The sequence below is a fragment of the Pezoporus wallicus genome, unplaced genomic scaffold, assembly GCF_028554395.1.
Source record: "Pezoporus wallicus isolate ANWC-B61680 ecotype Strahan unplaced genomic scaffold, APGP_CSIRO_Pwel_v1 contig_14366, whole genome shotgun sequence".
In the NCBI taxonomy this organism is placed as follows: domain Eukaryota; kingdom Metazoa; phylum Chordata; class Aves; order Psittaciformes; family Psittacidae; genus Pezoporus; species Pezoporus wallicus.
In genome coordinates this window covers 1-144,179 of record NW_026637269.1, presented here as the reverse complement: position 1 = coordinate 144,179, position 144,179 = coordinate 1, and the positions used below count along the sequence as shown (strand labels likewise).

General features: G+C 38.4%; 3 protein-coding genes across 6 annotated transcripts; 1 reads left to right on the top strand and 2 right to left on the bottom strand.

The window, feature by feature from the left end:
• Window positions 1–57,924: 57,924 nt before the first annotated feature.
• On the bottom strand, window positions 57,925–62,648 carry CUNH4orf33 (chromosome unknown C4orf33 homolog). The gene is made up of 5 exons (XM_057404617.1): window positions 62,453–62,648; window positions 60,603–60,663; window positions 60,352–60,400; window positions 60,042–60,241; window positions 57,925–58,422 (listed from the first exon to the last, which is right to left on the bottom strand). The coding sequence occupies exons 1-5, from the start codon at window positions 62,637–62,639 to the stop codon at window positions 58,323–58,325; spliced, it is 597 nt and encodes a 198-aa protein (XP_057260600.1). The 5' UTR covers window positions 62,640–62,648; the 3' UTR covers window positions 57,925–58,322.
• Window positions 62,649–67,068: 4,420 nt separating this feature from the next.
• SCLT1 (sodium channel and clathrin linker 1) lies at window positions 67,069–100,242 on the top strand. Its single transcript, XM_057404616.1, has 21 exons — window positions 67,069–67,199; window positions 67,376–67,434; window positions 68,154–68,206; window positions 69,086–69,155; window positions 70,221–70,276; window positions 70,643–70,775; window positions 71,188–71,310; window positions 72,018–72,083; window positions 74,546–74,616; window positions 79,310–79,400; window positions 79,567–79,658; window positions 81,259–81,436; window positions 83,559–83,657; window positions 85,240–85,311; window positions 86,250–86,324; window positions 87,767–87,912; window positions 89,057–89,249; window positions 90,620–90,816; window positions 96,105–96,183; window positions 97,264–97,359; window positions 100,022–100,242. The coding sequence occupies exons 2-21, from the start codon at window positions 67,390–67,392 to the stop codon at window positions 100,082–100,084; spliced, it is 1,998 nt and encodes a 665-aa protein (XP_057260599.1). The 5' UTR covers window positions 67,069–67,199; window positions 67,376–67,389; the 3' UTR covers window positions 100,085–100,242.
• Window positions 100,243–105,811: 5,569 nt separating this feature from the next.
• JADE1 (jade family PHD finger 1) lies at window positions 105,812–144,171 on the bottom strand. 4 transcript variants are annotated; one of them, XM_057404611.1, is made up of 11 exons: window positions 143,976–144,171; window positions 136,553–136,630; window positions 125,067–125,149; window positions 121,503–121,660; window positions 117,698–117,885; window positions 115,097–115,308; window positions 113,561–113,728; window positions 112,853–112,969; window positions 109,562–110,092; window positions 107,597–107,714; window positions 105,812–106,763 (listed from the first exon to the last, which is right to left on the bottom strand). In XM_057404611.1, the coding sequence occupies exons 1-11, from the start codon at window positions 144,139–144,141 to the stop codon at window positions 105,865–105,867; spliced, it is 2,718 nt and encodes a 905-aa protein (XP_057260594.1). In that variant the 5' UTR covers window positions 144,142–144,171; the 3' UTR covers window positions 105,812–105,864. The 4 variants fall into 4 exon arrangements, with proteins under 4 accessions (XP_057260594.1, XP_057260595.1, XP_057260598.1 ...); XM_057404612.1 differs by lacking the exon at window positions 143,976–144,171 and adding an exon at window positions 140,148–140,364; XM_057404615.1 differs by lacking the exons at window positions 121,503–121,660; window positions 143,976–144,171 and having other exon boundaries at window positions 136,553–137,384.
• Between the last annotated feature and the right edge of the window lie 8 nt (window positions 144,172–144,179).

Below are 144,179 nucleotides of genomic sequence, written 5' to 3'. Positions count from 1 at the left end.
ACCGTAAGGTTCACTAAGCCAAGAGCTGGCCTCTGTGAGGTGACTGGCTGTCTTTTCATTTCTATTAATGGTAACACTGATGATTCCTGGATGGAAAAACATAGTAATTTTGAGTGATGAGTTTATGAGGAGAGAGAATCCACCACTTCAATGGAATATTAGGAAACACAGAATACAGAAGAATGAAGTGGATGACTGACTAGATAGATCTTCCAGTCCAAATGTGTTACAAAATGCAGGAGGCATTGCTTCCATTCATTACAGCCAGCAGATTTGTCAGGAGGAAAAATCCCAATGCACTCTTAAAACCCAATTTGTCCTTTTGCTGACAAACACAATTAAGCTGTGCAATTCAGGGAGAGAATGGTAGGCATAACAACAGTTATTGTGAAAGGGCATACATTTAAACATGGCTAGACCGGGCTCTTAGTCGTTATCCTGCTTAACTTGTCCAGAAACCTTGAAGACAGTCCAGAAATAATGACAGAGAAGAAGAGCCCACCTTGTAACAATAAAGCATTAAAACTGAATCAGGTAAATGCCAAAAGCCAGACAACTGTGGTCACAATACTGCTTCTGGTGAAAAAGTATATACTTTCTTTCTTCTTTTTTTTTTTTTTTATGGCAAATAAATTCAGCCCATAATGCTTGCAACATGCAGGCCAGCCCTTGGTCCACTATATTTTACACCACAAGCTGCTTTAAGTATTATTGCAACACAGAGTCCTGTTAATGTCAGACACAAGTACATCAACTAGAAATAGAAGGGAAGATAACATTCACATTGTGGAAATGAAAGGATAGCGTCTCTTTTGCATCTGGAATTTATTGTGGAGTCAAAGGGCACTGACGAAATTCTGTTTGCTTTGTACATGCCACTGGATATAATAGGATTGGCTTCATGAAGATATGAATCTCAGCCTTTTTCAAAGGCTTGGTTAAAATGTATTATCTTTCAAGGGATATAAATAAAACTCCTTTAAGGCCACTTACTTACAGCGTGACTGTAATCAGTTTACGTCTTCATGCTTACTTCCCCTTCCTTCCAGATTTGGTCTTGTTTACTGAAGCTATTTCTAACGGTAGCCTATCCCTCACTATTTTTATTTTGTTGTTGTTGTGAAATGAACGGCACAATGAGACCAAGTGCCCACTCTAAAGGTAACTGTCATGTAAAGGTCCAGTCCTTGCTCAAAATGAAATTCCCTAGAACATATTCATTCATGCTAGCTGGTTTTATTCATTTTAGCAAAAAGGCACACATAGATCTTCCTCCATCTTTCACACGCTCTTTCCTCATAGGTTCACCAACTAATGAATCTCATTCCAGATGGAGGTTTATGTGTAGGCTTCTCATTAAATACCACTGAAAACATGACACAGCTGGCATTGCTGCAATGTAATACTTTATGACTTCATAAGACATGCTTGGTCTTGCATTGCTTGTAAATATTTTGGTGAATAGGCTGGATCTTCTCTGGAGAAAGCAAAAACAGCAGTTTGATGTTCTTTGCCTCGTTTCTTCAGCAAGGAATGAAAAGAGTTACAACTGTCTATTAGTCATCTGAAGTTTCCCTTCTCAAAAAAATGTGCCTTCTTGGTATAGAGTATTTTGAATCTGATCACGATGGAAGATCATCATGCATGCATGTAACCATGACACTTGATATCAAAGTCACAAAATCACATTCAGGGATAGCAAATATCATGGCAGAGCACTAGCGTCTTTTATCACTTAAACAACCAGAGCCAGGCGCAAATCAAGCATAAATCACCATAACACTGTTGAGACTACTCAAGCTTCACTGATTTTCTCCAAGTAAAAAATTTTCCTATTATAGTGATATAGAGAAGAGCCTCATAACACAGAGACAGGAATGAGCAAAGAGGCAGCAGATGTGAGTGCTCTTCTGTTCTTTATAGGTAACCTCTAGGGATAATCTCTCTGAATTTGTTTGCTTTTTAGAGAGCTTACACAACCCTTTGGTCAGCCTCTTTCAGACCTAACTGTAAGCAGTGGTCTACTTCTAATGAATACTGCCATAAGATACCGTTATTTACTTTAGTATATGAGATACAGGAGATGAGGTGCTTGAGTGGATAAAAAATGGCTAGCATACTAGAGCCAGAAAGTAATTATGACTAGAAGAAGTTCCAAAAGGAAGGACTTGACTTGTGGAATACTGTAACATTAGTATTGATATTGTTTACTTTATAAATCTGAAAGGAGGAAAACGCAGTAAAGTGATGCAATGTGCTGATGATACAAAATGGGTGAATCAACAAATACACAACAGGGAAGCAATAAAATTCACAGGGAATTGGCTAGACTAGAATCATGGGCAGATAAGTGGTTTATGCAATTCAGTTTGGTAAAAGGCAAGATAATGAATCTACAGACAAAATAACAAGAAAAGGGAACTCTACCTTCAATGGACAGAGAGGTCACTGCTGAAAAGATCTGTATCTTAATATTCCAATGCTGGTAACAGTATGCTGCAAAATCAGATTTCTCCAAAAAAAGCTCCCTTTCTGCCAGCCTTTTTTTTTTTTTTTTTCAGTATTTGCTATTATACGGTAAAAAAGCACTAGGCAGAAGACAGAATTGAAAGGAATGCTAAATTCTTCAACTTTTGGCCAACTGACTTCTTTTTATATGAAAAAAAAAAGGCCAAACCACCCCCCTACCCCCCAAAAAGAAACAAGAAACAATGTTTAAGCACATAGAAATTAAAGAAGATTATTCTAATACCGGACTAGATTAGGTATCAAGAAAGTGACTTTTATAATACTTGTATCACTCTGATTAATAAAATGAAACAGAATTGGGAAAGTAAGGTATGAACAAGACAAGGAGAAATATATATACGTATATGCTAATACAAAATACTTATTTAGAAAGTCTGAGAAACAGGATATACATTTGTAAAGAAGTGAAGAAGATTAACCACATCACTTTTACCAGCTTTACAGGAGTACAAATCCCAAGATATTGTTGTTAAACCTGTAAACATACTGTTAAGAGGAAAAAGGAAATATAAAAACCAAACCCTGACATCTGAGACAGGATTTACTAGGGAATACAAAATCCCAGAGCTGTCAGGATTATCCCAGTAACTTTTGTATTGTTGAGAGCTCCCAAACATTGGTAACACTACTTCAACCCCAAAACCTTCTGTGCCATGCCAGTTCTAGTAAGAAGCTACCATTGCTGAATGAACCCGACTGACCCAACCAGCGAAATTTGGCAAGCAATGCTACTGATAGAACAGGAAGAACAAAATCCTGCTCATTACTAAACACTACAATTGTGACTGATTTTTTCAAAAATAAATAAATTTTCAAATAAATAAAAATAATAGCAATCAAGAGACATGACAACACAGAGAGAAAAGTTCATGACAGGAAAGACTACACATTCTTGCAGACATGGGTGATGACTCAGTTTCACTGGCGGTCCACTTGTCTGCATAGGAGCCAGTCCAATTGTCTACTAGTGCCTAATAAGAAAAGCACTGGTTAGCCACCTACAGATTATAGACATTTGTTTTGACATACAGAAACAAGCCACACAATAGACAACCAACAGAAGAAAAAACCACCAGCAAACATAATTTCATGATTTTCACCAGGACAGTTAAATAAGTTACCATCCTTCATGCTTTTATATGTTTGAAACACGTATAGGACCTCCCAAACCCCTCATCTAATCTAACAGTATCAGAAATAGTAACATGTTACTCCCTCATGTTAGGGGTTGAGTGTGACAAATAACTGCAAGGCATATGGATCAGGTAGCATGTAGAAGTTCCCACATTTATGAAATATTTTTACCTAAGAATGACTCAGATGATTACATCTCTCACTTGTTTCACACAGTCACAAGGGGTAAAGTTAGGCTTCACACACACACACAGTATTGCACATTTTTTAATATTTTGTGAATAATTACACTGCTACTAGAGGCTGAATACTGGTTGCCTGAAATCAAAGCAAAATAAAAAGCAGCCCTCATGGCTGTTAACTTGACAGCTGGTCATTTCCTCAAATCTGATAAAGAATCCTTGTGCCTTAGAACTGTCTAAGGCACATTCCTGTAGGAGGCAACATAGCAGCAGGGCTAGAGCTTCAAGGGGAACCGGATCTTTATTTAATAGACTTGGCAGCTACAAGAGTACTCCAGCACATTTGCAAATGTGCCTGTAGCTAATGAGAGCATGTGCAGCTCAGAAGGGTTACAGATCTCCACATAAAACTCTGACCTAAAGCTAACACCCAATTTAGAATCAAATTATGGGGGGTGGGGGGAGTGGAAACTGTATAAATAATTCATAAGAATTTTAATTGATATTTCTTTTCTGTGGCAACAAGCCCATTAGCATTATGGGTGATTACCTGGTTTTTAATCACTCTTTGTGTTATAGTTGTGCATTATACAAACTAACCCATCCCAATATGCTAGAACAATCTAATGACTAATGCTGCAATAGTACTTGCAGTCACACAAGCAGTCCTATTTTCTTCAGTGGAATTATATCAGTAAAGGCAACTTAGCAGTAAAAATGTATCACACCATACCTTAATTCTGAGACAAATTATGCCAACGTGTTATGCTCTCTGAAGTCAGACTGGTTTCCACACCACTAATTACAGGGTTAGATATTATGTAATTCAGGGCACCTGATCTCAGTATTTTTTCAGATAAGACTGGTGTCACAGCAAGAGGGAAGGAACAGAATAGCATACCACATTTATTCTCACCCACCCCAACTTTTTTATAATACTACTTTACTAGTATTGTAATCATCTGATTACATGATACTGTAAGCATCATCCCATGGAGATATTATATCCCATCGATCTCTTTTTCTTAGCCTATGTTTAAGTTTTTTTCAGTTTATGAAAACAGTGGTGGTAGCTTAATGCTATCTAAAGAATCAATGTCAAAGCAGCTAGGGCAGAGGGTAAATTTTGCAAGCAGTAAAACCTTGGCTTCAGTATCAGATTATATTAGTTCACCAAGTCTATTCACTAGGCACCTGTGTTGGCTGCCTCATTTCAGGAGTAGCACGTCTGTGTACGTAAAGTTACACTCAGAGTACATCATTAACTCACGTCACCAACTTTGCCTCCAGTGTAAAGTCATGTCTAGACAGAATGGAAAATTATATTAGAAAAAGGTTTAAGATATTATTAAGTTCTTTCCCAAATGCAATCTTGTGTGTTGAAAGATTTCGAGCTCCTTCTGGAAACCTCTGCCAACACTCTAGCACATTCCCTTCCGCTGCTCTGCACAAGTCTGCACTGGGAAAAGCTGGTAAAAATGAGAGCCCAGGAGATACTGAGTAATTATTCTGCTCAGTCATAGCTTCCAGAATCCCCTGAGTTTTCAAACACTCTCTTGTCAGGAAAAGTCACCCCCTTAAAAGACAAGGTCTATACTGTCATTCTGGAAGATGTTCTTACGGTGAGTATTATGTGTGCACCAAAAGAAGAAGCATGAGAAACATTTATGGGAACACATAATTAATAAACAAAAGCAAAAATAAAATGAACAGTGCAAGCTTACAGATGAGAACTGTCTTTCTTTTTGAGGACTTTCTGTAATGCCACTGGGTGGGCTACAATAAGCCAGAAGGCATGTTTTTCAGTAAAATAATGCCAACTGCCATTAATGCAGCTCTTTGTGTGATTAAAGTACCCTGACCAGTTGTACATGTTGATTTACAAGCAAATCCCTAATCCTGCCCAGTGCTGCTTAAGTCTATAGGTAACTATATCCAACAAGTACCTCCAACTGCTAAGAACACAACTCACATGCATGAAGTTGTGCATGTTGCTTAAGTGCTTGAAAGAGTTGGGCCTAAATTAACAAATTACATTCCTTATGCCTCTGTGATCGAGCATGGCAGCTCTTTTAGCTTCATACATCTACATGATGCAGCCACTGAGGCAAGAGAATATCTGACCTCACAATACTACAGGGAGAATTGCAGGTAGGGTGATTAAAATTACTCAGACGGAATGAATCTTAAAATATGAAGCTTATAAATTATATAGCCCTGTCAATGCCACGGGGACAAGCTAGAAAGCAACTTCCATATACCTACTCTCAGTTTGACACAACCACGATTTGGAGGCAAAGTTTGAACCCTGCTATCATGCAAAAGAGTAGGCAGAGGGGCAGACTTCCTGCCAGAGCCTTGGTAAAGAGGATAGTGAAGGAAACAAAACCATTGGAATAATCAAGCTGAAAGCATTTCTCTTAGCAACAATATTAATCGCATTAAAATTAAAACTATAATTTTATAATCTGACAGTTAGTAGAATGGAAGCAAAGTACAGGACTGCCATCTCCTGGCACTACTGTATAATGAAGGCATGGCAACTATTTCTTAGAAGTTCCTGCAGGACTTGGCTCTCGGAGTATCTGCCGGAAGGACCATGCCAAAATAACTGCACTGGGTTGCACCACCAAGGCACGTGCAGCAACTGTATTAAACACTATGCAAGAAATATAAAGATTATGATGTTTTATGACGTGTTGCAAGATGTAATAGGGACCAATGTAAGTTTACACAGAAAACCGAACCAAAGGGAAACTGCAGAAACAGAGCAAATGTCTGCTCATATCTGCAAACATGAAAGAAGGTTCTGCCCCAGCTAGTACACAAATTCAACACCAGATGAAACTTCAGCAAAACAGAAAAGCAGTAATCAGTCTGAAGGCTGCATTAGTCTGAGGAAAGCCAGCATCTTTTGATGTACACTCATGCTGTATAGTCCCATGCCATATATCTCTACATAAGAAGTTGCCTAGAGCCTTCAATTCTTTTTTTTCCTGAAACTGATAACACCTAGTGTATACTGTTACTGTAAATTCATAAGCTATTTTGATTCAAAAAAGTTTTATACCAAGAAAATCAATACTGCATACATTTTCCTCTAATATTCCTGAGGGTCTTCCCTTAACTATAAAATCATTTATGGCTAAAATTAAGCTGCCCAACTGTTCCATTACTTCCTTATTCTCATTATGTACTAAAACATCCATTCAGCATTTTTTTCCCTCTACTAATGTAACAGAAATCATCTGCTCAACAAGATTTATCACTTGCTTCATTTTTTTTTTTCCTGTGTTCACATGAGATTGTTGTGCATTTTGCAGTAGGTCTTTATTATCCTGTAATGATGGCTTGCTAATTAAATTAGTTTTTAATGGCACAGTTAAATTCTAATTTATGTTTTGGAGCTTTGTTTAATTCATTTAGTTGTAATGTAATCGCTTTCTCACTATTATCTTACATTACACAGGAAGAACAAAAGAATAGCGATTCCTCTCCTCGTGTTCAGTTGTTTTGCTTTTATTAAATCTTGTTAGTAATTGCATTTCCCCGAGAAACTTCTTAAACAACTGTAGGCTTATCTGAAGGGAGGGGGTAGGGGGAAACTATGTGCCTGCTTAGGATTCAGAGCCTTGAAGGAGTCAAACAGTACACTTACCGCAACACACTAGACCTCTGCCTGTAAACATTGCTTGTGCACGCATGCTCTTTGGAGGCATCACTCATTACTGCCCTACAGACTTTTGGCAACAGCTATGCAGGAAAACAAGGCAGTAAAGAAAAGGTAATAGCTTTTTACTTTTTTACCTGTGAACATCTTGCCCCAAACCAGTCTCTTACTAGCAATGTTCGTAAGAGCTATTTTGGAGGACTGAAATGAGATTCAAGGTGTGATTTGATGACTCCAGGTCTGCATCAAAGTGATTTTCCTCCCTGTACTCCTATCAGATCTTGTTCTGCCCTCTAAATCTTTGCTTTTGTGACAATGCTTTCTTACAGAAAACCCACTTGTTCAGCAGGAGGTTAAAAGGAAAATAATTATTCGGTACATCATGTGAGATAGTCTATGAGTAAGGAATTTGGAGAACACTGTGTGCTACAGATGATTTCATCCAGGAATTAATGTAGCCCTGCAACTTAACTCGAGAAAGGTGTTTTATGGGGTGGGGAAACTAAAACACTGAGGTTAAATAACTTTTGAAAGCTTGTATACTAAATACCCAATAAGAAGTAGATCCTACATTTCCAACGTTAGCTCTGAGTCAGTATGGTTGATTTTGTCCACATTTCATAAATCAGGCAATATTGCAGTCAACCACATATATTTTTAAAGGTCTTCATCTTTGCTTTTCCACAACTTGTGCTGTCCAAATTGAAATGTATAAATGTAAGCTGGTTTTAGTTTAAAACAACACATGCAACTATATGGAAAACTAAAAAATTTGTCCTCTCTGTGTGCCACAGCACTGTAAATGGCTCAGGCCTCAAGAGCAAACATGTTCCAGGTGCTGGAAGAGATCATGAGCAAGGTCTGTTTCCTGCTAAGGTGACAAAGCCCCAAATAACCCAGCAGAAGACAGATCCCTTTTCTAGTACTATACTTTCTAGTCTGTAACTTGGTAACAGCAGCTTTCACCCTTCAGTGTATTCAGAAAGGCGGTTCTTCTTTTTTTTTTTTTTTTTTTTTTTTTCTCTCTCTCTCTCTCTCTCTCTCTCTCTCTCTCTTTTTTTTTTTTTTTTTTTTTACAACCGATGATTAAAACCATTTAAGGAAAATGAAAAGAGCTACAGACTTTGAAACTATCACTACCATAAAATTGGAACCAGTTGCATATAAATGGTACTGCTTAACTACAAGAGTAGAAACTTTCTGAATTGACATATTTTGGTATAGTTTCATTTCAGCTTCAGTGTCTTCTGACATGCCATTCCTGAAAGCGACCCTGGAGAGTTTAGCAAACCAAATTCACCCTCTGCAGTCTGCCACTCCTCATAAGCCAATAAAAGCTGTTTCTGAATGGCTGTGGTATAAGAAGAAGCCCTAAAATTACTTATGGACCTATATTCAGTCTAGTGACAATGTGTTATACATGGGCATTCTTTTCTGAGGCTACAAACCTTCAGAGAACAATTTTGTGGTTTATGATTCGTGGTATAAATTCAGTTTTGTACAACCTTGTCATTAACATGGCACTCAAAACAAAATTATAATTTTTAGTACTGACATGCAGGACAGAAAATACGAGGCTTTCAGCCTACTTGAACAAATATGATCAAAGCTGTTCACATGGGAAGAATTGGCATTTTTTTAACTACATACCAGTATTAATCTCAAAATATATAGATCCCTATCTCTCCATTTGCCTTTAACGATACTATCACTAGATGAATAATTATCAACAATCATTTGGTGACTTTACTTTTAAAGTTAAAATCTCAGAAGCAAGAGAATCTGAAGTACTGCTGTGAACATATTTTTGATTAATATTTCATAAGGGCAAAAAAACCTTTTCCTCAATGTGTTTTTTAACATCTAGGAGACGACATTCATTGGGTTGGTTTTGACAGTTTTAACTTCTGATAGGCACAGTCATTTTCCAGTTCTACACTATACTTCAAGTTTTTCAAAATTAACAAAATCATCCATGATGCACCTTCTGAAAAGAGTATCTTTTCTGCACAGAAGTTTTAATTTATGTACGCAGCTCAAAACATTTATCACCTCTTTGTTGCTGAATTCAACAGCTGAAGATTGCCTGCTACAAGACAGTCACATAATTAGTATGACAGACCACTACAGATTTCAATTACGGTATCATGATCAGTGCCTAGAATAAAGAGGGAAATTTTGTAGAAGAAATCCATAGGAAATAAACTGGACTGACAACTGACTAGAATTCAATTTTGCTGAAGTGATATTGAAATACAGAGAAATAGCAGTGCATTGATTAAGTTTCAAACTGCCTCATTACTAATACTGTCTCATGAACCTGTATGCTCTGTTATCACCATGGCAACATGATCATCAGAGCAATCCAGAGAGCATGCAACACTACAGACTGTTCATTTACATTTGTGATAGACTCTGAAAAGACTTGGGATTTAGTAAGCCCAAATTTTTTCTAGTGCGTGGAGGAAAATGAAGCCCAGAATCATAATTGAAGTTCTTAAATAAAAGTTCCAGAAAAGCAAAGAGGAAAATGTTCTTAGTACTTTATATACATTGATTTATTCTAGATGTTATAACAAGAATTTCCACCCTCCAGAATTCTCATGAACCGCTATGTTACTGGAAACAGTATATTGTTAATGTCTTGTATTGCATCCAAACAGAAATGCTATTATTTTGATCTTAGTCACATCTACTCTGCAGCTGAAGTGGTCTTCAGATTCTGGACTGTAATCTTCACCTTTAAAATCTGAGTAGCTCATTCAAAAAATCAGATTTAGACTTCAAACTAGACTTCAATCCCTAATTTGTGGATATTTGTGTCCGAGTATCATAATCCACATGTAATATGAGTCTACAAAGACCTTTAAAAAAATCAGAATTTATGTCTCCAGGCTCATAACTGAGCAAAGTATAAGAGAGGTCTCTATCAATCTCCTGCACTCACTCTCTAAGCACGTACAAAGTTGCAGCCAACATCATCCTTTTGTAAGAGAAGGCTGCTCAGATAGTGATTCCATTTGCAGCATAGTCCCGCATATAACTGTTCCACTACAAGTCGCAGGGCTGTAAATGAAAGTAGGAATAAGTGGCAAAGAAAAGGTACATATGAATTATAACCTATGCCAGAAAGACTATATACTATCAGACTCAGATGATAAGTATTATAATACACTGACATATATATTATATATGCTGATATGGTTATAAATATATTTATATTATTATATTTATACAGATATTATAATTATACAGATGGCATCTTTAGGTTTATAAGTAGACAATATTTCACTTTGAATAATGGTGGAAAAGGGATTCAGGTTGACACAACTGAACTTATTTTCAAAACCTCATTTTCAAAAAAAAAAATCTAAGCAATTTACAAATATCCCTTTTAAAATGTGGGTTTTTTTAATAAATAACACTCCCTTCCTGCAGAGCAGGGTGGTGAGCTGGGCTGAACTTATTGTCTAAATGACATGACTTTACAGGACATTATGATCTGAACATCTACATTTTTGCAGCTCTTCCTGGCTTTACAGAGAAAACTTGAGGAAAAGTAATTTCTCCATCGGTTACTAGCGAAACTCAGCCATTACACATATACTGACCAAATGCTTGTATTCAACTCACAGCAGCATGGACTTCTCCTGTTATACATTATGTCTGAAAAAATATCAAGTTCTCTGCTAGCTCTGGAGTGGAGCTCCACATGGGGGAAGAGGAGGAGAAGTAGCATAAGAGAAAGTGCTTTCCTCTGAGATTTGTTTTTTCTTTTAACGGAAGTTATTTGCCACTCCTTCTGAAACTGAAATGCCACTGTAAATCCTGGAGAGAAAGATTGAAAGGCATAGAGCAAGTGAAGCAGTCAGGGGCACAAGATAAAGATATAGGAACTATTTCAGCTCCACATACATGGTATGTAAACAGAGATTGGCTTACATGGCATGCATACGTACACAATACCTGTGAGAAGCAATTTAGCAGTTCATATATTTACTGGAATTTGAAGCCAGAACAACTAGACAGGCAGATGTTTTAAAATCCATCAAAATGAGCCCAAGCAAACACTAAAAATACTAAAAAGCAATATGATTGAATCAAGCAGTATCAAACAGCAAACAGTTAAATGTAATTTGTAGCCATTACAATGTACTTCTTGTCTATGGTCATCTGTTCTTTTGAAGAATGAGGATAAGTAAAATGCCATCAGCAATACATGCTAGAGGAAACCCAGCACATAAACATACAATCAGAAGTAGAAAAAAAAAAAAAATTATATTGAAATCAGCCCCAGACTGTACCTACAATTTCATTTCAAAATTAAAAAGGGCACATTTCTTGGCTTCTATCAGAGTTGTGAATGGCTTATGTTATTTCAACCAATAACCCAACAGCAAATGGTATCATAAAATCATTTTGGCTGCCTCACATACTTTTCAGGCTGGCCTAGAAGATGAGTGAGAATCTTAGGCCCCAAATCTTGTTTCTATGACTTACAGAGAAGAGCCTAAAAACATGCCGTCAGACGCTGACAGTTCTTCCAAAAACTGAATTACCTCCCATAAAAAATAAAAAATAAGGTAACATTTTGCAAATGCATGCTACCAGTCTTCTGAAACATGTTAACAACGTTAAGGGTCATGGGCCTGCTGTAACTTAGTGCCAAAAAAACATTAAATGCAATTGCCTTTGACTAATAGATATTTTATGTTAAAGGATAACCTCTAATTCTGCTCCAAGAAGTACATACTTGCCATTCACTCCAGACATTAGGAGTTTTGATTAACATACATGAATCAAAGTCATCCTGGGGCAAAAGTCAGTATAACCTTAAGTGAATGAATATTGGCCATTGAAACTGAAATTGTGAAGTTCAAGAAATAATCAGTAGAACCCAGAGCCAAAAGAAAATGAACTTTAAAAATTACCAGATGATTTGTAGCTTAGTAGGACAATGTATTTTAGGGACATATCAATACCATGTATCACCATGTAAAGAAAATCCTAGAAGGGAGTCAGGAAGAATTTTCTCAAAATAACAACCTAGTTTGTTAAATGCAGTACAACATTCCCATGTAACTCAGTAAAAAACTGGGTTCTAGTAGCAGAGGCAGCTGCATTTATCTCTATGAGATGCCAGGCTTTCCTATGAGACTTGGTATGACGAAAGACTAGCATTGTACATGCTTTAAAAAGGCAAAGCCCAGCTCCTTTATTTCCATGTTCCCCCAGCCTCTGCAGTTCTTCAAGTCTTACAAATAAATGTCTGAAAAAATACTATTTCCCTAATGCACACAGGTTATTCTTCATCCCAAGTGTGGTCACTAAGATTAAACAGACCAGGTCCTAAAAGCATGTTTTTTTAAAAAGACATTATAAATAAATAGGGGTACAGACAGAGGCTGTGTCTACAGAATACATACTTAAGCTCCATCCTTGTCACACCCCAGGACAAAATCCTGTCTGTGCACCATCCTTCTTTTACTCTCCACTCGCTACACCCCAAACAGGAGCTAACCAAAACCTGAACTGAAAGCAAGGGACACAGGCGTGCAAAGTCAGGGTGGAGATCCAGCTGCTCACCCACCAGCAGCAATGCCAGCACCTCTGCTGCTAATGAAAACCACTTGGAACAGCATTCTTCCCCACCTTGAGCATTCCTTTCTATCACACACACACACCCCTCACACACCCCGCCACCATTCTTTGCTGTTTTTCATTTAGACATTTCTTGGCACACCTAAATTTACCTGCCGCTTGCTGTGGCACTGCTCCATTTAATGTCACCAGTTTCTGTGAAAGGGACCCCCGAGGACTTTACCATTGTAAGAAACCACCGGGGTGGTTCAGCACAGGGATACGCAGTAGCAGAAGGCAGCTCTGCTTAGGGTCAGGGAGCTGGCGGCAGGCGTGGGACAGCTTTCTGGCAAAACTGGAAGTGCCAAGAGTTTTGAAAGCAGAAGACAAGTTTTTCAAACAAAAATTACAACAGCAAGCTTTCAAATGGCAAAAGGCCACCTCTGCAGTGTATTGACAAGCAGACCCATTTCCAATCTCATCCCCAGCTCTGCCCTCAGCCCAGTTAGGGCTGAGCTCAGCAGGCAGGCCAGCAAGAGCTCCCTGGGTGACTGTGTCCTACCCAGTCATCCTCCCCCAAGCCCCAAGTTAAAACATCTTTCTTTCTATGCCTTTGTCCCAGGCTGCCCACTAGCCTCTGCAGTCAGCACAGTAGCTGACAGCATTGTAGCTGGTGACTACAATTAGCACCTTGTGGGGCTGGCAGGCTAATTGCAGCTGGCTATAATTAGCCTTTAATAGATTGCCAGGCTGAAATTTGATCACATAAAGACGGGCCTTTTAAAAACAGTTTCTTAGCAGCTGTATACTAAGCCCCTGTGGAGGCAAAAAGCATACATCTAGGAGTGGTTATTCCATGGGAAGCAAGCAATCACTCACAGGGATTTCTTTTAATGCCTCTTCATGTTAACACGGCATAATGAAAAAAAATTAACCCTAAGCTTTCTAATACGAAAGTACATACATCTGAATGCAAAATCACAGGATTTTCTAAGCAAAAGACAGGGGAAGAAAATAGGTTTTATCTTTAAATATTCATTATTAGACCACTGATAAATTGTTTCACAAAAGAAGTAGGGACTGTGCAGCAGAAGTGTAGTTTTCTGCATGTACAAATGTTTGGGGATATCCTGAAGCATGTATCAGTTTGAAGATACCAAAGCAACAGGTTTTTCTTCTGTTTATATTTCCAGAAAACATAAAAAAGGGCAGGCAGTCATCTGCTTTGTTCTAAATACAGCAGGCAGTAATTGCACATTTAAGACATTTTTACAGTACCCAGCAATTTCATATATAATAATTTATTCTTTTTTGGCAGCTGTACCCTGCATTCATTACACCACAAGTGTAAAGGATAAAATGCAAGGTGAATCCATGCTTTCATTTCTAGGGGAAGGTTTCAAATAAGCAAGCTATAATGAGAAACACTGTTGTGAAACTGCTATCTACCTGTTTGTGTAGATGCAAAGTGACAAAACCCTGTATATTTGCCATTTTCTACAAATATATAAGGTTTGGTCTTAGCTCTCAGTAAGCAGATATGCTATCAACTCGAGTGGAAGTCTTAAATATGTAAGATCACTCAGAGTTATGTCCTTATGACTGTTCTGAGATGTCAATTACTTCCTTGAGAAATATATTCCAGAGAGGAAAAACCTGTTAGCAAAAAAACTTGTATATACAGCCTTAAAATGGATTGCAGTAAAAACTGAGAAAAATAACCTTTCAAGCAGAATTATATGTATATTAGACATCTTTTATTTCAAGAATAAAATTACAGAATAATAATCCAATGTTAAAAAGAGGAAAGCGCTTTTCCCCCCAACATAGTCACTCACAGAAAACCAGCCCTCTCTCCAAGCTTCAAGTGTGCAGTAAGATCCATTTTAGGAAAAAGGTAATTACAGCAATTTGAGGGCAAAATATGAACAGGAAGGAGGAAAAAAGTAGTCACTCCTTTCCATTCTCCTTCTATCTTCTGACATAATAGTGAGCACACAATTTAGAGTAGTAAAGGGAACTCAAAGCAGGAAACAGTTATTGTGAGCGCTTACCTGAGAGCAAAAAGGACTTCCTGCTGAACCCTCTACCTGGCAATTAATGGCAATAATAGTTGAAGTTCTACCCTTTCATGAAGCCAGGCTTCAGTGGGAAAAGCACCACACAAACAGCTGTGTGGTCACACTTATTTTCCACCTGTTATGTCTCTCCTGCCTGCACATGCCCTAAAATCCACACAGATCTCTACTTTTTTACACATTTCAAGTTCTAACAGCTATTTGGTTTTGCCCTACGCCTTATACCTACCAGTATTCCCAAAGAAATATTTGCAAATTATAATTCAGCAGTTCTTACATCATACTGCTGAAAATCCAACAATTTAAATTGTAAGAGATGTTCCATAACAGCTCCAAGTTTTGATTTACAATGTACCAAAAATTCACATTTTTCCCTACTAAGATCTATTCTTCTACTGTTAATGCAAGTCCAGACTTCTTACATTATTAGAAGCTGATGTGTTTTCAGGTGCTTCAGAAATTCTTATGTACTGATAGATCTGTTTGGGGTTTTTTCCCCCAGGACACAGCTTTATCCATACAGGGTCTGATCTGAATTTCAGCAGTCTAAAGATGATTCTTGTTGCTTTCAGCAGTCATCTGTGGAACAAAACCAGAACAAACTTAGAATCTGAAACCGAAGTAGGGCATTGTCTGATGAAAATTACTTATGGAATAGAATACATGAAATAATTACCAGTTAAATAGTTGACATTTGATACTTCTTTACAGTAAGTCCTAGAACTGCTAAACCTGTCAGATGTTATTTAGGTAGTCACTAGACTGACAACTACTGACCCACAGCCACTGCCCTTTTTGCCTTGTGTTCTACCTCCTATATCCACGCACTCCTTCCCACTCTGAAAAACTTTTGAGAGACTAGGGTTCTTTTTTATTTTTTATTTTTGTTTGTTTTGGTTTTCCTAATAAAGATTTAGTGTGATCTTTGCCTCCAAGAATTACTACAATACAAGTAAAAACACACTAAACACCCACTTTTGAAGTGCACATAGGAAAAATAGCTTTTCCAGGTGATTCTGAAATAATTTATTCTGCCTGTTATTGAGACCTAGCCTTGAGGAACGGTCCTTGTAGAATGAGAGAAATAAGCAATGAACTTCAATTGTCTTCCATCAGATTTCATAGGATTTTCAAAACCAACATCACCTCAAGCAAGAAATTGAATTAGAATTTGCTTGGTAGTGCACAATAATCAAAATCATTTTAAACAAGATTTATTTCCCTTACCAAAACCCTAAGTACGCTCAGCTGCTGTCTTATTTCAAACAAGGAAACGGCAGCAGTGTATATATGCCCTCCGCAACACAAAACTAGTATCATTATTAGCTGTAATGACAACTTGACCACAGATGCTGGTGCCAGTACTCCGGCATATATCCACATTATTAAATGGCCTACTTCAGCCAGATGTTATGAGCTTTGCACCCAAAAGCTTTATGCTGACAAGCAGGAAGTTATATAAAAATGGAGTTCTGTCTTAGCAATTAGTTTTAACAAAATACATATCACAGAGACAGATCAATCCTCGGCACCTTTTCCTCCCTTCAGCAACTTACTCTTCTACAGCTTCACATTTCTCAGTAATCGAGCCCTTGAGCTAGGGACATTACCATTTTTCCTCCTCATCTATAAAGGACAATACAATTGCTGGTGTTACAAAAACAATAGTAACGTCGTGATTGCATTAGTTTGCTACCATTTGACTAGAATAGAATGAGCACCTTGAAAAAAATAATATTTTTTGAGAATGGAAGGAATAGAATGAGTTTTAACCACATTTGATATTGGCCTGTATGCCCTATAATGTAATTTTGGAAAACTCTGGATTCAATTTGGACTGAGACTATGCTCTCACAGTTGAAGTTTTTCTTCTATAATTTAGATTTTCTTGGGTTTCAGATTTACAAATACAAAGTTTCTTCCACGCATAAACAGTATAGCAATCACTGCTCCCTCAATGTCTATTCTTCTCTTTTTCCTTATGAAAGGCAAGAATTATTTTAAACTAAGGTGCCTGTCATGCTTCACACCAACCACTGTTTTCCAGTTTGGGGAAGCAGTAAGTTTTCCACTGTGTAAGTTCCAGTAATAAATTCTGGTCCTGTAATGCTTTCCGCAAATGTCTGAAAATGCAGTTTAATACTGAAGTTTAAAATATATATAATAATGCTTTGTTATTTTATTAAAGATATGTCTTACTTGCTAGAAGTTCCACACACTTCCAGCATGATGTTGATTACACATAAAATACTAAGGTTGTCTTTTGCATTGCTTCAACATTCTAGAACAATCCACCAGTTCCCTTAGGAAGATTAATTTATACAAGTTACCTTGAATATTCTTTTGAAGAAAATCATGCAGCCTTGTACACCATCACTTTCAGTAAATGCTTCTTTAAATTAACACTGTCTGGGGGCTCACTTTCCCTAAGTTCCAGCACAGAACCCACTACAAGGGAGGTGCACAGGGTGTAAAACACAGATCTATTTACTCCAGCTGTGCAGTGATGAAACTCTTCTCAAATCAAGGGAACTTTGCCACCGGTGTAAAATAGTTACCATTCGAGTGGAAATCTTGGAAGTCTGACAGTTGCAGCTTCTCTCCACTTCCACTCTTGTTCCCTCTCCTCTAAAGCATTCAGTTCCATTTGTGAAATAGGAAATAAAGAAATTCTTAATAGGTGCAAGGAGGACTAGGTGCAAGGAGATGCAGCTTCAGTTCTGTCACTTTTCAGTTCTAAAGTCTCCAGCATATGTAAAAATTAAAATACAGCAGAACAAACCAGTATTTTTTCCAAAAGTAAATCTCAGCAGGTCTTTTCTCACTCAGGCTGCATCTTGCCTGGATAGGTGAAAGACACTACACTACATCCATCAGACAGGAAGCAACGATATTCAAAAAATAAAATAATAATTAAAAAATATCATAAGACTGGGGAGGGTAGTAACTCCAGGGTTTATTCATGCTCATAAACCTCTTGGTTAAAGCATATTAAACATGCTTATTACAATAAGTTCAACAGTAGTAGTTTCAATAATGCCCAGTAAACAACTCTTCTAATGCAAGTACCAGGTTTGGAAGCAAGAGACATTAAGCTTTAACTTTCATGTTCTACTGAGACAACTACCAGAGTGAGGGACTCACTAGGCTCTGGACTACATAGCATTTTGTCTGGTGCACAGTGACAGTTTTCAGACTCACTGGTGGGCTTAGGTTTCCTAACATACTATAATAAGCACTTCAGAGTAAGCTCACCATTGCAACAACAGGCACAGAACTGCTTATTCAAAGATTCCAGTGAGCATCTCATTGTCATCTCCATCACATATGCAAAACATATGCTACAAAGCTAAAGCATCTTACCACTTCTGTCTGCTGAACTTTACATTTGCTAATGACTGACACAGAAACAGGTGCTGTTGCAAAGCCATGGGAAAGCACTGAGTTTGCCATGACTATGGCAGTAATGCAAAGTTGTCCACAAGAGGGGAAGACTTCAAATTAAAACATGTGTAATACATTCTCTTTGCAGAATACTCTCTGGTGACATTTGTACAGACCTCCATGTGTTAGCAATCTATTTGTGATGTTTTGCAATTGGTTCAAAAGCAGTTTTTGCTCTGTGGAGTGACAGCAGCAGCAGTGATTAAATGAAACTCGAATGCAAGCTCCTGCTGAGCTTCCCCTACCAGGGAGCAGCCAAACCACTGTACTTGGGAACTTTAGGGAGGTTTGGTGGCTTTTTTCTTGTTTTCCTTGCCAATTTGTGATTTGTTCTCTTTGACTTACTTTTCCTTTCCTTAAGACTGACACTATCTATGACAAGCTAATTATGATATATTCGTTTCTGAATACTTGTAGAGAGATGTCCCAGAATGTCAAACAATGTTGTAATAGAGATGAGAAAACAGCTGGTGCTTGACATGTAATTTAGTTAGAGCTGCCAGCTGAAATAAGAGAATGAATATACAACACGTACCATGCATATATATTTATTAAACCACAAAGTACCTGTGTAGCAGAGAACTCGAAATAACCCACCGTTATTTCACCATTGTTCTGTATCTCTAATCTACTATACATTTACAGAGAAGGAGGAATTCAGTTTGGAACACCTACCTTCTCTGCAACACTTACTCTGCAGTAATTCATCAGAAGTGAAACTAGGACTCAGTATCAGGATATTCCCATCATGTGATCTAATAGGAGGGAGTCATTCCTAACAAAAACATGAATTAAAATGCAAATTCATCCAGATTTCCTCTGAACCCTAGATCTCAAGTACTTTGTTGTGAAAATCCTTCTCTGTTCACCAATCAAGCTCATAAGACAGTAGCAACATTAGTGAGTTTGGGGAAAATATAGGAAGCTGCAATAGGAAAGGTTTTAACCAGCAAGAGACATGTCATCTTATAATTTTTTTTTCTAGCTATCTTCAAGTAATTCTTGCATTATTTAACCATTTTTATACTTTCATAAACCAGCTCTCACACAATCACTACACACAAGTCAGCCTTTCCCTCTAAACAGGTATTCAGAAGAGAAATGTAAGGTATAAAACCCTCCCAGAGTTTTGACTCTTAAAGCAAGTTTTTGTCTTGGGTCTTAGCTTCCTTTGTAGCTGATATAACTTCAGGTAGGTCCAACCAGTCTCAATTAAAAGTAATGAAAACTCTCCCTCAGAAACCTGGCCAGACATTAAGCATGGGGCTATACAATTATTTTGACAATTAAAAAAAAAAAAAAAGTGTGACCAATCTTTCAGCTCCTTATTGTGAAAGGTGCAATCCACAGCTACTGTCTTCTATATGCACAGAGACTCCTTAATGTTCAGAAGACCAAAGAGGACTACATAGCTCCACAGACCTCCTGAGGGAGCTGCTAGCAAACTCTTGGGATGGCTGGCAGCTTTGCACTAGGTAAATGAGCCTTCAAAGCCAATAAAGCTGTTGAAAAAATCCTGTCACCATTCTTGAATCAGAACTGGTCCTTGACAGAAATCCGTATTCTTTTGCATTGAAGTTTCCTCCATCCCATGACTGATCCAGGACACACCCAAAACCATGCTGTCCTATTTGCAAGCTGTACCATAAGCCCTGAAAATCAGACCTTGGAGACCTGTTTAGGTCTTCATTTAAACTCTTTTGTGAAACAGTACTTTCATTTCTATGCTGTTCAGCCCTTCTAAAGTTTGGTAAGGACAGTGAAATGACCTAAAGGCAAGAATAAAGCACTGTACTTCCATTTACATTAGGGGAGAGAGGCTTTAGCTTTTTTGTTACCTCTTAAGATTCAGTAACAGCAATAATAACCTTGAGCATTAAAAATACTATTGTCTGTTTCACATGGAATATATATAAAATAGTCTTATTAACAAAACCAAGCTTTCTTGGGCTGCTTTGCCACCTCAGAAGTACGCAAGCATATGAGGAGTGGGAAGAAAAGACATTAATTATTGAACTGAGAACAGCAGAACATAGTCTTCAAGAGATTCAAAAGACCCCTGAGACTGATAGGCTCATGGATCAAGTGCTTTTGCCTTCTTTGAAGCAGCTGACTGGATACTAAAGGAGTCCTACATATAACAGTACTCTACACAAGACCTCAAAAATGACATCTTTATTCACCAATGCAAATTGTTCACACAGCAACTCTAATCTGCAGGTACAATACTCGTTCCTAGCACAAAAAGAACATCTCTTTCGGCATTTATGAAACTGAATCCATAAACACGTCTGAAATTCAAGCATATACCCCACACTGCCCTTCAACATACCTGCATAGAGTTGATATTTTCACATTTGAGTAATTCAAACCTGGAAAGAATTGGCTATGACTCTGAATTTTTCAGTGCTGTGCACAGCTAATGAAAAAAAAAAAAAAAGTATCTTGTAACAAATAACCCAGAACAAAGATTAAGTATTTTCAACAGTATAATGGCCAAAACCCAGTTTTATATATGACACCATGTATTCTTTATGACACTCGCAATACCTGTAGAAACTGCACTTATTAGCCAGGAGCCTAGGGCTATCATGGTCACCTCAATAAATGAATGCTGCATGCAGAGCTCCAGTTAAAATGCAAAGCTGGGCTAATGTACAGTACGCAAAGCCCCTTCTGCTATTAGCAGTATATTTTTACAGACAGCTGTGACACCAGTGTAGCATGATACGGTTTAGCTGTCTGGTGTTCAAATCATTTGTTTCAAACTCTCAAGCCATGGGGTCTAATTTCTCTGCTAAAAAAGAGGTACCCTGTGAGGCTAATCAGTCTGGACAGCAGATATGGTAAACTTTACAGCGTTTCTGCTAGAATCCAAGCTAGCTGTCAGTATGAGTGACCCTACTGTGTAAAACTACCCCAAGAGTAACACCTTAACTCCCAAGTAAGATACCAACTCTTAGCAATGACTGTAGTGACACTATCTAATCCAGTAGATGTAGAAGCACTCAGCTGCTCTGTTCTAGAGAGACACTCCACCTGCAACATTGATCTTTGCAAGAGAGAAACTCCAGGAGCATGTGCTGGAGGACGTAAGAGCACTCCAGTTCCTTCACTTGGCATTTCAGGACCAGGACCCTAGGACACACTGAAGAATGCACCTGTCCCTCACCATAAATGCAGCATTAAAAAAAAAAGGGGGGAGGGGGGGGGAAAGAGGGGGGTTTATGCAAGAGAAACTCTGCAAACTTATTGACTTTCTTTCAGACACTGCTAAAAGAGGTATCAATCACGTTCATTTTCAGATGGATAGCAGTTTCATACTTGTCTATCTTTGCATGAGTCAACTCAAAGCTAGTTAACCACCACAAAAGAGCCAAGCTAGTCTTATTCGAGATATCAGCTATTTTCTGTCTTCCTATTGCTTATAATAAAATAATGAAGTGCCAGTTAAAACTTCTCTGATTGTCCTTTCTGTTTTTGGAAGGTTTCCTCTCTGGAAGGACTTTTAACTGCTCCATCCTTTCCTGAGTATTTCTTTAGTTCAGTTAGCTTCTGATAGTGCGCTATTCTGTAATCACAGCCAATTGAGAATCAGGCAGAGACCTGCTTCCTTCACTGCCTAATAGGTCAGACTTGCTTAATATAGCACAATACAATAACCTGGTGCCAACCATTACTTGCAAAAGAACCTTTCAAAGGCATAAAAGCTATTTCAGGATGAGGGTAGAAGAAATTTTCAAACATACCCTGCCTGTGACCCTCCCTGTTTTCTAGCAGGTTCAAAAGCCTTCATAAATGCATCTATTGAAGTGTCTTGGAACTATACATAACTTGGAAATGAGGTAAATTAAATTTAACATTTTTAGGAAATTATGGAGGTTTTTTGCTAAGAAACTCTCAAATTACCAAACTGTAAATTCCTCCAGTCCCTATGCTCTAGAATGTTTTGTTACAGGTAATTCATGAAGACACTGCAATCTCCTGCAAGCTGTCTCAACAAACAACTTCAAACCAGCAGTCCTTATACCAATCTGAAAATTACATGCAAAGAATCGCAAATACAATTCCATTGCAAACTCTAGAGCACACTCAGAATAGTTTCACAGTGGCTTACAAATTCCCCTTTGCAACAGGCACAAGTGATCAAAGTAGGACTAACTAAATTGCAGGGAAAATATCCTCTCAGACTACACTTAACTTTGGATCCAGCCCAATATCCAGAATGCTAAACAAAAACAACAACAAAACCAGCCACATCATTTAAATACTCGTTGACCTATGGGTGGAAAAGAGCAGCAAGCCCAATGTACTTTCTTAGAGCACAAATCACTCAGGGAACATACGCCAGCTTTGGACGACAGAATGAATTTAACTAACAGAATAACCAAAGGAGGGCTCAACAGCCTGCTCTGTCATTTTAGTAAATGTACTGCAGTGTCAAAAGGTGGCTTTATGAGAGTATTCATCAATTTTGGTAGCTTTTAGTAAGTGATCTCTACACCCTTCCTTCATCTTGAAATTTTTCACTTTTCTAATACAACCTAATACACAATTTGTCTATTTTACTGAACCTGTTCGATGGGATCATGGTTTTAACAATTTTTTCCACTATAATCCCCCAGTCTTTTTCTTGATCACTGTGCTGGATGATTGTTCCACTTAGCAGGTATTCCCCAGATTATTTAGTTCCTTCAACTTCAATTACCTTACATTTCTCTACATTGAACTCTATTTGCCATCTGCTAGCCTCAAGTGAAACAATTCCTTCTAATTTTGAATGCATTACTCCACATTATTTGTTATGCCTCTAATCCTGGTAGATACAATCTTGGAGGTTTTGTTTTCAATATTGTTTTCCAAGTCAACTTGATGGGTGTCAAGAGAAATGTCTTAGCCTGTTCAGAAAAGAAATCTTTGCTTCCAGAAGTATGTAAGTGTTATTTAGTAACTCTAAAAAAAAAAAAAAAAAATAGAGAAATTCATGTTTTATGAAACACAGGAAATATAAATCACATATTGCTATAAATAACTACTGTATCCTTCTCTCCCAAGAAAAGACCTGAAAGTCAAGGCTTGGAGTAATTTTTTTTACTATTCTGAAGACTTCTCTGAGCTTGCAAGAAACTTATTCTTAAAATCGGACCTGTGAATTACTTGATGATTCAGCTCCCTATTGCAACTTTTATAGTCTTTTATAGGCAAATTGCAGCTGCATTCTGCACTTAGAGGAACCAATCCAAAGCCTATTGCATCTTGTTTTCCCACTGGTTCTAGGAGGCTTTGGCTCAGGCTTGCCTAACATTTTCCACTCAAAGAACTCTGGGTAGCTTAATTACAGACAATTTCCTAATATTTGTGTTTTAACAGAAGATAAACATGAATCCCAGAGGTTAACTACAGTTTTTAAGATCAGCAATAGACTTTCATCATGGCTTTTTAAAAATTTGCTGAAGGAAAGTTAGCAGTAGCATACAGCAAGAATCCGCACCACAAATCAGTAGACTAACAAGATTACCCTTCACTTTATTCCACATTATTTTTCAGCATATCTTTGGAAGCAGACTTTATCTGGACATTCTATATGAAGACTGTGATGTTAACTCTCCTGCAGATTAAAAATCATTAACTTTCTACCTAAGGAATTGGGTAATTAGTGATTTCTATTTTTTCTACCACCAGAAAAAAAATTAAAATATAGCAAACAATTTTTTATTTTTTTTCATATGCTGAGCAGCAGGTTTTGATTTTTTTTTTTTTTTTTGCCACTGTAATGATATCCTCTAAGAAGGGCAAAGAATAGGGTGTTTTAAAGATCAGAGCTTCCAGTGACAACTGCAGTGAGAAAAATAGTACCTTGAATTCAGGTCCCACTAGGGTAGGGTGTTTCCCCCCCCTCTACCCCCAGTATTTCTAAATGTTTCTGTGTGCTTCAAATACATAAGTTTTACTGGAGTAACCTACCTTAATTGAACATGCCTTGAAGTCCCTTCCAACCTGGATTCTGCAGTTCTAAAGCCCTGGAAGTGGATCCACTTACACACACCAGTAGTCTTCCTAACGAAAAATGCAGCAAATCCTAGAGATGACTGGCATGCAAGACATTTTTACATATGAATTCTAGAAGATGTTTTTGTTTCTTACTAGTATCTCTTCATAGGGATATTGTAAGAGCTTTAAAAGACCTATTATTTGTCCCCGTGCAAAATAAATGTCATACCTATCTATATCAGTATTTTACTCTCAATGGTAGGCTCATACAGAGTTTCAGCTACAAGATCCATAATGGCTTCCTGCAAATACCTTTGGGTGTAGAACCTTTGCTATATTGGTATACAATCTTTATTAGATTTACTGCAAGATTAAACCTTGCTACTCTGCAAAATCTCCTAGCATCTCCATGAAGCTCTGGTAAATATTATGTATTTCCATTGATTTTCAGATTACATTTAGAGAAGGGATTATCATTCAGTGCAAATTCTACAGTGCTGAGGTTCAGATTCACCACACTTAACCAAGGTACCAAAGGTAAGGTGCATACAATAATGGTATGTTCCCTTTACAGTCATTAGGGACAAGCACTTTCAGATAGCAATTCAGATTTTCAAAGCAACAAACATCTCCTGTGACTGCTTCCGGAGTCTGAGACAACAATGTCCATAGTTTAGGTATATCAGCATAGTGCTAGAAGTTAAGCAGCTGGAAGATCCAAGCTGTTTCTGAGTATCAAATACTATTACAATAGATAAAAATAACATGGGTGAACACATTTCTCTCTCAGAATCAAACACCAAACAATTAAGGGACCAATTCAAGGACCTTACCCATCTGATCAACATCATTTGCACGTAACAGAGCTACAAATGGTGTTAACAGCTAACAAGTGTTCATTCTAACCTCATTTAGAGCTGCCGTATCCTTCCTAGAGCTCTTCATAACAGCGTCCATTTTATACAATCATTCCTAAATTAATTTTAACAACTACCTCTGAATTTTAATGTCCAACAGTAAAATGGCCCCTTATTCTTGCTTTAAAACCTTTGCATGTAAAAATAGCAATGACTTGTCCAAGTGTCTCTTCAGGAACATGCTGAACAAGATCAAAAGATAGTTAATTGTAATAAAGTCATTACAGGTTACATTGCCACTAGATGCTCATAGTAAAGTGAACTCATTACGAAGAAAAGGTGGTGGTGTGTCTACTCTCTTGTAAAGAAACAGAATTATTATAAGCTCCATTAGCAAATCAGCACCGTTCTTGAGTCAGACCAGCACTAGCAGACAGCCAGCTAGTCTATTTGATCCATTTTAAAATCCATTTATATTAGCCTTCAACTACTATTTTCAACAGTATAATGTTTAAGCTGCTTACCATAACACAAAATCACCTTCCTGAATGTATGATTGAATCATTCAGTAACAAGGTATTTTGGCAAGTAATGAAAAACGGGGCACTATATGCAACAGTAAATATCTGACAGATTCTTCAAAAGAAAATTGCAGCATTTCAATATTTACTTTCACTCAGAATTGTTGATGATTTTCCTGCTGAGCAATAAAAGGAAAATTAAAAGTACCGTCATAATCACTTGATTTTCCTTTAAAAAAAAATTTGCCAAAATAGTCTCCGTATTTCTATTGTTTGTGAATTAGAAAATGTAAATTGCAAATACATTTGGAAGTACTACTCTTTTAAAATAGCATCTCAAACTTTGATTTTCTTATCTGCTCTCTGCCCTAAAGCAAATAGCAATTTCTCACCATGACAAGATGGATCTGGCATCCTCAAGCTATATCAGCATGAACTATCATCAGCACTTGCTGAGCATCTATCTTGTGTTATATACAGTTCCCTAACATGTTTATACTACAGTGGCAATTATAAGAGTAATGCTGACTGCCTGCAGACGGTTAGTTGATCCATAACAAAAATGAGCCCCCTTACTATTTATTAGCACTGAGTAGAAGACAGATAACAACTTCTCTCTTTAACAATGTAGTCTCTTGAGAGTAAATAATCAGTTATACACAGCAATAAGAATGCCCAAAATGTCACTTCAATTTTGATCATTCAATACATTTGGAGTACACCTCATCTAAAGCAGTAACAATAGCCTGCCTGTCCGCATCTTCCTTCAGAATTAAATGTGTATTTCAACACACCTAGGTATAATCTGCAAGATAGAAAGTCACCTCACTTGCTGGCTCCCACCTAGAGGCACACAATTGGTACCAATGTATGAATCTCATCTTTAACCACGCAAAATAACTGAATATAACTTATTTTCCTTTAAAGATCCAATCTGGTACTTATTTTAAAATATTTACTCTATAAATAAAGGGATAAATCCTTAGTTACACCTGAAAGCAACTCTTCAGCATTAACTTTGTTTTTCCACATCAAATCCCAAGTTCTTTATGATGAAAAGTAAACAGAGAGGTCTGATTTTTCTTACTCTGTCTACCTGAAGTTACATCAATCAGCTAAGCAAGCCCTCTAGGCTCTCCTTAGAATCAACAGTGAGAAACAGACACCTCCAGAGGGCAATTCATCCCATCCCAAAGCAAATGTTATGATCAAGAATTGCTGTCATCTATCTGTTCATGACTGACTAAAGGAGACACTTTTCAAGTGGTTTTGTCCAAAGTAACACACAACACGGTAAAAGGAAACCAGAACCAGCATTCAGTGGCTTCAGCCAGCCAGTAATCCCTAGCCTAATTGTAGGACAACAGCAACAGTATTTCAGATAAGAACAAAAAATATGTTACGATTAATTAGAACTATGCTACTGATAATTAAGTTCTGGTATAGATAAAATGCTATATAAACCTAACAGTATTTTTTCTGTTACCTTAACACTCCTTAAAAGACCTTAGGAAGGAAAATGTGTTCTTTTTCAAAGAAAACATGGCTGAAAAACATCAGCGGATCACTCACCTGAGGAAACTGGATTTTACGGATGACAATGAAGTAAGAAATCGTTCTCAAGCTTAATTTTATATTTTCTGCCTTTGTTAGCTTGTGTGAGTAACTTCCACCCTCTTATGCACAGCTCTTATTGTATTAAAAATAATGAATAAAGGAGACGAACAGGAGAAGTCAAATATGACAATATAATTAAATTACTCAGCATCCGAAATCCCTGTCCATCCATCCCATACACCTTCTTCATGGCAGCAAGGGAGGTAAAGGATGGAAACCAACTTCTCTTAAGCAGGAGACTACAGTCCAACTCTTGCAGAGTAGGGATGTGCTGTAGCAACCAATTCACTAAAAGCTGTAGCAAAGCTCTTAGTTGTAAAGCAGGACAACATTAATGTAAAACCTGGTATCCACATTTATCCAATAGGGGCCACTAGCTCACTTGACTCTCTCTTGAGCAACTCCTTGTATCACTGCAGCGTGTATCTGTGAGCTTCCAGCTGTGAGTACAGGACAAAAGCACCTCATCTGAGCCCACAGCTTCAGCTAGAATACATCAGCAGAATCTATTCCTTCATCTGTGTGTCACAACTTACCTGCAACTGTTCTAGTGGCTCACCGACTCAGTACATCCCTTAGAGAAGAAATGGCAATCTAAATGAGAGCCCTAAATAGTAGACTTGATGCATTTCCTTTATTTCAAATATTTCTGTAGTTTCTTTAAATAAACAAATAAAATCAAAAAAAAGCACACACAAAATCTGCATATCAGCTCAGTGGCCTCTTTAAAGCTACAGAAAACTTTGGTTTAAGTCCAGTTTTTAAGCCAGTCTGGTCCTACTTCCACAAACTTATCAAAAAAAAACAACCAAAGATACTTCAACCAGAAAAGACAAAGGAGAAAAAAATCCCTACTGAAGAGCAGAGACTGAAAATTGTTCACTTGTTTGTAATGAAAAAGTCCCAAAATAAAATAATATTAAACCCATTATTTTAGTAGGCTCCCTTCAAAACATGCAATTGGTGTAATTGCAGGAAGGGATATTAGGTCACAAGATGGAAAGGAGCTTGCACACAGGGCCACAGACATTAAGTCTCTTCTCTCCTGTCAAATCTTCATTCCCCCTGTGTCTCACCTCTGCTTTTCTAATTCATTTTGTTTCACTTACTTTTCTCAAGTGTCCTCTCATTGTAATTCAGTGTCTACACTAGACCTACACCTTGACTGACTGATTTATTTCCTTTTTCTCCTTATGTCCATGCTTGGCAAGCATTTCATAGTAATTAAAGATTTCTCTAGTCTATTCAAAGAGCACACAGATAATCAACAGTCAGTGACTTTGATTGATAAACACTGTCATGAAGCCTGGAGGATAAAATGTTTAAGTGACTTTCCTTGAAGAAAAGCTCTATAGATAATATGTTCCAAACTATGACTGAGACATTTTTATCACATACCAGTGTCGCTAAGAAAGATGGCACAGACTACCAGAGATTGGCACAATGAAAGAGATTTGCTGCAGAAATCTCAATTTCTCAATGATCTCATTTGCCCTGGGGTATCTCACCTACTCCATATTACTTTAGATTCCTTTGGTATGACATATCAACAGAAAATCAATAGCAATAAAACTACAGTGAAACAGCCTTCACTGCTGAGAAATTAAGATAGAATGCGAACCTCATGGATTTCAAAATAATGATGGGAGATGACAAGAAACAACAGCAGTGTTAGACAGGCAAGAACAGCTAAAGGGTCCCCATGGGTCATCATCGCAAAACATTATTTTTGTACACATACACTTGATTTAGTACTGGTTACATGAGGTCTACAGTACCACCAAGGCTAATAAGTCATTGCCTTGGACAACAGCCTTAGCACCTGTGCTTCATCAAACAGCAGGAAGCCTTGTAAATTACCTAGAGAAGCAACTGGTGAACATACAGCATGCCTGCAAGAATCTTGCAAATCCCACTTCAGCAAATCCCACTGATTAAGTTCATTTCATTTTCAATATTAAAGCCCACATAAACACTTTATAGTACTACTTATCCTTTTCGCCCAGTTACTGCTTTTAGGATCAAGTTAATATCACTTTTGCTTCCTGAGCTAACAGAGACGTATTACTTCTGATTTTTGAAGTAGTGCTAGTGTGCCTTTGACAACGGTCTGGAGCATCCAGTAATTTAAAAGGAAAAGTAATGGCTAGAGAGTAATGTTATAGAAGACCCTAGGCACTTGCATTTAAGGGACAGATGGATTGTTTAATTATATGAGAGTAAAGCGACAGGAAAACCTTTAAAAGTATTTGACTTGGTACTGACTATCTTTGGGTTTTCTTTTTCTTACATTAAATTGCACCAAACACTTTACCCATGTTGATAAAATTTATTTAGAGTTTAATAGAAATATTAGATTATGTGTCAGCATCAAGGAGAGAAATTCCACTGATGTGACTCTATTTATACCAGCAGAGAACAGTGACACTGGGTCTTGATAGTATTCAGATCAATGTGAAACAAAGTAAATTCATGGGTTGCATCTCAAATTCCAGCCTGGAAATGTTTAAGGTAATTCTGACATTTATTGTCGCCTGCAAATGAAGTGATTTTATGCAGGTTTAAAAAACGTTTCAAAAGGGAGAAAACATGAAAGAAGTCTGCTTCAAACATGAAGACATGTGAGTTAACTCAGTGGATTTTGAAGTATTCAAAGTTGAAATATACCATTAGTTCTACCTTTAAACAAACGAGAAAAGAATGAACGTGTGTGGAAGGTACACAAATGGCCACTTGCAGCAAGGAGAAATGCTACACCAAAATTCCTGATGTGCAGAACATAGCTATGTTCTGTTTACTATTATAGAGCATAACTTAACATCTGAGACAAATTTGGCTGTTTTCCCCTTCCCTCTTTTGAATGCTAGACAAGAAATACATTATAAACTTCTGCCATAAGAGATCTTGCAATGAAAGAGACCTGCAAGTACTTTTTGTCTTTTTTTTTTTTTTTTGGGGGGGGGGGGGGGGGGGTGGAAGTGGGGGAAAGGGCAAGTTAAAAGAAATGTGACTATCCACACGGGAAGGCAGAAGTCACATTCAATTCTTACCACAATCTTCAGCCACTATGGCACAAAATGTCTCCTTCAAAGGCAGTGTCCCTTATCCCCAAGGTTTAAGCATCACACAGTTATCCTCAATTCATGCTACGGAACCAACTAAAGATAACAATCAGGAGGCTTAGCTGAATCAAAAACTCTGCAGAAAGGCACCAGAGAACTGCGTTCAGTGCTTGTAATTGAAAAGATCTGTTGCAACATTTCTTAAGTGGGTAGAACCTTTTAAGTACTGAAGATACACCCATATGCATACAGCACTAATTTAGATCAGGTAAGGAGCAACAGAAAAATGAGCAGTAAAGTCGAGCTGCAATCCATCCATGGTTGAAAGCTTCTGCTACATAGCAATAAACTATAGACAAGATTTATTAACTACAGCTATCCTCATCTACCAAGGAGGTCACACCAAATCTACAAATGTCCCAAAATACTTTACTGTACCCATCAGTATTATTTGATTCTTAGTTTCATCTTTAGCTGGTTTACAGCCATGAATGTGCTTTACCAAACCCCTGACAATCTTCACAGCAGTAGCATTTTTGCATGAGATAAAGAATAACCAGAAATGTATAACATCAGCATATTGAAGGCATGTAAGTTCTTCACATTTAACTAGTTACCTAAGTAGTCACAACACAGATCCTGGAAACAGGCTATAAAGCTGTGAGGCAGGGAAATTACCTGGGCTAAGCATCAGACCATGACAGGGCTCTGCCATTAACTACTTATCTGGCCAGAAGCTACAGCTTCACCTTTTACCTAAAAGCCACCTTTCCCAGCTGTGGACCCTGAGTGGTATGAGGGGTAACATATTACAACCTTAATACAAGCACATCTTCTTAAAGTACACCTCTCAACAATACAGATTTGATCTGATGCTTCCCACTCGCATAAACTGATGACAGCTGCAATCAGTAGAGATTTAGTAAAAGTAAAAAAAGTCTGAATGCATGTCTTATAAGAAAACATACAAATGGATTTCATCAGATGGAGTACACCAGTAGGAGGTCATTAGCCAAGAAATATCATCATTATAGCATTACAGGCTTAAGACTTTCATAAGAACTTGTAAAAATGGTATGAAGATTGCCTACTCTAATTTTGGTCTCTTATTACTAAAAATATTTTTGCTAAGTTTTTTAAACTTTTTTTTTAAATGGTTCTATATGTCACAGGATTAAGGTCCAGGAGATTAATGCTTCAAAGTCTTTGAAAACTGCAAATAATTTGCAATCCTTATTTCAGCCTGTATAAGCAATCTGCCATTCTACTTGCATAACTGGTTCTATTTGCTTCTTGACTTTCTGCTGAATTCCAGCTTCACTTAATTGTCATTCATAAATAAGAACCCATACAAAACACAGACTATTAGGAAGACGATGACTGATACAGCTTAGCATTGCCTTAGCTCATTATATTAGCTCTAACACTACTGCTAACCTCTAACAGTCATTCTTTCTACAAAGTGTCTGATTCATCACTCTCAGTGAGGAAACCAGGTACAGAAGAAATAGAGTAGGAAGCCCAAAGAATCAAATAAATATACAATTATTATCTGCTACTCATAATTAGGAATATGAGCAACTCATTGCAGAAAGGAGGCCAAATACGGAGAAAAAGGAGTATACACATCTACCAGCCATGAATTCAAAGATCAGAGTTATATTCCCATAGCTTAATGAGTTACTAATCAGCTAAGCACTAGTCACAGTGTATCTCCATGCTTTTGGCCAGCTACATAACAAAACTGTGAGCTCAAACAACAAAGACATTTAAATTCACACTTCTATCACACTGAAAATGTGCAGGGAGTCAGTTACTACAGCTGAGATCATGTGTGTCAAGTTAAAAGTCTGAGCTCTTACTAAGGAAAAAGACAAAGACTTAGAGAGAGCATTTAACAGCATAAGACCAGAATTTAAAAATAATCTGTGCTTGCATGGCAAGCAGTGGATTTTTCCGTTTGTTTTTTGCAGGACCCACAACATATTTATAAAATAAATCAAATAAAGACTGTACCAGTGGTCCTTTTACAACCTACTGGTGTAGTCATTGTTATTTGTAGTCATGGCTGAATGACTTGGCTTAATCTGCATTGTTCTGTATTAGCACCCTTTTCTTGATTTTAGGATGAAATTCTTTAACATTTATGGAGTGCATTTCAAATCAAAATTTCTCCAATTGTGTTCAACAATTTTACTTTACAGAAAAGTAGCAATAAAGAACTGCTTATTTTGACTCTCATTTCTAACACTCCTTTTTAACAAAATGTCCATTACATCTTTGCATTCTTGCTAGTCACTCAGAGATCTCTTTAAGCGTGAAAAGATTTCCCAACATTCCACATGCACCCAGGGCACACCTGGCTCAGAAGATGGTAACTGATCAGGGAGACGGTTTACCGCCGAGAAGAATTCTAGGTCTGTCTGATTAACAAAGGGAAAAAGGAATGTGCAAAAGCAAGACAATGTATCAGTTTATATTTGCCTGCTCAAATAATTGTACTCACTTTTTATACATATTTGGCCTATTGCTTAAGCCTAGTAGATTTTTCCAGTTTCACTGGTACACATTAGGAGATGAGGAAGTGGACATAATTTCTTTCCTCTTCAAACTGGCATGGTGTGAGGCAAACTGTAATATCAGCATTCACATGACTCATTTTGTACTGTGTGTAGTCCCACAGTAGCCAACAGGACCACTTACCACTTACTGCCTTCCCTTTGGATATATTAAAGGGTTGAGGATAAGGGCATTGTATCCATACATTGCCAAGAATGGACTCGTTTTCTGACTTCCTTGAAGGCTTTCACTGAAGCTCCTGCAAAAGATGCATACAGACCCCTCCTCTGTAACCTGTGTATGTGCTGGCCCCACTAGCACTACTTCCATACAACTGATGCTCTGTCACTCACTAATGAAGTCAAAGGAAAGAAGCAAGACCTTGAAGATTGTTTTCTCATGATAGCCAGAGACAACCCTCTTTACCCCTTTCACTTTGAACGAACCTTTCGTGTGCATATCGTTTCACAGAGGCAAAACGTGAAGTCTCTCTTGAACACATCTTTCGATCCCCTGAAGCGTTTCACACAAGCTGGGATTTATGCATAACAGGTAAAGCAGGGAATCGTTCCATTACTGCCTACATTGTGTCTGCAAATAAATTGCTCTATGCTCCAGGCCTTCTCTTTTAACCAACAAAGCCAGGTATGCATTTGCAAAAGGTTACACTATATACTTTACAAAAAAGTTTCCCATTTAGATTGATCTAAACCAAACTGTCTTGCATTAGACTTCTAACCTATAGAACACTCTGGCTCCAGCTTTTATTGATTCCACCCAATTGTATTTTGACAAACAAGTTTAGCATTGAAACCAACAGTTGCAATTTGGCAGCCAGGGTTTTCTCTTTCATTTTAATAATGTTTCTGCCAGCATTCACTGTTCTTGTTATTCAAGGTACAACAGCCATAACTCATGTCTCTGGGGCATTACTGCATGTATACTTTGGAGTAAAGAGGGCTCTTAGGATGTCCAATATAATGCACTTTGCAATCTGTTATTAGAATTTGAATCACCTTGCCAATTAATCATACAATTATGAATGCTGAAGATATGAAAAACAAGAGGGATTGAAACGTATCTTTCCAGATTAAGAGAAGCTATTTGAAAAATCTAGGCAAACTAGTGAAGACAGGTTTTGAACTGTGCTGCACTGGTGCACAAAAAAAAATTTAATCAAAAGGGCTTTTTGCCTTAGTTGCTTGTAACAATACTGAAAATGAAGGGATGCATAAACTTCTATGTTCTGCTAAAAATGGAGATGTAAAATCAGGAATTTGGTGCACCTGGATGAAACCCATTAAAAAAAAAAAAAAGAGAGATAAATACATCAATCCTCTATTTACCTGCACTGTCATTTTAAGCTAGAAGAAGCTGATGCATTTAGTCAGACTCATCATCAGTACTGCATAGCATCATTAATCTCTTGCTTGTTTATGCGTTTGAGTTCCTTTTTACTTTTCTTGTGTGTACTTTGCTGCCACCTCCAGGATACTGTCATTGTAAGACGAAGTTAACCCAAATCCATAATCAACTAAAAGTTTTTTGCTCTGAGGTGCAGTATTTCAAATTGCAAACATAGCTTTAGTTTCATTTAAAAAAAAAAAAAAAAAAAGAAAATCACCCCAAAATCTGTTTGCAGACACCATTCACAAGCATGGGTGTCATGATGGCTTACAGATGCAAAAGCTGCAGGCTTCTTGTTAGAAAAGTAAAATAGTGCTTTAAAATAATAGCCTATTTAGCATAATGCAAAATAGCAGAGGAAACCCTATAAAATGGTATTTATGGCATACATTCATTCTGAAGGAGTTTTTTGTGATTGTTATTTCACCTAATTGGGGGGGGGGGGAGTTAAACAGCTCTTAATGGAAGTATTTTACAGGGTTGGGACTTTTTTTTTTCCTTTTTTTTTTCTTAACTGTTAATTCATTCAAGGCACGCTACTAAATCCCTAGAAGCAGTCAAGAATCCCTGTGTGAAAACAACGTTCAAATCAAAGGTAGTACTTGTATTGTCCTCCTCTATTAATGAGATAATCAAGTTCAAGTGGGTGGAGTATCAGGTATCATTAAGAAATTCACCTGACCAAAAACTGAAATGAGGTGTTAAGTCTCACAGTGTACACGTGAACACAACGGACTATAGATAATTTGCCCTAAAATCAAGACTAACATTAGAGAAGAGCAAATTTTTAAGATGCCATACAATTAGAAATATTTACCTATGTTAAGCCATGTACAATAGTATATTTGTTTTCTTATATATATAAATCTTTTCATCCCTTATCTTTCCTGTTACCTTCCTTTGCATATTTCCTAACATTAGATCAACGTATTAATTTTGTACTACATTCTCTCAACTGGCCACACACTTTCATGCGGTCATAATCCCAAAGCTACACCGACATTGATAATACATTGGTAAGCATTAATCAAGCCATTTCCAAAACATATTGACTTTTCTACACTTGCTTTCAAGGGTCCCTTGCTTGCCTAACCACCTTTTGGACCTTTCACAGAGCCCTCATTAGGTAAATGAATTTGACTTGTAACAAGCTAGAGTCCTAACTGGCTATGATATAATATTTATTAAATCCTGATATATCTAATTATCATCATTTTAAAATGATTCAGAACTTGTTAAGACCATGTTCTGTGTGCATACTATATACTTTTTCTTGGTATCTCTAAAACATAAGATCTTGAAGTCATAATTTACAACAGTGGAAACTCACCAAAGAGATGATACAGGGATAAGTTTTTATCAAAAAATAAGATTCAGTGAAAACTAGATCATACCCTAATAGGTCTTCCGTTACAAATATTTCTACCTGAGAAGTATAGGATGCAGCCTAGTTCCACTGTCTAGAATCTATAGTCCAGATTTTTCAGTCATTGATTAACTGTAGCTATGGGCAAATGAATAAATCCCATCCCATGGCAGAAATGGTCTGGCTTAAGCGTTGCCACACCTTTTCTTTGTAGGAAAGATCAGCATAGGTACTACAGATCATAGAAGCCACAAGTGTAGTAATATTTAAACAAGGTCTTTAATTTGTTAAGATTTTTGCAGAGTTTATCCTAGTGGCAAGTTTTTCTGCACAAATTCTGCCTTGGGGACTTTTGCCAAGTGAAGCATTTGTAGATGGCAAGCTACAACACTAATTCATACAAACATCTTTCCATGTTATAGCTGAAGCACTTTGCCACAAATCATTCAAATTATGTATACAGTGTAAGTTATTTGGCTCCATTTTAACTTTTTTTTTGCAGTTATTTAAATAATGACTTCAGTTGCTAAAGATGAGATGTGTGTTCACTGTATTAGTCTAAAACTACTTGGCAACAATCCTGCCAGAGGAAGTGGCTAGCATAGCATTATGACTTTCATTGATTTCCTACACTAAGATCAGTTCAAACCTATCAGAGCCATAAAAACACATAGAATAGGTGCTCACTGCATTTACAACAATACTAAACTAGAATTACCTTTTGGAATTCAAAAGGCTCGATTACATTTCCTTTATTTTAGACAGAATTCACTTGCTTTCCAATCTGATCAGAATCTGAAGTAGTTACTACTTTGTACACAGCGAATGTAGTATTTCTGTAGAGGTGAAGACAGTAGTTTGAGAGGAAGACAAGATAAAAACTTCAGTGGAATGTATGTAACCTGATAAAATTTGACCTGCAATCCAGAAAATGGTGCACTGTATGTCAACATTTAGGAATACTTCAGAACTATTGAAGAAATTATACCAAAGTAGAAGTGTTCCACTTGGAATAAGGACTCAGCTGCCTGAAATATTCATCCACAGTAACCGGAAACAGCTCTGGAACCTTGAACTAACAGGATCACTTCCTGAAAATTCCTTTAAAAAGACATGATAATACAGACCTTTTTTGATATTTCCCACCCTGAAGAACTTAAAATGAATTAATTTTGTTCAAAATGGAAACCTGTAGTAATTCATAGCATATCAGCACCTCCTCAACATGGCATATTTGTGGTGATTATTTGGACAAGGGTGTGTCTGCTAACAGAAATTCAATCACTTTAGCAGTAACAAGGATTTTTTTGATCGTTTTCCTCTGGCTTTTTAATTTGCTTTTTATATGCTCTGTAAATCTTAGGATCTACGTTTTTAAAAAGTGAACTCAAAAGGAAGCTAGAAATTAATACAAAAATGGTAAATTAACTCAGAATTCCCGAGAAGATATACTATTGTTATTAACACCATGTTCTTTCTTACATAGAACAGAAATAAAAGGCTCATATAGTCTCTATAGCTGAATTTAAGTTTTAAAACATGTTTAGAACACATTAACTCCATTACTATTATAATACTTTATAGTTTTTTCATAGCAGAAAGCTGGATCACATTTTCCTCTCAAATGTCAACTTGCTATAGTTCCACGTAAACATAATCCCAATCAGATGTTCATCACATACAGACTTCTGCTGTCAATATCAGTATGGTTCTTCACCAGAAGCCATCAATATGCCCTACACACGGTATTTTCTAACTGACAGGCCATGCATCAGCCACATGCTGTTTATTTGTTTGTTTCATTGATTTAAACACTTTCTTATGCTTTCACTTGCACATCCAGGAGAGGGATGATATTAGCAGAGGCTCCACAACAGGGATGCAATGTACTACTCAAAGCAAACACACCATGAGATGAGTGTTCATGTCTTGAAGAGCAAGAGAAATTTTAATACTGTATCAAGCTGCTTTTGCCATCTTGATTAAAGGGTAACAAGCTTTCAGGCATGTATGTGCCTAAGAGTTTATAGACTACACTTACCATGTAGTATCATCAATGTCTTTTTTTCAGCTTAAGTCTAGTCTCATTTTTTGAAATACAAAAATGCCTTTTTTAATAGTTTACACTGCTGTTTGACAGCTCATATAGATAGGAGAAAGAGTTCGAGTCTTCCATGCGGAGAATGAATCAATTTCTGACACCTTTAAACCAGACAGAATTAAGGCTCTTACTCATCACACGAGGCTGAGTGGAAACAGTATTACTTCATGCTAAAAGAAGGATTTAATGCTCCCCTATACTTGCTTTTCAAATAGTTTTCACGAGATCACAGCACCTACAAAAAAAACAAGAAGGTGAAATTTATAATTTCACCCCAAAACATCAAAGGGGTCAGATTCCCAATATGCTCTGAACACAGGAAAAACATTCTTGACAAAGAACACATGAAAAAACCCTAAACAAGACAAGCCACAAAGGAAAAAAATCAAATTGGTGACCACTGTGGGCATAGTGCAACTTTTATTTCAGGCTACATCTTATCAAGATAAGTGGCCCAAGACATCCCATTTAAAATAATTCAGCATAAAATACCACTCAATATAATGGTGTCACTGTCTAGTCTCAACTTTCTTCCACAACTTAATCTATAACATTTCCCACCTTCTGTGTCATTTCATGGCAGCAAAATACTACTTATAAAGGCTACTGAAAAAGTGTTTCTAGTTACAGACCATTAGTTGTAAAGACATTTAAGTACCCTAGTGTTTCTATTAAAATGTAAAGATATTAAAAATCACAAATAACTATTCAAAGCGAAGTAAGCGATCTATTTACCACACTTTATTCAGAACATTCTGAATAATATTTACAGCTGAAGATTTCAAGGAAGGTAATTTTTTTTCCCTTAGTTCAATAAGCATTATCTTTTAAATGTTGCTATCATTATTGTTACTAAACACCATGGCATCTTTCTCAGAAATTATAACTGCAGGAAAACAAAATATTTCACTTGCAAAAGCACATTGTAAATAATCAATCAGGCAGTTTATAACTGCTGTGACTCAGGAGGAAATGATGGCAGGATATTTGAAATAATTATTTCCTTGCTACCTTTTTTTTCAAGACAACTATATCAGTAATATATTAGTGCTTCCCAACTGCCACCCCCTCCCCACATCCACCCTTCCCAGTATGAGCTAGAAAGGCAGGTACAGCAAAGGCTAAATTACAGTGTTGTCCATTCCCCACTTAACTCACCGGATTCAGCAAAGGCAACAGACAAAACAGCAGGAAAAGGACTGCAGAGGAAAACAATCACGCAGAAGAGTGCACTCAAGAACACTCGCCCATCTACTCCCAGGCATTCTGGCCCTCAGCAAGCATGGAATTTAATGCTGAACATTCCAGTAAGATTGTACTATTTGAGTAAACAACTGTGTATAACCTTTACTTTAGCTGATAGAAAATGATGCAGTATTCTATTATCTACACTGTCAAGTGTTTTATCCGTATACTTTTTATTCCTCAAAATTGTTTTACATGTTGCACTTCCCTGCGACTGTACTGAGTTTATAACTCCAGGTGCAATTCTGTATTGGAACAGAAGTGCTAGAGACCCTTAACTGTTAATGACACAGAGTATTCTATTCCCCCCCCCCCCCCCCCAGGACACGTTTCCTTAGGAATATTTTTACAGCTACTTTACTACAACATTTGAAGGCTGATGTGAAAGATCTGAAATTTGTTTTTTTTCTGTCCCCCTAAGGAAAAGCAAGATTTTTGTTGCTTAGGTCCACAGCATCATGTCAAACAGTGTTTATGAACTTGGATACCCTTCTTAAAATTGCAGTTTTGAAGTTAATGAGCCACTGATACACACAGTTCAGAGATGCATAAAATTAAAATTGAGGTAGACTGCTGATGTAATAAACTTTTCATTAGAGCTTTTTCAGGTATTGTTTTTACCAAAGTCATAATTAAACTAAGACCTAGGGAAGACCTACTAATTTCAAGGAATAGTCCCACTCTGTCCCATAGTTACCTCTCTGACTTAAGCAGGATAATTGATGCTACCAAAGCATGAATTCAAACTCTGCGATTGACAACAACCTGAGCAACCTGAGACAGAATCATTGCTTCACCCTCTGCAGCCGGGGTTACAGCATGTTCCTCAGGAACACAAGTGAATTGACAAAAAACTTGCTCTTTATACAAAACACAGCTGCAGAAAAACACTGACCTTGGATTTAAAGATGAATTCAATGATATAATATTGGCATCTTTCATGAGCACTAAATTCCGTGAAAGGGAATAGGGCTTACTAGACTAATAGGTAATTATCAAATTATCAGTGAAGTGATGATAGTCCCCGAGAGTCTTGCCTTCAAGACCCTATCTAAGCAGCAATAAAGGGCTGAACTAGACTCTAGCTTAGTGTGAACATGCAAACAAAATAAGTTTACTGATAATAAAATAAGCCCAAAGATTTTATATTCTTATCAAACATATCACCAGAAATTCCTGAGAATGGACAATTTCAACACTATTTCAAAGTGCTATCAATTGGCTACACTATGCAAGTTGAAGATAAAACTTGAGGAATATCCTGTCATTACTGATAGGATATTCTTCCAAGAAAAAACAGTTAATGGATTTACATGACCACTTGCTGTTGTGCCAGAAAAGCAAAATTCTCTTCTACAACCCCCTGCCCTTTCTAAAGCAAGATATGTAGAGGAGACTTAAGATGAAAATCAAGTCTTTTTAAGACTTAAAGACAGCTAAATACTGCTTCCAACAAACATCGTTTCGACCTATTTCACCAAGGCACATACAATTGGTTGATAGTGCAAACCTACTGGGTAACTATGGAGTTGGTCTAGGAGTTTAAGACATACCCTTATAAGTTATTTTCTCAGTTGAGAATGACTAATGAATCAAAATTCCTTGGTTTTGAGTCAATATAAACACTTTTCATTCCACTGTAAAAGATTCATCATTATTTACCATGACCCAAAGAATAAGGTAAATCACCAAGAATAATAGTATCTCTTTTCTTCTAATTTTTCTGGGAAATAAGCAAGAAATGAACATCCTCATTAAGGGAAATGTCTTGTATCAAAACACATGTAACACCTCTGCACACATGAAAACTCTTAAGATAACAAGTTAACTCAAAGTGAAAGTTTTTGAAGCCTATTAACGTCTGTCTTTATTTTAGTACCTTCTATGCAACTCAGGTTCAACTCATTTAATAAACTCAATGGCTTAAAGCTTAAACAATTAAAGAGAGGAGATGTACTAAGAAGAGACATATTAAAAGTAAAAGCCATACTCAGATGTAGCCATGTTAAAAACCAGAAAAATTGTAATGAGCCCTATGCTTAGGAGAGAGCATTGTGCAGTTAATGTAAGCAATGAACCTTTCATGTGAAATGATGTAGTGTCACAACTCATTTGCATCCCACTTAAAGTGTAATTAAGTTTCCCTGACAGCATGGTTTATGGCTGCTAAAGAGACCTGGCTGCTAAATTAATCCAGAATCCCTCTAGTTAATAACACTCTGCAAACAAAACTTTACAAACTTTCATTTAAAGTTTCCAAACTTACATTTAAAGTGGCACTACCAGGAATTTCAGAAAATGTTTTTCAAGACTTCAAGCCACACTCAATCTCACAGCTGACTTGAAGACACATCTATTAAGTCCAAGACAAGGTTTGACCCAAGCCATAGGTCAGAAGATAACACAGCAACATTTCTAAACACATTTCCATTTTTTTGTTACTCCTGGAAACTGACCTAAACATTGCAGAACTCCATCACCAGGGTAATGTTCTCAACTGAAAAAAAAGATAAAAGGTCAGAGTGAAAAGGTGCTCCTAATTGTAGCAAATCAGATGATCATCAGCTGGTTCATCACTAATAAAGATACCTATATCTGATTTTTGATAGAACAATAATATCCAGCAATATACAATTAATGTTCAACAGTTTTTTTGGTTTTAATTGAAAGAACCATTCTTATCAACCACATATAAAATCCCTGCTCTAAGGAGTTACTAAAAACATTTTAAGACTGTCTACATAAAGAAGTCATGCTTTTATTTTGGGGGGTAACATTTTATGAATCTTTTTTTTCTTTATTGTGTTTCATCTTAAAGGTTCCATTTAGAACAAAGTACAGTGAAACACTCCACAATACATAAATCCTGTAAAATCCACATACATCTAAGAAAAGTCAACACATTATCATGAACCATAAGTTATGGGCTGTCTAGAATAAACAGTTCACACTGTAATTTTATTTACCTTTATAGTCCTGTATGCATGTTACAAGTAGTGAGGAACCTACGCAGTTTCTCCATTGTTCTGACAAAAATCATTAGGGAGAATTCCATTTCTGCCACTTGAAAGAATCCAATTTTAGCAGTCAACAAGATCATTCACAAGCATCACTCCAAAATACATTACATAAAAATCTGCAAAGTCAGAAGCTGGATCCAAAAGGAACAGGTACACCATGGCTATAATTAAACTGTAGCTGTTACAACAGACTTATTCCATCCCTACAAGAGGATTACTTATAACAGCTTCTGTGACTACCAAGTATGACTAACTGAAAAACAAAGAGCATGTTTTGCAACATGTTCCGATGTTCTGGGAAGTAATTTTGCTCTGCAGTTGAAGAATGTGCACACCGGTAACAGTTATTTTATATAAATATTCCAACTAGTCACAAAAAACATGGGTTTGCAGTTGGTGGCAACAGAACATGAGCCAAGTCTCTCTGAATTTCAGAGGTTAAGCTATAGCTTTATACTAGTATCACCACTACTTACAAGATTGGTCAAAATAATTTCAAATATTTTCTGTTAAAGGGATGTTTTAGGAAAGCACGCTGTACCCAGGAAGAGAAGTTTAAACCACCAGTTACCACTCCACAGTCATCACTGATAACAATCAATGCCAAGCCTAAGTAGTAAAGAAGTGTAGTCCCTTAGATGACAGAACTTCCCTGTGTGCCTGAATGTGATTTCCAACAGAAGACAACATAGTTTTAGCTATCCAGAACAAATCTTTGTTTTCAAACAAAGATTACTTGATAGTAGGAACTGACTTATCTCTATCCACAGCAGTAAGGTAGCTGGTTCCTAGCTCTCTCCCAGATTCCATTTTTGAGTTAATGTTTTAAAATACACCAAACAGTAACTAATGGAGAAAATAATGAACAGGAAAACAGTATGCAAGTAAATGTTATGAGTTCCACTAATAATTTAAACTTTAAAATTCAATTCTCTTAGATGTGATGAAAACAGAATTCAGTTTCTGGCTTTCATACGGAGCCACTTGCAAGTCTAACACGTTACTCAAGGCCACATATGTATGGATCTTATCAGATACAACTGTGTCCTGGCCACATGTTTCAGGCCGGCAAAATTTAATTTTTCTTTAAATGCAATGAAGTTTTGAGTTGGTTTTGCAATTATCAAGAGTTTATCAGCATTAACTAAACTAGTATTGCATATTAGCGATTGTATAGTAATATTGTATAATATTAATAATATGAATGTCATTATGTTCCCAATTAGTTAAGTAACAAAATACTAAGTTTTAAACAACATCAAATAAACATGCTTTTTTTGGCAGGGACAGAGCAATTTCCCATTCCTTTGCTGCAACAGTAAATCAGAAAACATGCCATGATAGAGTTTAAGACCACTAGGGCCTTCAGGCAGCCAAAAAATTCTACCACAGAACCACCAAGCCTAAAATGAACAAAAAGTTACCTCTGCAATTTTTTTTTCTAACAACATCTTGCTTCAATTCTGAAATTAGGGCCACTGGGCACTATAAATCAGCCTCATGCTTACAAGCCCCATTTTGCTTTATTGGCAAAAAGAAGCTGTTCATACTCACAAATCAGGCTCCTGACCCAGTTCAATCTCTTCAATGCTCATAAATTTTTCCAATGATATATAGATTGATAACATCAAATTTGTTATTCTCAGGTGGCAAATATTTTCAATAAATGATGCACCATTTGAATTGCTCCAGCTTATATCCACTTTTGATAGCAGATTGATCCCTTTGCAGGGCATTTAAAAGAAAATCATTATCATTTCAACCTCATTTGTAGTGTGATATTGGCAAAGTACTTTGAATGAAAGCATATTCAAATACTTAAAATATTTTCATTATCTGCATTATTCAGACAAGTACCTCCAAGTTTCATTTTTATTTCATGATTAATTATTATTTAGGCACTAATCAACCAACAAAATTAAACAATTAAACCAACACAAGTTTCAACATATGAATTTCAGAAATACAGAGGATTACCTATGGAAAAGAATTAGTGAATGTTATCACTGTAAGCACTGAAGTGCATGTGTTGAAATACAGACACTGCTTTTAATTACTTTGTAATTTTTAACAGTATTCTTTCCTCAAACCGCCACTGATAGGGTCAGTATGTGCAGTGGCTGCATATCTTGGATTCCTAAATTGGCGCAATTAAGAAAAAGTTCCCCTCTATTTGCAAGGAAAACAATATACTCAACTCAGCCAAATTTGCATTTTCAGAAAAAAAAAAATCTGTTTGGGTCCTGACCAGATGACTGGATATACTACAACGTAAAGTCCAATCCCTACTGGTAATTTAGCCTATCACGGAGGAAGCTGCTGCTTATCTTCCCTATCAAAGAATGGCTAAGCAAGCCTCAGATGAACCTGAAATGACAAAATTGCAACTAATTCACCTGCCCAACTTCAGGCAAGTCCTTTTGTTACGCTGCAAAAAGAAAGCATCAAGTTAGTAACTCACATTGGTAAAGTCACCATGCCAAATCCTTACCTCAACAGCAAGAAGCAGCGTGTTTGCATTAACAGCAGATGGTATTTAAAAAAAAAAAAACACGCAACAAAACCAACCAAACATAGGTAAGGAGCAATTGCTGCTTAAGTACAAGAAACATTTTGATCACACAGGGCAAAATCCTATAAGTTTTGTCATTCAATTCAACAGCAGCCATATTACAACCTTAAAGGTATAATGCAAGACTATAATCAGCTAAAGCTGCTGCAGTCTTGGTGACGCACTCTACCCATTCTCATAACTTCTGCCTGAAATTAATACTCTTCACTGAAGTATACAAACATTATAAACACTACCTGCCAACATTTTCACATTACAGAAAGCCTATTACTCTAAAACATTAAGTGTGCAGTTAGCTGAAAGTGTGAGCTATTGAAAAAATATATTCACGTTCTGCACAGTGTGTTAAAGTGAGGCTGGACTTTTCGATAATTACTAGGGAAAAACACAGCTTTGGTCTTCACAGAGTACCCATAAAGCTGAATATAGAGATATTCAAAGTTTTCTTCTCTACTAGATAACCTGAGCCAGCTCACAAGGGATACAAAGTATCCTGTCATTACTCAAAATGCATTATTTCAGCGATTTATTTTAGGACACTAAAACAAGTGAAGATGTACAGGTTTTAGTAACCAAATGGGGGGTAGGTCATAAAGGGGAAGACAGTTAAAAACAGAAAAAGGCAACAAATGTCAATTTGCAAACCTCTCTGTAAATGAACAACTGGGAAAAACAAGATGGAAATTGATTTTAGCATGATTTACATCATTAAAAATTTACTTGCATTTAACCTTGAAGAAAGTATACTTTATGTGAAAACCTAAAGAGTAGAATAGTTAGCAAGGTCAGAATTTATTATTAAAAATAAAATCTATTTAACATATTCCTGGATCTTATGCTATATTGTTCTTGAACAAAGCTACCCTTAAAAACAGATCAAATAGTTCCATTTCCACTTAAAAGAGAACATTGTGTATAAGTAAGAATTTCCAGATTTAAGAGTTTCCTTTTGTCTAGTGCTCTTACATATCAAGTAATTCAGAAAAGTATTTCTTAATCCTGACCTTAAAGAAACCCTCAGTCTTATGAGGCACCCAAACTGACTAACCAAATCTGGTTTAAAAGTGATCTACCAAGGAAAATATTTTAGCTCTAATTTACTTACTATTAAAATTCTTTTTAATGTGAAAAAGTACATGTGTGGGCAGAATGGTTAACACACAAAGATGAAATCATGTACCTGTATTTCTCTACAATTAACATTAGAATACTGGAATATCTTTTCAACCCACGTACTTCCCCTCTTTATTCACAACTCATCACTGTGATACTTCATAGGATGAAAACCTATAACCATCAACTTTCCACTTACAAGAAGCTAGAACGGTAAATTACTAGGAGTCCCTCTCATCTCTGTGGCTAATAAAGACACAGGGGCTCCACTTCCTCCTGAAAATTTACAGCAAGGCACAATCTAATCCAAACTCTATGCAAGACTTACAGAGAAATGTTGTACTTACAGAAAACACTATGAAATTAGTGACATGATACCCAATTAGCTGTATCCAACTTACTTATAATTCAATTACTGACCCTTAATGGAGGATTTTGACAGAACTTTGGGAAATTTAACATCTGTTGTCCTGAACAGAACTCTTTCCACATGTATCTCAATTGTTTCTAATCACTGAGCACACCCAGAACTCTGAGACTTCCTTAACTCATTGTCTTCTCCATGCAAGTAACTACTTTTTTGTCATATATTTGCTAGAAAATTACAGAAAAGGGGAGCATTGTTTGGAGAAAACTTTCTCCATATGGATACCTTCAATAAAAGCTCAAGAATGCAGTCTGGCTTTATTGTGTAAGTTTAATTAGGAACTGCATTTCCCTTTGTGAGGCTATGAAGACATGAAAATATTGTGAACTGTGTCCTTCCAAACACCTGACCATTCTGAACTTATTTTCCCTGAAAATTCTCAAATCTCATTAATAAGGACACAAATAAGAAGCCTTTAATTCTTAAGAAAATTAAGTAAAAATAAAAATGCCAAGAAAAGGCACAAGAGTTAGTTTCAGATGGCATTTCATTGTCTTTGCAGGATACTACTCACTGCAAAGTAATCTTCTCCAGAGAGAATTCACCAGCATTGTCAAACCTCAATTATAATTCTGAAATAAGCTCAGTTAGCATTCATTAAATACTGAATTTAACTTCATATCTAATTTCTTCTTCCGCCAGCAGCTTGGCTGTTCTATCCTAATTTTCCATCAGTAACAAAAACCACATGCATATGCAGTCACATTATAAAAGACAGTGGCTTTTTATCCTCATGCAAGCAATTACAATAGTTACCAGTTCAAATTAAAATATCTGAACTTAAATTATGCACAGACACACCCCATAAATCAAAACTTCATTAGCTAACTTTTTTGCTCCATCAGAAGTTAATAACTGAACAGGGAAACAAATTTAAGGACCAGATGTTTGCATTCATTTTATTAATTGCTCATTGCACTGTATATAACTGGTAAAGAATTCTATATACAAATGTTAAGTGTAAGTTCAGCAATCAACAACCTCATAATTAGTGCAATGCCCATTACAGAAACTAAGCTTTAACCCTACTTAAAGCTGTAGTGAATGAAGCTATAAAAATTCCTATTGACAAAACTACTAAAGGCATTTTAACCAAGCAGGTTTTGCAATGGCCTTCTCTTTTGGCAGCTATATGAACTTCAGACTCATTTTTCAGAAATTAAGCTTAAGTAGTTGCACTACTTGTGTATCTGTCCTGTTTTAATTAATTTTGAATCCATGGAACAACCTCATCTAAAATCGGGGGGGGGGGGGGGGGGGGGAGGTAGGGGAGGTGCAATGCATTAACAGTTATTTAAAAGCTTATTAGCTTTAAAATTTTTGTGGTGATAAAGTGAAGAGCGAGAAGGATGCTCCTGTTACATCCCCTATGAAGAGAACAGGGGTACAGTTTAGCCATTTGCACTTTATTTAATAAGCAGTTGCTAGTCAATCAGCTGATTAATGTACCCAGCGTATCAAGTAAATTAGGCATCAGCTTAGCTCCAGGAGCAAACAATCTTCTGCTTAGGATAGACAAAGGACAGTAAGGCACAGAGGGCACAGAAAACTAAACTGTAAAGAAACTACATTCTGAGAAACTGCAATCAGTATGTGACGAAAGATTCTTGGTTAATAATGGAGATAGGTGCATACAATTTGTATGTTTGTGGTTTTATTTAATAGCATGGCTCTGTAACCAAGGGCTGATCCTATCAAAGGGGAAGTATCCACAGATGCTAGAATACTAGATTGGACTGCTTGCTAATCACAAACTTGTAAATGCTGCTCAGCAAATTTCAGAATTCAGCCCTAATTTGATTCAGACTACAGATGCATTCATACCTTAAATAATATCAATATGCAAATCATATAGCAAGATAATTCCAGCAGAAAGGTTTTTTTGACCAACAGAGTTGATTTAACAAAGCCAGAACGGACATTTGAAATTACAACCTCACCATCTTACCACAGATGCCCTCCCTCACCCTGGGTGAACTTTGGTATGAATTTTTTGGTTTCAGTTTTCAAATTAACTTGCACTCAAGAGTGACTGATTCCAAATGGACATTCTGTACTGTACAGTACTCCTCACTGCAACTTACGGCCTGATCATAAATATCAATATGCCAGAGTGGGTAACAAGCAGCATCACTTGTTTCTTAAAAAATACAGCTCTTCTAGTGCACAATGTCTCCTAACACCCAGCCTTTCAGCCCCACACACCACTTCATATTCTGCCAACTTTTAACCATTAGATATTAAAGTAATGCCATCGCAAAGTAACACCATTGTACTGATGACAATGCATTTGGCAAATGCATTTGACATCTTAGGAGTTTCAAAAAAACTCCCAAGATGTCAAATGCAAGCTCACAAACCTTACTGAAGGCTGACAATGTATGTGTAAGCAAACAGCTAACCTTTTCACCACAAAAAATAAAAGCTAAACATACTCCTATTGTTTCCATTTATGAGAAACAGATGACTGACAGTCAGCTCAGAGTCTGACAGCAACTACAAGCTCCTTAACTGTCACTTTTTCTAGTAAGACCTAAGAATCTTAAGTGATTTCTAATGCAGACAGAAGGGTTTAGGGAACATGGAACACAAATCCAATGGAAACTAGGCTTCACAAAACAGCTTGTAATTAGTATGTTGTAATTAGATGCTGAAAGACACACAACTATCCACAATTAATTCTATTCAAGATATGGCTTAGGGAACATCACAACTAAGTTAGAAAAGACCACAAGTGCCAAAAAATGTGAAAGCAATGCTAGGAGGCTCCCATTATGTGGCCTACTGAAAAACAGAAAACTCCTTTTGTATAATACCCTGAATTTATTTTAAACAATCCAGTTCTTATGACCATAATTAGTTACACTACAGCTCCTGAGAAAACTAAACTACTTGTAGTCCTAATAAACTAGCTATTAACTTGTACCCATAAATGCCTGCTTTTAGGAGCAGTATATTTAATAGTTTGAAAGAATCATTATGATTTTCAATTAGGACTTTTATTTTTTTTTTTCCATTAAATCATCTTTCGGGGGGGAGGGGGAGGGGGGGGGGGGGGTGGGACACGACACCAAAGATGTTTTGTGAAATTTAAACGGACCAGACAATTCCTCTGACTAAAATCCAATTTTTAAGTGCTGTAATGGGTAAACCAATGCTTTGAACTGTGAATGTTGATAATACACAAGGCAAACAAAAAGGAGAGAGCTGCACAAATCTTTGGACCAAGTTCTGCTTTAAGGAGGTTACTCTGGGCCTTGCTAATCAGGGGGAAAAAAAAATAAAATTTGATTTCAGCAGAAAAAAAAAAAATTCATTTTTTAAAAGTACAGAGGGCTTTCAGAATATGTTTAAGAATCATGGAGGGGGAAGGTGTTAATAACCAAAGAGGGAAACTCCACGTATCACATTACAGTGAACACAAAATTGGGTGAATACAGTCAATGCTTGTTATGTAATCTATGCAATAATCCCCATTTTAACAGATAAATTATACATCTGATAAGCAATGCTATCATGATTTTAAGCACTTCAGGCATTTTAGACTCAGGAGGATGAAAATAAAGACTTGGCACTGTGATACTAACACATGCAGAATGTGATTACTTTTCCCTGTATGGTGTACTATGCCTGCTAATTAATCTGGAGAGCCTCATCCGAATATCAAATCCACAGATTAACTAAAATGGAAAGCAGTCAATTTATTTCTCTATTAAAACTAACTAAGCAGGTGCAGAAATAATACGAAAGGAAAAAAAAAAAATCCATTTCTCATTAGCTCAGATACTCTTTTCCAATACTGAATGCTGAATATGAAGTCTTGACACCTCAGAGAAGCAACATTTGGAAACTGACTCATGCCTGAAGGAACTTCTAGTGTACAAAGAATTCCCTTTCCTACAAAGGAACTAAGTGCCTTACACTTGCCAACATTTTAAACTATAGTAGTTATCCCTAGAATAAGAACAGGAAATACAGAAAGCTTATGCTTATTCTAGTACACTCCCAACCTCCCATTACCTTCAGCTGAAGGGGTTTCTTTAACTTGATTTTATATACTTAAAAACCTCCACTTTATCCTTTTTCCCAGTACCTTTTCCAGACTCTCACCGAGTTCACAGAAAATTCTCAAACACAGTGGCAATATAATGTTATCAAAAGTACCTTTCTCTACTCTGACCATGGCACACACTAGCTTTGAATGATGGTCCATCCAAGACAACCCCTATCCAGCTTCTTTTTACAGCTTTATCAGTCCAAACTCTATACAGAGATTTGTAGCCCTCTACCACATCTTCCAACTTCCTCTTCCAGGCTGAAGACAGCCCTAGCCTAGCAAGTAGATGCTCACAGAGGAGCATTCCCCATCATGTAACTTGTCACTAGGAGTCGTAAGGACCACTCAACTTTGAATGAGTTAAAGACTTGCAATTCCATCTGCCAACAGTGTATTCCCACTCCCAGCAGAATGTTCAGAGAATGTTCTCCTGCCAAGCTGAAAAAGTTCTTTTGAAGTTCCTGAAAGTTGTTTCAGAGGGATTACAAAAGACTCCTCGTGACAACAATATGGACATCTCACCAAGTCTCAAGATTTCATTCTAGAAGTCATAAGACCTTAAGGAGGTACAAGCTCACATTTTTGTCTTCTGAAATTATTAACTACCTCTCTCTGAAACAGCTAAGTACCTTGCTGAAATTAAAAAAAGGTTGGAAGTAGATAATAGCATAAAAGGTTACAGATCACCTTATTAACATTTACAAAAGTAATACGTAACTTTAAAACAAGAAAATTATTTAAAGTGCCAGGCACAATTAAATATAAATACCATGACTTGTGTAAGATATAAAGCACTGAGAAAAAGTGCCAGTTTCCAAAATGTTTAATTTGCTAATGGAAGCAAACTCAGCAGTAAGAGGAACAGAACCAATTACACTGCTTAGAATTGGAGATGAATAATTTTGTGACAGCTACTACTAGCAACAAGCTATAAACTTCAGTGCCTGCAGTGACTTACTTCAACCAGAATGAAGTCATGAAATGAAAGACAAAGTAGAAAAAAAAGAAAAAAAACAACATATGGAGGGAAGTTCAGTATTTTAAGAAGATGACATCTGAAAATTGCTTTCTCCTATGCCCTCCCCTCCACCGCCCACCAATCTGTTGCGTATTTCAATAAAGCTACTGAACTAGTCTAGCTAGGTTGGCTTGAATACAGCTGTGAAGCCACCGCAATCTAGATTTTATTTCGGTGCATGGCTGAACACAATTTAGTTAGTTCTGGTTTACCACACATGTAACAATACTTTTGTATTTGCACACAAACTACATAACTATCTGACAGTATTTACACATACTTTGCGGTAGTCTACTATTTCTGAAAATGAATCATGAACATATTTTGGTACGTTCATAGCTAGCGCAGATACAAACAGTGCCTCCTGAACCATCACTTTAAACCCCCACAAAGTCCCTGTTGCTAAGGCTTTTGCTGGGTTTAAACCAGATTAAAGAAAACCAGCAGTGCCAAGCAGTATACTTGGATAGATCTAGCTTCTAAAACTGAATTCTCCTGATAATACTGATACTAATTTCAACAAATAGACAAGTAGATGGAAAAAGGCATAATTATCATACACTTTATGTTAACTGTTGCAGTGATCTCACTGGGATCATTTGTATGAGCCTGTGTATAGCTGATTATACAACCAGTATAAATAAGGGTTCTAGAATCAGGCTTAAACCACTTGCCAGTACTTTTGCTGTTCAGAGACACTGTAGTAAACTAAAGCATTCACTGAAAGCAAAAGGAAGCAATCAATAAAATAAATGCAGGTTAACTATCAAACTTGAATAGCATTACTATAAATGTACCAAAATTAAATGCAGCGAAGTCCACTTCAGAGCTGGCTCTAGCAGTGTGAAAGAATACTGTTACATTTTATGTGCAGCAAACTATGCTCTGTGCTATTCATATTTTGAAAGTATGTTACATGGTCAGAATTTAAAATAAAACAAACATTCTGTTCTGTGGCTTTCAGAGGCACAAAACACCTCAGCCTGGGAAAATGAAATAGCAAGCAACATAGTACTTATTCACCAGTATTGTATCATATTGCTGGGCAATACAAATATTAACTGACTTGCATTTCTAACAAGTTAACTAGAACAGATAATACAGTAGCTACGCCAGTCATAGCTAACAAAACACATAATCCAGCATGAAATTACATCTTACTGGCTCTAACATCTAATATGGCATATTGGAGAAAAATATTAAAATATTTAAAAGTATACAAAGATACCAGCAAAATTTTACTCCCTTTCACAGTTTTTGCATTAAAAAAAAAACAAAACACTGTGCAGTGTCACTTCACAAAATGTTAGATTTTTATCACCTACCATGATAAACCTGATAGCCTAAGTTGCTCCATTGTGCATTTAAGGCACAAATCACTTGTGCCAGCAAGACACAATACCACTCAAGCTATCTTTAAAGAAAACTTTTCAGTTGCATTTTTGTATTGAAGAACAGCAATTTTCTGTCCCTCTTAAGCTACAGTTTTCATACTTTTTCACATTATTCTCTAATCTTCATTCCAAAGTATTCACATCAGTTGAGCCTCACTCCTGAAGGGGTGCACAATCTCTCATAAACCAGGCTAAATTTAAATTAAGGGGGAAAAAAGAAAAAAAAAACACAAAAGAAAAAACAAAAATCCTTCAAAAAAAATCCTTTTTTGAAAGTTTGCATATCATAACACTTTTATATTACAGACTGTCACCTCATGGAATTTATCTTCCGCTAATTTTGTCTCAAAATTACAGAAATACTCCTGTAGGAAAAGAAAATTTAGAACTATGCACAGCTTGGCATAGTGTTTCTTTTAATAAAGATGTCTCAAAAAAAAAAAAAAAACAAAATAAGCCATCATCAGCTTGACTGAAACACCTTTTTCTAAACTCAAGGATACAGTAAGAAGGAATGGATCTGGTGAAGGATAACTAGGCTGGTAGCACCAAGGCATAGTTTTGATAACCTTCTTCTTCCACCTAGCGGCAAGAAGCTTAAAAAACAAGGTCTTTGGAAGTACAGTCACAAGGTGTTTTCAAACACCAACTCTGTAAGATTCGCTGACATTGTAAGGACTGAGAATAGAATTGTTTCTGTAGAATTTTGGTGTTCATGTTTAATTTCACAAGCCATAAACATACTAGTGTAAGGAGCTTAAAAAAAAAGCACAAGATAAAACTGTTTCAACAATTCTAAGTTCTCTTCATAGGTATACTTTTCTTTCATGAAGCTCAGGATTGTTTTTTTTTATTTGATTACACATACACACACTCACTCAGGTTATTCAGCCTGATCATGTTGTAGGTAAAAGGTTGCAACTATCCAAAGCTGTATTCTGCCTCAACTGCTCATGTATTTACTAAGAAGAATGGCAGGGAGGAAGAGAGGGGGGAAAATTACATCAAAGCTGCTCAGTATTTCATTAAATTTAGTAAATCAAATACAACAATAGTGTGAACTAAGACAGGTAATTCTATAGCCCTATGGACAGGGAGATGGTTGCAGCAGAACATAAGAACTAATTAAAAGTTTCTGCAAACCACTTTTGAGCACTATGTAACAGCAATAAATTCATTATCTCAACAGCAATTTTAAGTAACAGCAGTATTTTCAAGCTTGTATTCTGCTTCTCCTTAGTCATAACAGAACAGAAATAGAAAATGTATTAAACCAAACGTGTATTTTCAGAGGAAATGACAAGTTGACATTATGTTCTTGTTTTAAACTAACGCTGGCATTAAACCTGGGGAAACTCCATCCATTATCCTTTATGTGGAATCTTCTCCTGAAAAAGGACAAGAACAGGGGAATTATTTCCTCAAGTTTCAAAAAAATTAAAAATTAAAAAAAAAAAATTTGCATCCGTACACTGTCTCATCAGCTTCTTACCTCAAAACAATACTAGGACACAGGTCTATGAAATCTAAGCTGTGACAGTAACTCGTATGCCTCCAGCTGTTGACATACACAGATTTTGCAAGAAACCAATATCTTTTGAGGCTGTATGCTCCCCCAGTTCAGCTGAAATTGGCTAATGGACATAAAAATTGTGGCAGTGGCAGAAAGGTGATGACAAAATTGCCAGAAAGGCAGGAAGGTAGTGATAAGCCAACAGCCTCACTTCCTTAGGAATTCTGGTTAAATACAGTAAAATAATTAAAAATTGACACAACATTGATTTTTCACATCAGAAAATGTCACACTTAACGTTATCTACAGCCTGGATAAAAAACACTGTGCACTCCCAGTAAGTATTCTCCCATTTCCTAAATAACAAAATTCTTCCTGCAACTTAGACTTAATACATCACATGATACAACTGGTATAAAACCAAATACTATCCACTTGAATTTTTTATTTTTTTTTTAAGACAGCAATGGATAAGAAGTGCCTACAGAGTTTCAGTGTTTAAATCCATTACAAAATGAAATGGATTTGTGGATAGAGTACCTGCTTTCTATCATGCAGCCCTGCATTTCATCAAATGTGTATCCCATATAAAGGGTATCTAGTGGGACAATTTAGCAAGTTTATCTGTATTATTCTTGATACATGTTTGACATACAAAACCAGCACAATACTGAATGCCTACATATGTACGCATGTATATACACACATACATTAGCTAGACTGGATTGAATGACCTTCCTTCTATACTGAGATTAATAATTAATGAACACATACTTAGACGGAACTCATGCAGAACAGTCTGTTCTGTCTTTTCCTCTTGTCAAAAAGAAGAAATTCAGGAAAGGCAGACTACAACTGGACTCCACAATGTAAAACAAGGCCCAGTTTAAAGCAGATCAGGGCAAGAAAACCACCAACTAGCTAGTCATCTCAATGAACACTGATAGCCATCCATGCAAAGTCCTGGGAGCTTTAAGTGATGCTGGCAAGCATTGTGTTATTCATTGATGAGCCATGAATTCACTACTACGTGCTGGAAAACCACGCTTCCATCTAACATGTGCCTCATGTAGAGACTGTCTCCTAAAGTAACTTTCTATCAAGGGATTCATTTAACTTAAAACTTTAGAAACAAGTCAGTGTACAAATTCCAGCTCTGCACTCCATGAACACATATGGAAACCTGATGAAAGCCAGCACTTAACAGTTCAGACTGTTAAGGCTTAAAATTATACAAGTGACTCCAACAAGTGGAGTACCATGTGCCTTAAATAAAGTTTGTATGATAATTCCCATTTTCAGAAGCATCCAACATTAAATTTTGTACTGCAGAGACAATTATTTTGCTTTAAAATACTTATTTAGGGAAAGTAATCTACTTCCCTCAAAGTTTATAATTTGCAGCCAAAGTCAAATCTGAAGTAGTCAGCTTGAAGTGGGAATGAATACGAGATCAAGGCTCTGAATAAATAATTTGATTTATTGTTTTTTACGTACAAAATATTATTCATCATGTGAAAAACACCTTTGCGAAAAAAAAGGAGTAATCTCATTTTGACCCTCTGCATACACTTTTTTTTAACAAACTATTGAAAACAAAGACTAAAAGTTTGACAAGTTTTTTTGTGGGTCTGTTTTTTTTTGTTTTAACCAAAATTTCAAAAGCAGCTTTGAGATGTTGGTGTCTAGAAGGTGGTTTTAATTAATATTTTTGGATAATTCAGTATTTCAGACTGATGGCAGCCTTTAGAAGATTGTATGTGGATGGAAGGTAGAAAAGAAACCAAATAATTGAATGTACAATACTTATACTTTTCAATAGATGGCACTTTATATCAAGAAATCTACAGTGTCTAATTAAGAGAGAGCAAAAACAATTTGATGTACGAGTGCACTGACATGCCAAAGTCTCCATCCAAAAAAGCCCAATACCCTTAAATTTGAAAGTACACCTCTAAAAAACTGAAAGTACAAATAAGGAATCTAAAGCCAAACAAAAACTCTGAAGGAACATTCTCAGATATTAATCACATAGAGATGTTTTTCACAAAGGCAAGCATATTACCTGTAAATTTTGTCTGAGAAGATGGGAGAGTTAAATTTAGAGATGACACAAAAACATGACTATAGCTATTACTGTATACAAGCTCATAATAGAAGAGAGAATCCTTTTAGTAATATTACTTGGAGAGTGCAGTCTTGTGCAGAATTTCACAGGTGTTTTGATATCTAAAGCTACACAGATTTTTAGAGCCACTTATAAATCAACATAAAAAAAAAAAAGTCACTCTTGTTAGACATACAGAAAGGACCAACAGCAATGGGCAGACATTGCATCATGAGAAATGAGTAAGTCAGTACTGAAACAGGCTACAGAGAGCACCTGAAGCTCCATTTTTTGGAGTTATTCAAGTTACTCAGTAAGGCCCCGAGTGATCTCACCTAGCTTCAACAATAGCCCTGCTTTGAGTGGGATGTCAGACTACAAGAACATCAGTCCCTTCTAGAAAAGCTGTAGGATTTTAAATTGTTCAGAAGAAATTGCAACACAAGAGGATGCGAACCAACACCACATCCTCAGGGTTATAACTCCCTCAGTTATAACTGAGCTGTATCCTCCCAGAGTCACAAAACAAACCTCACAAAACTAGAGAACATGACCTTTTAGCCTCTGATAATGACATTTCAACAAGATGTAGGAAATCCTTTTTCTAGGAGGGGACTGAGGACCATGTCTTGGTCTGAATCCTCATTCTGAAATAAACCAAAGAAGTTAGATTATAAAGTCACCTATTTTTCAGATGCAAGATCTAGTTAGTGGGCAAGCTTCCCAAGTTAATTTATACAGGATCAAGTTAGCAGCCACAGTCAAGGATCACATACTATGCTAGACAAAAAAATGACGTATCACTTGTAAATTGTGAGAACTTACAATTAGATGTTGTCATCTAACAGTATTCACTACTGTTAAAAATATTCATGCCTGCACATAGAAAATGTAAGCATTTAAAATTAGAGTATTTCTAACATCAGTTGGCACGCATACAAAATTCTCCTATGTCTGAGCTAAATCCTTAAGGTGATGTGACAAGGTCTTGGAACAAATGAGCTTTTGTAGGTACATCAAAAGGTTATACTAAACATTATTTGTCCCAGACACTTTTCCTGGAATACATGAAATCTTTTGTAGATCTACTGTCCATACATAAATATCATTAGAAATTCCACATTGAATTTGAAGGAGAGAAGTCTGATAGTAAACTAACACAGATTAAGTTTCTCTTCAATACCATGCAAGGAAAAACTTGCATAGTAAGGTGTAAGAGAGAGTAGTGCAATAACTCCACAGCACTTTGCAATGCAAGTACTGGGCCACAAATGCCATGATAGCAACATTCTTTTCTGTTTCCAGAAGACGTATTCTTTCTCCTGATTGCAATCAAAAAAAAAAAAAAAAAATCAGGCACATAAGACTCATTCAACAGAATGACAAACAAGAAAATACAGCAGAAATGGACTAACTAGAAGAAACTGAAGGATTCCAAGCCAGATATTGGCCTTCTCAGGCTAGATCTCTCACAAAACCACAGCTGTAATTTCAGCACTTCTTTTTAGCACTTCTCCCCTTCATTGGTAGGAGCAGATTCACCACATACGAAAAACTCCATACCTAGATGAACTGAAGCACAGCTGTTGCATAGTATGTACATTCAGATACTTTGCAGTTGATTTTAAGACTGATCAATGATTTTGATGTCAAGAAATGCCTTAGGAATCTGATATTTACAGACTCTGCTCAGAATGAAGTTGCTTCCATACAGCTTCATACAACCTTAATGCTATAAAAATTTATGCCTTGATCCATTTAATTATTGAGAGATTTCAAAATATCTGATTCAGGCTGCTTCCAATCTTCTCCCATTAGTCCTTTCAAGTTCAAATCTTCAAAAAATTCTAGACGATGACTGCAAAGAAAAGCAAAATAAAAAAAAGTTGTGATTCTTGTAGTATGTGTCTTAAGATACAATATCCTCAATAGGTTTAACTCATCCCTATTTTCAGGTTTTCCTGGACAGAAACATAACCAGCATTCCACATGTTGATTTTCCAAAACTTAAGTTTATAAATAAAACACACTACCATGTTTCTGAAAATCTTATACTGGAAAAACACAGGGCAAAATTCTCAGCTACAAACAAGCATTACACAGCATAAAGTGAAGCTAAAGCGCTCACCTTTTAAACTCCCTCAGCTCATGTTGCCTGGAACTGCAGTCAGAGCAAGCGCACAGTGATATCCTGCTTTACGACTTACCTGCACTCCAATAGAATAAAAATCTGCAACTCCTAACCATTTGAAAAGTTGTATCACAGGGATATTTTTCCCTTACAGAAAAAGAGGAAGACTGGATAACGAAGCTAGAGAACATTTTTTCCCTCTAAAAGTTTTATTTTCTTTTAAGCATTATGAATCAGTTCTTGCTAAGAATTTCTCCTTTAAGCTACCACACAGAAACAACAGAATGAAGACCTGAAGCCAACTGCTAATTAATAATCAACTGACAAACAGTAGACGGAACATCTGACACTTAACTCATCATTTTAAAAGGTAAATGGAATTCTCTTATTCGGAAGAGATTTCTAAAAGTAAAGACAAACTAAGAGCAATGAAAGTAGCAAGGAGCAACCTCTTCACATAATTGCATCTTCTATCAATGTCTGAAAAGTCAAGGGTTTCTTTGAAAGGGGTGCTATAGAAAGAACAGGAAAATATTACAGCCAGCTTACCACAGAAAAATAAATAGTATTTATTTCTTACAAACACTAAGAAAGGGAAGTTATTAGCAACAGCTTAAAATTTTTAAAATAAAAAGTTGCAGAAGCAAAGTTTATCTTAAATAAAGACAAAAAGGGCAACTTACCTAAAATTTACCTTACCTGGCTGCCAATGTATTTTGAGTAACAAGTTTGCATTAAGAACTACGATGTACCCACTAAAGCTAGTTCATTTACACAAAATGCCCAGAAGTACCAGTTTTTATCAAATCATATCAGCCTTACAGTCAAAGAAAATAAGTAAGCCTAAAGCAAAATTTAAAAATCAAGATATCCTAGTTTTCCTATTGATACTGGATACCCTTTTATTATATTTTTCAGTTTAGTCTGCCTTTTCAAATTTTTCCCAATATGGAGCCATCTGTAGAGGTAAGGTTGCTTAGAACAGTAGGGGAGAAGCAAAAGTGGTCTCCTGGAAGTGTACCTGGTAAAATGAACATTAAATCAGAGAGGTGTGGAGGAAAGGAAAAAGCAGAACAAGCTCTCTGTGATTTAACTGAGAAAGGTGATAAAACAGATGCCCACAGTGTTGAACGCATCATTTTCTATGCATCTAAGGGATGATAATACAGAAATGAAGCACTAATTACAGCTATCTGCCACAGTGCTTTATAGAAAGCACAGTGCCAATGGATCCATGGCTAAGCAGTGTAATTAAAATAATAGCAGCACTCAAAGAAAGCCAGATTAGCTTTAAGTATTCCAGAAATAGTGTAAATATATTACAGAAAAGCTAATTTTATGCTTACTAATCTGGTTTCTGTCCTTCCTGTAGTTCACGTTGAGGTACCGGATAAAGCGCTTCATATTTTCTTTCTTCTCCTGAGCCATGAATTGCAAATGCATTGAAATTATTAATGCATGGTGGAAAACAATTCCAAGGAAGATGAACTTTACCCTGCCATTTGGTTTTCATTCTGGTCACCTCAAACTCTAAAGAAAGTTCTTCCTGTTAAAGACAGGAAAAATAAAGAGAGGTAATTCCATCTTCTAATCGGGCAACAGGTACCTAAATGTAACTAGGTTTTCTGTACATTATGAATGTACTTGACCACTTACTTTCCATACTGCTCTTCTGCCAGAAAGCAGCAACAAGTGCTGCCCATGGCTGTCAAAAAAATCAGAGCACCACTTTCTTCAAATTATGCCAGTTGCACAATTATTAGTGCACTGCTCTGCAACAAATACGTACACTCCCCATGTTGGAACAATTTGCTCATATAATAAATAATTTCCTCATACACATACCTTACAAGCACTAGAACTCAAAATGCAAATAACATATGCAACTTTCAGAGTGCTGTACTCACAGACAAACTTCAACTTCTAAGTATTGTTCAGTTCTGTCATTCAGGAAAAATGCTTCTACAACTAAAAAAAAAAAAAAAAACCACCAAAACACACTGCAGTATTTTATATTAACTATTTTGTAATACCCTGAGACTTTCATTATCCCCCTAAAACAATTCTAGTTTCATGATTTCTGGCCTATGCCATGCCAGACCTTGACTAGCTGTGTACACGCTACTGACAGCTTCCTAACTATTTGAAATGCTGAGCTGTAACTGTAACTTCAAGAGCTTTTATTTCTAATGCTTATCATCATAAAGTGCTTTAAAAAGCACTGTAGTAATCTACTTACTTTACCACTTTCAACTTTCAAAACACTCATCTCAATGTTGCAGAAATATATGGCCTACTAACTCATGTTAGCTCTCCATAAAATAAGAAAAGCATGACCACACAGCTATTTCATCCAGTATGCTTGCTGTGAACAAAGCTGACCAAGATAAACTGATCCTAATCAATCATATGGCATGCACTCCAGGAAGGGTACTTAAGTGTGGAAGTCTTGTGTTTGCTGGTAGCCTGAGGATAAAAATAAAAATAAAAAATAAAAGAGAAAGTTATACTCACAGCAGACCACACACCTCATAAATAAGACTGCTAAACCTCAGAAATAGTTAAGAAAGCACTGAGACAAGTGATTACTGTTCCAGGTGTACCTGAAAGCCATGTTGAACCACCTTTCAGGAACACAAAGTGGAATTATAATGGTGTTTCTCAACAGCAATGACATTATTAGAAAGCTTCAGTTAGAATTATGATTATTTTGTTTTTACATAAGCCTACTTAGTATAATCATATCAGAGAGGTGCTAACACTCTTTTAGTAGGGCTTTAATCAGAACAGTTCAATAATTAGGAAGTAGAGAACAGCTAGAAACAAATTTTTGCATTATTCAAAGCAGGTGAAAGTGACAGTATTGACAGGAAGCAACAAGGAAAACAGCATTACTATAAGAATATTCCCCATTCCATTTGGGAACAGTCTTGAATCATATTTTATAAGCTGCTATCTATTTATTTCACACTCTCCCAGTCCTCAAATAAGACTGTGGAAAACCAATTAAAATAGACATAGATTCTCTACTTCTTAAAGCAAAAGCAGAACCCATCTTTAGGATTTCACTTCTACTTATCAATTGCAAAGGCATTTATATATACATATACTACACAAAATTATTTTGATATTCAAATGTTAAGCCCCTGTTATTCCACAAATTATATCAGTAACTCAGAAACTAACTTTGATTGCCTACACTAGGCACTTGACTAAACACTCTTCCTTGACTAGGGAGAGTCAGCCTCATCATTCTTGAAATCAATCCAGCTCATTGGACTCCATTTCTTCCCAGCCACTGAGTGACATAACATATTTGCTTCTTTTCCCAGTAATTTCTATTGTTGCAGTACTATAAAACAACCACTCACCATATGGTCAGCAGTGCTAGTGATGAAAATCATTTCATTGACTAAAAAAAGAGCACTGCTATTTATACAGTTTGGGGTAGTTTTCAGCTGAATATAGCATGAGGCTTGTAGTTACTTAAAGAGCTGCTTAAGGAGAAGGCAGTGATTGCAACTAAACTCTTTCCTGGACTGCTCTGGATACAACAGCATAGTAAGTTTTTACTTTACATTTCAGTACAAGCAGTACTGTGACCAAGGAAACTGAACTAGATGTCATACACTCACAACCATTAGATCAGTTAAAAAAAAAAAAAAAGAAAAACCATCACAGACTCTTAAATAAAGACCTACAGAGGAATATTACTGTCTACCCAAATTAGATACAACTGCAGAACAGTTACGCTTACCCTCATAGTCCCACAGTCTACTGAAAGGTTTCCCCGGCTCTCCAAGTGGCGCTGGAGGGTCATTAAAGAAGGGAGCGCTAACTTCCACTAGCAGTCCCACATTGTTTGACTTCAGCCAAATTGTTGCTGGCTCATGGCTCACAGGTAAACCATCCCATGTGTGTTTAATTGTAAATTCCATCTTCATACACTACATAAATGAGAAAGGAAGGTTCTGTCAATGATCATTTTCAATTCCATTTCAGCACCAACTGCACTGTTTGGTTGGCCAGGAAAAAAAGCACACTTTTGTACAAAGTCAATCACCAAATCACGTTTTTAGATATTAAAAGAACTGAAACAGTTTCACTTTTCAAAGCAACTTAAATAAGCAGTTACATGAATGCTTTTCATAGGTTCTTACACTTGCATGGTAACAAATCATCCCGACTCTTACCGAAGGTGATTAAGGTATTTCAAGTATGTACCTAAATAAACACCTTCCAAAGCCATAAAAAATATCACGAAAACACAGACTCCACTACAGGACCTTAGATGATTTGGTGTCATGAGAAAAACAGACTGAGAAAGGCCTTTCATGAATGAGATACAACGCAATGAAACAGCTAAAGCTTTCCTTCACAGTCATTGCAAACCAGCCAGACTAAAGGATTTCAAGCAAAGCTGCAAGCTCATATTAAACACATTGAATGTTTGCAGAGGAGCGAGAACAGAGAATACTGCACTCCAACAGGTGTTGCCACTTTGAAATGTACAAACCTTAGGAATAGCCTTAGTCTATTTAATAAGCAAAAGAACCAGTAGAGCCCAGTTTCCAAACAATTTTAAAGCCCCTGAAGCCATACTCCTCTTCACTTTAGTATTATGAGTTCATTCCATATTGATGGTTATTTTTTATCCACAAAAGCAATACTTGATTTGTTCCCTTACACATCTAGCCATACAAGAAGTGAACTGGCAGTACACAGCCCAGCAGAGAATTATAAAAGTTCTGTGATCAGAAAGATGCTAGCTCAGTACTTAAGTTGTAACAACAGTGGGAAACACTAAATTGGATCATTTAATCTCTGCCTCACTACCTACTTCCGTGGGACTCACAGAAAAGTAAGTGTAGCTTACCACATTCTGCAAGTATTATCAACGTGTAGCACAAGACAGAATGTAACTACACATAGCACACTTCTCTATATGCCATAGCCTTGCTCTTACAACTGCACATTAACTGTTTCATACACTCTGCTACAGACATACCAGCCAGCTTCTCTTTACTGATAGGTCATCCTGAAAAGCACCAGATCTCCTTTCTAGCTATTTTACTGACCTAAGTCCAAAGACATAAGTAGATACACTCACAATCAAGGAGATAATGATGAGACCAAAGAAGTGTGACAGATTAGAGAAAATTTAAAACAATAGATTTAATCATTGGATACCTTAGGAAGTCTATTAAAAAAGGAAAGTTAAATATTGGAATACCACTTTGACAAGGCTCCATTTAAATAAACTGAAAACTAATTAAATTCTTATATCAGCATTTTAACTTCATAAGCCAGACAAGCATTAGATGTGCTTTATGCAAGAGACCTGGAATAGCCCTAGAAACTATGAAAGACCTTACCATCATTAATGTTTGCTCCAACTCAAGTAGCAGGTGAGTTTCTGGAAGCTCAGCTGCACAAGTTGAGAGAAAGCAGTCATTGTACAAAGCACGGGAAGACACAGCATCCTAACAGCATTCTTAAGCCAGCAGAAAAGGGCTCACAGTCCAGTATTAATACTAACTCAAACAGGCAAAGCTAGATCACCACAGTTTAAAACAAAAAGAGATAATTAGTCAGGTATTCCAATCAAGTACAGTGACAGCTCTTCTGCAATAATCACAATGTATACCACCAAATAAAAGACCAATACGTTAAAAAACCAGTCCCTTTCACAACATAAAACAGCTGCTGAAACATACTCAATGGGCTACTTAGCCTTAAAATGATTTAGAAAATATTAGTCCACAGAAAATGTAGGCAAGAGCTGTGTTTTTAAGCTACAAACACGGATCAGCATAAGCATGAACTCTCCACAGATGGTAAGGCCCTTCCTAATGTTTTCTGAATGAACAGAATTCCTGTAAATTGAATACATGTGCCTTGTGCACTTGCCATGAAAAGGAACAAAACAGAATTTCATAAGGAGGATTACTTACTGAAAAGAATAAAGTTTAAGACAAGATGGGTGCATGTAAACAAATTAACGAAGTGTTATGAACCCATTTTATACTACATTATTAAATTAACATGCACTTAGAAGTGAACATTCCCTTCTATCATTCAGTTTCAATTTGTGCTAATATATTTAACTATTTGCTTTCACTGGTCAAGGCAAACGCCTGAAACACCTATTTGAAAGAACTACCAGATTTTAGTAGCTTTCTAATAAAAGCAGGCTGGAAAGATCTTAAAATACAGAGTGTCCTGGGTTCTGCAGTAGCGGTCATTTTTCTCCTTAGTAGCTGGTGAAGTACTGTGGTTTTGACTTTGAGCCTGGGAACAGCACTGATAACACCAATGTTTTCAGTTACTGCTCAGTAATGTTTACTCTGACCAAGGACTTTCTCAGTCTCATGTTCTGCCAGGGAGGAGGGAAAGCCAGGAGGAAGCAGAGACAGGACGCCTGACCCAAACTAGCCAAAGAGGTATTCCATACCACAGCACTTCATGCCCACTATATAAACTGGGGGCAGTTACCCAGAAGGGTTAGATCACTGCTTGGGTCAGGCTGGGTATCAGTTGGCTGGTGGTGAGCTGTCATATTCTCTTCCCTTGTTATTTCCCTTATCATTATGATTATTGGTGGCAGCAGCAGTGGTTTGTGTTATACCTTAGTAACTGGAGTTGTTACATTGTCCCACAATGTAACAACCTGTGGGAGTTACATTCTTTCAATTCTCCTCCCCATCCCTCCAAGAGCCGGGGGGAGCGTGCAAGCGGCTACGTGGTTTTGAGTTACTGGCTGGGCTTAAACCACGAGAATTACATGACTAGCTATAGCAATTCCTTCCTGAAATAAGCAATGTGAAGCTTGCCTTTAGGCATAACATTCGACAGGTTGTCTCCGGAAAAGTCACAACATAGCAAGTTTAATAGGAAAAAAAAAAAGAAAGAAAAAGGCAACGAAATAATATAACTTGCTAAGCTATTTTAGACACTACTGTAACTGCAGTGCCTAAAACAAAGACAAGACACGAGATGCATCACACATGCACATCCCTATTTGTACCCATACAATAGACGACTTTTTTTGGTTAAAAAAAAAAAAAAGCAACTAACTCCTGCAGGGACAATTCACAGTATACCTAAATGAACATACTGAAGACTTAGCCTGCTGCTGCAAACCACTATTACTCTTGAAAAGAAGAGCATGGAATTTAAAACAATCAAAAATCAATTATGGGAAACTGCAAAACATTAATTAGCATCTGTTGCTCAATTTACAGGACAGAAAATACAAAATTTTCCACATTAGTAGCCTTTGGTGCAACTTCTAAGTTTATTACATTGCACAGATTTAGCTAAGCTGGTTACTAGCATGCTTTTTAATTATAATAAAACCAGCAACACATAGAAATAGCGGAAAAGCAAAACAAGAGGTAACCCTCCGTTAAACATTACACCTCTACCAGTTGCTAATACGCTGTAAAGACATGCAAACGCTCAACAGTTTTACAGCAAGTACTTTCTCAGTCACTTCGCAGTCATACTGCATTGCCTCAAGATACACATGCCGAGAACACCTAGCTGGTATGCTCAGACCCCCGCAGCAAGGAGAAATCTGCGGCAGCTCGCCGCGGCCACCACTTCGTATCTCTCCCTACCGAACGGATTTACGTCTTCCGTTCCAGACCCCACCCACGCCAGTAAGTAAGAGGACAAGCAAGAAGTCATTACCCTAATGTTTTTCTTAATTGCTCCAAGAGAACAGGAGGAAAGTCGGAAACCGAGCAGAGACAGTAGCTTTTAGCGTATTTAAGACTTCGCTTTCAGGCATAGGCATAAGCTCCCAGAGGGCTTCAAGGTGTCTCCGGTCTCGGAGCACCCTTCTCCGACGTCAACTTCCCCCCGATGCGTTCAGCAAGGCACTTCTTACCCCCCGCAGACAGACACACACCCACCCACCCACCTACCTCCCTCCGACCCACCTCCAGCCACTACGTCCTCAGTCAGTGGCCGCCACAGCGCTCCAGCGCGCATGCGTGGATGCGCGCGCGCGCGCACACACACACAGCCATCCCGCCTCCCGCCGTGGGAGACGGCTGGTCGCCGCTGAGGCCGCAGCTGAGAGCGGGGCTCGGCGTTCCGGCGGTCTGTGAGCGCGGCGTGAGGCGGGGTTAATGGCTGCTGAGGCGCGCCTGGGCAGTTAGGGCCGGTGGGTGCCCAGAGTCCTTTTCTTCTCAGGCGGTGGTGGCGGTACTGGCGCGGTTGCTGCTCCGGGCTGAGGGGAAGGTGTGTGGAGGCTCTCCTAGCTACAGCTGGGGCTTTATTTAGCGAGAGAAGTGGGAACTGATGGTTGAGGGAAGTGCGTCTTCGTTGTCTGGAAGTTATTGATTCCGTCTTCTTTATCCGACGGTGAGCTGAACGTGCGAAATAACTGGTGTTTCTCCGGTATTTTTCGAGCAGGCTTTCTTCGAGCTGATTGAGCGGCGATGAAGTTTCCCACAGGAAACGTGGCTACTGAGCTCAACAGTGGGGGGAGTCAGGTGGGATCTCTGCTAGCGGTCAGCATCTCGGGCTGCCCTCCCGCTCCTGACACTTGTCGTGTCGGGACACATTGTGTGCCTTCAAAGCACTACGCTGTTAAACGTTTTTGGCTGACAGGTTTATGTAGATAATGTCCCATGTTATAGCTCTTATTCTCAAACTTGGTATCTTTCAGATCAAAGGCTAAGTATGCTACATGAAATAGATGAGATTTTGAGATCTACTTCTGACCAGGTATGTGAACTTGGGGAAGGAAGTAGTAAGGTTTTTTTTTTTCATAATGAAGTTTTGCAACAAACATCTTTCTATACATAGACTACAGCCTGCTACAGAGTGGCCTGGCCTTGCATTGGGTCCATCCTACAACCCTAGTGCTGCTTGTTGTTTTTCCAAGCATAAACAATAGAATAAAACTATCATAACAGTGAAATTCTGGTGTATTTAGTGCATTTTCAAAAGTTTGTCATATGCAGGAGAACATATCCTTGAGAGAACATGTGATTTCTCCTTTAGTAGACACTCACAGACTTAATGTTTTTTTCTAAGAGATTGGTCTCTTGTTAAGAGAATTTTTTGTGCTGGGAACAGTCAACCTGTCTGAAGGTCTGAACAGAAGCTAGCATATCAGCCTTTGCTGATGCTGAGGTGCATGGAAATGAAGTTAGTACTTACACAAACCTCTGATTGCTCTTTGAAGAGTGAGATGATTCCCCCTCAGATCCAGTTATGCTTTATATCAGAGCATCTCCAGGAAAAAAATAAAAAGTTGATTTTTTTTTTTTTTTTTCAAATTGGGCCACCTAAGTATTTTTGAGCGTAAACCTGAAAGCAGTCATGTGGGATATTGTGTATTATTACAGTACAGACAAAACAACAGCTTTGGGTTGCATATAAAAATTTAAAACTACATGCAGTCATGTGCAATTACTAACATGTAAAGTATACCATTACAGAAAAATGCCCCCGGTGGTGGTGTCATGTCAGGATCCAGGATGATGGACGAAAGGTAACTGATTGCAAGTGAGAAGTGGGAATACTACGAAGTACTTAAAGAAATCATCATGTGCATTTAAACATTTAGCCAGGTGAACCTGGTCTTATGTGAATATATTCACAGCTCTGAACTTGTCTATATATCTGTAAAAGTGTTCCTGTAGTAGTTGTTTTTAGATACTGTTCTGTTCATTCAGTGAACTAAATACATGACTTTTCTTCTGCAATCTGTAAAATAAAGGATGAGATATGAATGGAGGAATTCTCTAATCTAAATTTTAAGAGGATAAATAGAAGTGCAGCTAGGATTGTACTGGTCTAGGTGACACAGGTAACTGCTGTCTGTTGAGGTCACGTGGCTGTTTTTAAAAGTGCTTATTTGACAGTCTTCAACTAAAAGTTGCCTATTAGTAAATTGTTTAATAATTATTGTCATTCCTGTTACAAAAATAACTTATTGTTTCTTGTTAGCTTTTAAGGTATTATCCCTTTAATGCAGAATTTTCAGGTAATTACTCTCAATTTAAAAAAAGGAAAAAAAGATATTAGTGAAACTACCTTATTTTACGTTGTCTTATAGGCTGCTTTACTGTTGTATGTGAAAGCAGTAGCAGTCTACTTTTCCATCATTTGGGATTCTGTGTATGAAATACTGATGCTCTCTTACTGCTAGTTTACAATGTTACATGTTCTAAGTTCTGTTATAGAAGAAATATGCTGTTGATGATCATACATTAAAAATAGTAATTATATTTGTTCATTTGATTCTGGTGAATGTCAAGCTTAGAAAGAAAAGTGACTGTTCTTTAGATGAAGAATTCTTCAAAACTCATTAATTATCAGAGCAATGTTTCATCATTTACAAAACTTAGCATGTTTTTCAACTTTTTAGCTTGTCAACTCTGATGAAGGAGTATTATGAACAGTTGGAAGAAATGAGAAAACAGCAGCAGCTTTATCGGGTATGGATGTTCCTAACATTTCAGACTGTAAATTTTTAGTATTTTATAGTATTGATGTCTAGGCTATTAGTTTTTATCAGTAAAGGAAAGTCTGCCTTCGCCACACTTCAAAAACTTGCTGGACTACAGTCTGCTTAAAATGGATGAATGGAGAGCTTTCAACTAAAAGGTTGGGAGATTGTCCAAATTGCACAGATTACTGTTTGGAGAAGTTTTGTAAAATAAAACATACGTGCTTTGTATCTCTAGATGTTCTGATGTGGTTGCAGGTATTTCCCCAGGTGACATTCAGGTGAGGCAGCTGTTTCTCTCTTACCTTACAGGTCTGATTTTGGCCGTGTAGTCCAGCTCAGTCCTGCAAATGTAGATGCACCCAGCCTTCTTCATTCTTAATAATTCTTTAGATTCTAATAATTCTTTAAATGTTGATTATCATGGAGACTGTGGTAGAGGGGGACTGTCCACCTTTCAGCCACAGAAAAAATAAACTTTTTAATGCTTCATATGATCACTGAAAAGCAAAGTAATGATATGTTTAATATTTAAAACCTGTGGCAACCAGAAAGCAATTTTTACTTGTGATCTACATGCAGAAGGGATCCTCCGGTTTTGATTTAATGCACTTAATTTGTTAAATTTGTCTATCATAAGGATTATGCAAACACAGTCTTGAAGCTTGGCTGATTTCCAAAGGCAATAGAAGCACTATGGTTTTGTTGCACTAGTTAACAAAACAGTCCATTCAACTCGTGTAACTGAAGTTTGTCCTCAGTTAATTTTTAAACTGTTTTCTCAAATACTTACTGCATGAAAGATGAGAGTTATCCACTGTATCTCTAAAAGAGCTTGAGTTAATAAAGAATCAATCTGTAAGAGCCATAAGAACTCCTAAAGTTAAGTTTAATAGCTCATAATAGCTTTTGAATGCTTTAGATATAACAAGACCTGGAATATACAGGACTTAGCAGCTCTTTAGTTTAAGTAGCATCCTATGACTTTCCTGAAAGAATTAACAAAGTTTGTGTCAACTGAATGAGTGCTTACTCTTCCCTGTTTTTATGTTAGGTACAAGTGAGAGGGATGAGACAAAATCTTGAACAAGTCACTCGAGAAAATGAAAGGTAAATAACTGCACTTCTGCTTTTCTTGATTTCTAAACATTGAAAAGCTTTTTCTCTAGGACCTTGAAGTCTTTTGAACCTACTTAACAGTTGAAGATTTCATACAGGTTCAGTGGCTCAATGTTAGTGCCTTTAAGTGCTTACTATAGATTACAGCACCATGTTCAGGAGATTTAACTATGTATCTAAAAGAACTAGATGGTAAACTATTTCAAACTGCCCATTATGTTTATAGAACATAAAAATAAATTTAAATATGACTTAGAAGTAAACAGTATGTACAGATTGAAGGTATAGTGTACTTCAGTTGTTAAAAAAATCCTTGTTATAGAAATACTTTGCTGAACTAAGTTATTTGAATTTCAGGCTGCATGCAGAGTTGAAAGAGGCTATTGAGAAGCAACTGGACGCCTTTCCTTTTGTGTCTCTAGGAACTGATGTTCTTGCAGATGATTATATAGTGAAAAACCTTCAAGAGCAACTAAAACTGGAAACTCAAGTGTGTGAGATAAAACAGTACAAATGTTTTACTTCTCTTGTTGTGCTTTTGCAGATTAGAGGAAGCTGATTTATTTATTGGTTCAGAATTAAGTTGTTCAGAGTTCCTTGACACTCTTTTGAGGCGTTCTGGTGTTCTGTAGCTAAATAAGTGTTTGTACCCTCAGCTGAAAGACCTGAAGGAACTTCTTTCCTAGATTAATATGAGGTTTTTTAGAATTAATTTGTGTCTGTGTTTTCTCATAGTTGACTTCATCTGGAAGTCAACCAGACCAGGAAATTAATGAAATACTTTGCTCAAATTTTTGTAGTAGAGTAAAAACAGAGGTTAAGACCTCTATTTAGAGAATGATAGATGAGGGTAAATATGTGCTATAATGAAATATTTCATACAAACTGTTTTTCTGTAACAGGCAAAGGAGCAAGCAGTAGAGCTTTGGCAGACTGTAGTACAGGAGCATGATCAACTCCAGCAGAAGTACCAGGAATACCTGACTGAAACAGGGATTCACATGGTTGAAATGCAAAAGCATAAAGTAATTTTAATTTGTTCTTGTTAATTTTGGAATCTTTCTATACTGTAGAGATGATGGGTGTGTGTGTAGTCAAATTGAAGGAGGGAGGTGCCTACCAGTACTGTTAGTTATTTTCCATTTTTCCATAATAGTTACCTAAAGGTGCATGGTTAGATGTGGTCACTGATTCATCAGCTAAATGCACTGTTATGACTGGAAAATTCTTTATTTCAAATATATGGGCAGGAACTTGCAGAGGACATGGAGTCTTACTGTGTATATATGTATATGCGCACAAGATAGTCATGTGCATGTAGATGTGTTTGAATTGCAGGGTTGGAAATAATGATTTTTTTTTGCTGTTTTTAATTGAGGGGTGGGTCTGCTACTGTGCTTAGCAAAAATACATATAATAGCATCATAGTCTATGTGGCACTTTAAAGGCACTGCTTATGTTTTCATATTTTGGGAATAAGTATGTATGAGTATTGGAAGGAGGTAATTTATAACTGAGTGAAACTTGGATACATATTTCAGTAGCACATCTAATTATCCAGGTTACTACGTCAACAGATAAAAGCAATCTAATTAAAATCTACAAAGGCATATTGAATTTCCTGCAGTGTGTATACATTTTGGGGAAATGTTTTTAGTTGACTATGAAACTCTATAATTATACACTCTTTATGATGATAATAATTATAGCAAGCTCTGAATTCTCTTTTTAGGATCAGCTGACTGGTTTTCAGCGGTTGACTCAGCAACTGCGCATAGCCAATGAAAAGAAAGAGTTGGTAAGTAAAACTTCTGAAAAATGACCTAGTAAATTATGGGGGAGGGGTTCTACTAGAGCCTCAAAGTATAAAAGAAAAGCAAAAAGTCCTTCATATATACCTTGTTGAAAAAGAAGTCGTGCCTTTCAGAATTGCACTTTTCTGGGGAGGAGTCAAAAATCAAGTAGTAACAGCTCTTTTTTTCCTTAATTCCAAACAGCTGGTCAGCCTGGTTGAGAGGTTAGCTCTTAATATTATGTTAGCTCTTTCTTCAAGAAGTCAGGTTACACTCATAATCTGAGTATGTGGTGAGTACACTTCAGTTACACACATCCAAAGCCATCTCCAGAAAGGAAAAATTTAATTATCCCCTTTTATACAGGCTATTCTCTGCCACATGTTTACTGATTGTTTGGCACTGCTGGCTTCAGTGTCTGTTGTCAAACTTTTCAAATGTTTTTCTGAGCAATGATCATCTACCAGTGCTTCATCCATATACTTGGATTATGAGACACCTTAGTCTCCAAGATTTAGGCTAGGACTTCTCAGGATTAACAAAAACTTTGAATACTGTAAAAAAATCAAGGTGAAATCCTGACCTACTGTAGGTAGTCTACTGTCTTCCGTCTTTGTCACTGGAACCCTTTTTCCTCAGATGTGACCTCCTGTTAAAATATTCTTGTTAAAATACTGGCCAAACTTCTTTGGTGTGAAATAGTGTAGGTATGAAGGAAAGATTATTACATTCTTTGTCATGGTACCTCTGTTATTGAAACTTCTCTATTGCCATCTATTCCCTTTCCCCACTTTTGTATTCTGTTCAAAGCCAGTGAAGTCTTTAAATGTTCTTTGACCTTTTTTTTAACATATCTGATCATTCTCATAGCTCACCTTTAAATTCTTTCCAATTGTCTCGTCATTCTTGAACTGTGGTGCTGGAAACAGTAAAATATTCCAGTTGAGCCCTTACCAATGTTGTGTAGTATATTGCAGATTACTACGGAACTGCATCTTGCAAGTAGCTGTCCTGTTAATAAAAGCAAAATAACAGTCTGAGAGAAACCTTGTGTATTATGTCATTTCAAAATTCTCTATTCTGTAAAGATAGATTCTTTAGAGTTATTGGGAGGTAGCTGTCTAAAAAAAAAATCTCAGGCAAATACAGTTATGAGCTTTTGAAGCAGTTTTGCTGAGGATTTTGCGGTTACAGGCTTTTAATCTGCTATTACAACATCAGTAGTAGGTAGCTAAAAAAAAATCACTGAATGCTTAAAATCATAAAATTGGAGTTGATATGGAGAGGAGAGAGAGTAAAATACGTGAACTCATGGAAAGAGATGAAACAGATGATGTTAACATAAAGGTAATCCGTTTGTCCTATCCAAAGGATAGGCGTATGGTAATCCATACTCTTATCCAAAAATAACCAATAGGTGTAAAGATGTCATGGGATAAAGAAGCATGACCTTTCTTGAACTAACAAACTGAAAAATAGGAAATAAAGTCAGTAAATTGTCAGATATTTTTTATTTTGGTCGAACAGCTGTATTTCCTAGATGTGCTCAGATTAGAGATGTTCAGCATATTTATAAATTAAATGAGATTCAGTGTTGGGGCAAGTGTTAACTGCTGATGTCAAGCTACTTAGGGTAGTGAAAACTAAATTAAACTGCAGAAATTTGCAGAAAGATCTCATGATCTTGAGTATCTGAGTGAATTTCATCTGACATTGGTATTAAAACCAAAATAATGCATGTGGGCAAGAGGGAGCTTTCATTTTGCCTACTCTGTGATGGTCTTGCAATTAACTGTTACCACTCAGAACAGGTATTTTAGATGTAGGAAGTGTCTGAAAACAACTCTTAGCAACAGTCAAAAAAGCAACAAGGATGTTAGCAATTATTAGGAGATGGGGTAAGGAATATATTGTGTTTAAGTCCAAAACACAATTGCATCTTGAATGCTGCCTGCAGCTGTGGTCATCTCTTAATATCTCAGTGTAAGGTATATGTAAGATCCAGAAAAGGCTAGTAGCGTAACAAAAATAGGAAATGATTCTTAAATGATAAAGCAGTTGAAGGACAATGGCAGCTCTTGCTGGCATAGAAAAAATGAAGGAGTAGCAATTGCTCATTGTTTTTGTTGTCTCTACTTTCCATGTGTTCTACTATTCTGTTCGTTGTCATAAGGTATTCCAGGCACCTAAACTAGATGCAAACGCGAACAGTTGGTCTGAGGTATTACAATTCTCATCTCAGGAAGTTTCTATGCTACCAAAATATGGGGAGGATTAATTAAAATCACTTCTGTGTTTGCCTTTCTAAAATACTCTATCTAAACCTTGGAGATGAAGCCACAGTGTTAAATAGACCTTGCTGGCTATTTTAATGGTATTATGTTCTGTAGAAGTGCCCTGTCACAATTCTAAACACCTATTTTCAATACCATAAGGAGCATGTTACATGTATCTTCTTATTTTGCAGACTAATCAACAGCTTCTGCAAATTGTAGCACAACAAAATGTGGAACTACAGAACCAACAAAAACAACTGAGGTATAAACCAGGCAATTAAAAAATTATTATCTGTTCTATAGCTTTTTCTAACCTGCTGCTATATCATGGGCCTTGTTTATACTGTAAACTGCCTTGATAATGATAGTTACAATGGTTTCAGTTAAAGCCTCTTAAGTTTGTTAGAACTGTGTGCATAACTGTGTTAGGGTAGCATATTTCCAGTTAGTGTTATTTGTCTCAGCTGTTTTCTGAAATATTCAACATTTGACTGTTGGTTTAAAAAGAGCAAAGTGTCAATATCACAGCAAAATTTACTTTGGAGATAAATTTTAAGTAGAAGACAATTTACTCAAAATCCAGTGACATAATTACCATTAACATTCTGAAATTCGAATGTTCAAAGTAGTTTTAGATTTGAATGGTGTTAATAAAACTTCCATTTACTGTTTCTCAATAAAGAGCGATAAAATGTGGGCTCTTTGGAAATTAGAGGTAAGAGAAGCACTAACTATATTCCTGAAGTGTATCAAGGAAAATGAGGAAAATAGCTGTGACACAATTTCATGATTATTTGTATTTACAGCCAGAGTCTGTTCAGTGCCAGTTTACTGTATCAGTTAACCCTTCTAATTAGTGGTGGTTGAGGTAAAACTAAAATTTTAGTAACCAGTGGATTTGTCGAATGACAATAAAAAAGAAATGGACTCGTTATCAACCAGTGATGATTTTTTTTTCTTCTATAGCATTATCCTAAAACTTTAAATAAGCTCTTTAAAATAAACATTTATATTTATAGGCATAAAATGTATAATGTGCTTAAATTTGGAGTTAAATTTTCCTTTGATTTTTAGATACTGTAATTTCCTTCAGTACTGTGATTAAAATATTTAACATAGTTGAACCGCTGTGATTTTGTTAGGTGGTTTTCTATTTTGGTTTCTATTTGGTTTTCTTTTTCTATTTTGGTTTTTAAAGAACATCACCCCCAAAATGATAAAAATCACTCCTATTTTTATGTTAACAGTTAAAGATGGCTCTCTGTGTGCATGCACTCAATTTTGTATGCAGTTTTTGCAAGCAGTGCTGGTATTGAGAAACCTAGGTTGGCTGCATCTGACCTTCTCTCTCCTCTCTTCTGAACCCATCCAAAATATTACATGAAAAGCCGCTGCTATCTGTTGTAGTGCTGAGTGGTTGTCACTGTAAAGATTGGGTATTACATGAATTTCAGCATCAGTCTAATTGTACTATTCATAGATATTAATGTTACTGTGTCACAAAACCCACATTTAAAGGTACAGGTTGAGGGTGAATGAATAGATTTATTAGTGTTGAATATTGGTCATGGTTGAATATTTATTAACCAATTTAAAAGTTGGGGTTTTTTTTAAGATTGCATGCATCCAAGCTTTCTTGCTGTTAGAGCAATAAAAATTAGCTGCTTCCACTATTAAGCTTTCACCCCAATTGGTACAGTGTTGTTTACTTACTAGAAAAATTTTGTTTTAAACAATATTTAATTTTACATTTCCTTTTGTACAATAAATGTAGGACCAGAACCTGCTTACAAATGCCAGGTTATCTCAGTCACTGAAAATGTGTTTTTGAGAGGGACTTATTAGGACCTCTCATTTTTATTAGTCAGGATTTTTCTTTGGAAAAACTGTTTTCATAAATCATGTTTTGGAAAACAAGTGTTATGACAAGCAATCAAGGATTAACATGGTACTTGGGGTATTTGCCAAAATAAAATATTTTCAAACTTAGTCATCACTTGCAATTTGCTTATGCTACTGTTCTTAGAAGGGAAATAACATTTTCATATCCCTACTTTATTTGGAATTTCTTTCTTTGCAGAGGATATTAGTATTGAATTACTGTTTTGATCTCTTATTCATCTGTAAATCTTTGCCCTTGCATTGACATGCTTACAGTGACTCATGTAATAAGTGGGGCTGAAAGCAATTAGCATAAACTGAACCTATTTTAGATACTCAGTAAATTTCTAAATTCTCTCTAAGGTCTCTCACCCACAGTCATGAGATTTAATGTTTCCTTTCAAGCTGCTGTTTTAGAAGTCTTTCTGGAACTATTTAATCTGGCTGGCAGTGATCATGAGCAACCTTTGTCATTGTTACACTCCCTTATAGCATTCTCAGTTTTGGGAAAAGAGGATCTTGGAGGATTTTTGCATCTAATTATGGGCTCTGATTGCACTTGTGTCCTCTCAGAGCAGCTAGAAGTTCTTGTAACCCTGAAAGCGGTGCTGTTATATTTGTAAAGCTAATGACAGCAGCTCTGTATAGGTCTAAAAGTGCTGCAGTGATTTTTTTCAAAAAAGTCTGGCGTATTTTACAACTTGTTTCTCTTAACACAAAGTTACATAGATGTAGTGTGCATGAATTATATAGCATATATTACATACAATTCCAACCCTTTTAGATTGATTTTAATAGATACACATTGATTTATATGGTAAAGTAAAAAGTCAGGAGCAGAAAAGTAGATCTAAAAAAACCAAACTTGTGTATAAGAGAATTTAGGTTTGATTTAGGTTTTTGTGGCCTAGATTGAATGTAATTTTGGACATTTTGATACTGCTAAATTTATAAATGTGTTTTGATAAACTTTAGATACTTTAATTATATCAAAGTATGCAATCTGACATGTAGCCGTGAAACACTTTAAGCATGCTCCTGACATATTGTCATGCTATGCTTCCAGTACATGTGCCTAAAAGAATACTGTTAGATTAAGATTTGGCAAGTAATCTGGGAAAAAGAAGACAAAATGAAGAATTCTGATGGAAGTTATTTTTCAGCTTGATGTTAGCTTTTATTCTTTTGATCAGACTTTACCCAAAATAAAAAACTGAAATTTGGGCAAAAACTCCTTAAGAAGTGCTTAAGACCTAAATCGTTGCTTCTCATCAATGTTAACATAAACTGAATTTAAAATGTACTATATTGTACTATTTATGTACGGTTATGCTAGCTATTGAAGGGCCATAATATGCCACTCTTAGAGACAGTGTAATATTTGATGTATTTCTGTAGAGAATTGAGGTTTGAATATGCTTATATGCTAGAATTTTTACTGAATATGCTTATATGCTAGAATTTTTACTGAAACATTTATTTGTGCTTTAGTGTTTCAAAGCTCTGTTGTATACAGCTAATCATTTAGTTCACTGTATTGCTGTTCTGTTTAATTAACTACTAGCAGCTGTCTCTGGAGAGTGGATGCTTAACAGTCAGTGACCTAATGGTCTTTGTGGTGGCTTGAACTGTTGAGTTTTACTGAGGATATTAAAAATGTTTTAATCTATATGCTAATGAAATATTTTTAAATATTGGTAGGTAAAATATATAAACTAAGAAAACAGGCATTGCTAGAGTCTACCTGCATTTCAGAATCTTAATTCTTTTAAACAGGGAACTTGCCAAGGTTATGTTAAAGATTTATTGCACAGTGAAGAATAAAATCTGCATCTTTTGAATTAATTTGTTGCCTGTTAAACACACACCTCTGAATTTTACCTGAATCTGAATTTGTTCCTTAAAATTCATATTTTATATTTAAGCTTTTCTGAGTTTTATGACTTTGTTTGCTTCTCCTTTTGCTGGGTTTTAAGGTTTTGTTTTGGTTTACAGCACATTTTAAATATCTGGAGGAAAGCAGCTTAATGTCCTCATAGGTTTAACAGTAATTTTTGTAGGAGAAAGGTGCATAATTCAGATGGAGTAAGATCAAACTTCTGGACCTGCAATGAGGACCATATGTCTGGGAATAATGTTTTTAACTTTGTTTTTTGCTTTTAAAGGAAGCTGTAACAAAATTAGCTTTTCTGATTAATTAAGCTGAAATTAAGTATTTGCTATGGAATTGCTGGGATTATGTATAGCGTGCTTAAGATTTTCATGTAGGTATAATAGGTTCTTGTCTTTTATGTCATTAAATCAAAGTCACTATAAGGATTGTTTTGCTTCATATTGATTATTTAAATATTTTCTAGGTTCTTTCATTACTATTGGTGCTCCAGTTTGCATTACCTTATCTAATATATTTGCTCTTTTTTTTAACTGTATCATACATGCTATCATTGGTCTTTAAATTTAGCCTGATACGCAGCCTGAATTAATTGGGTTACACCCCAGGTGAAGGACTCAGTCTTTCTGCTGTCAAGTTAGAGTAGGAGGGTTGCCCATTTCAGTAAGCTTTTCTACTTTGGAGGAAATCTGATTCATTAACTAAACCTCATGTAAAACCTCTTCAAGTTACAAAGCACATCAGTCAAATTCTTCAGAAGTGGTTAATGTTTTTTTATTTTTTTTTTTTAATTCCTGGTCAGGTTGCTATAAAAAGTGAAATCTAATTCTGTAAATGATTTTTCTATGAAGTATCTGTGGCTGGTTATATTTAAGCTGACTTTGACTTGAAGTTCTTGTTTGCCTTGTCCTCTCAAATATGTAATCAACACATACACCTTCCTGTTAGAGGTCTTAAAGAAGTCATTTTCACAGAACAAGTGTTTAATGAATCTGTTGTTCCTCTTTCACTATGCTACACAGTAAGAAGGAGAAGGGAGAAAAGTTTTCTGCCCTGTAGGAGCAGTGTTATGAAATTTGACTGCATTTCACAGCTATTTCAACAAAGTTGTAATTGATCTGTTGGTTGTTTTTTTTCCCTGTAATAATTGAAATGTGAGTCACAGACTATTTTCTTTATACAGGCAAGCCAGAAAAGATGAGCAGACAGCAAATGTTAAGGTTGATGAAATGACCAGATCAACAAAAAGGCTTCAAACCCAGTTGGAGAGAAAGGTAGAGAAAGGAATATTTTCTATTGCAATTGAATGGCTAGTCAGTTACCTGAATGCTGACATAAAATTAATCCCAAATTGTTCTCTAACTTGTTTTATGTTAGTACATACTTACTTTGTTCATTGAAGGTCAGATGATGTCTGGATAATGCATACATTCTTTCTAGGAAGAAAACATGTTATTTGACCAGCAAAGAGAAGCAGCATTTGGCAGACACTTGTATCAAATGCAGACTAGGATAAAACAACTAGAAACAAGGTAACAATCGCTCCTTGGGTTTTAATCACACAATACATGCAAGTAAGTTTAAATGCTGTGGGTTTTTTCAGCCTCTGGGTTTTGTGTTTCTGAGCAGCTCTGTTTTCTCAAAATACAGGTATCTTATGCTTGGCTGCTCTCAATCTTGTTATATTCTGCAACCTTTCAGAATAGCTTCTGATTTCAGTGTTTTTAAAATGATAAACAGGCCATCTGATTTTATTGACTATAATGGAGAAAAAATGAGGCATATATGTTTCGTTCTAGTACATAAATTCTAGTTACTCAACTGTTGTTAGCTTTGGGTGGAACTCTAAAGTAAACCATTGACACTGAAATTTGAAAATGTTTATGTAAACTAGAAGGTTTTGAAGTGATTTTTTCCCCTCTGTGTTAGATAGGATTTGTTTTGAGGTGTTAGTTCAGCAATATTTACACAGAAAAAGATAATGACATTGTTAAAGCTCCCTTCTTAACAATAAATGCTAATTACAAAAGCAGCTTCAATAAGTTTGAGCTAAGGAGTAGAACTTAAATTCCAGCACTGTCTACTGGAAGATGTAAAACTTGGGTGCTTTTATGTGAATTTTTTCCCCCTTCATTTTCAAGGATAAGACACTTGGCTGAGCACAGTGATTTTTGATTCAAGTATCTCAAACTTGAAGTTAATTCATGTTGTTGAATTATTAACATTAGTCAAATGACTTGAGAGTTAAGAATATGTAAGTTTCTTACTGAAATAATTGTGTGACTGTTCATCTTCCATTCTTGGCCAGCCTTGCAAACATGACTCTTCAATAACTCTAGAACCCAAATAATTACTAGGGAAGCAACCTTGTAAATCTGTGGTCAAGTACTGTCTCAAGTTGTTGCACAGGCTAGTGAGGCTACCTCTACTTGATGAATTTTGCTGGCCTTAGCATTTTGGAGGATCTTAAGTTTATTTTAGAATGTCTGAAGGAATTAGCTCATTTTACATTCTGTAAGTTTTTGGTCTTGGAAAAATTGGGCTTTGGTTCTACAAAGATATGATGGTTGTCTCTATTTTCTGAAGTGCTCTCAGTGGATATTTAGAACCATGAACTTCATTGAACCAGCAGCACTTGTGAAACTTTGAGATTTTTTGAGGATACTTCTGAGGCTTTCTTGCTCTTTTTCGTGCTTACCACTACTGACAATCACAATTAAACAAGATTTTCCAAGCTGTTGTAAAATTACCGTAGTTTCTTGTTCTAATGGTATAGCTGCAACTTCAGTGCTCACATCCAGTTATTCCATTTCCTACACAGAGGAAAACTGTATGCCTTCTGGGGCTGTTATATTCTGTTTTAACATAGAACATTTGCAGTGATGTATCCCAGGATAGCAACATTCTTCTAAGGATCTTCTAAGATTAGGTATCTGAGTTAACTCTTTTAGTTCTGTTTGTTTCTAGGACTTGATGGATATTAAGCTCAAAGACTCTGTCCAAAAACAAGCAGAAAACCAGGAATGCAGTTTTGGCAACTTATGAATACATCTTATTAGTTTACCTTGCAAGTATTAGTGTATTAATTAACCATCTTATTGTTAAATTAGTAAAATTATTACTATCTTGTAGATTAAGCATTACTGTCCAAGATGCTCAACAGCAGAGAAAAGAAAGAGCAGCCTGGGAGAAACAAATTGTGGAACTTCAGAAAAAGATTGCTAATCTAGTAAGGGAGAAGCATGATGCTGTTGCAAAAACCCAAGATTACATACACCTCTTACAAGAAGCTAACCTACAAAAAAGTTGGGTAAGGCAAATGTTGAAGATACTTCTTAGTTATTACAATACTTTAATCACTTACAGTTGTGCGGTGCATACACAACCAAGTTGCATGTCTGTTGTACTAAAATTACAACAAGTGCATAGTGCGTAAGATAACAAACTCTGATATGACCATGTATTAGTTAGACTTGATATGACCATGTATTAGTTAGACTTGTTCTACAGTACAAATTTCAAAGAATATGTTGAGTGTCTGGATAAAGGTGACTAAGTGATAATACTGTACCTGAACTTGAATTTTCAAAAAATTTTTACAGAGTTTCTTGTCAACAGATGTTTCTTGTTTCTTATAAACAAATTGGACTGTCAGAATAAAAACGAAGGTTGTGTTATGAATTTCTAACTTAGGAAAGAAAAGCTAAAACTAAAAGGAACTTTTTTGTTACACAGTGGGCATAGGTGAGCAAGAGAGTGAGTTCTGTGTTCAGATATTGAAACTGAAAAAGTGTCTGAGCAATCAGTGGGTGAAGTTTGCATTCAGGAAGAATTTGCCAAGGTGTTTATTCATGTATTATAAAATGGCAGAAGAAATCCAAATGTGCCATACTGGTTGCTGAATTTAGTCTTACCAGACAAAAAATGGTTTAGGAGGTAGTGTGGATGTCTCTAAAGAATATACTTGCACAATCCTCTGTGGTCCTCAATATGATGAATAGAATGTGTAGAGTGAATGCAGAGTGAATAAAGATGTCTTTAAACATAGTGCCACCTTCATGTGCAGTTTTGATCAATCCATTTCAGGAAGACATAGGAAAAACAAGGAAGCGTAGGAGAAGTCAACAAAGAAAATTAAACTTTTTTTTTTTTTATACAATACATGATTAAACTGTCATAGCATGAAGAGTATGCCAAAAGTATGTAGATACAAAAATGGCCAAAGTCAGGACAAGACTATCCACCAACACTTCCTAAAGAACAGGGTCTAATCCAGGAAGTCTTGATGTGTCTGTTGATCAAAAAAAAAACCTTTTTTCCCAGTTCTTAACTTTACAGAAGTCTGTTCTTTGCCCCTTTTGGGGATAGATTACAGGGCTTGGAAAACTTTTGTCTAATATGGGCTCTTTTTTTAATGCTAGGCTTCAGTTTCAGTCAGAATTTTAGAATTCTAATGAATTGTGTTTGCTGTCAGGACAGAACTTTAACACATATCTGATGACTGTAGCCATCAGTAAGTGAAACCCAGTGTAGTCAAAGTCCATGGGAATAAACAGGAAAATCTTAGAATTTACTTTATTTGAACTAACATGTTGAACCGTTGAGCAATTAAGGAGAGAAATGCTCCCTTTTAGTCTGAAGTTGCTTTTTAAACCTGAGGAGCCTCCTGAGTGTCTAAACTAGATTTTTACTTTAACTTTTTAAATATTAAAGTTAGTGTTGCCCTTCCTGATTTCAATTCTGTGACAAAGGAAGCAGACCTACCTCCTTTTTTTCTGACAGAAAAGGGAACTAGCTTCTTGAAGAAAATCCTGCTACCTTCTGGCCTGCTTCCAGAATAAAGTATTGACAAAGCTTAGGGTTCTTCATGTTATTGTAGTTAAACTTCTGTGATTGTTCTTGCTATACAGAAAGGGGTTATCATCTTGTTACAGTCTTCTCATGTATTTATAGTTATTTAGGAAATCCTTTGGTGCCATCTTTTCCTTCTCATAATTTCCCCATAGCTTTGTGTATCTCATTTGTTTCCTAACAGAGAACTGCCTATGCATCATTATTGGTATTTTTTATTACAGATCTGCCCCTAAATGAGAACATGGGAGAGTAGCTCTGAGTTCCTATGCTTGCTTCTGTGTAATTCTACACCCAGCCAAAATCTGAAGGTCCAATAATAAGTCTCGAGAAAAAGGCATCTACTGATGCTAACTTTTTGTGTGGTACTGATGTACAAGAAGGTGTATTTAATGCAAAATGCTCACTGTTCTTGTTCTTTAGTTGGGTCTTAGTGTCAAGCTACTCCAAAGCAAAAAGGAAGAAAGGTGTTTTGAACAGTGACTGTGTGGTTTCTTCTCTCAGTGCTAGAGATGCTTTGTCACCACTGAAATGCCAGTACTATTTCAACTTGTGATTTTTTTTTTTTTTTTTTTTTCTAGGCATTCTCTAGGGAGAAAAAAAAGGAAGAGGAAATAAAAAAAATGAAATATGAAATGTCTCGATTCGCAGAAGATAATGCTGCAAGAATTAGAAAAGCAGTAAGTTATGATGTTTAGAAGAAATGGGTAGATTTTTTGGTTTTCCTCACCATGAAAAGCTGTAGATGGTGCATGATCATGAGCAGTTTTCTTACAAGTGTTTGGGTAATACAGATAGCAAGACAGCATGCCGACACTACTGTACTTTTCAGGTTTGTTATCTAGACATAAATTCTTCCAAACTAAATGATATTCTGAAATTTCTCAAGAAAGAAGTGTTGATGTTTGTGCAGACAGTGGTGTAGAGAAGGCTGTACTGTGAAGATGTAAACAATGGCACTTTCTTTTATCTCAGAGATTGTGTTCAGTGGCACGTCAAAACACTGTTGCATTGCTATCCAAGTTACTTAATTAATGACACGTGGCCTCATTTGAGAAGTTGCTGATGGATGCTTGTCATAGGACCTGTTGAATGTTATACTGCCAGTTTTGTGGCATCTCAGTACTTAAAAATATTCCCCTATTTAGGCAAGTAAGACTCTTCTACCCAGTAAAGCTAACAACCAAAAGTCTCAATGTCATGAACTAGAATTTGGTAGAGAAATGTCTAAAAAAGATGTTGTAGTCTCTTTATGATTTTTGTTGTTAGAAGCAGCTGAAATCTTGAAGCTCTTCTGATAAAAGACTAGTCACAAAATTAATTTTCTCTATGTTGCTTCCTGTCTGCAGTTAAAATGCTGAACCTGGAGGTTCTCAGTAATTACTTGCATGTCAGAGAGACTTTATTTTAAGACAAGCTCCAGAGGAAATAAAAGCATATGTTGGCAATGTCTTTTGTTGCAAGTAAACAACAGCGTAAAGCAATTATTTCATTTTTTTAAGTTTTCAGTGGTGTAATTAATTTTGACTCCTTTAACTTTTGTCTCTATGACACAGTGTGCCTGTGCACTGTATAGGGATGAAAGGATTATTTTTCTTTCCAATCCTTTAATTTCAAGAGGTGTCAGGAGCATACTACTTAAATTTTCAGAGCCTATGATGATACAGTTTGTGCTTTCCATTTATGGTTACCTGAAAGAATCACAAAAATTGCATGGATTACTTAAAACTTTCGTAAGTGGTTCAGAGGAAGTACAAGAGCTAAAGAGCAACTAGGATAACCACTTTGGTTGTGACAGTACTTTACTGAATAGAATTTAGAAGCTTAGAAATTCCCTATTTCTTATTTTGAAATTGTCTCGGTAGAAGTGAATCTATCAAAGGCACAAAAAGTAAAATTTTAAACTGAGTTGTCATGTTTCTCCAGGTATTAACGAATACTTATTTTATGTGATCTAGAAGTGTCTTGTTACACAAATTGCAAATATATTGCACCTGATAGCAGCTTTCTTGATAGAATTAGTGTTCTTTATATAAGGCTTTGTTGTGATGTCTTCCTTTCTGCCTTTTTTTTTTTTTAAGAAGTATGGGTTAATAATAAACATTCTTCTAACATTTGTACAATAAGATTTGTCAATCTTAGATATTTTTATATATATGCAGCGCATATAGAATATATATAAATATATATATTTATATATAAAAAAACAAGAGGGAAAAATAGTTCATGGGTTTGTGTGTTCTACTTTGGCTTTGATCACAGGTAGACATGGCAAAGAAACAGTATAAGGTGCAGATTTCTCGACTAGAAGAAGAACTTTCAGCTCTTCAGATGGTATGGTGTTGATTGATGAAAGTATTTTTGATAGCAGAATGTGATTTCTAGTTTTTGTTGATGAAGTAGAATGCTAAATTCTGGTTAAAATGCAGTCAACTAAAATACAAATAATGGGTAATTGTCTAGGTCTGTGTTTTATTACTGTATAGCACTTTACATCCTTCATAACTCCAGACATTAAATACAGAGTGCCTTTCACATTACTTGAAAAGCGGTCATGTGCAGTGTCATAACAGTTGGTGCAGAGATTCATGTTTAGGTATAAAGCGTATTTGGTTTGAAACTTCATTTTAATGTACAGGTTTGCCTTATGCATATACAGTCGTACCTTACCTTCCCTGAAAATTTGACTGTCTGTGCATAAAATTATGCAGTTCTGTAGATCCACCCATTTCTTTGTGTACGTTTATTCCTTGACGTAGGTTTAGTTCACAAGCATCAATTCACTGAGTTTCTGTACTCTAGCAAATATTTCCCGTGTGATGGCATTTCTTAGGTATTCCTGTTTCTTTCACGGATAAAGCTTGGAAAGCTGAGTATCTGTACCATATCATATCTATAGTTGGGTATGTAGAAATGACATATATGAAAGTTGATAAACATGCAAAGAGAAAGTCCGTGCATTACAGTCATCACATTCTTGAATGAACCAAGCACTTGTAACAAGTTGTATGGGAGATCAAAAGAGCTCAGTGCATATGCACAATGTATGGGTTAAATTTCTTTAAAAAAGCTTTCATTTTACATGTCTTGGGTCTGTATTATGAATGAGACTGATCCTATAGAGAAAATAATGAGCAGGTAATTATCATCAAATGCATTCATATCAGCAGCAAGAATTACATTTACAATGGCTGGTTTTAAATTTTGACACTTCTTGAATTTTTAGAGTTATTTTTTATTAGATTTATCTTAAAATGACTTTTGAAAAACAGGAATGTGGAGAAAAACAGTGTCAAATTGAACGAGCTATTAGAGAAAAGAAAGCTGTAGAAGCAGAACTTGAAAAGGTAAGGCAGTTGCATGCTTTTTTACATCACGTTTAAGATCACTTTTCAGAAGGAAAAGCTACATAATTTTTTCCCATTTCTCATGGTTTGTTTTTCCTTAATTTTCTTACTTGATTCTAGGAGTAGATTTTCTTAATTGTACATTTTCATGCAGTCATTTTAAGTTCAGGATTTTATGTAATCCAGAAAGCATTTTAAAGCTGTAATACTAAACTGAAAAAGAGGGTTCTTTGGAAAGGATAAAAACTGAACGAAGAGATGTTTGACATAATCTGAAAGAATGTTGCCACATATTCCAGTTAAGCTTAATAGACAGAAAAATTAATGGATGCCAGACCTTTGGAAACTTCTTCTCCCAAGTAGCAGCAATAATGAATTTTTTTCAAAACTTAAATTCAGTTTTGTTTTAAATGACTGGAAAATAAGGTGCAATGAAGAATAAATAGCCTCCTTGTCAGTATCATAGAATCATAGAATAGTCAAGGTTGGAAAGGACCTTAAGATCATCTAGGTCCAGTCCCCTGCCCCTCTAGACCATTGTCACCCTGATACCAGGAAATAAAGGGTTAACATTGTGTCTGCTTGCTTAAGCTGTCACTGTGCTTGGTGAAGCAGAGCCATAGGAGTCAAAGTTGCTAGAACGGTGAAGCAGAATTGTAAGAGTTACAGCTGCTAGGCAGAATTGTAGTAGATAAGATTCATAACTTAACATTTAAGACATTCTTGTTTAAATAGTATCTTTAGAAAGAAAAGGAACAAAAGAAAGCCAGAGTAACAAAATTTGCAAACTTGACAAGTTTCTGCTTTAAGGTACATAAAACCAGCTTGTACCAAACCTGAGGTTTGGATAGGAGCCGAAACCCTATTGAGTCTGCGTGAAAGCAAGAGGTTACTCATGGTGATGAAGAGGAACTACAGGCCTTCATCCTCACGACCACCACCAGGAGGCACTGCGCAGGCACACCAATGGGACGAATGCTAGAAAACTAATTATAATACTGGACAGGAATAGGTTTTGCATATGTATTAGGCGTGAAGCAATCTCATGTCTAGGTAATCATTATATGTAATATAAACAAACTGAGTGGCAAAGGAAAGGTGCACATGCTTTTGGAGGAGCAATCCCCATGCGCCTCAGCACTGAATAAAAGCATACCTACTCCACAACTTTGTGGAGTCTATCTGCATATCAGCCCAAGGCTCTGACCAGCCTGGCCTCAAACACTGCCAGGGAAGGAGCATTTGCCACTTCTTTGGGCAACCTGTTCAATGCCTCACCACCTGCACAGTTAAGAACTTCTTCCTTTTATCCAACCTGAACTTCCCCTGTTTAAGTTTGAACCTCTCATCCTGTCACTACAATACTATGCTGTACCACAGTATTACACTGTCAGTCACCAGTGCAAGATAAAGATGATGTTACGTATAAGCTTATTCTTCAGATTTACAGGGAAGACGAAGGATATGAATCTGACAACAGAAAACTAGAGCAGCTGCATCAGAAGTACTTACTTGCAGAGACTACAATAGATGACCTTCAGCTCACTCTTCAGACAACACAAAATAAACTGAAACAGCTGGAAATGAAGTAAGTAATGGATGTAACAGAAATTGGCATGGAAAACAACAGAAATTACATCTGAGTATTTAAAGTGTTGTTATGTGTTAGGTTTTTGTTACGTCTTTTTAACCAGTGACTGGAATAGCATCCAGATACCACAGTTCTGAAGCAAGGGCAATTATGAATCACTGTAAAAGAATTAAAGGGGATAATGTGCTATAGAATGAAAGATCTTTACGAGATAAGAATTGTAAGCAATTTTTTGACCCTCCCCCCCAAAAAAAGAAAATAGTATATTATTTGGATTCTGTTTTTTAAATACTGTTTGTAGGAAAAGTATGAAATAGGAAGAATTTATAATAATATAAATTCATCTACAGTGAGGTATCTCCTAGTACATGCAGAACACTGTTTACATAGCATACTGAGTTTCAGGTATGTGTTCAGAGCTAACAGTACACATTTTTGGAAGAGGTTGTAGTTCTCAGCATGAAAATACAGGATTCTCTTGAAGCTTTAGTCGTTTCTGTACTCTGATCATCCTGAATCATAGAATAGTCAAGGTTGGAAAGGACCTTTAGATCATCTAGTTCCAGCCCCCCTGCCATGGGCAAGGATGCCTTACTCTAGACCATGTCGCTCAAGGCTCTGACCAGCCTGTCCTTGAACACTGCCAGGAATGGAATATTTACCACTTCCTTGGGCAACCTGTTCAGTAGCTCACCACCCTCACAGTAAAGACCTTCCTCCTTATGTCTAACCTAAGCTTCCACTGTTTAAGTTTGAACCCATTACCCCTTGTCCTGTCACTGCAGTCCCTGATGAAGAGTCCCTCTCCAGCATCTTGTAGGCCCCTTTGCCAGAGTAATCCTCAGCTGGAAATCTGGTAAAAATTAAAATCTTTTGTTTTACATCATTTTACTAAGATTGTTACAGCATTAGATTGGTTTTATGAATTCCGTCAGGATAAAATTCTTTGCTGACTTGTGTATAGTTCTAGCTGTCAACCATTAAACATGCTGAGCTGATACAAACTTTCAGGAAGAAACAGGAACAGCTGAACTGGATCAGACCTAAGATCTGTCCCAGATTTTTTTTATTTTATTTTTTTTCCTCTTGTGTGGTGGTTGCTCAACTCTTGAGTTTGAGCAAGACATTTCTTCTGTTTCAGCTTTGAGGAGGAGAAATCCCGTTCCCAGGAAGTTGTCTGTAATTTGCAAAGTACTTTGAAATCAGAAAGAGAAAAGAGTGTCTCTATCAGTGAACAAAGTCTAAAGGTTCAGCAAGAGAATGAACAGTTGCAGAAAGAAATGGAGGACTTGAGAAAACAGGTCATAGAGGCTCAACGAAAAGCTAACATAAAGGTATGGTTTATATGTTAGTTTTATTTTAACATGACTGATAATTACTTCATAAGGCAGCAGTTCTGAGAGAAAATCATTTAAAGTTTATCTTAAGGAAGAAAGTTTCAAGGATGCTTCCTGGTTTCTGCTTAAAATCAACTTCATTGTAGCATTGTTTCCTCAGAATCTATTAGGTAACTCAATCTCTGCCAATTAAATTTTGGTTTAATATGTATAAGAAGATCCCAAATGTTCTTTGTTTAAGATGATAAGATTAAATAATATCATAATTAAATAATAACCCTTCAAGTGATTTCATTTACACCAATTCCAGATCTTCATTTATCTGTCTGTAATGTGTTACGAATCTCTGTATGACTTTCAGTCTAGAGTGTTCCTCTATTTGTATGTCCACCATATTGTTAGTGCAGTGTGCAGCTAATAAATAATTTAATACTGTGGTTGTCAAACATTGGCCCTGTATTTTCTGAACAGAGAACATTCTTCTTTATGAATAGTTGCAAACAAGATAATTACCTGAAAGATTATTCTTTTTGAATGTGTTCCATTAAATGCACCTGAATAGACTGCTGGTGCTAGAATGAATTAATAGTAAGCTCAGCAGATTCATTGTACCTTTAGCTTCTAGAGTGAATAACAGCTTTTAACCTTGGTGTGCTTTCTAGACATACAGAGCTAGTAGTTTCCCCTCTGCTCTTAACTGCATAAGTGTAAAGATATTGCAGAGGGATGTAAGAACCTGCAGCAATTAAGAAGACTATGGTAAGCAGTTTTACAAGTTATGAGTGGGGATCATCTCAAGTCTGGTTTCCACTTTGTACCACAAGATAAAGGAAGCAGACAAATTAAATAGGGAATGTTGCTACAGCTCCAGAACCCTGAAGTCAAATGTAGTTTAAAAGCAAAGAATCAGTTTTGTAATAGTTACAAACAGTTTTAACAGTCTTGTGGCAGTTATAAAACATATACCAGATCTTTGTCTTTTTATAATCAAGACAGGCTTCCATTATAGTCACAGATAAGATTTATTGTTTTCATTTTCCTGTGACATACGAAGGATTTTAGATGCAGTTAAGAAATTCCTGATACATTTTAGCTAGATGAAAAAGAAAGAATGTGTTTCTTTGAAGAAAACTCAAGGGAGAAGGATAAAGATTATTTCCAAAAATAAGCATACACGGCTCATTATCGTTCATTGTCAGTTACACTATTTGCTTGAATTGGCCTTGGGAGCATGTATGCCTTTGAGCATATAATTATACGTTTAATTATTCTGTTACATGCTTTCAACAGATGTTTATAAATTGAACTTAAGTGTTGGGAAGAAAAAAGTTAGAGACTTGATTGTGCCCGAATTGTATTTCTTCTAGATAAGCACAATGGAGCATGAGCGTGATGTGAGAGAACATGGGTATGAAGCTCGACTTAAGGAAATGGAAGACAGCAGTCAGAAGTCTACTGCTGAACTTACATGTCTGTTATTAGCCCAGCAAAAAGCAACAAATCGATGGAAAGAAGAAACAAACAAAATTACTGAAACTACAGAAGCCAGGATCAGAAAGCTAGAGTAAGTGCAATTTTGTTCCTTTTCTGGAAGCTGTTACTGTTGGCACAGTAATGCACTTTATAAGTGAAGGTTTTTCAGGAAATCATAAACTTCCTAAAAAAGTCATATATGGGTATACTGGGGTGGTAGTTTACATAAAACATTTTATATTGCGCTTCACCAAAAGTTTTCAGTTAGTGCAGCTCTCATAAGCATTGAGTCAGTGTCTTGTTTGTTACTGTAGTTGTTTCCCATTCTTTTGGCTTAAAGTCGTGATCTCTTGCTGGTTTTCACTTCTATCCTCATTACTTTCTTTTTCCAAGTGAAGGTGTCTGAAACCTTTTGGCTTCTTTATGAACTTCCCAGCAGCGGCAGCTAACTTTCACATATTCTGTGCTTCTCTTTTGTCATCTTTTAAGTCTGCAGTGTTTTGTTTTGTGAGGTGTAATCCGATGCATAAAGGAAGCATTAAATAAATAATTCTAAGAACTGAAGCAACATCAGGGAGTGTTAGGTGATTTTTTTTAATTAAATAAAGGAAGAAGGCATAAGAAGGAAAAGCAAATTTTGCAACCTGTAGCTGCAGAGTGATGAGTTTCTTATTTCTTTTAATAATACAAGAATGTAGTAGATAAGTGAAAAAGCTGTAGGTAATGTTGAAAAATAAATTGATCCTTTTAGGCTTCACTGAAAATTATTCTGTGCTTTCTTGGATCTCTGGGTCACAGTTCAAATCAAACACATAATCATTGCCTGTAAGACTGAACTTGAAATTAAAAAACAATGCTTGGCAGTGCATTGAATACTTGTAGACTAAATTCCACCATTTTCTTCATAAAAAATACATTGCAGTCTTCATTTATGAGAACAGGTTTCTTCCCTCTAAGCATCTTAAGAGGATTTATTGGTAGTAGACCTCACCTTCACCTTGCAAGAGGGCAAGGAACCAGTTTTGCTTCAATATACTTGCGCTGAAAGTCAACCTTGAAGGTAACTAAAGAAGGTCAGAGCTTCTTGCAACATAGGTACTCATTCCAAAGAAAAATGTTGCTCTTGGCAGCATGGCTAATACCTCCTGACTAATGTTTATTCTGTTTATTCCTGCAAAGCATCTGGTCTGGTGGAGCATGAAACGAAGCTGTTCTGGGTTTTGGTTGCATCCATTTTAGATGTACTGTAAGTTCTAATGACATTTACTGAAGTGAACTGAGATAGCAAATATTTACAATTATAAAATAGTTATTTAAATGAGTGATTGCTGTTAAAGGTTGTAAAAAAGGTAGTGTAGCACTTATTTAAAGATGGGTTGCCCCAAGGTTTTTCTACTGAATTTAGGCTGTTTCCCTCTGTAAGAGTGTGCATGTATGTAAAAAAATCTAGAACTGGTTATATGTGTTTATGAACACATATAGAAATCATTACTGTCCGATTAATTTGAGGGGAATTTTGTATTTTAAATCAAGGTGAATTTAATACTTCTTGAAGACCTGTGTGGGGTTTGACTGGGATGGAGTTCATTTTCTTTATAGCAACCTCTGTAGTGCATGCCATGGTTTAGGTCTGTGACCATAGTAGTGTCAATAACAGTGATGTTTTAGCTGCTGCTGAACAGTGCTAATAAAGGGTCAAGCCCTTTTCTGTTTCTCACTGTGCTCCCCCAGCAAGGAGGGTAGTGGTAGGCAAGATGCTGGGAGGGGACATAGTGGGATAGCTGACCCCAGCTGACCAAAGGGATATCCCACACCATATGATGCCATGTTCACCAGTAAAACTGGGTGGAAGTGCTTCAAGGTAGCTGTTGTGTTCATACTGGCTTGCTATTGCTCTGCTGGTGAGGACTGATTGCTTTTGCATCCTTTTTTTCCCCTTTACTTACTGTCATTCTTGTGGCCCATGAGTAATTTCCTCACAGGTACCATTCCAGTTCTCTCCCCCTGTCCGCTGGGGGGGGGAGAGAGTGAGTGAGGGGGTGAGGGCTCACCTGCCATCTGGGTCAAGCCACCTCAATACCAAAGGACAGAAATGTGGATTTGGAGACAAAACTGCATATTAACATTTAATTTTAGTTGAATTGGTTTGGTTACTTGCTGTGTTTCAACAGGCTTGTATTTTAATAGTTGTATCTCTGCAAGGGTCTGAGATTGAACCACCAGTTCAGTTCTGACTAGGAATAATAAGTAGAATGAAGTGAGCTTCTGAGACGCAAAAAATAATCTTTCACATTCATTTAAGGGTTTAAATGGAAAATAGTAAGGAGAGAAGTACAGAAATTCTATAAATTTAGTAAATTTCTCAGGGTAATTTTTTTCATAACACAGAAAGAGCTTTTAAATCTTAGTGAATAATTTAACAACTATATAGTTCATGAATTAGTAACTGACACATACTTGAGTTTCCATTTCTTTTTCTCCCCCTCTATCTGGAACGTTATTGAGGTCATCTAAATAACCAAATCAGATTTAGATTTAATGTTGAATAAGTTATCTTCAGTGTCACTTCCTCGCAAATCTGTGTGAATTTGATGAGATACATGCCATCCACATTTCTGGTGCTGATTTACAGGTTGTAAAGCTTCCAGTTGTGAAGTTGTAAGCTCTTAGATCACTGTCATTTTGAATGTCCTAAAACTTCAAAGGATGTAGGTGATCTGCCTTTGACAGCTGTGGTAAAAAAAATTTAAAAAAAAATCAGTACTGTTTGCAGCTTATTTTACGTTTCTTGTCATTGGAAAGAATTTACTTTTGAAATAATTGAGAAATAAATGCATATATTTTTAAAGGCTCTTGCTTTCACTCAAGTACTGTAATCTAGAAAATTTATTCCTGTGGCTATATTTGGGAGGAAGAGACTGGGTAGGACTGTTCTTGTTACCTTTACAGAATCATATATAAAGCGATATAGTTCTTCAGATTTCAGCTGAGTAAATGAGAGCACAGAGAGAAAGTGAAATCAACAAAACCAAAGGAACATTTAGGAAATTTTTAAATTGAAAGGAAACAAACCTCAGTAGCAAAAGAATACAGGATAGATTGAGAAGGGGTGAGAAAGAGTTCTGACAACACTATTTAAGCAAAAAACAGGGTAATCGCATGGGCCAGCATTTACTAAAAGAAAATGTAAAAGACTCTATGCAGATTTAAATATAAGGGCAAATCATTCATTCTGTAAAGTCCACTTTGACTCATCTGTATGTCAGTAGGTTAAACAACTAAACAGGAAAGAGGTTGCAATACGGGTGGTAATAGATGGTTAATCCTTTTGAATTGGCATATTAGTATTTTTCATGTATCTCTATGTTTTAATCCTGAGAATGAAGGGAAGAACCGGGGCAATTGAGAGAGGATTTTGCCCGTAACCAGTGGTTATACATTAAGCCCTTACCAAACTCTTCACCTGTAGCCAACACCAAGAGCATCTTTTTGTTGAACATGATTCTGGTTGTACCAAGGATCAGAACCAGATTCACATGGATAAGCCAAGTCTCATATTCAATCAAATAACTGAATTATCCACAAAATGCTCTTGGGTAGAGTAGACCTGGAAAACTGCAGATGGGAAAAAGGTAGATCCTTGAAACTTGAAAACTTTACAGGAAATTGACAGTTCTGTCAACTTTGCTGTGAATATTACTTTGCCCTGTTAGACCTGTGGGTGGTTGCTCAACTAAGGTACATTTTAGCCTGAGTAGGGGTAGTAAGAGAAGTCTGTTCTCTTTTTAGGAATAGAAACTAAATTTACAAAACAAACAGTACCCAAGAAAATTTATAAATGTAGGCTTAAATGAGAAAGAGACTAAATAGAAGTTAATTCCATGTAACAAAGCATTTGAGGAGCTTCTGAAATCTTAACTCTTTAATAAAAAAGTAATAAAATTGAGTACTAGTCCGTGGTATGAGTAAATCAGTAAAGTAACAATCTTACCCATGTGCCACTGTTCCCTAGCAGTAAGATAGAACTATTTTTTTGGGGGGGAAATTCAAAATGTTTGTGGTAACATGAATCCATTATGTTTGAACCAACTAGACTGAATGACTTTGGGGTTCTTTTTATTTTCACTTAAATTATGATTGTCAGTACTTACAAAAAGGGAATCCTTGCCCCATTGCTTTTAAATTTAAATCAATCTTTTGCTTAGCTTATGTCATCTTTGCAGCTGTTTAGGGTTTTTTTGTTCTAGTTTCTGCTTGTGAAACATTTCTGTCACATTTAGTCCCTGACTCAGCAGTAGCCGTGTGTGGGTTTTGGAGTTCTCAGTTTTATCTCTTCCATAAGTGAAAAGAATCTGCCTCTGAAGGATGACCTTTTTTGGTGCCTGTGCATGAAGTGCTGGCCAGCACTGCCGCCTTCTCCTCCCAACATCCTGTACAATACACTGAGTTGCACAGCATCTTGAGATGAAGAAGTTTCTTCCATTTCTAATACGTTATTCTTGGCTATACTTCTGTAATGTTTGGCAGCTATAGCTGCTTATTTTAAGATGTTCATTTAAAGAAAAAAATTAACAGGATGAGAGACAGCTGCAGGTACTGGCAGTATACAAAATTCATCATTACTAAGAGTAACTGAAGCATAGTATAATTCAACTGAAAAAACAGCTGGCACATGTCATATATGTTATATGAGAGCTTTGCAGAACGTACTTGATACAGCTGACGGATTTATCACCTGTCTGCCAGAATGCTAAAAGCTCACCTTTTGTTTCCTACTCACATAATAAAAACAATATGGAGTAGGGCCTGATGTGATTATTCAGCAGTTGGGGTTACTGCTTAATTTTAATTTTAAAGTCTCATGATTGGGGGACAGTTAACAATCAGTATGAATCAACTGGCTCAGTAGCATTCACACTTCCTTATGTAGATACGGTTAAACTGGTTTCTTTCAATATGTGTTCAGTGTGAGGCAGACAGGCTGGCCACCTTCAATAATGTCCGTACTGAAGTCTGCTTATAGGACAGTAATTAACATGTTGCTCTAAATATTGGATGCACTCTTGTAACGTACCTTATATTTACAATATATTTGGTAATGTTCTTGCAAAAGAAGATTCAGTAAAGAAAAAGTAAAATGTCAAATGCTCTTGACAAAGTTGTATTGAATACATCCCATTCCTCTGGCATTATAGTTTTGAATCTCATCGTGAAGCAATTCTAGCTGTGTAGTGCTTTTGAAATCAATGTTTTAAGAGCAATTCTGTAATTAAAAATATACCATAAGGCCTAAACTGCAAGAAAGTAACATATGAAATTATATTCCAATAACTGATGCCCTAATGTGTGTTAATCAACATCTTTACTTTTGATTAATAGAAGAGAGCTAAGTCAACAAAAAATTTGTAACCAGGAGCTCATTTCTCAACTGGAAGTTGCAAATGAAAAGGCAACTGAGGTAAGATTGACTGATATGACAAATACTTTCAGTTGCAAGCTGGTGCATGTACATTAGGATAATAACAGAAACCTATTGAGGTGAGCTATGTTGTTGGCTTGTTAAAAACTAAGGATTTTTGACAGAAGTAGTCATAATAGGAAACCCCTGCTCTTTCTGCCAACTGACATGTTCAAATTGCAGGAGGTCAAATGACCTTCACTCTCAAATTACAAGGAAAGATAAAGAGGCGATCATTTTTCAGGGTTCATAATCTGGCAGTTTTAGACAGTACAGGAAATATCTGCAAAGTCATTTTGCCTGTCTATGCACACATACCTCTACAAAGGAGAAGGCACTGTGTTGTGGATAATGTAGTATATGCAGAGATACCACATTCTCAGCATACTATGTCTATAGTAGAATTTACACTGTATGTGCATATATGTATATAGCGGTATCCATTAAAGATTAATGGCAGGGTTGTCTTGGAATTGCATTGTTCAGTAAATAATGGCCACTTTAGAAAACAGCTATCCTGTCAGCCTCATAAATCTGGGATAACATGCAGTTCTAATCAGGGTAAATCCTCCAGTGTTGTTTTTTTGTAATGCTAGATTATTTAGAGAAGAAAAATGGGGCTGATGCAAGGATAGATTTTTGTAAGTAAAATATACTTCTGGAAGACTTTATACAGACCCTTTGCTGAAGAGAACATATCTGTATCAAGTTTATTATCTCATTAGTATTACCTAGTGTAGTCTTTGTCTGTTTGAGTATAGTTGAAGTATAGCTAAATAAAACACATTTTAAGATATTGTGAATTAAATTACCTGGATTAAAATATCAGCTTTTATGCATCTTCAACATGGTGGAGTGAGTAGAACTTTCTCTGCAGATCACTATGTTTGGAAAAGTCATAGGATATGATACTTGGGCTGAAAATTCTTTATATAATGTTTCAGCTGTATGTCTGAAGTCTTGTAAGTGGTGAACAGTTCCACTTGTGAGGTTACTCTTGTTCTAAGCTTCTTCACTGCAGTATGTATGGATCCCATAAAAAGAACTTTGCATTTGTAATGAGGTATTTCAATTCCACAGGATGAAAAATTAATGAGGGAATATCGAGAATACATCAATAGGCTTCAAAAGCGCCTAAACCAGGCAGAACAGAGGGCAGCTACGGCAACTCAAAAGGTACAGAACAAATAAACACCATGTTACCCAAGTGCATTTAAATCTTTCCACTGAATATTACAAAAATAACCATTTTGTATTATTCCTGAAGCAGACGTGATCATTTATGTGCATTCTTACTAATACAGTTTTAACAACAAGCTTGTGTTTTGGGTGCATCATGACAAAACTGATGCATATTCAATTAAATGCCACCTTCTGACAGGATGTTTAAGTGACAGTATAATTTGTTTATGGAAACAAATTTGATGCAAATTAAGCTTGTGTAGTTCAAAATGTGTGAATGAAGGTGTATGATCATTTCCATCTTCAGAAATGGGAGCAAATTAACAAAGAGGAATAAAACCTCTGACAAATAACCCAGCTCCTGCTTACATAAAGCAGGCTTACCTACTGCAGCAGTCACAAATGATGGTTTCACGTGCTAAAGAGCAAATGTTGCACTGATGTCTACACTTGTCTCTTGGGAGTCTGATACAAAGCAAAGCATGACTTGGGTTGATGGCTACAGAACTGCCTTTATAAAAATTGGGAGGCAGCATAGCTGTTTTGTGGGAATTCTCTGCTTTTTTCAGCCAGATAAGTTCAATGGTCTAATTCATTGTGTGGCTGCACAAAGAGTGCATGGAAACAGTGTGAAATAGTTGCAGGCTGACAAGTTCAGTGTTCATCAAATTGCAGCCTGCATCATGTAAACTTCAGAATTATCTTGTCTGTGCACCTGCATTTCCATTAGTAGTCTCCAGTAGCTGTGGCCCCAGAGATTGTTGGAGGAGTACATCTCACTGCAGTCAGCGTCAGCTACCTACAGTAAGTGCAAGATCTCTTGCACTTAATGTCAAAAATACTGAAAGTTGTGCAGACCAACTAGAAAAAACTTGTTTTTTTTCTAGGCCAGGAGAAGAAAGGGGATGTTCTATGTATCTCACTGCCATAGTGAACATGCCTAGTCCATGTTTCAGTAATTCCAAAACCTTCAGACAAGACATGTCTGTTAGGGCCATTTATATGCCCACATCCTCCTTGTGGCATCACTGTGATCACTTAATGAGCCGAACTGTTGCTGCCTTCTTTTTTCAGTTCTCTTACAACTCTGTTTGAGCAATACTGGTCAGTATTTCTAGACATTAGGGATATTGGAATGAAAAGTCTTCTTCTCCTCAGAGAGAAACTTTGGTCTTTAATTATCTAAACCTCATACTACTATAATTCTGTATTTCCTCTGCTGGACATTTGGTAGGTTTTTTCCACATCCAGCATTCTTTTTCCATGCTATTCAAGCTATACTTGAAGCAAATCCCACAAGGGGGTTGTACACTGGGCTCACTTATTTGCCAAGCAAACTTGTAACTCGGGTTGGTCTCCTGTTAAGTAAATGTGGTCTTCCTGCCTCCTGGTTTGGTTTGGGGTTTTTTTTTGATTTTTTTTTTTTTTTTTTTTTTTACAGTGACTTAGGAAACTTATTTTCAAATTACAGCCTTTTAAGGGAAGGGAATCCCATGTGAGCTGCAGACAAAATATGCTTGGTAGATCCAAATTGTCTAGTTAGGACAAAAGGCAAATTTTCCCTAACAGCAGCGAGTATCTGCCAAACTGTCATAACTTAAGGTGCGTTTACTGGCTGTAGATGTTCTCTGTCATAACAAGGTCAGCTGGTGATGTAAGAAGAGATCTTGCTGTTCCTGAAAACCTTGATAATTAACTATTCCTTAGCGGTCTCCTTCTGAAAGGTAACAAAGAGATTTGTAAGATGTTTAGCAGCCAAATTGTTGCCTGGATCTTGCTACCAGTCTTCAGAACTGCCTTGCCCTCTTCAGGCTTGGCAGAGGTTACTGCTGCCTGCTCTCAGGCAAAGCTTCTCTGTAATGACTGAAAGACTTCTGTGCCAAGCTCCTTCCTCTTCCCCTGAACCCACCCCAGAAAAGACATACCAGCACTGTTCCCACTAAAGGCTGGGAAAAGAGTTCTCCAGGAGTAGAGCTAAAAGCATGTCCACTCTTTTGGATCTGAAAGGAGGTGTTTGTTCTCTTTTAGCTCTCATAAGACTAAACAGTTACGCATGTATTTCCTGAGATTCAGAATGGTAGATCCTCTCTGTATTCTGAACCTGTCAGTTGAGGACTACTTTCTGACTTGCCTATTCTCATTACAGTATCCAGCTTACCTGTAAAATTAGATCCAGTGTAGGCTAGAGCTGCACTATTAGGGAGTCTAGAAATTGATTTTTTATTGTGGTTAGTTCAGTGACTACAAAGAATAGTAATCCTAGCTTATTAGTAATAGTAATTATTATATATACATAATATTATATATATAATCTTAGCTTATTAGTAATAGTAATCATTAATAATAGTAATTCAGTAGGAAACATAAAAAATACAGGCTAATGTTTGCACAGGTTTAAACTTTGTGTATTCTATGTAGATGTATTGAAAGTGTACTTTTCCTAATCTTTGATAATCTTGAATTCTTTGGGATCTCAAATAAAACAAAAGCAGTAGTCATCTATGGAGTGCATTGTGAATTCTGCTGCTTTCCCCAAATGCCCACTTACCTGTACTTTTTCCCTCTCCTTCATGATGCCTTCTGTACTGAAGATATATTGATACTTTGATCTTACAAAAACTTACATACAAAACTGTCTGGTGGGTTGTAGTTACAGCTCAGCCTCATAACAGCACAGAAGAAAAAAGCTGCTCCCCTGAAGGAGGTGGAAGATATGTAAACACCTGCATTGTTTCTTCACACCATGTTGGAGGTAAGAAGATTGATGGAGAAACTTCATATTGAAGCACTGAAGTCATCATAGAACAATTTGGGTTGGAAGAGACCTTAAAAGCTATCTTGTTCTAACTCCCTGCTACGGGCAGGGTCACCTTCCACTACATCAGGTTGCTCCAAGCCCCATCCAGCTTGGACAGGAGGCCTGTGGAATGTCCCTCCTTCAAAGAGGTGCCCAAATGCATAGCAAGGCTTGTAAAAACTTAGATTTTAAGTTCTAATGTTTAACCTAAATGATTAGATCTAAATCTAAACCATTCTTAATGTTTTATCTAAATGTTTAAATAAACATTTCCTAGTTTATTTAGGTAAGAAAGGGGTGGATCAAGATACTCTATCTGTAGGCATACTAAAGATTGGAAGAATACCACAAAATGTCATTTAAAGGACTTAAATGTAGCTGCGAAATGCCTTCCTTACCTTCCAGTGTTAAGATTTTGGTTCAGTTTGGTTTTATGACTCTTTGAAAAAGTTTGTAAATAAAATGCTGTTCAGACCATATCTTTCTTCAGTTGTGTTTTTTCCTGCTCATTACTATTTTACAGTTGTTCCTTGTTTGTCCGTTAGTCTGCTCTCCTTGTCTGGGAACTTGAGTGCTCTGTTACTTCAATCAGCACAAAGCTGGTGAAGTCTTCCAGCTTCTGTGCATTCTGAAATGGTGTATTTAAATTCTAGAAATGCCAGTATGTGGTAATCCTCTTGCGCACATATTTTTCTTTGGTAGTTGAGAAACTTCGTAAGTAACATTCTAAAATGAAAGCTGAACTCTGTTTTCTCTTTCAGCATATATTATAAACATTTGATAGGTGCTGATTTTGAAGTAATGTAGTTTCTTGTTCTTTCCTCTTAAACGTGAAGAGTGTAATTCTGGTTTGTAACTTCTAATTCAGTTGGTAGATAATGCTTACCCAGGGCTTCACAAAAGCTGTTTTGTTGGACTAACCCATGCATCTGTCACAGTGGATCTTCACCATTCACATTTTAGAGGACAAACACAGGTTGTTCATCACATGAAGGTTAGAGTTGGTGCCACCTCCTGAAAACCTGCTGTTTCAGTAGGGCCTGCAAAATGGATGCAACCTCAAGAATAATTTCTGCTTTCCACAGAGAACGTTACCTTGTCCTGCAGTTGTACACACTTCTTTCCTAGTGCTTTGTCAGTTTGGTACCTGTACCTGTATCAACTGCAATCTATAATTCTGCTTAAAGACTTCCAAGATTTTTCAAAGCAACATGGACACATTGTCTGGAAACTCCAAATGTCTGTTGCAGTGAGACTGTCATCAATCAACCGTCTGTGTGATACCAACCACCTTTTTTTTTTTACCATTTGCATAATGCACATCTGAAATGACAGCCCATCTGGAAGGGTTTGTGTGAGTTGTTCATCCCATCACACCTTCAATAGAGGCTCTAGCTGGGAAGTGAAACCCAGCTCGAAATGGCAGGTAAGTTTTTGAGCAACATTATTTGTGCATTTGTTCCTTGAAGCACAGAAGGAATCTATTTCATTCCCTTTTAGTTACGGGTGTATTCATTTCAACTTGTGGTCTAGTTTTTGTATAATGGTTACTTGCCAAAATACAAAACGCAGTGATGACACAAGCACTTAATAGTCGAGGGGCAGCGGAATTATGGCAGAGGACACAAGAAAGAAAAAGATTGCCCTCCTCTCTGCCTAATCCCTCTAAGAAGCTAAAAACTGACCAAATACTTCTGTCCAAACCACAAAAGGGACTGTGGCCAAATGAAGTTGGTCAGCCACCACCACCTCTCATTTCTGTTTAGCTTCTAGAGGAGGCTGCTGGCATGTGGCTCACAAGCTGGATTTGGAAAGGCACCTGCTGAGGGAAGTAAAATCTGAGGTTTGCTTATTAGGGAAGTCCTGCTCTTTCCCCTATGATATTAGGTTGTTTCAGGTAATTGTGCAGTATCTGTCTTGGTTCTTTTACATTTGTTTCTATCTGTATATTTCTTGTCACTCTGTCACTGAAGTTTTCACTTTTCCACTCAACACCAGTTTCTAAGCATTTTAAACATTCTCTAGTGTGATATTGTTTCCCTTGAGTAAAATTTTGTTCTTGACTATGTGTAAGAAAATTTTCTAGGGAAATAGTTGAGATGATTCTAGGGAATAGGTGAGATGATAAACTGACAGGTGAGATAAACTGAAGGTCTTCACAAATGCCTTGTACCTTCCTGCACCAAGCCAGAGCTTGTCCTCAGGCCTGACCCAGCCTTACTCGTGTCACCCCAGCAGCACAGTGCCTTTCAGAAAGGCTGCTGTCAGCAGTATCCATACAGCAGCTGCCAGAACATCTTTCAGACTCATCCACACCTTGATAAGCTTGTACTAGTAACCCCTCGTGGAGTCATTCTTTAATCCTCATTCTATGAAATGTATTGAGGGGTGCCACTCGCAGTGCCTGCAATGGGAGTGCATGTGATACAAGTACAGATCTGAGAAAAATTACTTGCCCACAGCTGGTTTTCAGGATGTATTACTAGGCATACGCCTTTGCAGTCTTTCACTTTACTTGCTCTGCTGCAAGTCTGTTCCATGCTTGAGTTTAGAGGAAGCCCTGCATACTTTGTCTCCTCAAGATCCTGCTGCAGCAGCAAACATTCTGTCGGTGTTGCTTGACTAGAGGCAGTTCATAGAGTGAATGTACATTTAGCACACTAATCCTGAAGAGCTCCAGGTCAGAAACTTCAGGTTCCTGTTCAGTGGGATACGTATGAAGATGATGGATGTTGGAAGGACATCAGACATCAACAACTAAACTATCTGAGGTAAGCAACAGCTCTTTGAGGATTTCAAGGAAAAAATCAGACAATCTTCTGTTGATGGAACAAGCACAGCTGCTAGTAACAAAATTCTTTTCCTAAAAAAAAAAAGCAAAAAAGCCAAAAAAAAAAACCACCCCCTTTCTTTGCATTTTAATAGCTGTAATAATCCAAATTAAATGCTGGTGTTAACTATGAGAGCTTTTCGTATCATCACAGTGTTTATGTAAAACCTCAAACACAACTACTGTGAATTCTAAAACACTGGGCAAGGATACTGCAAAAATGTACAGCATTTATTCACATACAGACAAAAAGGCACAAGTCTACTGAATATTCTAACAAAAAATAACAGCTGTCTTCAACTAGGTCTTTATAAATACTTCAAAAAAGGGAGAAAATAAATACAGAGTGGGCCATGTAATATAAAATAGTCATCTCTACATATACTTTTTATTTCTGTTTCTCTTCATGCACCTTTCTTATTTAATTTCAGCTGAATGAACACCAAAGCTAGGCACATAGTGAAAAATCTTCTGTACAAGATTTTACAAATGTAATGACAAATCTTCTCAAATCTCTGAAATTAATATTTATACACAACACGGGTAACCCTTCATTTAGGTCTGTGTGAGTCTGCAGCCTAACAAATGGCATTCCAGGCAACTTGACAGAATTTCAACTAACCTACAGTTGGACAAAATACACCAATCATAGTCAAAGATCTGTTGGTCAGTCTGCACAAGAGAAGGAAATGCTTATAAAAACAGAAATGCAGCAAATGGTTCTATCACAATAAAAGATGGGGCAGGTTTGTACTGTCACTGCTGTACTTCCAACACCTCCTCTGCTGACAGTGAAGCATGGGGGACAAACCTAACGTACAGAGCTGAGCATCCTGCAGTCCTACAGGTTTTTGGTTTTGGTTCAATTTAACTTCAAAAGTTAGAAAGCTTATTAACCTAAACAGCAGGTAGCAGAACAGGTAAGGCATTAATTCTGCACAACCTTAGCGTTCATCATAGTGCAAATTAACAAGGTAACTCCTTCAATCTGGTGCGAGGTTAAATGTTTATTAAGCATCAAAATTTAGATGTTTACTTAAGCATTGAAATTTAGACTCCTTCTATGGCTTAACAAACTATTCCATATATGGGTACAAGCTTTGTTATTACAGAAAAGCACAGCGCCTGTTTGGAAAACCTTGCATGTTGAGCAGAACCTACCTGCATTCACCTGTTGTCTGTCTGGTGATGGTCGATCAAGTAAGTACTTTTAACACATCACAAGAATAACTCTAACTTCAGATTCTCCAGTGCCCTGTCTGACTTTCACCTCTGGAAGTCCTGACATTCACCTAACTTCTTGGGACCAGCAATCTGTTTTAAAAGTACACTATCTTATGCACAATCCCCCTCCCTCTATAGGGTAAGACTTTGGAGTTGTGAAACTATTGATAGGGATATGTTCAGTTGAAATACTTCATTAAGCGATAACTTGCATAGCAAGACAGGGTGTTAATAAGCCTTATTTGATTGAATCCTCTGGAAGACTCATTTATGGCAGAGTTCTGCTGGGCTTTAAATGTCTCCTACTCAGGAAGCAAGGGTCTAACACTAAAAAGTGAGGGGATGTAAGAGCAGACTAGGAGTAGGAAAGGAGGAGTTTTTTAATGCCTTTGTGTAACACACTGCTGCTTCAGCTTTTTCACCAGTACATACCTGACTTGCAGCTATACAGAATTCCAAAACTTGGAGGCTCCGAACACACTAGTTAGATGTGCACTCTACTTGGCCCAACAGTACCCTAATGATCTGTTGATATTATTGCTCCTAGCTTACCAGTTATTGCCATCTGCAATTACTAAAAAAGTATACAACCAGAATACGAGATCCTTCTTCCATCAAATCTAGTCCAGAATAGAATGAAGTAGTTTTTCTTCATTTGACTGTAAAGAGCTAATCACAATTTATTGCCTTTCCATTTTATTCTATTTAAAAATATATATTCATGTCCATTTTAAAGCAACCCTTTAGCATCCTAAGCCTGACTTTCCCAGTACGTACCATTAGTGCGTCTGCAGTGGACTTTGGGAAATCCTACAAACTAGTGCCTTTGAAATTTCTCTCTGGAGTTGTCACCATACTACAGAGGCAGGTGACTGACTAAATGATGGTGGGTTATTTCATGGGGTGCTGTAACCCACAAGCTTCCCACCGGTTCCCTTCTCAGAACTGAGCCATTTTGAGAGCGTCCTCGTGCTCAGTCTGCATCTTTCCCAGCTGCTGCAGTGTAATACAGCTGCAGCCCTGACCAGTCCCTTCCTCCTCCTCCAGCATAACAGCATGGTTAAATCTGGTCACCTCATAGGTATATGTACATGTAAACTCTGGAGCTTTCAGACAGGTCTGAGCTGCCACCTCTGCTGAAACTGAATGCAACAGGAAACATCTGCAAAGAGAGGAGAAAGACTACCACCACCCAAGGTAAAAGTGACCATTTGTAATGAGATATTTAGCAGTGCAGTATGGTTAAACAACCATCTTCCATTCAGTACACGCTACTTATAAATTAAGAGCTTGTGCTTTTCCAGAAGGCAGGGGAAGGAAGTAAAATTTTATCAATGCTTTTTAGCTAAAAGGGATGAATGCAGCCTACTGCCCCCTACCCACCCTAGCCTCTTTTAAAAGGTTTCTGTGACTTCAGTGTTCATCACAAATCCCATCATTCCTTTGCTTACTCAGGATAGTTGCAAATAAAGGAGATTCAAACTTCTCAAAGAATGAGAGACGGAAAAAAAACAGCTTTAAGTGCATGTAAACATGTTTATGTAGCTCAGGAATAACAGGTCATCATCAGTCTAATTCTTCTTTTTCAAAAATCAATAAATAATATGGAGTTGGCTTGTAGGCAGTGACTCTGTGTCCCTGTGTCCAGTCAGGATGCCAGAATGCTTCTCCTGATAATGTCTGTCCTTCTGCTCATAGTGTTGTTTGGACTGAGCCTCTGCTGCCGGCACTTCTTTTCAGCCACTTCAGTCTCTGAGTCACTCATTTCGGCATCAGGGATATACCCATCATTCTCACTGTCGGGCTTGAGCTTGCTTTTTGCTCTGTCCTTCGGGGAAACTCTGCCCAAGTAGGGGTAGCTGGAGCTCTGGCGGCAGGTCTCCTCTAGGCTCTCACCCTGCTGTTGCCTTTCCCCCTTCTTTGGAATTCGGAATCCACCCCAGTTTTTCACTGGGCTCGTGGGTGTCATAGGCACTTGAACTGCAGCTGTCTGGTTAGAGTTTACTTTCACAAGACCCCCGTTGCATTTAGGCACTATATCCCTCCGCATGCCAGGTGCTGACCTACCACTGGAGTGGTTCACAGCCCTTTTATTTTCTGATTGCCTCTGAGAGAGTTCTGTAGGTCTCAGTGGTTTGTGGTTGTGTTTAGAAGTCTTTTCTTTTAGTTCTGCCTTGGTCACCTCACACTGTGAACGATTGTCTTGGCTTTTTCTATGGTCTGGTATAACTACGCTATTTTTCTGCTGTGCTGATGCAATCCGTGTTTCTGCACAGGTCTTGTCAAAATGTAAAAAGCTCCCTGGAGCTGCACTGCCCTCTTTTTGGCCAGGCTGCCTCAGAATGGCTTTGCTGTCATTCCCCAAGCTCTCCCTTACTCCGTCCCTCTTGTGTGACTTTTTCAAGGAATGAGTTAGGGATGTGCCCATCTGTTTCCTGAAGAATGCAGAATGCCATTTCAGATCCTCTATCTTAGGGACACTGGGGCCCAAAGATGGACTGTTGAACAGCACTGTATTGTCCATGGAGGAGAATGAGGAAGGCACACCTACATGTAAACAAAGTAAGTTAAAGTCAAGGAATTCCACATCTGGGTAAATACCACTTTTGCATATACGTATTTTAACACAGTTCTTCCCAGAACCTGGTGTGTTTCTTGACAATCAATGGGTATTTGGCCACAGTTATGTGGCTATGTCTTGGTTTCACAACATACTGCTGGTGTAGTTTGCTTTCCTGCAGCTGTGCTGCATCCAGTTACACTTCCAGCAAATACAAATCCTAGCACTACTGTAGCTGCTAAGACAGACTCCAGGGCAGGGAAGCAACCAGCAAGTGAATCCGATTGATTCTGCCTAAAATGTGATTTATTATTACTGAATACTTTAATGATAATCTAGTTAATGCAGTTAAGTTTGAGGATATTAATCTTTCTGAGAAAAGGCAATGAGAAAAAAAACTGCATCTTGTTTTAAAACCAGAGTGCTACCTTTTCAAAATTCACTAATGTGAATTCACTAAAGTAGTGGCATTAATAAAGCAGAGACTCTGGAGGTACCATACGGTACCTAGGTCATGTCTTCCTGTCACAAAGAGTCATTGAAGAATCACACCAGACAGAAGCTGAAGCCATGAGCCACTCAGTGCCCCTTAAGACAAGGGCATAGACTTACCAGTTCCTATAGCAATGTGCCCACTATTAGAGCCCCACCCACCCACATCTCTCCCAGTCTGCTGAAGCATGGTGGACTACACAAGATCTTAATGAGAATAAATGATCATGGTCCTGACTGTCCTTCAGAATTACCTATTAGCCTGTAGCCAAACCCTTCAATGCTTGTACCTGTGGTCTTAGGTGAAAAAGACAACACTGAAGCATACCTGAAACTCTTTCTTGTTCCAGCTGCTTTGCGTAAGTATTAAATATCTGTTCTTGAACTTTGCAAACAGATCTCTTGATTTTTTCCCTTCGGGTCACCATGTAGGTGAGATTACGCACCTAGAAGACATCAAGTTATGAGTTTTACAGAAATTGCGTTTCTATAATGTTGTCAATCTGCTCTTTGACTTAATTCAGTTTAAGCACTATACACCATTTAAACAAGTTAGTAGTGTACCTGTATTTTAACCTTCTTGAACATATTTCTTACAGAAGAGTCTTAAATACCATTTAATTGAGATATTATTCTCCTAGAGCTCATTTGCTCCTTCTCTCCTAGTGGAAGAAATTGCTGAGGGGTCCATGTGAGCGTTCCCAGGGCTCCTTGCTCATCCTGATGCAGCCGCAGTATGGTGCCCTGTGCATTACAGCCTTGTAGGCTGGTCTCACAGTCACTGAGAAGGGGACACTGAGATGTGTAACCTTGCGTGCTGAGGTCCTGCTCTGTTTAAAGGTTCCAGTCCCATGCAAGCCAGTATGTTTAACTAACTGTTATTACTCTGTGGATCTTAATTTGCAGGGATTTGTCTGTCTGGTCCCCTTTCTGAGACAGTCCCTGGCCTTTTGTTCTTTGCCTTGTTTGAGCCCAGCTGCACAACAAATACATCATGTCCATCAAAGTACCTCTTCCATAAACTGGATGACATGATTTTAGACTGTTTCTAGATAGATGACGCTGTCAGTAATGTCACTCATAAACTTGCGTAACTTGATTATCTTGAAGAGGAAAAAAAAAGACTTTTTTTTCTGTATGTCCAAGATAACTTCAATTAAAATCAACAGGGAACAATGGAATAGTAAAATATTACTCGAATGATGTATCCTGTTTTGACATTGCACTTAAAAATGGGAAGTATACCTACAGAACCATTTAAGATCCACAGAACACAGTGACAATCTCAACTTATTTAGCTGATCAAAGAGAACATGAAAAGAAGCCTTGAGCATGCAGCAGAAACAAGAGATGCCATTTCACCAAACTAGAGAAGGGTCATAGGCCATTTCTAGTATGGGTCATTTCTAGTTGAAACTAGAGAAGAAACTTCCAAGTAAAATTGCAATGATTCCTTAGAAGAGTAGTTAACCACTGGGACTTTACAAAGAATGCAGCAGATGCATGAACACCCACTGTCCTGACTTAAAGGCTAGGTATTACTCTGGAAGAAAGGCTCCAGTTCACCCACAGGTTACTGTGGCTGAGTTATGAGCCCCTGAGCCAGGTCCTGTACATGGTCTCCATGAGCCTCATACTGTATGGATGTGAAAAGCTGGAATTATTTCAGTACTCTGTCTCTAAACTTAAAACTGATCTTAAGTGTTCTCTAAACTTAAACTGATTTGATCTTAAACTCTACTGGTTAACCCAAACAACCCCAAGAGGAAGGAATTCAGGTTACTAAAAGATAAGATGTACTTAAAACACAAAATTGCTCTTTAAACACTGAAAACTGGAGTGCAGTATCACGCCTCCCAAACCTACTACACAGACAGTCCAGTGTCTGTATGTGTTAATGCTATGCTATGTCAATGAAAACACCAATCTGCTGCAAATCAAAGTAAGGTTCATAATCTTTTCCTGCTTGTGCAACAGACGAAAGGCACAGAGAAAGCCCTTAAAGGCTACAAAAGCTCCAGGTACGTGGAAATACAACAATCCCGTGCTTATAAGGAGACTGGATACTACTACCAAGACTTGCTGGCCTCTGAACTAACCCTCTGTTTGGAATGAGTAACTGGTGTGCTCCATAGAAATATAGTGTTCATGGTCTTCTCTGACAATACCACTTTGTGTGAGGATGCAGCATGAAGTACCTGCATGCAAGGGCAGTAACTGAAAACGTAATTTAGAAACCTGGCTAATGAAGGGCAGTGCCACTTAAGCATGTGCAGGCAGTACTATGCCTTACCCGCTCTAGATCCTGCCGGAGGTGTGTGAAGAGCTGCAGTCTTCTGAACAGAACATCCTGTTCTCGTTTGGCCAGATTGTCCTCTTCATCCTTCTTTGGAGTAATCAAAGGCTTGTTGAAGTTGGCTTTTCTTTTCAGCTTCCAGTACTGGTAAACGAATTCCACTGACTCCTCTGGCAGCTGCAGTACTTTAGCCACTTCCACAGGCTCAACAAAGGTATAGAACTCATCCTCCAGCTGCTGGAGTTTCTGTTTGCGGAGGCTGACTCTGTGGGCCTCCTCCTGGTTTTGAGTCATGCTGTGGAAAGGGTCAATGTGGGCGGGAAGAGAGCCGTCCTGAATCCCAATCCCATTCTCCTGACCTGGGCTTTCACTGAAAGTCTCCTCATCCACTTTCTTGGTGGAACTGTGCGTGGGACAGTATGACTTAAACTTCACCTCATCATTCTCTGCCAGGATAGTCTTCATCTTCAAGCCACGGTCAAATGCACAGGTAACATGAAAGGCTGTTCTGCAGTTCTTCACCGAACACTGCACAAATTAAATTAAAATTCATCAAACACAAATTTAAGAAGCCAGACTGCCTAAACCTATTCATGCAGCCAGGAATGCTCTGTACCCGTGCTCTTCCTTTAAGCTGCATGTAGTTCCTTGCTCTCTTTTAATTAGGCTTATGATTTTGTGCTTTCAGGCTAGGTAAGGACGAAGTGGCCCGGTGGGACAGAAGTGGTTAACCCCTCCCTCGCCCTATTCAATAACCAGCAAATCCACAAGATGAGCCTTCTCACCAGCACTGGGCACACATGTGAGGCAGCATTACACAAAGGAAATCATTCCACTTTGGCTGTGCCAGCAAGAGAGGGAAAAACACCTTGGGGGCTCCAGGCCAGTCTGATACTTTTAATTAAAAGTCCTTCCTAGCACTGGGACCTGTGCTGCCCAAAAGGCCTCAACCAAGGGCAGTTTTCTTCCCATTATCCCAATTTTATAATGTCAAATATTAAATTGCTGTCAATCACTACTTCACTGACTGCAGCTTTCACTTCATCTGGGACATGAGGAAAACAGGAAATTCCGTTTTCTGTCCTTTTTCTTCCCTCCCTATGAGCCCAGCCATCATGGTGTGATGGGCACTAGTTCAGCTGATTTAGCACTTCATTTGTATGTAACTTCTTCTTGCAAACTGCTGTCATAGCTATCACCAGCCACAACTGAAAGGTTTAAATATATATGTGTACGTATATACCCACAGGCATACATATGCAGTTGTATCAACCCACACCTCAGCCTCCAGTGAAGAGAATTTAGAGTGGAAATGAACATTGGTGCTATTAACTAGGAGGAAACAAAACTATGCTTAACCCAAGTCATCTAACCTTAAAGAGAAATAAATGCGCTGCACAAGGATGTTTACACAGTGCTTTGTAAAGAAGCCAAATATCTTTCTCTGCTGGATTTTCCTGCTCAGGTTCACTCAGCAGCCAGATGGCATATAAAGGTACAGGAGAATTTAAAGTGCAAAAGTTTCAAATGAACATTCTTCAATAAAATCAACGTATAAAAGGAATTAAAAAATACCAACCCATCTTTTGCCCTTTCCTGTTACCAACAAGCAGAGCAAAAGCAGCCCTGCTGGAACACCACACAGTCCAGGTGAATACTCCAGCCACGGTTTCCAAGCTGCTCCCATTCAGAATAATTATCTTAGTGTGGCTGATGTTTTACTGAGAGAAGGGGAAGCCTGTCTCATGAGAAGGAAATCTGCTGAACCTGGGAGAATACAGTCTCAGTTTTCCCAGCTTGTTGCGGTTGCTCCATGCCCAGCCTCACACACACTCCAGCTGCCAGCTTTTCTGTTTGCTGTGCCTATCTCCCAACATCTCTGAAAAATCCCATCTCCCCTAGTTTCTCCAGTTAATGCTACTTCCTCCCCATTGCAGTCACTCTGTATAATATTATTCTCTGCTGCATAAAATTTCACAACACAAATCTATGTATTTCTCACTGCTAGCTTTAACGATACCAAAGATTTTCACGACTGCTGTAAGATGTCAGGCATGACTGCCATTTTTTGTCTCTTTCCCCATAATTTCAAATGCAGAGCTGTCTGAAGTGGCAGCTGTCATGTCTGCGCATGTCCTCCTGTGTCAGCACTAGAAAGGGAGAACAAATACGGAAGGACACCCCCCTCCATACCACACTGACATATGTAAACACCCAAGCATTCAACTTAAACTACCGTGGGTTACCCCACAGAATGGACAAAACAGCATCCACCAAGTAGCAGCCAAGAGGAAGGGGCAGCTCTCCAAGGAGGCATTGCGATTGCAAATTTATATGCTGTGGACGGATTTATTAACTTAACATTTACTATTTTATACATTACTTAAATGAGAATGGACTGATAGGTTTCACTGGAACTACTGCCGCAGTGCTGGTTTACAGCTTTTGCTGGTAACCTTATCAGATAGAGCAGAGGGGTAAAGTAAATGGATAAAACCTAATTTCAAAGAAGAGCAGGACTTTTGTGTCTTAATGCCGGTCTGACCACCCTGGACCCTGCAACGCAAGGCCAGCCACAACACAATGGACAGAGCTCTACTTCTTCAGAGTGGGTCACCTGTCTTCATGCTCTCCCATCATATGGTAGTGAGTAAGCTAGGTCAAAGTTTTGTCTTGTGTTTCAAGAAACCTAGTATCTCCTCTTTCAAAAACTTGGGGCTTGGCAATATGTTTTCACAATCTAATTCTAAAATGATTCTTAAAGTGTTCTTAAAATGATTATTTAACATTTCTGAGTGATCTTCCACTGCAGAGGATATGCAAGTGCTTTACATGCTATATAAATATGCACGTGAACTGACACTGCCTGGTCTGAAAATACCCTGGTGCAGATCATTTAACAGCCACAGTTCACAGGATATGGTGAGAAAGGCTGAACCCAAATGCAACTGAAACTGGAGAATTTCAAAAGTATGCAGTGAGACAAACCGGCACTGGCACAAGAATGGGAGTTGGTGGTGTGAAACCAACTGCTTTATACACAACTCCCATTGAAATACCCAACTTGTCTTAGAAGTCACTAAACAGGGACTAGCAGACAGATGACCTGGCTATTATTATTCAAATCTGACTAGTCAATAAGAACATGCTAACATTGACAGCACTCTATACAGTTAAGTCCATAGTAGCAAACAGGAAATCAAATAAAGTTTATGGCAGATACAAGTTTTGTGTATCTACTAAAAACTGACAAAACAAAACACACAGATATCTGTGCAATTAAATTACCTGTATAGAAGCTCCAACTTTTTCATTGCAAAGGCTGCACACCAGTGCCCATCTGCTGCTGGGAATGTGAGAAACTTTTGTAATGGGCTCCATTTTTTCCGGGCTTCCAATGCTCACCTTAAAGAAAAAAAGGTTAAAAACCACAGAGCGACCATTACACTGTTAACTGGAAAGCAATTTATCAAAGAAATCTAATTCCTTCTATGCATGTGCAAAACGCGCATGTTCCAAGTTCCTCAATTTGTAAGGAAATAAAAAAAATTACAATTCCTTTTTAAAAACATCAGTTCCTCACCACATGAACGAGGTAGTTTCAAGGTGAAACCCACCATTCTGAAATTACCATGCAGGATGAAAACCCACAGGAGCTCTCACTGCTACATCCAAACATTCCTGATACACCTTTAATGTTCCCTTCACAAAATAAAGCAGTACTTTGTGTCCTTGTTAAAGGAGATTTGCCAGCAACAAAGGCCTCGTTTTTTGAGGCCTAATTTTGGTTGACAAAGGTAATGTAATTTCTTTATAGATGATGCATCATCCTGCCAGACTGTACACCTTACTGAAAATCCTTTATACTGTCTTACTGAGAACTATCATATGTATGTTAAGCTCACTGCAGCAACACACAAGAAGCTGAGCTATGTTTTTATAACATACTGCTCCCAGAACCCAGCAGCCCAGCACTCCCATAGGATCAGTACCTACCTCTGGAATCCATAGAGCACAACTAACGTGGACCCACTTGGTGCCACTTCGAGTTGGCTTCATGGCTCCACCCTTCTTAGGACACAGCAAACACTTGGGCTCAACGCCAAGTGCGCAGGTCCTGCACAACCAGCTGCCTTCTGGCACCTTCAGGATCCCATAGCATGCCTGTGGGGAAAGAAAACATGGGAATGATGTGAATTTCTGTTACTTTTTAGCTGCTTACATGTAGCCTCTCCCAGCTTTCGAACACTTCTTTATGGGATTGCCGACACTACAGACACTTCATCTTGTGGAGGATCTCAGGATGCTTTCAAAAACTTAGCCAACCTCACCACCCATTCATTCCCCACAAAGATCAGATGCCATGACCAGCTGTTAGGCAAAAACCACTGCCATCATCTGGGAAAAAGAAAAAAAAGTGTTTGCCAGCCCAAACAGCAAGGGGACTCCTGACAGACAACCCTGCCAGAAGCCAGCTCCCACAAAGTTCAGTATCACCAAGACTCACATAACAGGGGTTGGGCTATACCTAATTCAAAAGGCTAGAATCACCAACTAAGAAGCTCGGCTGTGCAGTACTCAATGTTAACTCAGGAGCATCAGGTTTTACTTTGTATTCAGAGGGAAAAATGCAGAACAGCATCGAACTAGTATCATTTTTTTCAGATACTGCACCTTTATGGAGACCTGTGTCCACAATACTGTCAGTTTTAATCCTCTTAAGTTTCAGATTTGATGTGATCAGAAACTAAGGAAAGAGAACCACTACAAGTCTAAAAACATCCACCTCACTGCATATCTCACAAGAAAGCCATCTGTACCTCACAGCTCTCGCAGGTGTATTTCTTTATCATTAGTACAACTGCATTTAAGTAACACATACACAAAAATGCCATTCTTGCTCACAAAACCACAGTTTCGAAAACAATGAATGGCAAAGCAAACTTCTTAGAGCTGGGAAGGAAGGAAGGACAGACTGACAGAAAAGCACCTGCTGCAATAAGAAGCATCCACAGAAACAGATAATGCTAAAATTGAAGACTTTTTAAATGGCACAAAAAGGGCACATAATAGCGCTTCACTAGCTCAGCTCTGTAAGTTCTCCATTAAATTAAAATTACTATAATAAATCCTCCCTATGTCCCCACTGATTGCCTGTAACCCTTTTTTCCCTCCCTGCTGAGCCTCAGTTACTGATACTGTGCAGAGAGGATATGAATATAGGACAAGAAGTGACCAGGTGAGAATGTGTAACAAGACACATCTGTTCTGGGGAGGCAACTCCTCACCTTGTAACTCCTCCACACATAAACAGTACTACTTTTAACCCTCTCAGCATGATACTTCTAAAATCACATGTAACAATTCTAGTCAATTACATAATTTCTGAATTCACCCCACCACTTGATGATGAACTCTGTGCAACTGAACAGATCAATGTCACTGGAAAAAATCCCATCTCGTATCTTTAATGGTTTTGAAAAGTTTCTGTCACCACCCCTACACACGTCACAGTGCCCTGGGCCACCATACCTGGTGCACACAAATATTGCATTTGTCACAAAACACCATTTCGTTGCCATCTTCTCCATCTGGAGACTGACAGACGTCACAGACAACATCTTCATCATATTCAATCCCAAGTCCTTCTTCCGTCTCAATAGCATGATTCATGTTCTCATAGCATCGTAGTTCAAACTCCTCTAGGATCTTTTCCATCGTGTATTCATCCAGCTCAGGCATCCCTGGGGAGCAGGGGAAAGAGTGGTAACACACAGCTCCAGCTTCTGTTTTAGCAGCTGAATAGATACAGCCAACCCCCGAGCAGGCACATTTCATTCCTTGACAACCTCAGCCTATTCCAGCATAAACTAGAGAAACTGGAAAATAAAGTCAAAGTTGTCTTATAACTGTATTAACCTAACAGAAGTGCAATATCCAAAGAAATCTTTCAAAATCCTGGGGAAAATTTCCATAAACTGATTTTGGCTTCCTGGTATTGCTCTCATTTTTCCTTCTGGTACAGCCCCGTCTATGGCTTCGGCTTCAATTTTGCAACCCATATGTTGACTCTTTGGTGAAGGATTTGAGAGTGTTTTGAACCAAAAGCGATGAGGGCAGAGGGAGGAAATCATTGACAAAATCTGCTGCAATACTTACGGCAAACTTAAAAGTTTCTAACAACAGCTGCTGTTTTTTCTGTAACTTCCCAACTCAAGAGGGTGCAACCCCAACTGACAATAAATTGGTTTGACAAGTGAAAACACACCAGTAATACATGCAACATCAAATCTGGGACAATAAATACATTCACCATCTAATCTGAGACTTGGTCTTTTCAAACGACATCCATCAGAAAATTATTCATGACACCACAGCTGCAAGCTGACTGTACTACAGTATTCTATAATCTCTCTTTGTTAATTATATTACCATTAGAGACCTCAAAAATATCTATCATAGATGCAGCAGGAAAGATATCAAAAAAGAGCATGGTGCTTCCCCCTCTGGCTTCCATGTTTCACTTGCCATGACAATGAGCTGGCCATAATACTTCCAAGGTTGGTGCTGCACTGACCTTCCCCACACAATCATGCCGCACAAGCCCTGGTGAAACCAGGACAGCTATGCTACTGCCAACAGTCATCTTCCTTTTGCCAAGTCAGTTTAGCACAAGAATTTCCATATAGTTAAATCACTACAAAGAAGCACAGGTTTAGGATATCCCACTTTTGGTCTAATACCTAATGTTTCCTGTGACATACAGAAGATGGCAACCTTACGATGTGTGTTTTAACAAGAAAATCCTCCTTTCAGCTTTCCGTGTGACTGAGCCATAACTTCCACAAAATGAAGGATTAAAAACCTCTCTAGCTCCCGCAGGTCAAAGACAAACACTCTATGGAAGTACTTCCAGCTTCCCCTACTAGCGGGTAAATCTCTGCAGCAGGGATCAATGCCTCCAACATTTCCCACAAGGAGCAGATGGAAGGCAGTAAGAGGAAACAAGCAGAATGGCCACTTCAGGGCTTCACACACCTCCCCACTCACACCCCAGTGTAACACTGTGGCAGCCCTCCTCTGGTTCTGGCAGGACAGATGGACAGAAGGGATTATCTACACTGATGGGCATCAACTGAAAATCATAAAAAGTATTTTTATTTTATTCTGAAGAAAGCTAAGGGGACTTGCTGGTGCTGTTTTCCTGAAGGTCACTTGGAAAAGTAACTTAAACTCTTCAATTATGAACTGGCTTGACTTGTTTAAGCCCAACACTAAACCTGAGCAGGCCTGACCTGAGATCTGGAAAAAAGGTTTGGTAAGAGACCAGGTCATGGCTAGGTCATATGTGGGTTTAATTCAAGAGTTCTAAACAGTCAGTTTGTGGTTTACCACATCTTGCGCCATGCCACACGTGGGCTGCAGCCAGATAAAACCCGTATGAGCATTCTGTAACCCAGAGTAGGGGACTGCCACAATGCTGACACATAACCCAGATTCACCAACATTCCTGTTCTTGCCCCGCTTCCTTGTCCCTTCCAATGCACAAGTCATCCTGCAGAAAAAGGAAGAGCTGCTCCTCCTGCAACACCTCTTCTTCCTGCTTCCTAACTGGAGCCCACAGGCACAGTAAGGTTTGGGAGGTTCCTCCAATAAGTCGCTACAGGAGTTCCTTAATGTCTCATTCCCTGTGCAACTGGCATGGCATTAAGCTCTCCAGACCTCCCAAGACTCCTTGTCTACTTTCTTTGCACTCCACATGGCTAGCTAAAAAGATGATACGGGTATGACACAGACAAAAATAAGTAAGTAAATGGAAAGGACTAACTGGGGAAACAATGAACAGTCTAGCTAATGTCCTCTTCAAGAAGCCTGATGGCAAAACGGGAACTCTGGGAGAATTGACTTGTGAAATAGAAAGCAGCAGAGAAAAAAAAAAAAAAAAACCAACCATGCGGCTAGACTCCGATCTGGTCTAAACAAATACTACTCAGCACTTACAAAAGCCTGTATCTTATGGCTTAATCACATCAGGCGCGTCTTCCCATGGCTACCCCATCTCTTCCTGCTGCTGCCCTCAAATTATTCTTAAACCTTTAAAAACAAACACAAACACCATCACTCATTGCTCACCCATTTCTCTGAATTCTTCATTGGCAATCTGCAACCATGCTACGTCCACATCATTGAGGTCATAGCGACACATGCTGTCTGCTAAGGTTTGAAGGTCAACATAGCCCAGCTCCGGAGTCTCCGACCCTGATGAAACAATGTACTTCCTGGGTCGTGTAAACGCGATGGCTTTCGTCTCAGACACAACCCTAAAACAGACAGACAAGAGGATGTCAGGTATGCTGGGATGCTGAGAGACTTTTTTCTAGAGAACTCAAACTGCCTCACTTTAAGCGACTAACCATCATCAGGACATATCTGACCACCTAAGCAATTATCATGCTCACTAAGGGAAACAGTACAGCACATTTCCATAACGGACAGGTGATATTATAAGATGTTAACTGGAGCAGTCTAGAAACCAGATTCGTTACCAAAAATCTAAATAAAATGGAAAGATCAGAGGATAGGGTTGTGCTTACTCTTACCTGAAATTCACACTTGTTTAAAGCTAAAGTGGGAACACTGTATTCATGTAGTGATAGCTGCTATACACACAGATGTAAACTCTGGTTTCCAGCCTTTTTTAAAATCAATCTGTTGAACTACATTACTTGTTTGGAAATCTACAATACCAAGATCATGAAAATTCAAGGAAAAAAAGTAGTATTCCCTGCTACATTTGAAGGGGTTTTGTGTATGTGTACACGTGTAGCTAAGGAATTGTCATCCCTGTGAAATTCAGAAGACTTTTCCACAGAGAATCAGTAACCTGCACTAGTTTTACCTCCACTTACCCAAGCATTTTCAGTCTGCATTTCCTCTTTCACATTCACTAATGCCATGCTGGGTCAAGTGCAAATATTAATCAGCTACTGATGAAACTACTTTCTCTCAGGCTGTGAAAGCTCCAGCTGGCCAACAACCAATCATGAAAGTGTATTTTAGCTGCAAGCCAATGGAATTTTTGTTTGACCCCAGGCATTGGTTCAGGAAACAGTAAAGTACCTACAACACATCACTTGTTCTAAGTCAGATTCCTGCAATACCACAACCTTGCAAAGCCAGGAACTGGGGGCAAAACCACCCAGTTCACAAAGGACAGCAGTCATTCTACCATCAGGCTTGCCTCCAAACAGTAAGGTAACTCCATCCTGCAGCACAGTTCCCTCGCTAGAGGACACTGGACTTTCTCTTAGTTAACTGCACACACTGAAATTCGGTTTGGATCAAATCCACTTCACCACGTAAGGCTGGTACCTCCAGAAGCAACAGGTCACACTGCCAAGCGACTGCCCCCTGCAGCACCAGTGCAGATGATCTTTGTTGCACTAATGCTACTAGCAAGGAGATAACACCACTCCATGTACACACAACTTTTTGCTGGGAATGGCCTAAGCTACACAACAAGCAGGACATCCTCCAACCTGTTCTGCCCCCATTTGAAGTCCAACATGTTAATGCCTCCTCCTCCCATCAGAAGACCTTGATCTGCCACTACTTCATCTGCACACACAGTAAATCCTCTACCTCAGTCTTCTGCACAGCCCTAAATCTTCCCCTCATCTAGCTTATTTCAGACAACAATCTGACATATGGTGGCAACTGTGGTTAGGAGCCAAATGCTGAATTTGCGGCTTCTGAGGTGCAGAAAGGAAGAATACAACTATGAATGACCATGCCAGCCTAACTGCACTGCCCAAATCATTCCTGGTCATGCTGCACAGTATTAAAATATTAGGGATTATTACAGCTCACAGAATATTTACCTGAAACTGGGCACTGCTCTCTGTGTCTTCTGCACTAGAAATTCCTTCCTGAGCACCACCCCATCCAGAAACCACAAACTCTGGGCTGCACCTTTCACATGCTGTCTAAATACCACTCTAGTGGCACAGGCAGTTTGGCTTCAAAATAAACCACTTCCACCTCTTTATTTCTTATCAAAGTAAGTAAAAAAATGCAACACTTGCCACATACCGACAAAGCCATCCAACTGCATTATCCTCCTGACTATGCTTATATGCAATCACCACATGGACTTGCTCCTTTCACCACCCCTCTGAAGCTACACCTCCTGCTCTGACCAGCCAAAACCTTTAATTCACCATTACATACGTTGCTGGCATCAGCTGTCTGTACTGTATTTTGCCTCTGTTCTACATCAGCTACTGTTTCAGTACTGCTGGTTCAATTCACAGAACATTTGCCTCTCCTCCCACAGTCAGGTACAGAACAGTTCCAGCTCTACAGCACCACCACCACAGAGTTCTCGAGTATTTTGTGAGGGAGCAAGCAAGAAAATAATCAGGTATCACAGAGCCACTCTGAGCAGCAGGTGCTCTCCAGCAGCACCATACAAGATTGCTCAGCAGTGATGCCTCCTGTACTGATACCTACAACTGTGGGTGGTGCCTTTCCCCATTTCCTTTAGTATCTTAAATTTGGAGCAACATCTCTGTTGGCCACTGGCAGAGAAAAACTCTCCTGAGTACCTGGATCTGATACAGCTACCAAACCACCTCCCTGAAATAAACAGGGTGGGGATCCCCTGGACAGTTTCCCTCTGCTGAAGTCCACAGTCTCCCAGCCATCCTGCAGCCCTGGGAGATGCCTGAAGGAGAAACCAGTGAGAAGACAACAATCTGAGCACACATGTCCAGTGTGTGTGCATGTACGTTAGGGACTGGTTGAGGTCAGTGTAGAGCAGACTACAAGCACTGCAGGAAAACAGTATGCTCCCATGTTCTAAACTGCACAGCACAAGGAAAAAATCTCAAGTTCTCCTTGGACATCCACCTCCATTCCTTTGGAAGAAGAAGGAAGGAGAGGGTCTACCTGATCTGTCAGTGAAGTTCCTCACTATACAGACCTAGTGGGGCTGTGCAGCGGTCTGCAGGCTGCTGCACAGAACACAAGAAGTGCTAAACATTCCTGTAGTCCCCCTGCTCCAAGGTTAAAGACAGCAAAAGCAGCGTAGCATTATCCATGATTTTTTGCTGTATATCAGGGATCGGGCTGTTCTGGCTCCATCAGCACTGGTGAGTCATTTGGTAACACCTTACAGCCCAGCCTGGACTTTAATCAAAGTGATCTAGTAGAATTAAATAGCAATAATCCTTGTTCTTCCCACTTTCTCCAGCTCCAATCCCAACTAAGCATGAAATAGACAGCTGGGCCGCAGCACACTCCTGCCCTTACCACTGTTTAATTTGAAACAGAAAACAGTATCCAAGTATAACAAACAAGGTAAGGAAAATAAGGGTTTCTTGGGTAAGAGCTAGAAAATCTCACATTAATGTATTTAGTTACATGCACATCTGGATGGCTCTTAAAACAGCTGAAATGTTGTACAACAAACCATTTCCTAAGGTAGTAAATGAAACAACCAAAAAAATAACTCAAAACCAGAATAAATGCTGTGTTTTCCCTAGCCCTTAAGTCTGTCTAACTGCTCCTTGAAAGGAACCTATGGCTTGGAACTAAACACAAGAAGCATTAGACAAGGGCTCTCCTGGAAATGCTGAGTGAGGTCAAGTCTGGACTTAAAAATAGAAGCTATTTGTAAGGTTCTGTCATCACACTCCATCCTAATGTAATGCCAAAAATTACTCTCTGACATTCACATTTTAACACACAGGCAGAGCAAGCCTGACTCTTGACCTCTCTGATCATTCAAAAAGCTGAGGCAGGTTGCTCTTCATCTCCAAGAACCAAGACCTTTCTAGCTAGACACTGTGGAATACAGCTCAAGAAGCCAAGGCAATGTAGATATAGCTGCTAGTATAAATGTTTGTGTATTTATTTACATTCCTTCAAACTATACCTGGCTACTGGTTCTGGGAGGGTCCCTGGGCTAACTGGCACCTGAACTCCCTTTTCCCACTCCTGCCTCCAGGGGTCTGCCAGCACATAGTATTCATCAGGGTTCAGCTGGAAGGAGTCATGTAACTTCATGGCAGTGATCAGGTCCGTTCTGAACACCTGCAAAGAGAGTGACCAAGAGAGAAAAATAGAGACACCGACATTTGATATTTACACTCTATGATTCACAGCTGCACAGTAACCATGGAGCACAGTGTGCAACAAGGTCACTGTATCACCAGTGAACTAACCCAGCCTGCTGCAGAACAGAAGTTTAGCTTCATTGCAGGGAAAGGGATGGCTGAAGGTGCAAATACTGACAGAATGACTTCCAGCTAACTCCATTACAAGTCCTGGCACTCCCTGTACACTGGAGGCATAATGCTAAAAGCTGACATCCACTTTCACCTCTGCCCTTCTGCAATAAAAGCTGCAGCAGCTCTGAGTCTTAAAACAGCAGCACAAGAAAAACTCATTTTTCCTCCAAGGTTTGGGTTTTTTTTCTTAATTATTGGAGTTCTGACTAATCCAAAGCAATTCTAAAAATTCCCTGTGGTAGAAATCAAGGCGTGACTCTACCATGACCAGCCACAAGAGGAAATTCTACAGAGATGACTCTTTGTGCAAGTATTTGAAATAATAACCAAAAAGATCAAATAAAGTAAGACCCAAACTGGAACTGTGGGGGCAACTCCATTACTCAGCACAGGTGCAGTCGTTCCATCAGCTGCAGACACCTCTGCATCACAGCTGTGAGTTTACTTTGTCTTTGCAAAGGCATCCACCTCTAAAATGAGCAAGATGTTTGGAAGCCTTTGGGTTAGCAGCCATAAACAAGCAGTGATACTGTTTTAAACAAGCCATAGAATGAAATTAAAAGGGATTCATTCTTGTAGCAGGCATGCTGTGGTACTGCTGTAGCAGCTTCAACCTGGTCAGCCACTGCCTGTCAGCACTGCAGAACACAAAGGGTGCTATCACAGGCAGCAGAAGTACAAGCCTGCACTTGTTTGTGCATCTTCCAGCTGTCCCCATCCAGCTCTCGCTGCACGGCAAGGCTGCTGTGGAGTACAACTGCTCTCACCACTCCTCACCTCCACATCCACTCATTTTTAACTGCTCAATGCCATATTTAAAGGAAAAAAACAACCAGCTGACAGAAAATAAGCCCCACCAGGACAACAAGACAGGCAACGTCTTAAGAAAAGCTCCCCTGCAGACTCTGCGGTTCTGCATCCACTCAGCCCCACACTGCACAGTTACAAAGGAGGAGACAGATGATCTGGGCAGTGCTTCTAAATTCTCTTACTGCACTGCTACTGGGGCAAAGGGACCTAACCTCCCAGTTGGAGAGCAATGGTTCTACATTAGCTCCAGCCAGCAGCTGCCTAGGGCTGAGAAAGAGCCCAGTCTATGCAGAGCGCTGATGAGGCAGCCTCCCAGGACAGCCATTTCTGTCATACCATAGTCACAAACCTGAAACCTCAGTAGACTCCCTATGATTTTTGTGAAGCACTTCAGGAAAACAGTGAAACTCATGGTTAATTACACTTCTGAGAATATTTCAAAGTGTGATTTGCCTCACCACACTGCACATCTTGGCACCTCTCCTCCCTCCCATCACACACATACTACCCCACTTCTGTCTCTGTTTCCACTCTGGCTTTGTCAAAAAATAGCACAAAATCATGACATTTTTCTTAACATTTGTCTTGACATGTTCAGAAAAACTGCCAATAATAAAGAATAATATTACCATATGAAGGAAAGGAAGAATTCAGGTAATGGAATATAATGAAATGTTCCCAACAATCCAATTACGAGCCCTGTGAGGCTCCACTCATGAAACAAAAAACAAGCCACAAAGTAAACAAGCTCACAAAACACACACAGCTGGTCAGGGGATTCTGCACTTCTAAGTGGTTTGATGTAAAGCAATCAGATGTCAAATGAAAAGAAGCCTAAAAATGTAAAACGGGTCACAAGCCTTGCTGCATCCAAGAGCCAAATGAAACTCAGGCTCTAGGATAAATTTGTCACTAAACTCCCTCAGAAGCCAAGCTAATGCAGCACCTGGCAGCCAAGAAACTTCTTCCCAGGCCAGTGGCCCCGTGACACCATTCTTTCTGCTCTAATTTCTGATGAAATCAGACTGCCCGGAGCAAAGCAGAGCTTACAGGAGTGCTGGCTCTCAGAAGCACTGAACACTTCAAAGCTGAAGGGTGAAACTCTGGCCATGCTGAAGTCAATGGAATTTTGCCACCAACTTCAGTGAGAGCAGGATTTCACCCAGGGAGTTTAGCAAGTGTCACTTTCCTGCCAGCACACTTCTCATCAGAGTAGTGTGCTGTGGTGAGCAGAGACAATGCAAATGGAGGGAGGCAGCAGGGGCAGGGAAACAGAGCTAAAGGGATGTGTATAAGAAGTCCATCCAGGCTCAGAAGACAAGAAAGAACAGCACAAAACTGCAGATTCTGACAACAAATGCAGCAACAGTGAGAAAGCAGAAGCTCACAAAAAAACAACAGCAAGATTTGTAATTATCTCAAATTACTTCCAGATGGCCTTTCCAGAGGTAGTTCTCAAACCTGCATGTAAGGGGCTACTTCCAAAAGAAGTACAAGAGATAACTAAGAAAAGCAAGCCCATCACCAGGGGGTCTCCACAGTCACCAAGAAAAAAGGAAAAATTTAAATAACAGCCAACAACCAAAAAAGAAGACTGGAAACCACCAGTACTTGGTGTCGCTCACACTGAGCAATGAGAGAGATTCTTCAGGTGAAAACTCTTCTCCAGGACCTGGGCATACTGTCATTGAGGAGATTAATAAACCAAGATTTCACTCAACATCAATCACTTACTAATGGACCAGAAATACATGTATTGAGCAAGTACATGAAATGAAGAAATTCTATCTCCCAACATTAATACTTTCAGCCTCCACAAAGTCTGCCATGCAGTATTTGCCTGAAGATAGGGAGATTCACCAAGAATACTTCCAAAGAACTGGATCGCATTTACACGTTACTAACAGCTGATCCATCCTGGAAGTTCAAAGATTTGCATCTCCCTTAACAGGATTTCCTCAAAACACTACACAAATCAGAACTGTCAAGAAGCAGACTTCTAGTTTGACAAGCAGTTTGACAAAGATCACATACCAAGACCCAATACCAACTATGCAATAAATGCACCTAATGTTGACTTTCACTGTTCACATATCAAGCTACAAATAAACCCCGAAGCCTGAAGAGTAGAAAAAAAGACTACACAGCCATGCTGAACGGGTGTCAGACTATAACAAAATTCACAGATAGAGACTGCTGCTGGCAGTGGCTGTGCCAACAGCTGAACTCCCTTATCTCCTGGCCAAAAAAATAAGTTGGGGATGTGGGGAAAGTGCCAGCTAAAACGTAGCAGAAAGAAAAGAAAATGTAGAACTGAAGCAATGGATCCATTACCAGAACATGTATATGGCTCTGTACTTGACAGATGTAACAAAATGCAAATCACATTCCAGAAATACCTCAGAAGGTTTCCGATCTTCATGTCTGGAACACGACGTCCTCCGACGTCGAGATCTGGAATGCTGAGACCAGGTGGACAGACCTAGGATACAGAAATGATCATTTGCAGACACTGCTGCCATCTATCAATAAAAGCCTTTGCTCTCTCCACACACCCAAGAAGGCCAATTGACTTCAGTGCAATTGTATGAGTAAGGTAAACTAGAGGCAGGCTCCTAAGACACACCTCCAAAGACTCTTTCAAAATGAACCAGAAAATAAAAGTTACTCAGTTGTAAACTTCAGTGATTGCTCTTCTGGTTTGGTTTTGTTTGTAATTTTCTACTTACAGAGGCATTGGCTGCATAGCACTTACCAGCCTTTTCCCCCAGCATTGAAAGAAAGCTATCCCATACCATGCTTCCCCCTGGGCACCAGTAAACCACTTTCTACAGATTAATCACTGACCAGGAGGTCTGCTGGCAGCCAGAAATGTACTCTTTCAAGCTAAGATATTAATGTCCTAAATATCTCTTTTGGTCAGCCAAAGAGCAAGCCTCTTCAAAATGAAGCCCACTGCCGTGCACACACCGCAGAGCCCACAGAAATAAGCTGCTGTCTCTTCTGAGCAAATCTCTTAGTGTGGTGTATAATTTTCATCTGCATAATTATTCATTCCATTCCAAACAAATTATACCTCTTTGCCTTGAAACCTTTTGGCAGAGTCTCTGTCAGCTTTCAGAAATATTGTAACAGGAGAAAAGCAAAAAGAGAAAGCACCTACACTCTGCTGTCAAGGCAGTGCTTTGACACCAGAGTGTATTATACCTGTGCCAATCAACTGATTTTAATTCAGGAAGATTTACAGGTACAGCAGGCATTTTCTACTCCCAACTACACAGCAGCAATGGGAAAAAAAAAACAAACCAACAATAAATCCTCATGGGATGGAGAGATGAAGGACTTGAAGTAACATCTGTATGATAGGGAAGCTAGGACCTACACACTGAACTCTGAACACAGACTTTGCAACTCTGAGCATTAAGTACAGACAAACAGAACAGATGCAAAGGCCTTCCCACGTTGCTCATTTCTCCACTGCCTGTGCACATAGACAATAGGAGTAGAAAGTGTAAGCTACAGTCTATAAGAGCAACATCACCTTACATCATCCAGCTGAAAAACTCTTAGGGATCAGAGAGTACTGTTCAAAACCAGACTGCATAGGATGGGATAAGCTCTCAAAACAAAAAATCATTTTATAAGTGAAGCAACTGACCAAGATATTCACTTGAAAGACACAGCTAGTAACAAGTCATCAGAAGAATTCATTATGTCGTAGTTACACTTCTGTCTTGTCTTCTCAGTTTTTCAGATTCCATTAAGGAATCTGCCCAAATAGAAACTGCTCTGTACACAGCAGTGAGTAACAGGTTACACAGACATGCATAATGGTCAAACTAAAGCAAGGTAACAGAGCAAACGGCTAAAAATCTTCTGAGATAAGAATACAGAAAAGATTATTTTAAGCACATGTCATCACTTTAATATAAAAGCTGGTGATTTTAAAAGCTTTTTAAAAGTCATGGTCACTTGTCCTAAGCTCCTGTATTTCACAATTACAATTTTCTATTTCTATGAAGGAGGAAAAAAAAAAAAAAGGGAAAAAAAGAAAGAATCAACCAACTGCTATTTACTTACTGATCTGTGTAGAAAACCAGACTCCCAAGATCATTTAACCACCATTCCACTTAAACATTCCCTTGAAAACTAAAGGAAAACCACAAGCAGCAGTAGAAACTACTTGTGAGGATCCTATCAGCCTTATCCAAACTCAACCTAAAAAAGGCAGAGGGGAGTAAGCGTAAGCACTCAAAAAGTGTCAGACATACAGCTAAAAACCATGACAGAAAAACAGATTTTTCCTGCACCATAACAATACAAACATTTTAACATTTAGGCAGATGTGATTAATCAAGAGCCTCACTAGAAGATGGACCGCATTCATACCCACCCAGACAGTATTCAGTTCTCGTGGGTTCTGGTATTTTCCATCAGCAAGACATTAATATCTGACCAACCATCTGCTACCAAGATATTCAGCTAGTCAGACCGCTACACCAGCAAGTCAGACACTTGAAATTTCTAATTCATCTGTGGTTTGGGGTGTTTTGTACACTGCTGGGCCTGGGGGATGGAGCCTGCAAGGCAAGGAATTAAGAACACCAAGCTGTATTGGCAAAGTGGTGTTTGATTCACAAGTTTCTGTGGGAAATGAGCTGGTGGGTCTGGAGGTTTAATCCAGCTGTTCCCAAGTAATGCGTGCATTTGGGAAAACTACAGCAGTAGCAGCAGTACAATGTACTTCTGGATCTTTACCCATGTGCTGTCACGCAGCTCTGATGACAATTTATCATAAGCTGAAGACAAGTAAGCAAGCAGCATATGGGGCTTGTTTGTTTGTTTTATTATGGGTATTAGAAGATGGACTCCCAGGTCTCTCTCATGCCGCAGAAAAGCCACAAAGGGTGAAGAGTAAAATAATCCCTGCTGTATCTTCTCCATTTCTTTACTCAGTCAGATGCTACACATCAAAACAGTGTCTTAAATGTGTACTTCTATTTTAGACACAGTCTATCTACGCAAGGGTTAGGCCACCAAATCAATTAACTATCCCATGCAACATGAAAGGTCAACTCTTAGCACCAAAACTACAGAAACTTCATTTTAAATTACTTTTTTTAAAGTTTTATACCAAAGCACACAACATGAAATTGCTACGCGTAAGGGACAACTCAAATGCAGCCAGCCTTCCTCAGGAGAAGCTGTATTTTTTCCATGCCAATTAACTCCCTACAATGAATAAGGGAAGAAATAGTTTCTTACATAGCTCTGTAATAGCTGTTTCCTTGTACATAACATTGGTGAACACACACTGAAAGCATACAATGTTTTTAGTAAGTTACTGAAGAAGCTGTTGTATTTTTCTGAGCAGTGTAAACTGACTCTACGTAATACTAGAAGAAAAAGGTATAAGAATTTCTCATGGGACTGTGATTTTACTACCCACTAAGATCTGTAACTATAGCTAACAGATGACCTTTGGCAACGGCTTTGCTTCAATACAGAAAACATTTACTCACTGAATAAACAGAACCCAGCTATAAGGCAGCATTCACAGAGTCAAACCACCACCACTTAAGACACAGAACTGCAAGGAACTGAAGGCGCTAGCCTAATGATAGTAAACTATCCAGCCCCTAACAGTATTAAATTTAATACTTTGGAAATCTCAAACCAGATTTTCAACCCTGCTCCCATTAAAGTTAATGGCAAAGTATCACTGCCTTCAACAGTGCCAGGACCAGGTCACTGTATTACCCAGAGCTGCTTTCATTAATAAGGAATCCACCCACTCTGAGTACACCATTAAAAGTGCAGGTGGAAAAAGAGGGTGTTATGTGTCTTTTCAGCATCCATTCCAAATTTTCATGCTTAATCCAGAAGAGGAACCTCACTGAAAGAAAAAGTTCATAGGCAATTACAACCACTTCAGGGATGAATGATCCGATTTTTATGTCTAATATGTGAAGTAAGAACCATTCCTGGATTGTACAGAAGGAACAATCTACTGTGGTCAAAACAAACACAGATTCAAACCAGCTCTTCTACGCTTGTAAAAGCACATTAACCTAATTGAGTTATTCTGGAAAGATTACAGACACTTTTCACCAAAATTATCCTCTTGCATTAACTATTCAAAATGACTATATTCATCAACAGTTTTCTGAATACTAGGATTAGTCTTAAACTGGACTAGAAAACCAAGACTAGAAAAACAACTAAATATCAAGACAGTTAAACCCAGTTTTGGTAAAATAACAAAAAACATAAGGGAAGGCTGAATCACGGGGATTTGGCAAACATAAAACTTCTGTAAGATAACGTTATACACCTCATGGGAGAAATGAGTTCTCCAGCAGATGGAAACTTAATGAGATGTTAAGAGAGCCCACACTACCAAAAGCCACGTGAATAACAGTGAATAGAAAAAGTACACAACTAGAAAGCACAAAGCTAAACAAACACACCCAGAGCATTCATCACTATTATCACAAGACATCAGAGACAAAAGGTGTCTCATTAAGTGCCAATTCTGTTACATGACTGTGGAAGTTAAGGATGAATCTAGTAGCTAGACCCACCACCACTCAGGAGAGATACTAAGAACATGCTTATTCTTTCACAGGTATGATCCTTTCAGACAGCATAGGTGTTCACATGTTTTAAAAGGTTTTCATCGCTGAGAACAGTAGGAGGATCATACTTTTACTATGTCTCAGTTTTCCCTTTGTGTTTATCCACTTACAGACAAAAACCAAGAAGAAATCCCAGGCTACTAACAAGGTGCAATTCATAGCAGGAGAGGCAAAGCTCTAGAACACTCCTGGTGCTGCAAAGGCGACTTCTAAGACACAAGTAAGAAAACTTCCTATTCCCTAGGCTATCACATACACCTTAAACTGTATACTCTTTCTACTACAGGGCGTATGTAGCACATTCACCTCCTGATAATGAAGAAATCAAGGACCATGAATTCTCTCTCCATATTTGTGAGGGAAACACACTCTGCAGAAGGAAAAACATAATCAATTAACTGTAGCAATTTATTAAATGATCTATCGAGGATATGTTTTGATTCAAAAAAGTCCATCAAAATACAAAACTCCTCTAGACCAACAAAGCATTCAAACCCTCAGGGAATTCTACCCCTCAACAAATCTACTACTCAGCCTGAGCAGAAAAGGCTCAGCTAGTATGTATCATACACAGGACTGTTGTAAAGCCACCTGCAAGGCACCCCGCTGTGTCCTTGGAGAACTACCTGCTGCTCCAGCCTCTGAACACTTCAAAGCCTCAGATCACCAGGCATCTGAAAGCAGCTCTCCCACCGTAAATACACTCCTGCTACACCATTACAGCAGGCAGCACAACTGAGCAAAACATCCCCGACATGGATGTGTGTCCGGCTGTCACTTCTGCTTAACACTGGCATTTCCAGCTGCCTATACTGTTCCTCAGCTCGCTCTGAGACAAACTAGGTGCTGCTGTGTCAGAAAAATCTGCAATCTGAAGATAAAACATAGATGCTCACTCTCCTCATTTAGTGGCTGGCCCACAACTTTTCACTATCACTTACACATAACTCCATGTCTAGACCCAAATTCCAACACAAAGAAAACAGACTATTTGAAAGGCAGCTTCCCATTATGTTAAGTACAAAAAGAGCTGTCTATGCAGAAGTCTTCAGGCCTTATCACAGAGCATGTATGCAAACACAACATTCGAGATCGTTTCACACAGCCAGATTCCCCTTCTCATGTTTCTGTTGCTGGAGAATTTGCCCGTCTATCTTCCTTATCCTTATATAATAGTGTGTTAATACACAATAGTCTCATTCAAGATCAAAACAGAAAAAGCAACACCGATTCTACTGAATATGTAGTGCTGTTATCAATATTGTAGCCAATTCTGGTTTAAAGTATAAATTTTATTAAACTGAGTAAGCGATAGCAGATAAAACAGCGCTGGGCGCGCCGGGGAGACCTCCGCTCCGCCCAAGACGCGCACACGCGGTCCCTGGGAGGCGGTCCTTTATCTTCTCCGGGTCAAGGCCCCGGCCAATCCTGTCGCCCCTCCTCACTCGGATGTTGACATGGCTCTTCCCCATTGGTTCCCTTTGTTGCAGGGGGTCTCATTACCGAGAAGTTTCGGGAAGTTTCGAGAAGCGTCCACTGCCAGCCTCCTCACCGTCGCAGCCCCCTTCCCTCAAGCGTTGCAACAAGACACCACTTCGAGACACCCAGCCCTCTTTTCTCTCTCACAATCCCGCACAACAATACAACCGACCTCCCCCCATTACCTACAGAGTACAACAGTTACAGAGTCAAAAGGAGTATTGTTTCACATTATGACAGCCACAGAGAGCCTCCCTCCCCCCAAACTTCTTGATGAACAAACCCCACACATTACAGTGCCATTTAACAACTACCAACTGCAGCTGTCGAACAAGGCATGGATCCATACAATCTTTGCAGTGCTTTACAAGAACATGGCACAATTGCTCAGTATCTGACACACAGAACAACCAACCTTTGCAGCTCCCTGCCACAGCAGTTCAATGGAAGTTCCCTCCTATCATCCCTTTTCCCAGTAGCACACACACGACTTTTATAATTACAAAGACCACGCACATAACGTGCCATGCAGAGGCACATGACACTCTTTTAACAGAGAGGAATTCCTAGATCTCACCTTGTATTTTGTCACAAGACCCAACTGCCACTCTAACTCTCTAGCCCAGGGCTTCCCACCATAGCAATGTTTTACCATTAACAGTATGGAACATTTTAGGGCAAGGTTAATACAGGTTATCAAAGCAAATTTAGCACCTCCTGAGTTGGTAACACAACTGTTGTAAGTCAGGCCTTAAAACTCCAGGGGAGTTAGGTGTATTCAGCACTAGCAGTTCTGTAAAGAAAGGTGTATGCCTCCCAAAATGGCTGCGATGATTATGTGATGTCCCTTCCTCAGATGCAATATCCTAAAATCCCAGGTAAGTCTTTCAAATCACTCAAAAGAGCAACAACTTCACCAAAAGTCACCCCACCCCAGTGAATATAACCTTCACATGATATGATAGTTCTGACCACTCAGCATCAAATCTGAATGCCAAAACCCTTGTCCAAAAGCACAGCAGTAACCCCTAAACTTGCTACTTTGCCCAAATTCTCGCACTGTAACTACATTACATTCCACTATTTATCACCATCCCTCACCTACCAGCTAGTTCAACTGAAAACCAAAACATGTTCTTCACTTCCTTTTGATAAAATGGTGCACAGCATTACTCATACTGCTAAGTAAGTGCCACACCTCAGGCCAGCAGCAGCTGCAATTCCGTGGTAAATGATGTACACACCTGAGGTTATGTACTCAGCAACCTTTGTGAAGGCACTCTGGGATCCATCTCAAACACAATGGGAATCCACTGGGATGAAAAGCCCTTTCTAAACCTAAGATCCCCATCATTCAGCCAGAGCAATGGATATTGGCAAAACATGTTTAACTTTAAAATAACATTTGTTCAGCAAAGATAGGCTAAGGGTCCATCTAATTTACAGAACTATACTCCATAATCCGTAAGCATTAAATCTTTCATTTCTCGAAACTGATGTGCAATCTTGTAAATCTTACAAGTTCCTTTTGTCTGCAAGCGTCTTCAGTATTTCTCTCAGATGCTCTGCATGTAGGAGTATGACAAATTGATAACCCCTCCACGAATAAATGAAGAAGCATCTTGAGAGCCAGTAAAATGTGGAGAAAATCGTGCTCTGAATTCCTTACTCATGGAAAACACTGACCAAACTCTGACATCAAGGAAAGCCTGAATTTCACCCAAGATCCCTACAATACAATTGTCCAAGCAATTTGTGTGAAAGGAATGCCCTAAAGCTATAAATGGAAACTACTCCCTGCACAACTTTATCTTGCCAGAAAGCAAAGCACATGGAACATTCAGCACAAACGACTTTTGCAGATCTACAGACCAATGAGGCTAAAAAGTCAGGTCAAGACTGAGCAGGAAAGATAAAACAGCTTCAGTATCTAACATTTGATGACAGTAAGACCCAGGATCATAGAGAGGAGTTTTTGCAAAGGAGGAGCAAGCAGAAATACAATGGAACAATTGCTTAAGAACTACAAAAGCACTAGCCAGCCATGCAGGTAACAAGGACATGACTGAGTTTGAGGTAAACATTACTAATGTACTTAATACAGGCTTTGAAGAAGGTGGTAGCAGGCTTTTATAATGGCCCTGGCTCATATTAACATCTACTGTAGCTGATGTAATGCGCTACCTGGAAAGGGACAGAAACTAACAAGCTGCCAAGATGACAAAAAAAAAGATCACTTTCAGGTGCCAATAATCTTAAATCCTTTCACAAGCCTCTCCCAATACCTTTCTTCTGTATTTAGACCTAAGCTCAAAATCCAGAACTCTATCTGCAGCCATTTTTCAATTATCTTTCATGAATAAAATATTCAGAAGTGACCTATGATTTCAGAAAACAAAATCTCTGAGAACACACTCGGATATCCAAGGGCTAACTGGAACTGTTGTGTACAACTTACACTGATACCTCTTGCTCACTGCTCCAAATATGCTATTTTGGCCTCATGTCTAAATGAGGGTTTAGAACTCTGATTTTAAGGGGACGTGGCTTAAAGATTTACAGCAGTTAGGCTGAAGGACATAAAAAAAAATACTTTGTGGGGTTTGAAGTCTGCATTTGGCTTTTGGGAAAGAACCAAATTCGAAGGCAAAGAAGAAGTGATGAAAAAAAGTAAGGGTTTCCTCTAAGGTGCAAGGCTTTAAAAAATTGCAAATAATATATAACCACCCACACTAAAATATCTGACGTCAGTAAATACATGTATGTACTCAAAGACTACAGCCATGTAGTTAAGCTTTCTTCTGTCCTATATTTCACCCCTAAATGAAAATGATCCTCTCTTCTGTCAGTTCACAAAAGGAGAGTGCCCCTGAAGAACTACAGGTACACATATATTCAGCATAATACATTTTTAGTGCTTAGGATATGAGGCTTATTTGGCTGTAACTTTGTGACTACCAAGGAAACTGATTTAGTTCAACTAACGGAAAACAGTTTTTGTATGTTCATTCTTCTTCCATAACTTCCATTATTAGTAGCATTATTATTATTACCTTATAAATATTCAGGTTCCTGAGTTCAATAATGTAGAATGTGTATTTCTTCATGCCAAAATATTTTCCAGGTGATGCTAGTCTATGTGCTGGAGTCTACCCCAGTCAAGCATCCTCATTCAGGTTACTCCAACCACATTTATCCAGTGACACTCATGATCAACCTGAGACACCTGATCACACCGTCTCCTAAAGCACGGCATGAAAACTCAACTTCAGAACTGACGAAACCCAAGAGATGAAGGCCAAATTCTCACCACAAGAGATGAGGGAGAGCAGTTCTGAGCTGAAGGGCCATTGAGTTCAGTATGATGGGAATGCAACAAGTGCACTGAAGGGTCAAGAGGTGCCACTGACTGAAGGGAAGCAGATGTTTGGCAACAGGATTCCAACTAAGTGTTGATTATAATTTTGACTTTTCAACAAGAAGATGGCTGTCTGAAGTGCTCAGAATAGTCTATTTAATTGTGTTCTGACTCCAGAAACTCCAAGAAGGAAGAACAGCTAATGAAACAACTTAAAGCCTTCAACAGAAATTTTTACCTTTTGTTTTTTTAGGCAACAAGATTTGCTTCCCCTTCTAACACTACTATCCGTACACTGGAATGAACATTGTCAGAGTAATCAGTAATTCTACTGAAGACTACTAAAGAAAAGATTAAATGAAGGTGAGACCTGTTAGAAGAGACCTTTGCCACTCACACATAGTTGTGAGGAACTACTGGTATCCCTGTAACATGAGAAGTGGAAAGGGCCTGAGCGTTGTACTCAGCCAGGTGTGAGTGACAGAAATACTCAGACACTGTCCCTACACTGCATCTCAGCTTCTCACTATTAATCCTTGATCTTTTTGAAAGCATGTATTATAACAGAATGAATACAGGAGCCTGTACCTAAATCTGACCACTAGCTTCACAAGGGGGAAAAAAAAACCATAATCAAATCACGAGAAAAGATGCCTCATGAAAGGGAAGCAGTATATATTTCAATCAGTACTTGGAAATACTTTTAAACTGCCTTTTGCCATGTAACTTATTCAACAAAGAGTTAGGCTTTAACATAGACAGATCCTAAAAGAGCAAGGATACGTTTTTCTTTCCCTAACTCATTTCCTTAGATCTTGATCTCTGGAACAGATGAAAATAAAGCTTTTTGGAAAACGTAATTCTGTAAGTTGACAGCTCTATTCCAGATGACTATATATCAAATGGCACTGCAAACAAGCACCATAATCAGCAACAGATCAGTCAACTGTTTCGGTGTCAGAACTTCAATTCCAAAATTATCTCCTTCGTAACACGAGGCACACAAGGGGATCGAATTGTAAAAGTAAGAGTGAAAATAAACACGGGTATTATCAAAATGAAACACTATAATACAGAGCTCCCAGGGAATGAAAAAAAAAAAGTAAAGCAAAATTATAATGAAAGCCCTCACATTTGCAGCTATTTGTCTATCTTACAAGTAAAACACATCTTTGTTTTGGGGAAGTATGCGTTACATTTGAGGAAATACACCAACTTTAATTTTTAAAACCCCAAGTATTCTTCTAACCCAGAAAAAACAGGTCTGAATCACCCATTTTTGTCTTCCAAAATCCCCCAACTGCAGGTAGCTCTCCAAAACGAAGCCAAATCCCACACCTCTTTAACAGATTTTAGTCAGTCCTCATTTGGACTAACTCCTATAGGCTTGCTAGTTCTCATCTCCTCCAATCCTTTTTACCACTACTTCAAGTGAGCAACAGTTTTCCTAGGCTTTTCAGGGTGCAGATATGGCCAGACCTGAGCAGACTCCCATGCAGAACAGACACACCTAAGAAATGCAGGTGAAGTAGTCACCTGTGCAGGGCCACAGTGTAGCACAGGTGTAGCTCTGCTTCTCAGAGCAAAGCTTTCAGAAGCACCTGGAAAACCTCCCTGATCATTTTCGACTTCAGATTTGAAGATGTCCACCCAGAGAGATCAAATTAAAACCAGGGAAATCTCTCTGACAACTGGCTAGGCTGCACTATTGTCAGGTACAATCAGCTTGCTTGGTTGGGTAAATGAAACGCCCTGGAACATTTCCCATACTGCCATTTTACCTTCCTCTCTCCCCCTCCCCCCCCTTTTTTTCCCCCTGCTTAATGGAAGATTATCAGTCTCTGGAATCCAAAACACCATTAACAGCTCAATGTTAGTTATGTCAGTACACAAACAGTTAAAAAACTAAATACATTCTATATCCGATTTACTGATCTACTGAATTCAAATTCTTTAGTTATTCCTCAAATAAAATAATCTTCAAATGACGTAAGGAACAACTTTTATGCACCATCAATCTTTCCTAATGAAGTTTGAAGCAATATACCCTTCCACTGCATAAGAGAGTATGAGAATCCTAATGCAAACTTCTGTTAGATACTAAGCTGTGGACAATGTCAGCAGATGTCTCCATGCAAATTTTGTCCTTGCAATGATAAATTATGCTGCTCGCAAAGATTTTAAAGAAGACAACCTACTTTTTCACTTGTTTCTCTTACCAGCTAACACTGTATAGTCAATAGAGTGGGGGGAATCCCCAGTCTTCTGTCCACCTGCACTCAGAATGACTAAATCCTTATAATACACATTTCCTACCAATATGCAAAATGCCTCTGTCAGATAAAACGCTGCATTAAAATGTGTTTTCAAACTCGTAACCTACTGCACTGTACAACAAAGGAGCACTTACTGCCATTGTCGTCAGAATCTTCACTGCTGCTAGGAAGCCGTCGTCGTTTCATGATCTCCCCGGGAAACAGCAGGCAGCCTGCAAAGCAATGAGACAGCACTTAACCCAAGATAATAATACAGAGTTATCAAATTGTGTTTCTGATGGCATTCGAGGATTTACAGCACACAAAGGAAAACAAACAACTTTAAACAGCATCTGAAATATGAACAGTGATTTTCTCAGGGACGCTTAATTAGGCAGTCATCAGATGAGCAAGTGAACAAGATTGGAGAGTATCAATGACAGCCCCACCAACATTTTCACCCCTAAGCAAGAGCATATTTTGTTCTGAGAGGTCTTAAAATCACTAAATAGCTGCAGTCAATGTGCTTGACTTCCCCTGCCCATTCTGACACTGGATTTGTAATACAATAACATTTGTACTGCTTGTGTAAATATTTGCTTTGGCTAATATGGTACTGGAACCATTTTATTCCTGTTTAAAGTGCCAGATTTACAAAATCAAAGTTTAAAGTCATACACATATATATGTGTGTGTATTTTTATATATATATACATATGAAAGAAGTATCAGCAGTAGCCAGCCAAGTTTTCCCACATTAACTAAACATGCATCACCTATGCGTTGGAAAGCACCACCCTCACCAGTGAAAGTGTTAAATCCTCCTGCAGGCACATGCCCAACACTGTTCTTCAGGAGTCAGACCACCAACTGACTGCACAGAAGCTCCTATAAACTGCCAGACTTCTACCAATACTGAGCTCAACTGCACATGAGCCAGTGATGCAAAGACAAAAAGTTCAGTATCTTTTTAACTGCTATTCACAGGGTGTTGGTATTTTCACAAGTATTCTCTGTGGGATGAAATCAAATTCAGAAAAATTAAGCTGTAAATAGCTAGTGCACATTTACATGTATAAAGCTATAAAAACGTGTAAGCTGAAGAGCAGAAAAAACATGACAAGTGTAGAACAGCACCTCCACCATGAGTTAAAATGACAAGGATTCTAGAAGCAGATCAAACCCCTTGATTCTGCGTTTACCACTTATCAATCACAGTATCAATAAGGTGAGTGTTCTGCTAGCAGCAGAGGCAGAGATTTGGAAACCATGATGCTGAAATACTTCTTTGCTTCTAGGTATGTGCAGAAAATCTAACCTCATTTTCACATGAGCTGAGATTTCTTAGAAAGCCTTCAACAAAACTCTTTTCACTGAGCCTTCCTTTTTTACATTATACTTGCAAACAGATGTGGGGGAACGCCTCCCTCCCAGAGAGTTACCTTCAGGAGTGGGATTTAACATGGTTGTCTGTGAAACTTTTAACAGTTTTGAGCTGCAAACTTCGCTCACTGAAGGTAAACTGAATGGTTCACTTCACCAAAACCTTTTGTTACCATTTCACAGAGTAGAAGTTCGCAGATAATGTCTAACACCAGAGAATAAAGAATCATAAATGACAACCTCTTACAGTGCTAGAATTCTCTCCAAAAGAACTGCTTTGAAGCAGACCAGAACTCTGTGTGTATGGCAGACAGAAATGCTGCCAATGAATAACACACAGATCACCCTGGACCATCAAAGTCATCTGAATATATGTCTGGTATAAATGTAGTAGGTCCAGAGCCAAGTTCTGACAAACACGTATCACAGAAAGCCAACATTCAGGTCTAGAGGAGGCCAAGACTAAAAAAATCAATTAGCTGCTACAAGGCCAAGGATATGCAAGAAAATAAAAAAATAAGTTATCTCAAAAATGTAGCTGGGATATTCCTGGTCAAAAATCTTCATTTCTTGGTTTATTCCTCCATGGTCTGAAAAGTACTATGCATCCTAATGCAAAGTAGCGTAGTGTATACACACTGAGACACACTCATGACCTTGCAAGGAGCAAGAAAATTTGACATCCTGCTCCTCCACATCTTTCTGGATATATGTGTTTTGAGTTCATCTTTTCCCATCCCTACTTTCTGCTAACTCACAAAGTAAGAGAAGACCAGGAAGCTTCTCCTTCCTACCTGGTATTTAAAAAAATCCCCAAGAAACTAAACAGTTTTGTTGTTGGTATAGTTCAAAGGAAAGAGTGGTATCCACACCTCACAGTCCAAACACTCAATAGTTCTGCAGGAAAATAGAGAAGACAGAACAGAAGCCACTTTTTCTGCAGTACAGAATATTAGGTAAGACAGCTCATTTCCTTGTCCACTCTGGTCAGGTCTCTGAAGTTGGCCTGTGAAAAGCCTGTGTTCTCAAAAATAACAGTCAAAGAAATACACCATCTGATGAAACTTCTGTGAGATTCCTTTATAGAAGCTGGGGGGGGGGGGGGGAGTTAAAATCCAGGGATCTCATTTTCTCATCTTTGAACCTGAGTTTACAGGGAGCTAAATCACAGATGGAAAAAGCAGCATTCGGCTTCTTAGAGCAAGTCTCAAACCTCCCAAGATCAATGCCCTGGAACTTTTGCCATTATAATAAAACAGCTCTTTTCAACTTCTACAACTTCTAAAATAATTTTACACTGTTCCCACCAGATGTTCATATCCACAGCTCAGAAAACACATTCTGGAGATAACACTACAACACCTAATAAGAACTACAACCACACAGATTGAAATGCTGCTGTCCTTTAGGGTATCACAGTGCCTGTAGCTCAAAGACTACTGGCTTCTACTGGGTGATGGTGACCTCAAAGTCACCCAAGAACTACATTTGAAATAAACCCAGTGACGGTTAGGTGCAGACTGAAGGTACAGGCTTTCCTTGCTCAACCACATTTTCCCACCATGTTTAGAGAACACTGTGAATTCAAGAAACACTTTTTTAATCTTTAAGAAGAAGGAAAAAAAAAAGAACAACAAACCTGTAGTAACTCTTTCCATTAACTAAAAATAAGGACGTATCACTATTACGCTGAAAAAAGGAAGAGCTATCAAACTTTTCAGTAAAATTACTTATTTCCTTCTCTTTCCTTATCTGAGATTTGAGGGCCAGAAATATTATCTTCCTTTTAATTTCTTGCCCTTTACAGCCATGAAAATGTTATTTTTCACCTGACTTAATTCTGACCCACACTTACTATACCCAGGTGCATACACAATGCATTTGGTCCAACTCCGAGCTCATTAAAATGTATTCTGAAACTGAAGTACACCTGTCAATTCCAACGAGTCAGAAGTAAATGCAGGTTCATCAAGACTGACTGCACCACAGCTAGTTTAATGGCACATATTGGCTGTGATCACCATACCTGTAAGTAAAATAAGCATAAAAAGGCTGAAATATTTAAGACAGGCTTTAAAATTCATACCAACAGTAAGTAAAAACTATGCACCCTTTCTGCGGCACTTGCAGGACAGGAAGAGACCACCCAGGTTACCAAGCGTAACTCCCAGCAACAGCATGCAACCACGTAATTGCTGTTTAGTCCAGAAGTTTCCACAAAACATTCACTGCACCCACACATGCTTCAGAATAACTTGCCAACCCCCTTCGCAAAATGAAGCAAGGAAGCAGCCAACCAAGCAGTGCCCCTGAACCCTGTATCGCCCATCACAAACATTTCTACAGGAGATTTTCCCAAATTCCTACCCCAAAAGGGCATTTACCCATATACTGTTCACCTACAGAGTGAGCTCACACTTGGGAAGCTACAAGAGTCCAGCAGCCCTAGGCTGCTGCATCATCAAGCCAAACATTCCCCAAGACTTTAGTGACACGTGTAAATAACCCAACAACTTTGGCATGTCATTTCAGTTTTGTTTCTTGAAAAGATGATTGCTTCTTCACTTTAAAAGCATCCATTCAGAAATCAGACAGGCCAACACACAGCATGCTCACAGTTATCTGCTGACAGTTATTTCTCCTGAGGACTCTATTATAGCATTTACCCATTTATTGGGGGGAAAGGGGAGAAAGGGAGAGAGAGATCCACACACAGACAACAAAACACACAGATGGACTCAAGCAAACACCAGCCTTCAACCACAGTCATCAGTGGCTCTTCTATCCTTTCTCATCATGCTAGCTTCTGGAAGCAAAGCTTTACTCATTGATTAGGTACAAACTTCAAACATACAAACATAACTCTGGATTTACATGGTACATTTTTAAAGGTAAGATTACACTGCGTGGAATGTTTCTTCTGGCTACTGCATTTTGAAGAAAGCACTAAACCTTTTCTAACATACTTGTAAAATGCTATGCAAATGAAATGACTGGATTATAGTCATATTATCAATGTCAGGCCACAAAATCACATTTGGATTTACATATCCTTGTGGAGGTGAGCAATAAACATCTAATTCTACACAATTAACTAGACACGGTTAGGAATACTGACACTGCTGTCCACTTCCGAGTATCTGCTGGCAGATGCAGTACAGTGGGTCAGAACTAGCAACATGACACAGTACAGCAAATTCACTGGTCACTATTTTTACCAGTATGCATTATTATGCTCCTCTGATCATAGAACCAACAAAAGACACAAACCATGCTGGGCAGTAACACTAAGATCCTTCTTCTTACTTTTATTTCTTCCACACTGAAGCAAGTCTCATGAAACAAGAAAGTATGTCCCAATGCCACGAGTGTTCTCCACAAGGAACATTCCTTTTGACTTCAGTGCACCTATTCAAAATTTGACAAGGAAAGGCAGAAGCACAATTTGGACATAGGAGCCCAACACTTTTCAGCAAGCCACATGCTTATTTATGCACCTGTGCAAGTCAGCTCATAACACTACCCTACAACCTGGGCAGCAGCAGGAAATTATTCCCAAACTGTGCCGGTGCAACTTGACTGCCCAAAACCTTGAGCAATAATACACTGGGCTCCATGAATTGATTCAACTCACCCTGCACCCATCACAGTTCATCTCTTCCATACAGAAAAAGCTGTCAGTTTGGTCAGCTCCAGCTGAACACAGGAGTACAAAGCAACAGTTCTAACCACATGCAGAAAGCATTTGAGGAAAGACTGGAAGGGTTTGGGTTTTGTTTTGTTTTGTTTTTTTTTTACAGTATTCTGTGAATTAGGAATGAAACCAGAGAAGCTGGAAGGGAAATCCGCAGCTGTGAGGGGAAAGGGGAGTTTATTATTTTAAACATATGTATTAAACATAGCTAAAAAGCAGGGAGTGAGTGGTATCTGACGCCAAAGGGAAAATCCTGCCACTAAAACGTACAACCCTTGCTGTTTCAACATTATCTGAGTGTGAGAAACCTCTAGAAATAGAATCATAACAAGCATATTTTGGCATAACTTTTACGAAGGTTTTAGGTTTGCAAGTGTGGGCAGCTTTTGACTTACTTAAAACACAGCGCCTGCTTAAAAAGGAAATTATTCCAAATCACAGCTAAATCTTCCTCTAAAAAAAAAAAAGAAAACAGGCTGGCATAAAAGCATCCTCCCGCTTTTATGTTAAAGTGTCAACTAAAATGTGTTGCTAAATGCTATCAGAATTTCTAACAGTACCTAGCAGCTACCAAGGAGCAGCAATCGATTTTTAATGCTTGTGTGATGCCATACAAACCATGCATTGGAGAAGGCCTTTTCACAAGGGCATGTAGTGACAGGACAAGGGGGAATGACTTTAAACTGACAGAGGGGAGTTTTAGATTGGATATTACGAATTATTTCTTCCCTGTGAGGGTGGTGAGGCCCTGGCACAGGGTGTTCACAGAAGCTGTGGCTGTCCCATCCCTGGCAGTGTTCAAGGCCAGGCTGAACAGGGCGTGGAACAACCTGGTCTAGTGGAAGGTGTCCCTGCCTGTGGCAGGGGGTTGGAACTGTGTATGTTTTATAGTCCCTTCCAACCCAAAACCGTTCTACGATTCTGGGTCACACATGGCCAGTCCTTGCTGGGCTAGTGACAGGTCTCAAAATCCCGCGGACTTCACCGATAGGCGAATCTAATAAACTATCCCCATAAAGCTGTCAGCAGAGGGAAGAGACGGAGGGAGAGGCTAGTGAGAGGACGCCCTCGTCCGGGAAGCGTGGCCTTCTGCACCGCCTTCCAGGTGAGCTGTGTCTCTACCGATGCCAACAAGCCGCTTGTGCGGCTAGGGACCGCCTTTACCGCGAGTGGAAGCCGGGGCTCCAAGACTAAGTTCAAAACCGCCGCCTACCGCCCCGCGCTCGCCAGCTCTCTGCCGGCCGTGTGCCGCTCGGGGCGGCCCCTTCCTCCTCCTTCTCCCTCAGCTCCCGCCCGGCGGGCGGCGGCTGCCCACCATGGAGCCGCCGAAGCACGGCCAGCGGCGGGCAGAAGGAAGGAGAGGAGCGGCCTCGCTGCACCTCCCCCGCGGGGTGGCACCTCCCGGGCAACGGCACGGCCGGCAGTTTCCACTCGAAACGGCCCGGCTCGCCCCCTCGTCCTCCTCTTAGCTCCCTCTGCCTCTCCTCTCCGCCGCCGGCAGAACCAATCCGCTCGGCCCCGGCCACAAATCAAACTTGGTACCTCCAGCCCCGCTGCCTCTCCCCCAAAGTCCTGGCACTGCCCGAAACGGCCGAAGCACCTTCCCGATCCCTCCATCCCCATCCCCGCGTTGCGGCGGGAGAGACGGGACGGCGGTCTGGCGGATGGAGCAGCATCAGCAAGACAAGAGAGACTAGAGCTCATTTTGTGTCTGTCTCTCCTCCCACTCCCAGACAGTTCTGGAAACTGTGTATCACCTCTTGTCACAGGAAACCAACCAGCAGGCGGTGCAAACAAACAAACACCCTCTGCCTCCACCCTCCCAAAATAACGACCGCCCCACCGCTACCGCTAAGGAACGGGCGGGCGCGAGCGGCAGGGAAAAGCAAAAAAATAAAAATTAAAATAAAACCCCAAAACGGCCTCGGAACGCCGGCGGCTACCCGAGCCCAGCGACCAGCAGGATAGCAGCAGCAGCCGCCGGGCGGCTTTGTCTAATTTCATCAAGTGGAATACTGCTGGAGAAGCGCTCACCTCCAACGGGAGACTGAGGCCGGCCCGCCGCAGGGCAGGGAGCGGTTAGCACAGCCCCATCCCGCCTGCACTGGAATCGCGGTGCTACCCAGACCGGCGCCCAACCAACTTCTGGCGTTGGCCGCCGCTCCCCGGCGCAAGAATTCTTGCTGTTAGGTTCGCGGTTCGACACCGCTTGTGACGTTTCGTTCCCTCGTCAACAAACCCGGGCACAGCCACGCCGAGCCCCCCGGCAGAGCTCCGTCCTGCCCGGAGCCCCCGCCGGAGTTTGCACACTTCACACCATCCCGTGCCCGTTCTCGCGCCGCACCCGCCTCCCCGGGACCGCCCTGCACCTGCCGGCCGCAGCGCTGCCGCCCCTGCCCGGCGGGGCTGCTCGCAACACGTGCGCTCCGAGCTCCGCAACTTGCTCCGCAGCGGGACAGGGCCTGCGCTCTCTGGGGCACAGGCGGTGGGTACGGGCACACCTCTGGTGGCCCACCCGCCACTGTCCGCCTCCAGCGGAGCTGCCACCGGTGCCTGTGCCCCAGCGCACTCCCTCCCGCGCTCAGGCAGTGCACGGCTGGCCGGCTGCGGCGCAGAGCAACTTGTGCTTAATTTCACCGATGAGCAGTTTTTATGCTTTCCAAGCATTTTTTTTTCCTACAAGCGAAAGCCAAGTGCGCTCGGAG

Coding starts and splice junctions, on each gene's coding strand:
- CUNH4orf33 (XM_057404617.1), bottom strand. CDS start 62,639: ATGAAGATGGAATTTACAATTAAACACACATGGGATGGTTTACCTGTG. Junction 60,664..62,452: donor TAGACTGTGGGACTATGAGG/GTAAGCGTAACT, acceptor TTTTTTTTTTAG/TTGTAGAAGCATTTTTCCTG. Junction 60,242..60,351: donor GCAGAAGAGCAGTATGGAAA/GTAAGTGGTCAA, acceptor TGTCTTTAACAG/GAAGAACTTTCTTTAGAGTT.
- SCLT1 (XM_057404616.1), top strand. CDS start 67,390: ATGCTACATGAAATAGATGAGATTTTGAGATCTACTTCTGACCAG. Junction 70,776..71,187: donor AACTAAAACTGGAAACTCAA/GTGTGTGAGATA, acceptor TTTCTGTAACAG/GCAAAGGAGCAAGCAGTAGA. Junction 79,659..81,258: donor ATAAAACAACTAGAAACAAG/GTAACAATCGCT, acceptor ACTATCTTGTAG/ATTAAGCATTACTGTCCAAG.
- JADE1 (XM_057404611.1), bottom strand. CDS start 144,141: ATGCTTGGAAAGCATAAAAACTGCTCATCGGTGAAATTAAGCACAAGT. Junction 136,631..143,975: donor TGGCGGGTGGGCCACCAGAG/GTGTGCCCGTAC, acceptor ATTGCTTTGCAG/GCTGCCTGCTGTTTCCCGGG. Junction 110,093..112,852: donor AAGTTGGAGCTTCTATACAG/GTAATTTAATTG, acceptor TAATTTGTGCAG/TGTTCGGTGAAGAACTGCAG.